This window comes from Podarcis raffonei, chromosome 14 (assembly GCF_027172205.1).
Source record: "Podarcis raffonei isolate rPodRaf1 chromosome 14, rPodRaf1.pri, whole genome shotgun sequence".
NCBI lineage: Eukaryota > Metazoa > Chordata > Lepidosauria > Squamata > Lacertidae > Podarcis > Podarcis raffonei.
Window position 1 is genome coordinate 44,907,338 of NC_070615.1, and position 116,803 is coordinate 45,024,140.

Here is a 116,803-nt window from a genome sequence, read left to right on the forward strand (position 1 = left end):
CGCTGTTTTTGTGTTGAATATATGCTATATGGTAATTTATGAACCTAATAGGTATCTAAAGCCATTTGCACATGTGGCCATGCAATCAGTCCATGCAGAATGTAGGCACCCTATATATAGAAAGGAGCAAACCAGTGATATTTGAGGGGGCAGGCTAGCAAGCGGGGCCCATGACTTACATCATAGGAGCCTACACAACACAAAACACTGTTGCTGTATGTAGGGTTTATTTTATTTGTTTTTTATATTTTGGAAATTTACTTCCAGGTTTTTCTCCCTTTAATTTTTTGGGGGGCCCTCAAGAGAGTGTGGCCTTAAGCCAAAGCTTGTTTAGCTTATATGTAAATCCGGCACTGGGTGTGACGCATGCTTATTTTTCTTCACATGATCAATATTTCCTAGAATCCCGAGGTTGGGTACATTATCCGCCCCTCGTACCTTTTATCTTCACAACAGTCCTGTGAAGTAGGTCAAACCCTGTTGTTATCCCTGGTTAGTCATGGGCAATGATTTTGAAAGATCCACTCTGAGCATGACTAACGTGTGATACAACCCTTTGTCTGAAATCCAAGAGTCACACCCACCCAGTTTGGATTTCGATGGGCCAGTGGGTGTGACTCAAAAGCAATCAGGCATTATGTGAACTTTGTCCTAAGAAAGCCCTGGGTATTTTATTTTTTTCTTTTAAAAAAAGTCCTCACACAGTAATCACTTTATGAGGAACTGATCAAAGAAGAATAGATAAAGAAAGCAATGGATTGTGCGGGACAGGCAAAGTGAGCCAAAATAAGAGAACCTAAAGACAAAGGATTTGAGGAAGAATGGAAGCCTTTTTCGGACTATTTAAGGAAATATTCTTATATGATGAATACGTGAGCAAGATTTGAACTATGAGGATCTATATAGTGGTGATGTTAAGATATAGAAGAGAGAGTGCTGTAGAGAGGAATTAAAACACCATGGAAAAGGGGGCAGGAAGTTGACAAAAATAACTAAGAAAAAATGTTTTACTATGTACTGAAATGTATGTGTCGATTTTTTGGAAAACTTAATACAAAAATATGATTAAAAAAAGAAGGAATGTGGGAAGCAGGCCTTGAGTCAGACCATTGGGCGATCTAGCTCAGCATTGTCCAAGCCAGCGCTTTCCAAACTGTGTGTCGCAACACATTTATGTGTCAGCTGCCATGTATAGGTGTGTCGCATGAACGCTCTTCCCAGGGCTGGAAAGGGGCTTAACCTCCAATTTGCTGGTAAAATGATGCAGAGACATCACCTTGCCGACAAAGGTCCATATAGTTAAAGCTATGGTTTTCCCAGTCGCGATGTATGGAAGTGAGAGCTGGACCATAAAGAAGGCTGATCACCAAAGAATTGACGATTTTGAACTATGGTGCTGGAGGAGACTCTTGAGAGTCCCATGGACTGCAAGAAGATCAAACCGATCCATTCTGAAGGAAATCAGCCCTGAGTGCTCACTGGAAGGACAGATCCTGAAGCTGAGGCTCCAATACTTTGGCCACCTCACGAGAAGAGAAGACTCCCTGGAAAAGACCCTGATGTTGGGAAAGATTGAGGGCACAAGGAGAAGGGGACGACAGAGGACGTGATGGTTGGACAGTGTTCTCGAAGCTACCAGCATGAGTTTGACCAAACTGCGGGAGGCAGTGGAAGACAGGAGCGCCTGGCGTGCTCTGATCCATGGGGTCACGAAGAGTCAGACACGACTAAATGACTAAACAACAACAACAAAATGATGCATTTCTAAAAAGTGTGTCACCAACACCAAGCTCTGGTCCAAACTGCCGGGCCACAATGGATCTCCATGATTTCACATACCTGGAAATGCCTAGGGATTCAACCTTTCTGAATTGCAAAGGAGATGCTCTAACAGTGAGCTATGGCCCTTCCCCAAGATGCCTTTTCCTCCTGCCTGATCTTGCGACAGAAAGAGTGTGGAATTACCTCGTGGCCTGGGGTTAGGGTGGGGAGTGAGCACGCTTTGAGAGTGAGCTGTCTCAGATTTCCACACCAACGGAGGGGAAAAGGGAGTCATGGTCTAAAACAACAACAACAACAGAGTGCTGGTTGGCAGTGGTTACGGGCACGAGCTATAAGTCAGGATTATGAGTCAGAATGTTTTGACAATGTCCTGCACTTACTAAGTTTTGGGATAAAAGGAGCAAATGATATAATTATGACTGTGCGGAAAACTTTAAAAATTTCAGAGGAAGGTATTCTTCTGAACCACATGTGATTTGACAACTGGACAACATACAATGGTACCTCGGGTTACAGACGCTTCAGGTTACAGATGCTTCAGGTTACAGACTCCTCAAACCCAGAAATAGTACCTCGGGTTAAGAACTTTGCTTCAGGATAAGAACAGAAATTGAGCGGCGGCAGCGGGAGGCCCCATTAGCTAAAGTGGTACCTCAGGTTAAGAAGTTTCAGGTTAAGAATGGACCTCCAGAACAAATGAAGTTCTTAACCCGAGGTACCACTGTAAATGGTTTCTTTGTGCCCCTTACTATGGACAAAAAGACTGGTACTGATGAATGTATGAACACCAGTAAACACAACCAAGAGTGAAAGAGAGGAGGGAAGGATTGGAAAGCTTAAGGAATTGCAGCAAACCAAAGAGACTGGGTTAAGGATGTCAGGGAAAGGTAGTTTGGGAAGTCTAGCCAAGAAGGGTTAGGAGATGATGTATGTAACTGGAATAACTATAACTGACTGTAAATGAATAATGCATTAAAAAGGAGGGGATGACTGGTACTGATGTACTGGAAACTGTATGGCTCTGTTTAATCAATGGATTGAAGATATGACTACACTTGCATCTTATCAACAGATTGCTTAGAGACGTAGACTTTGCATGGACAAGTATAATGATATTTGGAATGCATTTATACAAAATATAGTAGATGCACACACACACGTATGTATTTGGATAATAACAATACCTATACATTAGATAGGTACACAAGGAATTGTAATTGTTAACTTTCATAATGATGTAATAAAGGTAAAGGTACCCCTGCCCGTACGGGCCAGTCTTGACAGACTCTGGGGTTGTGCGCCCATCTCACTCAAGAGGCCGGGGGCCAGCGCTGTCCGCAGACACTTCCGGGTCACGTGGCCAGTGTGACAAGCTGCATCTGGCGAGCCAGCGCAGCACACGGAATGCCGTTTACCTTCCCGCTGGTAAGCGGTCCCTATTTATCTACTTGCACCCGGGGGTGCTTTCGAACTGCTAGGTTGGCAGGCGCTGGGACCAAGCAGCGGGAGCGCACCCCGCCACAGGGATTCGAACCGCCAACCTTTCGATCGGCAAGCCCTAGGCGCTGAGGCTTTTACCCACAGCGCCACCCGCGTGATGTAATAGCTTTTATAATAGCTTATTGTTTTATTTTGTTCAAGTAAACTGTACGTGTGTATGAATTTCTGACTTGAGTTGTGTGAGTGGCCTTAGACCAAGGGACCTCCAAATCTTCTGAACTCCCAATACCCATCAGCGCCAGCCAGCACAGCTGGTGGGCAGAGATGATGGGATTTATAGTCCGGAACATTTGCAGAACCACTGGTCAGTCACCCCTTGCCTCAGACAAAGCACTATCTTTCAACATCAAGTATTAGCAACCCACCTTACGGGGCAAGGTGTGTGTCGCTACTGAGATGATGTTTTCAGAATTAAGATACCGATATTAAGACTTCCTTGCTGGGATATACTTTCCCCCAAAAACTTCAGGCTTTTTTGCTGGGTTTGATGGGAGAAGAAATTGCAAAGATAGACCAAAGACTATTTATGTACGCCACAACAATGGCAAGAACTTTATTAGCCCAAAGATGGAAATTGCAGGAATTACCAACGATTGAGGAGTGGCAAGAAGTTCTGCAAGGAGGATTATATGAAATATTGCAAGGAAGATTATGAAGAGAATTAATAGTTATTATAATTAAAAGTAATAGAGAAATCAAGAAATCAAGAAATACAGAATAAGTGATAGAAAACGGAAAATTTCAGAGGTTGTTGATGGAAGTCTAAAATATTGCATAAGATAAGAAGTTATGTTAAATGACTGTTGGAAGTGATATGTTAAAAAATTAATAAAAATGTGTGTGTGTGTGTATACGGTTGAAGCGATGGAGGGAAGTCACAAGCTCAGCAGAGCAAAGAATTTGTTTTGTTATTGGTATGCTGAAATATTGTGTTAAAAAGAAATTAATAAAAATAATAATAAAAAAAATTCCTTGCTGGAAAATGGCCCCCAGCCAAGAGGAAACCAAACCAGTAGCCCATCTTGTCCACCACCCTGTTCTCACAGCGGCCAACCAGACTCTGCCGGTGAGGATCCCAGAAGCAGGACCTGAGCACAAGAACGTTCTCCCTTCCTGTGGTTTCTGGCATTCAGCGGCGTTTCTGCCTCCACCTGCGGTGGCAAAGCAAACTCTCTTCCATGAATTTGCCTAATCGTCTCTGGAAGCCGTCTAGGTTGGCGTCGGTCCCGGCCTCCCAGGGGAGCGAGTTCCACCGTTTGACTGCACTGCATGCGAAGCAGTCATTTCCTTCCTCCGTTCTGAGCTCAGAGCGCTCAGGGTGGCATCAATTGTGGGTTTCCGAGGAAAGCTCCAGCCGAGAGACTCTGCCCACAATTCAGGCTTCCTGGCTGTGGACGGATTTGAACTCCTGTCTCCTGCGCTGAAAAGCTGCACTTTGAACAAGAGAGAGAGAGAGAGAGAGAGAGAGAGAGAGAGAGAGAGAGAGAGATAGAAGGCCTCAAAATCGGAGGATCTGAGATAAGAGGCTGGCAGAGCTGCAGCAGCCCATTCAAAGAAATGCAGCTGTACAAGTTCCATTCATAGAATTGCAGAGCTGGAAGGGACACTAAGGATCATCTAGTCCAACCCGCTGCGATGCAGGAATCTCAACTAAAGCATCCATTCCAGATGGCCGTCCAAGCCCTGCTTAAAATCCTCCAAGGAAGGAGAGTCCACCAACTTCTGAGGGAGACCATTCCACTGTTGAATAATAATAATGATGATGATGATGATGATGATAATTTATTTATATCCTGCTCTCCCCAGCCGAAGCCAGGCTCCGAGCGGCTAACAACAGCAAAAGTAACACAGTTTACATAAAATCACAATCAATTGATTGAAATGGATTCTAAAATCAATTCATTCTAAAATCAATTCAAAATCAAATTAATGGCAACCATTGGGCTAGAGTTCTGTGAGGATTACCGAAGGAGGGGGTCAGGCTGCGCCTTGGCCAAAGGCCTGGTGGAACAGCTCTGTCTTGCAGGCCCTGTGGAAAGATGTCAAGTCCCGCAGGGCCCTAGTCTCTTGTTCCACCAGATCGGAGCCACAGCCGAAAAAGCCCTGGCTCTGGTTGAGGCCAGCCTAACCTCCCTGTCCCCTGGGACCTCCAAGATGTTTTTGTTTGAAGACTGTAACATCCTCCGTGGGACATACCAGGAGAGGCGGTCCCGTAGGTACGAGGGTCCTAGGCCATATAGGGCTTTAAAGGTTAAAACCAGCACCTTGAACCTGATCCTGTACTCCACCGGGAGCCAGTGCAGCTGGTATAGCACCGGGTGAATGTGATCCTGCGGTGAGGACCCCGTAAGGAGTCTTGCCGCGGCATTCTGCACCTGCTGGAGTTTCTGGGTCAGTGTCAAGGGCAGCCCCACGTAGAGTGAATTACAATAATCAAGTTTGGAGGTGACCGTCACGTGGATCACAGTGGCTAGGTCAGGGCGAGAGAGGTAACAGCTCTTACCGCCAGAAAGTTCTTCCTGTTTAGTCGGAATCTCCTTTTTTGTAACTCGAAGCTAATAGTTCAGGTCCTGCCCTCCAAACCAGGAGAAAACAACCTTGCTCCGTCTTCCATGTGGCAGCCCTTGAGATAAATGTAGAGGGCTATTCCATGTCCTCCTTTTTTCCAGACTAAACATACCCTCAACCATTCCTCATAAGCAGGCTTCCTCAAACTCAGCCCCTCCAGATGTTTTGAGACTACAATTGCCATCATCCCTGACCACTGGTCTGGCTAGCTAGGGATCATGGGAGTTGTAGGCCAAAAAACATCTGGAGGGCAGTGTTTGAGGAAGCTTGCTCTTAAGGCTTGGTTTTCACTTGGCTGCATTGATTCTGGGGCATTTTAAAACCAGGAAGTCTCAGTATCTTAATTCTGAGAACATTATCTCAGTAGAGGCACACACACCCTGCCCATAAGGTGGGTGGCTAATACCGCATTTCACAGACTGATGCTGTGGCTGAAAGAAAATGGAGAAAACTAGATTGCTCCATCTTCCATGTGGTAGCCCTCAATGGAGAAGCTTCAGAAAGGGCTATGTTCTTCCAACTCTTTGAAGGCCAGTGGCCAGGAATCATAAATGGGGACAGTGCCCAGAGGTATCTAGTTGGCCGTTGTATGAACAGTATGTTGGACTAGACGGGGCTTTAGTCTGATCCAGGAGAGCTCTTCTTATGTTGAGTACGGTATTTTTCACTCTATAAGACACACTTTTCCCCTCCTAAAAAGTAAGGGGAAATGTGTGTGCGTCTTATGGCACGAATGCAGGCGGGAAGCTCTGCTCGGCGCTCCCTTTAAAGAGCCACGGGGAGCATGTGTGCGGCTCTTGGGGGCTTTTCCCGGAGGAGGGAGAAGGGCTCAAGAGCCGCAAACACACTCCTTGCGCTCTTTAAAGGAAGCGTGGCTCTTGGGGGAGCCTTAGCCGTGCGCAGCCTCTCCCAGGCAGGGGATGAGGGAGAGGCTGGGCGTAGCTATCCCATAAGCCAGAACAGCAAGCGGGATCGCTGCGCAGCGATCCCGCTTTAGTCCTGGCTTATGGGATTCAGACCCCCCCTTGTTTTCCTCTTCCAAAAACTAGGTGCGTCTTATGGTCTGGTGCGTGTTACAGAGTGAAAAATATGGTAAGTTCTGGGCTCACATCAGTGTTCAAAACTCCCATTGTTCTAGGCGCATTTTGCGACAGGGAATTTCATTAGTGCGAGCAGTTTCTGAGCTCTGGACGCAGTACCGCGCCTAAGATTTCAGATCATAACTGCAGAGTGGAAGGAAAAGAGGACCTTTTTCTGCCTCCCCACTTCCAACTACTCTCTGGAGACTGGAGAAGAGACCCTCTTAAGAATATTAGGGGGTGGGCAGGAGAAGGACTAGACCATATGAAAAAGGAATGTAATATTTTAGCGGCATTTCATTCATTTTCAGCTGTGTATTCTTGTTACATTAAAAAAAGGGCCTAGACATTCTGTTGACAGGGACGCAGGTGGTGCTGTGGGTTAAACCACAGAGCCTAGGACTTGCCGATCAGAAGGTCGGCGGTTTGAATCCCTGCGACGGGGTGAGCTCCCGTTGCTCGGTCCCTGCTCCTGCCCACCCAGCAGTTCAAAAGCATGTCAAAGTGCAAGTAGATAAATAGGTACTGCTCTGACGGGAAGGTAAACGGCGTTTCTGTGCGCTGCTCTGGTTCGCCAGAAGCGGCTTAGTCAGGCTGGCCACATGACCCAGAAGCTGTACGCCGGCTCCCTCGGCCAATAAAGCGAGATGAGCACTGCAACCCCAGAGTCGGTCACGACTGGACCTAATGGTCAGGGGTCCCTTTACCTAGACATTCCATTGCTGCGCCCATAACCTAGATTCAAGGTGCCATTTGGCTCTTAACTTTCACATCTGTTTCTAACACTGGCTCACAAGAGAACCAACTTTGCGCCATTTCTGCAAGCAAGACGAAAAGGGCAATAATCTCCACGGCTTCCCTTTGGTTTTGTGAATCAAATCTACTTTACTATCTGTGGCAAGGCACTCAATTACTGGCTAATTATTGTACTTCTGAAGTGTTGGTCGTTTACTCGAGAGCCAACTGGCTCGGGAGCCCGGGAGCGATCAATCACATTCCACAGCTTAATTACCACATCATAACTTTACAAGCTGGGTTGTATTGATTTGAACAGCAGCGTAGCTATTTTTGGCCCTAAAATCTTTTCTGTCTGCCCATATATAAGATAGTAGCTCCAGGTCTAGGTCTGCAAGGCATCTTCTAAAGTCAATGATGTGTTGGATACTTAACTTTGCTAAATGAACGTCGTGCATCATAAGTCCCCTTTAGATCTCACTTGGACTCTTTCCAAAAATTCCAAGAACCGTTCTTGAATTCATATTCAGTTCAGCATACCCACAGAATGAAAGCAGCTGCTGTAAAACACATTTTTAAATAAACCAAACCTCTAGTGCTATAGTCCAGTTGTGATCAGAAGAATTCTGAGCACCCTAGATGCCACTTTGTAGAGATTTAAGCGAACGGGGCAGATTTTAAGTATACGTGGTGGAATTGCCAGCGTTAACAAAGTATTTTCAGAAGCTATTATAAATCAGGAGAAGGATGCCTGATTGTGAAAGGCCACTGCAACGTTTGCAAAACCCTAGAGGGCAAAAATTGGTTGGATGTTTGTTGACTGCGGCACAAATCTTAGGTGCAAAATTTTGGGAGCAGCTGTAACGGTCTCGAACAGAAGAGTGCAAGAAAACATGAATAGGTTAAGAATAAGCCCGTATGATACAAAAGGAAGGTGAAATGAAAACGAAATGCAACCAAAATCCACCCATCAGAATGTCAGCATGACTTCACTGGATTTACAAGGTCTTGGCTTGGAGGCAGGAAAATGAACAATGAAGCCCTTGAGTTCTCCATCTGCTGTGATGCAGCCATCTATCTCTCCCAGACATTAGATTATTGGGAGGGTGGCACCGTTCCAAAAGCAGTTCACGGTCGCAGGTGGTCTCTCCCCTCGGGACATGATCCTGCGCCTGCTCGATTTCCAAGAACATTTGCGTCATTGAAATACTGAAAAGCAGCAGTTGGAAAAACTTTCCTTCAGCGCCAGCAGATTCAAGTTGACCAATCAGTCTGTTTTGCTTTATATAAGTGATTTATATAATGCCAGCCATTGCCTGGCTTTAAACTTCTGATGAGCAAAGCTATGGCTGGTGTGCATGTGTGTGGCAAATATGGCCGTCAAGAGCTCTCCGTCCGGCCCTCAGAACTGTCCCCAGCCACACCCCTCACTGCGCCATCTTTGCATCCTCCTTGAGTGGTCCTTGCCTGGGTAGAATGTGTCCTTGAACTCTGGAAATCTGAATGCAGCAGCTCCTTCCCAGAGTGATGATTTAAGCCAGTGTGGTGTAGTGGTTAAGAGCGGTAGTCTCGTAATCTGGGGAACCGGGTTCGCTTCCTCGCTCCTCCACATGCAGCTGCTGGGTGACCTTGGGCTAGTCACACTTCTTTGAAGTCTCTCAGCCCCACTCACCTCACAGAGTGTTTGTTGTGGGGGAGGAAGGGAAAGGAGAATGTTAGCCGCTTTGAGACTCCTTAAAGGGAGTGAAAGGCAGGATATCAAATCCAAACTCTTTTTCTTCTTCTTTGGTACCGTATTTTTCACTCTATAAGACGCATCAGACCACAAGACGCACCTAGTTTCTGGAGGAGGCAAACAAAAAAAATATTTGGAATCTCAGAAGCCAGAACAGCAAGAGGGATCGCTGCACAGTGAAAGCAGCAATCCCTCTTGCTGTTCTGGCTTCTGGGATAGCTGCGCAGCCTGCATTCGCTCCGTAAGACGCACACACAGTTCCCCTTACTTTTTAGGAGGGAAAAAGTGAGTCTTATAGAGCAAAAATACGGTATAGCCTAGGAATGAACAGAAAACAGCCAGGGAGGGAAACCAAGGTCACTTTCTAGCTTGCCTCCAACCCCAGCCCTTGACTTGCAGATTATTTCCCCTTAACCGGCACATCCTAAGAGGCACCAACAAGAGCTCTCAGCAAAAGCTGCCAAGAGTCTGTACTGGGGAAGAAGCCTTTGAACCAGAAGCGACCAAAAGATGGGGTCAGGAAAATGCTATTGGTACAAAGCAAAGGCTTTTCGACAGGAGCATAACCTTGTGGAGTCCCAAACTAGCAAGAAACAACACTTGAGTTTCTGTGAAAATAGAAAGAAAATATCTTGTGTATTTTGATTACAGGTAGGGTTGTGTAAGAGCCGGCCAATGCTGCTGGATCTGGCCAACGGCCCATCTAGTCCAGCATCGTGTTCTTGCAGTGGCCAACCATTATTACAATACAGTGGTACCTCAGTTTACAAACTTACCGTATTTTTCGCTCGATAACACGCACCTGACCATAACACGCACATAGTTTTTAGAGGAGGAAAACAAGAAAAAAAAATTCTGAATGAAACAGTGGATGTATCATTTTTGTGCTTCATGCTGCGGCCACAGACATGTGATTTGACGGTGAGTTTGGGGTAGCCCAATGCAAAGATCCTGAGGATCCATGTGGATCCATGCTTTGTAACCACGTTTTTGCACCATTGCAGCCCCAGGCAACAGTGGGTGCATGATTTTTTTGGTGCAGGCTGTAGCCATGGACATGCTGTGTGATCTGATGGTGAATTTGGGGTGACCCAATGCAAAGATCCTGAGGATCCATGTGGATCCGTGCTTTGTAACCACGTTTTTGCACCATTGCAGCCCCAGGCAACAGTGGGTGCGTGATTTTTTTGGTGCAGGCTGTAGCCATGGACATGCTATGTGATCTGATGGTGAATTTGGGGTGACCCAATGCAAAGATCCTGAGGATCCATGTGGATCCATGCTTTGTAACCACGTTTTTGTACCATTGCAGCCCCAGGCAACAGTGGGTGCGTGATTTTTTTGGTGCAGGCTGTAGCCATGGACATGCTATGTGATCTGATGGTGAATTTGGGGTGACTCAATGCAAAGATCCTGAGGATCCATGTGGATCCGTGATTGGAACCACGTTTTAAGTAGGGAGGGAAGGAAAAACATAGAAGCGACAAGGAGAGGGGTGTGCAGAGAAGCAGCTGGCTAAGAATGCAGGAGAGGGGTTTTACCGGAGGGAGGAAAGGAAGGCAAAAGTCCCCCCCCCACAAGCCAGCCAGCTCTCTCTCTCCCCCCCCCCCAACCTGCATGTTGCCTTCGAGTCCCAGACGCACGGAGAGGAGCTTTCCACTCTGCTTGCCTGGAGGGGAGGGGTTTTCTCTGCTCTTTGTTCCGTTTGAGCAAACACAGTAAGGAAACAGAAGCGGGTGGGCAGTAAGACCCTGAGGCAGAATGCAGGAAAGCAGCAGCTTCCTCCTTTCCTCCCTTCTCTGGACGATTTGATATTTGCCTGATTTTTGCCTTCACTCGCGCTTGTCAGCTCCAGGGACCACACATTCGCTCAATAACACGCACAGACATTTCCCCTTACTTTTTAGGAGAAAAAATCTGCGTGTAATAGAGGGAAAAATACGGTAATCCATTCCAGACGTCCGTTCTTAAACCGAAACTGTTCTTAAACCGAGGTGTGCTTTCCCTAATGAGGCCTCCTGCTGCCGGTGCCCTTCCACCATTCAGATTCCGTTCTTAGACCGAGGTAAAGTTCGCAAACCGGGACACTACTTCCGGTTTTGCGGAGTTCATAAACCGAATCGTTCGTAAACAGGACTGTTCTTAAACCAAGGTACCACTGCATTACAAACTGCCCTGTGATCCTCAAATGACCTGAGCACAAGAACACTCTCTTCCCCCCGTGGTCTTCAGGAACTGCTTTTCTGTTGGTGGAGGGAGGAGTATAGTCATCTTGGCTAGTTCTCCTGGGCCGTCACTGGAGGACCAGGCGGCAAAGAGGCTGCCTGTTTCCAGCCCTGGGAGCTTTTGGACAGAGATGACTTGGCCCCCGTATTTGACGCTCAGCTACCTTCCAGACTGGATTACTGTAATTGTGCATCTACTGAAGATGACTCAGAAACTTCAACTAGTCCAAAATGCAGGGGCCAGACTACCTGCTGGGGTTCCTTTTGAGGCATCTGATCATAGCCTGCATTTTTAATCAAGGCTTATATTTTGATCAGATTCCTGTATTCTAAAAATGACCTTAAAGAAATATATTTGTAAATGTTTGTATCTCTCATGCCAGGCAGAAACCATACTCTGGCAGCTGTTTATCTTCTTGATCAAGGGCCCCCCTGATCTATAGCAGTGTCTCAGGGTTGTAAAAGGAAATTACAGGCTGGGAACAAAAGGTCACACTGACCATACAAATTATAGAATACAATCAAGGTTGCAAAAACACAATAATTATTGTGCCTCCCATTAAACTTGAGCCACATCTTCCCAAGGTTAAAAGGGCAAGAGCTAATACAAACAGCAGCTGGCTAGGGAAGAGGCTTCTCTCTGAAACTGCTTTGAATCTTTAGAATTTAGAATTTAGCTTAGCTTTTACTAAGTTCCCTTTCTTCTAAAAAAACTATATATGTTATGAAATATATTGGCTTAAATGTAATTATGCAAAGGATTTAGAAAGTAAGAAATCATAGAATCATAGAAGAGTTGGAAGAGACCACAAGGGCCATCGAGTCCAGACCCCTGCCAAGCAAGAAAAGCATCATCGGAGCACTCCTGACATATGGTTGTCAGTCTCTGCTTAATGACCTCCAAAGAAGGAGATATTTCATTGATAATGTGTGGGAAGATGAAATGTTAGTTAAGGCGCCTAGTCTAGGGCAAAAGATGAAATGTTAGTTAAGGCGCCTAGTCTAGGGCAAAAGGTTATCTGGTAATTAAGGTGCCTGGTCGAGGTAAATGTAAGATATATGACTACTTATTTGCCATTTATAAATAGAAGGAAATATAGCTCTTTGTCTCCCATAAAAGGTAATAGGAAATGGGTGTATCTTTTATGATTGGTTCTAGCAAACAGCCAATAGGAATTTTAACCAGGCTGATTGGACAGAGGCAGCCAAAGGAGGAGCAAGGGGGCTGAGCTGAGGGAATATAAGTGCTGGCCATAATGGCAGGAGGCCAGGCCAGAGCTTGGTAACCATATACCACTGTGCCTCTTATTTATTTGTCCGACAAATAAATTATTATTTTAATTTCTCTATTGCTGCGTTGAATATTTCATTCCAGCTAAGCGTTAACCACAAGCAGGGTGCTACATTTTATGGTGCCTCTGTGACTCGGATAAGTGGTCTGCTGGAACACAGCCCCTTCGCCTTACTGGGCAGGGTACAAGAGGGAGGACCACTGACTGCTTACCCAGCGCGCACTGGAACATTTTTCCAGGGGAACGCAGAAGTCTCGTCTGTCTGATACCCTGCCCACCGACGGCGACGGACCGGGGGTAACCAGAGAAATAAACTGGGGACCAGCTAAGGGTAAGTGCACTAAAGGGTTTTGGCCCTCCAATTAATTAGGAGGAAGAGAAGTCCTGATCAAACTTCTGCGTCTCAGTAAGGGGAAACTGAGTACGCTACATGGCTGGGTACATCAGATGGTGATCTGATGTAGGGAAAAGGGAAAAGGTTGGGAGGTAGAGTGTGGTGAAGTATCCAGCGCATTGTATGTGTGAGAAAGTACAATCTGTAAGTGTGGAGTGGGTACTACTTCGTTTCTCAGTAAGGCGAGTGTGTGAGTGACTGAGTGGATACTTCACAGGCCCATATAATGGGAGTTGGAGGTTCAAAGGGGGGAAATACACCTCTTGAATGTATGTTAAATAATTTTAAGAAAGCCTTCTCAGGAGCATATGGAGTCAAAATGACGCCAGAGCGCTTGAGAACGTTATGTGAATTAGAGTAGCCGAAACAAAATACTGAATGGCCATCTCAGGGAACCTTTGATATAAATTTAGTAAGCAAACTTTGGTCTAATATCGCCAAAGAAACTGGAGGGTGCCCAGAACAATTTTCATATATAGATTCTTGGCTGAGCACATTAAATAAAAATCCTCCATGGATAAGGGAATGCAAAGTCCAACGATGCAAATTATTGGCTGTAAAAGCCGAAGCTAGGAAAGGAATCTTGCCAAATAAACTCAAACCCATTTTTGAGGGACCAGAGGAAGAGGTGCTTCCACCTCCACCCTATGCTCCACATCGAAGGGAGCCTAATCCAAATACTCCACCAGTTGTAACCCCAAGGCAAGAAAGTGGAATGAATAATGGGGGTGGAGTCACAGAACTTGATTCCTTGATAGATTATGATAAATATCTTCAGGAGGCCTTGGAGTCCTATAATAAAGCCCAAGCAGAAGTGGTTATTCCACCTGTGAGTCCCAGTAGAACTCCATCTACAGTCTCCTTTAGTGGAACAACCAATTGCCCACCCCAAACCCCTGTACACCCAAGTCCTAGAGAATTATTACAGGAGTTACAGGGAGACCTTGATCGGTCAGCAAGCAATATAGCAAGGCGTATAAAGCTGCTAAAAGAGCGCCTTGGGACAGATACCATCCCCTATGATTTGAGGCCCCTAGAGCAAAGCGAAGAGAAAGGTCACGTAGTAGCCCCTCTTAGAAGAGTATTTGATGCACTTGAGGAGCCTGTGCTGGTTAACGGGCAACCCAGACCACGGCCACCTCGAACTTCGCACCTGGCCAGGCTTACCACCTACCGCCAGACGCTTGTGCAAGGTTTCCGCAGGGCATGCCAGAAGCCCACTAATATGTCTAAAGTCTCAGAAGTAGAACAGAAACCAAATGAGAGTCCGGGAGACTTTTTAGAGAGGCTGCAGGAAGCCTATCGTATATGGACTCCTTTTGACCCTGAAGCCCCTGAAAACAGCAGAATGATTACTGCTACATTTGTGGCCCAGTGCGCTTCTGACATTTGTAAGAAAATTCAGAAATCAGAAGGATGGGAAGGGATGCTGATGAGCCAAATTATGGCTATTGCACGTCGAGTTTATCGGAATAGGGATGAGGCTGAGAAACAAGAGAAGAAGAAGTGGCAGAAAGAAAAGATGGTAATGCTGGCCACAGCAGTGATGTGTTACCCATAACACTGTTTTGTGTTCAGTGTGCACCCACAAAAGACTTAAGTTGTCACCTTTTGCGCTCCTGTATGGGAGGCCACCCTCCTTTGTTCAGGATATTCCAGCTGACCTCAAACAAATAGGAGACCATGTGAAACAGGGACAAGTGCAATCTCTCTCCCGTGTTTTTGTCTCTCTTCCGTGTTTTTGTTGTTGTTGTTTATCTTAACAGGTGGGCCCTCGAGCGCACGCCGTGCAGCATTGCCGAGCCGATTCATCAGTTCCAGGCTGGCGATAGCGTATGGGTGAAAGAGTGGAAACGCGATCCACTTGCACCTAAGTGGCGTGGAGCTTACACCGTCTTGCTCTCTACTCCAACAGCGGTGGAGGTAGCTGAGGTGACCCCCTGGATTCATCACTCCCGTTTGAAGAAGTCCGAAGGCAGTTGGACGTGCAAAGGTGACCCCTCTAATCCTTTAAAACTGACTCTCTCCAAAAAACCCCTGTATCTAGCCCTATGGGGAACGGGCTAGGTCACGGGCAACATTAGACGACTGGCCTGCTGCAGCCACAACCTGGGAGCTGGCTGACCTGCGCACGCCTGAAGCTTGAGGAGCGTCTGAACCAGCGATTGTGAACGGGAAGATTCTCTTATACAATTGATTGACTGCCCCCCCCTGTGGAACAATTATCAGAGATATTACTCATTGGGGATCCTCGGGATATATGTTTTGGTCTTGGTGGTTCCCCATTTCTGTCACTGGAGGAATTATATTGGGGCTAATATTTTTTTGTTATCACAATAAGGTAATCTTTTGTGGAAGGAATGCATATACTAGACATCAACATGATTTTATTATTAATCCTGATCCCTTGGGAAGGGGAAGGGTCCTTGAATTTGAGCAAATTTGCTAAATATGGATTCCGCCATGACCACAATATGTGGGTAGGCTTAGCTGAGATGGTAGCCAATGTTACAAATAGGACCAATTGCCTTGTTTGCTCTCTTGGGCCAGATGATTCAGAGGGAGGTATGCCCTTATTACCAATTCCATTAAATGCCATTGGTATGGTAAGCGAAATGCCACACCAAACAGAAGTACAGAATTTCCCCGGATGGAACTCAACTAAACCAATACGAGTTATACCTGTACAAGGGGAATTCTGTGTACATAAATTATCAGAGGCAGCTGATTCTACCATGATAGGCTCTTCTCATTGCCACTATACTTGGGATTATATTAAGAATAGTCAAACCTGGGCAAACGGTACTACCTATCGAACTCGGAATACCTTGCCCTGTGCACCTCCTTTTATTCATGCATGGAAAATGGTGTGGAACATAACTGTGACAGAAAAAGGCAATCTAACTTACTGCACTGTGAACTCTGTACCCCTTTTGATATTTCGCCTTATGCACTCCACATACCAAAAACCTCAGACCCGATGGTTGTGGTGGATATGTGGAGAATGGGCATACAAGAAACTCCCTTCCAAATGGAGTGGGACTTGTTTCCTGGGATGGGTATTACCACCAATGTGGATTATGCCCACTAGTTCAGCCAAGCGTACACGAAGAAACGCTGATATTTCTCATATAGCAGGAGGAAGTACCCAAAGTTGGAGCGATACTGATGATTGGCCACCAGAGCGCATTATAGCCTATTATGAACCTGCCTCCTGGAATCCTGATGAGCTCATACAAGGGGCTCGGGATCCTATTTATAATCTAAACAGAATAATTCGATTGCAAGCAGTAGTGGAACTTGTAACCAATGCAACGGCCCAGAGTTTGAGACTTATTGCACAACAGTTGGATGAAAGTAGAGCCGCCATTTTGCAGCTGAAAATGGGAATGGATTATGTACTTGCCAGGCAGGGAGGCCTATGTGGAGTCTTGAACTTGACAGGGAATGCCTGTTGCTTTAACATTTCTGATAATGGTGAGGCAATCCGTGTGTTGGCCACAAAGATGGAGAATATAGCACATGTCCCAGTACAAACAAGGGAAGGATGGGATATGGGATGACTCAAAGGGATACTATTGTCTTGCTTGTTTTTCTTGACGGTAGTAGTAATGGTGCCATGTATCATTTCATGTTTTAGAAGTACAATTAGCAAGATGATTTCAAATGAAACTCTACCTCATATCATGGCCCTATACAGAGCTTTACCTCAGGAATATGATGAAGGTCAAGCTATCAAGGACACTTGGGAAGGTCCTTGAGCTTGAAAGGGGGGAATGAGGCATCTGATCATAGCCTGCATTTTTAATCAAGGCTTATATTTTGATCAGATTCCTGTATTCTAAAAATGACCTTAAAGAAATATATTTGTAAATGTTTGTATCTCTCATGCCAGGCAGAAACCATACTCTGGCAGCTGTTTATCTTCTTGATCAAGGGCCCCCCTGATCTATAGCAGTGTCTCAGGGTTGTAAAAGGAAATTACAGGCTGGGAACAAAAGGTCACACTGACCATACAAATTATAGAATACAATCAAGGTTGCAAAAACACAATAATTATTGTGCCTCCCATTAAACTTGAGCCACATCTTCCCAAGGTTAAAAGGGCAAGAGCTAATACAAACAGCAGCTGGCTAGGGAAGAGGCTTCTCTCTGAAACTGCTTTGAATCTTTAGAATTTAGAATTTAGCTTAGCTTTTACTAAGTTCCCTTTCTTCTAAAAAAACTATATATGTTATGAAATATATTGGCTTAAATGTAATTATGCAAAGGATTTAGAAAGTAAGAAATCATAGAATCATAGAAGAGTTGGAAGAGACCACAAGGGCCATCGAGTCCAGACCCCTGCCAAGCAAGAAAAGCATCATCGGAGCACTCCTGACATATGGTTGTCAGTCTCTGCTTAATGACCTCCAAAGAAGGAGATATTTCATTGATAATGTGTGGGAAGATGAAATGTTAGTTAAGGCGCCTAGTCTAGGGCAAAAGATGAAATGTTAGTTAAGGCGCCTAGTCTAGGGCAAAAGGTTATCTGGTAATTAAGGTGCCTGGTCGAGGTAAATGTAAGATATATGACTACTTATTTGCCATTTATAAATAGAAGGAAATATAGCTCTTTGTCTCCCATAAAAGGTAATAGGAAATGGGTGTATCTTTTATGATTGGTTCTAGCAAACAGCCAATAGGAATTTTAACCAGGCTGATTGGACAGAGGCAGCCAAAGGAGGAGCAAGGGGGCTGAGCTGAGGGAATATAAGTGCTGGCCATAATGGCAGGAGGCCAGGCCAGAGCTTGGTAACCATATACCACTGTGCCTCTTATTTATTTGTCCGACAAATAAATTATTATTTTAATTTCTCTATTGCTGCGTTGAATATTTCATTCCAGCTAAGCGTTAACCACAAGCAGGGTGCTACATTTTAAGGACTCATACAACGCCAGTTTTAAAACAGACAGTTACCAGTTTGTTTCTGGGCTCGATTCAAGGTTTTCACATTAGCGTTTAAAGCCCTAAATGACTTTGGTCCCAAACATCCTTCCCTACAGACCCTCTTCAGTGTTGAGATCAGAAGAGGGGGGTCTCTTGGTAGAAGTTCGAAGGGTGACGGTGCTGGGAGAGTCTTTCTCTACGGCAGTCCTCAACTTGTGGCGCTCCCTCCTCACAAAGGGGCAATGTGGAACCTTCATTACATTGTTTGCTGACAATGTACCTCTTATCCTTGATGCTTGAGATTTTAGGTCCAGTCCTATTCTCTTGACCATGGGTAGGAAAACCAAGGCCCCGGGGGCTGGATCCGGCCCAATCCAGCCTGCGGGCGGTCTGGGACTCAGTGTGTTTTTACATGAGTAGAATGTGTGCTTTTACCGTATTTTTCGCTCTATAAGAAGCACTTTTCTCCCTCCAAAAATTAAGGGGATATGTGTGTGCGTCTTGTGGAGCGAATGCAGGCTCCATGGCTTCAGCGAAAGCAATGCGAAGCCTCTGGAGCGCAGCGGGAGAATTTCTTTTTCTTGTTCTCCCGCTCTAAAACTAGTGCGTCTTATGGTCAGGTGCGTCCTATAGAGCGAAAAATATGGTATTCAAAATGCATCTCTGGGTTATTTGTGGGGCATAGGAATTCGTTCTCTCCCCACCCCAATATAGTCTGGCCCACCACAAGGTCTGCAGGACAGTGGACCGGCCCCTTGCTGAAAAAGTTCTCTGACCCCTGCGCTTGACTATTAATTTAACTGATTTAATGCTGGGAGGAATTCTACATTGCACTATGTCTATCATTCTGCCAGGACAAGCATTGCAGCTTGCCAGATAAAACAATTCCCCCTCCCCTTCCTTTCCCAATTTTGGGGGCCACATGGGGGGACAGCCCTGCTGTGTAAATCGGAGTCCTTGCACAGGGCTTCTGCTTATGGGACTCAATTGCTGAATCCCAAACATTGTTAGGACCTTATAGGTGTGAAACATAATAGAACAATTTGCTAGCAAAGGAATAGAGCAGCCTTTCTCAACCCGTGGGACCCCAGATGTTGTTGAACTACAACTCCCATCACCCCTAGCTAGCAAGGCCAGAGCTCAGGGATGATGGGAGTTGTAGTCCAACAACATCTGGGGACCCACAGGTTGAGAACCACTGGACTAGAGGCTGCCTTCTCATTCTACCTAAAGCGTCCAACTGAACTGGCACTTGAAGCTTATTTTAACCCTGGTGATGACAGCTTCCTTCACTGGGGTAACTGGCTGCCTTAAGAGATCTTGGGGGACAAGTGAGGGGCTGCTGCTTATTCTCCCTGAGCATCTGCCCCCCGAGGCAGCTGCCTCACTCTGTTTAATGGTAGGGCAGGTCTCTTTACCTGCTTGAGAAGTGAGTAGAATGCATGATGGCACCCAGAAACTAATGCCAGTAGGATGTGAACTGGATTTATGAGGATATAAACAAAGTTCCTTCTGAAGGCTGCCACGGCAGGAGAGCCCCAAGGACGACGACAAAGAAGCCACAAAATAAACGAGGACATCAGTATGCTAAAATATTTTACATTCCTCTGAAATCTCTTACACAAAACTTTGCCCGCAATTCCCCCATGTGTTCCTCCAAATAAAGCCCTTTAGAGTTATGCCAAAGACCCGAATTTCTCGTGTTTGCTTGCAAAACCACCCCACCCCCGCCAACAGATGTGCGTACAACTTCAAGTTAAAATTATTTCAGACACAGAATACACGCAAGTTGGATATTAAAGTTTTACAGTGCTATAAATACAAGTGGCCAGCTTGGCTGGGATTCCCAACAGAATGCTCATGCCTCCGAACAAAACGAAAACTAGAACTCAGCAGGCTAGAAGGAAGTTTTGCCCAAATGGGACACACACACACACACACACACACACACCCTAGTAAAGTTCCTTGGTCTACGGCCCTTTCCTCCAAATGAAGTGGAAAAGCACCCCATGGACAGAAAACTGGTTCGGATCACGACAGTTTAGTTTGCTCGGTTGCAGTCATGGCTTTTGAAGGTGAGATGTGACAGTGGCTTTAAAAGCGAGCAACAGAAAAGAGGAAGAAGCAGCCAGGTACTTCCAAAATACCGTCCGCCACCAATTCCCTTAAATTCCTTCCTCCCGCCTCCCTGCAACACCAGCGTGCAAGGCCAGTCCTGCACTGAACTTTGAGGTTCCTCCCATCTTTATTTTTAAAAGCCCGCCTCGCACGCTGAATTTTCATCAAGAGACGCAGATGGACACGGGTTGAGGGACGTTGCTAAGCAGCCAGTGACGCCTCCGCTGGCTCAACTGCTCGCGGGAACAAGGAGAGTGCTTGCTCGCTCGCGTCCCCGACGCTCTGAGCCACGGTTTGACGCACGGCTAAGTTTGTTGTCCGTCGGTCTCTGTGGAAACACCTGGTTCCGCGGCTGGCGGCTGATTCCCGCCGACGGCAAGAATACTGTCCGTGTCGATGGGCGGGACCAGCGTCAGGGACTCCACGCTCAAGGTGTCCGTGCTGTCGTTTGAGATGAGGGAGATGGTGGGCTGCGGGGCAGGAATGAGGCTGGGAGATAAATTGGCCGTTTCCGCTTCTGTGCTCCTCTTGCCAGGCTTTGAGTTGTGCGCAGAAGAGTCGTCCGCTGCCGGCAAGTGACCAGAGGATGCCTGAGGCTGCTCAGTGGCTGCTGAGTCATCTGTTCAGGCGAATGAGAGAGAGAAGGAAAACAATCATATTATGCCTGGGTGTAACGAGCGTTATCATTAACCGAAAAGGGCCACCTCTTCAGATGGAAATCAATGCGGCAAAGAGAGCTGGACTAGGACCTGGGAGGCCAGGGTTCGAATCCCCACTCGGCCACGAAGCTCCCTGGGTGACGTTAAGCCAGTCTCTGCCTCTCAGCCTAACCTACCTCACAGGATAGTTGTGGGGATTAAATGGGGACAGGGAGAAACCGCCTTGAGCACCACTTTGAGTTCCTTGGAGAAAAAAAGTGGGGCGTAGCTGCAGTAAAAGGATAATATTGTGCATGGCAAACAAAATGTCTCAGGGTGGTGAAAAGGCGGCTTGGGCTCAAATCTCAGTTCAGACACAGTCTGGTCTCAAGTCACCTGTGGGTTCCATGATTTAGATGCAGGGGGAGATTTGGCATCCCAGATGCTGCTGAACTGCAACTCCCATCATCCCTGATCTTTGGATGCACTTGCTGGGGCTGATGGGACTTGTAGTCCAGTGAGATCTGGAGGGCCAAAGGTTGCACAAGGTTCCCCACGCCTCCCTAGCAACACAGACAGCTGCCTGACACTGACCCTAGACCTTTGGTGCAGCTTTAGTCCTAGTTAACCTGTGGAAAGTGCTACTTGACTACATTGCACCCGTGGCAAGAACCAGGAGCTGTTGTAGCTTAAAACAACAACAAACAAAAAACAGCATGGAAGGAGGGTTAGTTCTGCAGAACCTTCATACAAATACCAAAACTCAACATTGTGGTTTTAATTTTGCCAACGCAGTGCTTATTTCCAGTGTTTACTCGCAAACTCTGCTTGCCTTGCCTTTCTCTGGCTTCCCTCACTCGCTCTCTTATCTCTTCCTACGAAATTCTTCTTACCCTGCTGTTTTGACAGCATTATTCAATCCCTTCTTCTAAAAACATATTCCACTCTCAAAGGGTTTTTTAAAAATTAAAATTGAAAAAAAGACTATGAAAATTTGACCTTGCCCCTCCAGCGACAAAGAGGACCTCTGATTTGCAGCTGTTATCTCTTTCCGTTTGCTGAGATCAGGAAAGGGGCACATCTAGGGGAGGCACCAGGTCCACCTACAGCAGACTTCCTCATCCTGGCGCTCTCCAAATGGTTCACGCTACAACTCCTGTCAAGCCATTAGCGCAGGCTGCTGGGAGTGGTAGCACAAAAGATCTGCAGGGTGCCAGGGCTGGGGGAAGGCTGACCTATGGTGTGTTCCAGTGTTTCTCAAACTTAGGTCCCCAGCTGTTGTTGGACTACAAATCCCATCATTCCTGATTGCTGGTCCTGCTAGCTAGGGATGATGGGGGTTGTAGTCAAACAATAGCTGGGGACCTAAGTTTGAGAAACACTGTTAACTAACTAGACCTTTCTCGATGGAAGACAATCTTACTTGGCTACGAGTGATCGCCAAAGAGGAAGAAGAGCTCTCTCATCTGAGAGTCCTCCTAGTCAAGAATACAGCGTGATTTTTAGGCAAGATCTTATTATCTTTTGCTGACTTGTTTGCGGCATAATATTTTAATGCCTCCTGCTGCTTTGTGGTTATTTCTGTGATACTGTTATTACCATCCTTACTGCCAGGCTTTCCTGCTTTCCTCTCTGAGAAGTTTAAAACTGTAATGCAGGTTTAGAAGAAAATAAAACAATGATGGGCTGTGAAGCTTTACAGATTGTCCCTGCACAATCTCACTTTTGGTCCTCTTATGTTGGTTGGTACTGAAGATACTGTTCAGGAAGCAACTGACAGAAGCAGCCCCCAATTCCAGGCACTTCTGGGTACAAGGACCCTTGGGCAGAAAGAGACAGATTTCTGGGAAACAAGAACAGCAACAGAGGCATGGATGGTTTTGTCCAGAATAAAGAAAGAAACTGGGTGAAAGAAGCCCTGGACAGGTGAGCTTTGACTAGAGAGGGAAAGCTGCACCAAGCAATGCAATTTCAGTAGCTGTGTTTCCCTTCATGCTTCTCTTTGTGTGACTGCTGCAGAACATCCCCAGCTTTTGTGACACCCAAGAGACAACTGCTCCAGGCATTTTGGTTCAGATGGGCACATAATCTCCTCTAAGTGCATCATGCGACACTGCTGGCCTCTAAAAGAGCCGGGGACCCCACTGACCTCAGAAAGCACTCTCTTATCACTTCCCACAAAAATGTTTTTACCCTGCTGTTCTGACAGCATCATTCACTTTCTTATTCTAAAAACTTATCCACTCTCAGTGTGCAATTTTTTAAAAAATCCTCATGGATATTCTGCAGCATTTTTAGTGCAATTTCCTCCTTGCACATTTTGGTGTGCAAGTCTGCCTCATACGCTCATTTCTACCAAGCGCGTCCCCCTGACAATAATGCATTTTGTACATGGTTTTCACTATCGTGTGCAATTCAATGGACATCTCGCCCCAGCATATGCATTTTTGAATGCATTAGCTGGCTGGAGAACCGCACTGCAAAATTCAGAGAAGCGCAAATTTCAAACGGTTGGCAGCGCTTCAGTTTGCATATTGTTTCAGGAGGTCAGACTGGGCGAGTTGGCCGAATGCAAACCGACTCCAGTGTCTCCCTTTCAGCACAAGGTATCTGCAGAACGACCCTCGAAGCAATGCAGTGAGTGGTGGACACAATGGATTTGGCATTCTCAAACAGGACTCTTGCTTGTGCAGAATTAACAGAAATCCTACAGAGAGGCAGGGGTGCTGCATAACTTAAAAAAACAACAACACTACAAAGCCAAAACCAGCAATGGAAGAAAGGGGAAGAGGGAAGTTGAGAATTAAACGAGTACAGTGGGGAAAAATGAGAGGGCTGGGTGGAGTTGAAATGACAGACAGCAGTTCCTTTCATGGGTAAAGGGTTGGTTATGCTTATTTTCACAGAAGAGGACTTCAAGCCAATGCATATTTTTAATGTCCGGGAAATATAACTTAATTTTTGGTTTGCTTGGCAGCCCCAAACCACGGCTCTGTAAAGAAAGGAAAAAAGAGACCAAAAGCTGCGAAGGAAATGGTGACACCCATTGCTGTTTCTCTCCCTCCCAAATCCTTCCCACATTTTTGGAGAGTAGATATGTAGCCGGGGGGGGGGTGCCACCCCTTTAAGAAGGTTTTTTTGCTGCTTAAAGGTGCAGGGCTTGTGCCAAAAAAGGAGGGAGAGGAGAAAAGGCAGAGTTGCTTCAGCTCAGAGTGGGCAAGGGGGAGAAACCAACAACAACACCAGCGTTTCCTTGAATTCAAAAATGCAAATACAACGCAGACCAGTTCAGTCTGTGCTGGCAAAGTGGTGGGGACGCCTGATCGCAAAGGCTCAGAGGGAAGGATGCAACGGAAGATTGCAGATCGCAGGTCCTCTGAATGTCTACTCTCGGGCTTGGGATTCTGTACAGTCTGTTGGAGGTGAGGGGGGGGGTCCGCAAGAACAGGAGGGAGGGAGGGAGGAGTTATATACACACAGAAGCAAGGGAGCTGGCCTAATGCAAACATGTGAAGGAAGCCAGCTGGGAGGGAATAAAACTACAGCCAGTTTTCAGTAATGGGGAGGTCGTTGGCAGAACATGGGTTTTTTAATGTTTAAAATAACAATTACGTCAGGTTCCATCCCTGGAAAGGCCTCTCTCTCTGCCCAGGAGAGCCAGCTGGAGTAGATCTTTCTAGGCTAGATGGGACAATGGTCTGGCCCATTGGAGCCAGTTCAATTCTCCTGGTAAGGGGAGTGGGAGAAGGAAATAGCAATGAACGGAGAAGGGCTGCAGCCCAGCAGTACAACATCTTGCATGCAGAATGTCTCAGGTTCAATCCTCGGCACTAGAAGAACCTTTTGAGAGCCACTGCCGGTCGGTGGACCATTGGCTTGACCTGGGAATAAGGCAGGTTCTGTGGCTTCTAAAGCCCAAGGGGAAAAAACACTAGGAAGAATGGGAACTAGAATGACGTGTTGTGAAACTGAGCCCACGCGAATTGTCAGTTCAGGCCCTGTTTCTGGAAGTGGATATACACGAATTGGGAGACCAGTATATGGCCAGTCTCTTCCTGGCTGCACAAATCTAGCTCCGAGGGTGTTCTGGCGGTTCCCTCACTGCGATACATGAAGCTTTGGGAACCAGGCAGAGGGTCTTCGTGGTAGTGGCACCCACCCTTTGGAACGCCCTCCTGTGAGATGTCAAGGAAACAAGTACAGTGGTACCTCGGTTTTCGAACATCTCGGAAGCCGAACGTTTTGGTTTTCGAACGTCGAAAACCCGGAAGTAATTGCTTCTGTTTTCGAATGGGCCTCAGAAGTCGAATGGCTTCTGCTGTGTCCCCCCCCCCCATTTTATCCACTGACTGTCCTTTGTGCCTCGGTTTTCGAACGTTTTGGAAGTTGAACAGTCTTCCGGAATGGATTATGTTCGAAAACCAAGGTACCACTGTAACTATGCAACCTTTAGAAGACATCTGAAGGCAGCGCTGTATAGGGAAGTTTTTAATGTCTTACTGTGTTTTTATATTTGTTGGAAGCTGCCCAGAGTGGTTGGGGCAACCTAGTCAGATGGGCGGGGTATATTATTATTATTATTATTATTATTATTATTATTATTATTAACTGTTTCCTTCAAGCCTGGACTGTCCACACTGTACAAGCAAGTTCATCTGTAGCATAGGGATTAGAAAGTCAGACTAGGACCCAGGAGACCAGGATTCAAATCCCCACTCAGCCATGAAGCTGACTGGGTGACCTTGGGCCAGTCACAGTCTCACAGCCTCAAAGCAGTGTTGTGGGGATAAAATGGGGAGAATCGTGTATGCCACCTTGAGCTCCTTGGAGTAAATGGGGGGCAGAAATGTAACAATGAGTAAATGAATAATGATGAAACATTTAGGGCCTGCAATGAAGCAGCACAGGAAGAAAGGGCCCCAGGATCCTGTGCCCAAAGATCACCTAGAATATTACAAGAGATCCTGGGCAGAACTCCCAGCTGCACTGTGGGCCTTAGGATGGGCAAGGACATCACAGGATGTGTATGAGAAACAAAAAGGTCTTTTCTAGCTTCCTGCCCAAGGGCTTGTGTGAGAACGTGTACCTTAGCCAACAGTCTCTTAAAAATCACCCTGCACAGTTCAGTGTTGGGTGTGGATCAGCCTTCTCGAAACTGGTGCCATCCGGATTTTGTTGGATGACAATTCCCATTAGCTACAGAATGGCCAATGGTCAGGTGTGATGTGGGGAGTGATCCAATAAAAACTAGAGGGCACCAGGTTGTTTGGGGGGGCGGCTGGAGAAGATGGGTTACTGCTGAGACAGCTTTGACAGGTTTCTTTCTTTTGCACTACTGGAATCTGTACCCGCTGGGACCATGCGAGTCTCTGCTGTCCGATATGCCGGCAAGCCGAGAGACATTGAGTAATTAATGAGCACAATCTCTATAGCACTTCTCAGTTGGGCTATGAGGATTAATTGACTGATCAATGCTATCGACTGAAGCTTTCCCTGTAAAGTAAGATTCACCCTTCAAATCGCTGCAATTCAAAGAGAGCCAAAGATGCAGGCCAGGGAATCTTTGGCTGTCATTCCTCAATGCAGCAGGCTATATAGTCACACCAGACCTCTCCTTCTGGAGAGCCAGTGTGGTGTAGTGGTTAAGAGCGGTAGATTTGTAATCTGGGGAACCGGGTTTGCGTCTCCGCTCCTCCACATGCAGCTGCTGGGTGACCTTGGGCTAGTCACACTTCTTTGAAGTCTCTCAGCCCCACTCACCTCACAGAGTGTTTGTTGTGGGGGAGGAAGGGAAAGGAGAATGTTAGCCGCTTTGAGACTCCTTCGGGTAGTGATAAAGCGGGATATCAAATCCAAACTCTTCTTCTTCTTCTCTAGAATTATGGGATAGAATTGGACGAGCTCTGTTGCAAAGTAGGACTGATGGTGGTGGGTGGCAGAATCCAAGGGACATCTCGCTTTTCACGGCCATGCAAGGTCTGCAAGTGGCCTGATGGGAGATTTGCAAGATGTGTGTGGCTCACTGTCAGTCTTCACATGTCAAAAATGCACGCAGAAGGAGGTTTCCTATCTGCCTTCATCCACCCGAAACTCAAAGAAGAGGGATGGGGTGGAGAAAATCAATTCAGAATGGAAAGGGAGCACCTTTGGGTTAATTTCTACACCTGAATGTTTGTGCGGAAAGTACTTTTCTGTCCCGAAATGTTTGTCCTTACTTGCTTTGACTTTGGTGTAAAGAGAAATGCCCCTGAAAGGTAAATAAATGAAGTCCCTGCCACTGCCACCAGTGTTTGGACCAAACAGCACCTGAATGGCAAGATGAACTAGACAAATGAAAGAGTTTGGAGAGGGATAGGAAAGCTGTAGCCCTTCAGATGTTGCTGGACTCAGTTCCAGTCAATGTGGCCAATGGTCAGGGGTGATGGGAGTTGTAGTCTAGCAACTTCGGGAGGGCCACGGTTTCTCCATACCCTGAGTTAGGCATTAAATGATCTGGAGAAATGGAGGGGGGTGCCTCAAATTCTCATGAGAACCTAAGGAAGCTCCCCGCTTTGCAAGGAAAAGGCAGATCTCAAAATATACAGAAGCAAACTGATCATGGCCTCGAAGGACAATGGCTGCAAATAAAAGCAGGTGGCAAACAATACTGTAAGAAAGGGAGCCAAAAAGCGTCCAACACACAGAGAAAGCAGCAACACAGACTTTACACGTAAAAAAACTGAAAGGAAACACAAAACTCCAATTCCGTCATGCTGTGAACATAGCTTGCCTGAACCAATTCCTGCTAAAAGGTTTTGAGAACTGGGCTTCATTCTCACCTATCTGAACTGATGCTTGAAGCTACGGCAGGGGGGCAGAAATGCTCCCACCTGCATCCCTTGATCACCCGCTGTCAGGCGAGTTCCCAGTTGCCGAACGCTAAGCCACCAACAGCTCAGGTGCCAGGTAAGAGCCTTACGCTACCCAAGAGCCAAAAGATACAGGAGTCTGGCATCTTGAACCTTCGGACCACCTTTTCCGGTGGAGGCCTGGATAACCTTCCTGCAACCCAGTGGGAGGAGCTGCTCTTTGTTTCAAGGAAGAAAGCAAGGGAGTGGCTGTGGGGTGAAACAACCAAGGTGCTCCCTTTCAGGGGAATTAGCCAGGAAGGGTGGGAAAGGCCTCTACACACCCTGGATGTGAATACTGCACTGTCAACAGCAGCTGGCTGTTTCTGCATGCGTGGAAGAGGACCGCAGCAACACTCCCTTGGCCCCGTAATCTCTTTTTCGGGGAGGACGAGGGGAGTGAGAAGGGGAGCCATACACCACACACACATCCAAGGAGAAACCTGCCTGAAGGGATTTTGCAAGGATTGATGCTGCTGCAGCTGCTGCCGGAAGGCCTAAACCCAGTGTCCACCGTGACTGTCAGCCTCCGAGAGACTGAAGACCCGCCGCCGTCCTTTCCTGCCAGGCCTAACTAGAGGAAAACACAGCAATAGATCACATGAAGGCATTAACAATTGGGTGGGTGGGGAGAGGGCTAGGGGTGGGGGATCACAGAGACGGGAAGGAAGAAGACATGTTATAGCAGCCTTCCCCAACCAGGTGTCCTCCAGAGGTTTCGGGCCACAAGGCCTGCCGGCCAGGATTTGTGGTCCAAAAGATCAGGAGGTACCCCAGGGGGTTGCAGGGAGGCTGTATTAAGAGTAAACATCAAAACGACCGTCACCAACACCACAAACATGCTCACAAACAGCTGGCATCCTGCGGTCTCGCTCTCTTCAGAAGCCCCGAGAGGCCGAGAAGAGGTCCGCCCATTACAGAGTACACAAACCGTCCTCAAGAATGCCACGTGTTCAGGCTGGCTCGACTTAGGATTGCCAGGCGATGACAGCGGCTAAGCGCCAGGGAAGGAAACAGGAATGCTTTCGGGTTCAAAACGATGGGGAAGGGTGGGGGGGAACCTCGACGACCCACTTAAAAAAGAGGCAAGAGCAATTTTTTACAGATTTCTCGTGGGTTAGCAATATTCCATCCCACTTAATGGTAATAAATTGCCGGAGGATGCTCCGTCTCCCCCAGAGCGAGCGATAAATTAGGATGTCAGATAAATCTACCCTTTCGAGAAAGGAAGCCTGTAAAATACAGCACTTGGATTACAGTCAAAGCTAAGTGCAGCATATTTTTTTTCTTTAAAAAAAAGAAAAAAAGAAGATCCAATGGGAAGCAATTTTTTTAAAAAAAAGAACGGGGAGGGAAAACAGACAGAACACCACGGAATTTTGCAAACACAGAAGATTTCTGGAAAAACATCGTTTCAGTGGAACAAAGAGCAAGACAGAACAGCAGGTGCAACAAACATCGTCATGTGTGGGATTCAGCCATGATGGAAAATCCAGGGTCGTATAGAGGGTTGGAGCTCAGACTCGAAGAACAACACAGGACATGGGAGAGGAGTCAAATTTGTGTGTTCTAAGCAGCAGCCTTTCTCAACCACACTAGAAACTCTTCCGTAAGCCGAGGGAAACCGGCAATGGCAGACTGCAATATGGCAGCCCCACACGCCTAAAGTGCCTGTCTAGCACTTGGGAGACTCAGTAGCGTATTATGTATACAGAGATAAAGTGCCAATAGCGCTGACAGTCATCATAAGAACGTTAAGAAGAGCTCGCCCGGATCAGGTCAATGGCTCATCTAATCCTGCTCTCAGTGTGGCCAGCCAGATGCCTACACGAAACTCGCAACAAGGACCCGAGCACATTCTGATAGCCACTGACTACACTCTACTTTCTTCGATGGGGATGACCCACCTACAGTTGTCTGTGCTCTGATAAGCCCCGCCTGGCTTGACTACTGCAATGAACTCTACAGAGGGCTTTTCCCTTGAAGGCGGCCTGGAAGCTGCAGCCGGTGCAGAGCACTGCTGCCTGTTTGTGGTTTAGGGGAAGTAAGATGGGATCACATTACAGCAATCCTGGAAGCACTGTGCTGGCTGTCAGTGACTGGGTCCTATTCAAGGCGCTGGCGGAATCCAAATTGCTGAATGACTGCCTCTCTCACAGCATGCCTGGGCTGCAAGTTTTGCCAGTGAGGCCCTTGTTTGTGGTGCCCTTGGTGAATGGGACTCTGGTAGGGGAGTGGGTGAAGCAGGGCCTTCTTTGTGGTGGCACCCTGGCTAGGGAACTCCCTCGTTGTTGTGATCAGATTGCCCGGCACGTTATTCTCATTCAGGGGCCAGCTTAATACTTACTTTCCCCAGCTTTTGCAGCATATCAGAACATTGCTTTATACCAAAGTCAGACCCATTGGTCCATCTAGATCAGTACTGTCTACACTGACTGGCAGCAACCCTCCAGGGTTTCAGACGGGGTTTTTCCTAGTGCTGCCAGGAGATGCCACAGATGGAACCTGAGACCTCTGGCATAAAAGGCATGTGCTCTATCAGTGGGCTACAAGGCAGTCTTCTGCTGAATTGCATATCTTATTATATAACAGATTCAAGGAATTGTCATCTATCCGAGGGTCATCTATCCACACTGTGGTTTTAACTTGGTTTTAACGTTGCATTTTATTGTTAACTATCCTGGGGTGGACTAGAAAAAGAAATGAAATTACAACAATATTAATAATAGGCAATAATGATCAAGATGATGGTTTGTCTTGACCAGAAACGACGTGGGAGGGGATCTAAGTAGATGCGATTGTTTAAAATTATCTTCCCCCCCAAATTTATTACCTGTCTCTCCTCTCCAAAGGCAGCCTAAGTCTGCTCACAATAATATCACATTAAAACAACACTATGCGTATTGTGGAGAGCAGTTAAAACCAGCAGTATACAAACTTTATAAAACCCACCCTGGGACCATATGGTAAATTGTAGATTAAAAAAACAACTAATAAATTAATAACAGCCTAAAGCCTAGACAATCTTTTTTTAAAGTCTTCATTCTCAGGACACTTCAGAATTTTGGTGGGTGCTGGGATTTGCAGCAATGTGGCAGAGGGTGGCGTGTTTCTTTCTTTTTCCCTTCCTGGGAAACATTTTTCCAACACTGCCACCTCCCCAGGCTGCCTGAAAAAAGTATTGTGGAAGGAGTTTCCTTCTGGCAATATTCTCCAGGAGCACAAACCACTCAGTGAGACGGAGGAAAGGAAAGGCACTCTCAAGCACCCTTCAGCCACCTCAAAAGGCAGGCGAGCGTGATATAAACCAGGCACACACACCCTTCAGAATTTCACCAATTTCTTTTTCTCCCCTTTGACATGTTTTGCAATGCAATTTCTTTTTCCATGGCTGAGAAATTTTCAGCAGAGCTCTAATATGATCCTCTCCCTCTGTGCCTTTCCAGTCCAGAATTCTCATCTCATGTCCCCCAGGGCAGAGGTTCTCAAAGAGTGTGGCAGGAAGATTCAAGGGCGAGCAAAGAAACATTTAACCATTTCAGTGCAGTATGGTATGGTATCCAAATAATTTGGATATACAACCAGAAACAGTATTCAAGAGTGCTGGCTATTCTTCCTGCAGTTCTCCAAGACATGCTGTTGTGAACAGGGTTTTTCAATATGAAAGGTCAGAGAAGAGACAGGCTTCTCTGTGTTGATGAGGAGATGAGAGCTTGTTTGTCGCAAATTAAATAAACGAGATTACCCAGCAAAAGCAAGCTCATACATCTTACTGAGTTTATATGCATACTTAAGGTGCATATGTAAGAGGCCCATTTATAATTATATTTTGGGAATGATCCATGTTCTTCTGTAGCTGCATTGTTTTATACTTGCTGGATGTCCCACGATCATACTATAAAGTAGTTGTGTTCTGTGTTATATATAAATCAAGCACTGCTAGGAGTTGGAAGTTTCAGACAACATCCCAAACATGACATTGTACAACTCTCTCAGGCTTCCTCTGTGCTGTCCCTTTTAAACAGGCAAGAAGCTTAGAAGAAAACCACATGCATTTTAAAGGGTGTGTTGGGCAAGCTCCCGACTGCCGTCAGAAGTAACGCGAAAGCTTTATCTCATCTGTGCCTTTTGCATGAGGCACAGTCAATGACAGTGCTGCGGACAAGGGGGAGGAAGGATTGCTTAACCCACAGACAAAGCCATTTCACTAATTTAGCAACCAAGGGACTGCACAGCGGCTCCCAGATTGTGAAATGCGTTGATGGCAAAAGTCGTTTGGGGAACGTGCTTTGATCTGAATGAAATTGCTCGTAAAACACACACACACACACACACACACACACACACACACACACACACCTGTTTAAGGTTTGCAGCTGGCATCCTTGCACTGAGAAGGGACTTTCCTCACTTCCCAAGACAAAAGCTTCTAAAGTCAGCTAACATCACTGGCTGCTTCCAGAGTTGGCAAGGGTCATTTAATGACAACAAGAAATGGAGTCCTTAATGTGCCTTCTGTTTCAGCTTTTAAACACCTGCTGCAAACCTTCTCCAAGACATGCTGTTGTGAACAGGGTTTTTCAATATGAAAGGTCAGAGAAGAGACAGGCTTCTCTGTGTTGATGAGGAGATGAGAGCTTGTTTGTCGCAAATTAAATAAACGAGATTACCCAGCAAAAGCAAGCTCATACATCTTACTGAGTTTATATGCATACTTAAGGTGCATATGTAAGAGGCCCATTTATAATTATATTTTGGGAATGATCCATGTTCTTCTGTAGCTGCATTGTTTTATACTTGCTGGATGTCCCACGATCATACTATAAAGTAGTTGTGTTCTGTGTTATATATAAATCAAGCACTGCTAGGAGTTGGAAGTTTCAGACAACATCCCAAACATGACATTGTACAACTCTCTCAGGCTTCCTCTGTGCTGTCCCTTTTAAACAGGCAAGAAGCTTAGAAGAAAACCACATGCATTTTAAAGGGTGTGTGTGTGTGTAAAATGCCTTGTGAAGTTCCTAAAACACCAACTTTTCACCCTAAAAGAAGGAGGAAAAACAGCGCCCTGGCCCTTTCCTAAGCTCCTTATCTGAATCATGGATGCAAGCTATGGATAACACTTACAGCATGTTACCCCAAAAGGTCAAAGGAAGGAAGGCATGAAGGCAGAAAGGCAGGAAGATATTGCTGTACTGATGAAACAAAGAATGCAACTAATTTGAACATTTTAGCAACAGTTCTTTGGCGTCTATTGAGCAGGATGAGCTGGGAGGATTCTGGAGGACAATGCTTCTGGTGAAAGGTGGAAAGGTGAGGGGTCAAAGTTAGTGTAGAAGAGTTATTAGTAAGCTTTGGGATGACGTAAGAACCCGTCAGAATTACTGCAGGCTGCTTATTTAATGAGTTGGGCAAGCTCCCGACTGCCGTCAGAAGTAACGCGAAAGCTTTATCTCATCTGTGCCTTTTGCATGAGGCACAGTCAATGACAGTGCTGCGGACAAGGGGGAGGAAGGATTGCTTAACCCACAGACAAAGCCATTTCACTAATTTAGCAACCAAGGGACTGCACAGCGGCTCCCAGATTGTGAAATGCGTTGATGGCAAAAGTCGTTTGGGGAACGTGCTTTGATCTGAATGAAATTGCTCGTAAAACACACACACACACACACACACACACACACACCTGTTTAAGGTTTGCAGCTGGCATCCTTGCACTGAGAAGGGACTTTCCTCACTTCCCAAGACAAAAGCTTCTAAAGTCAGCTAACATCACTGGCTGCTTCCAGAGTTGGCAAGGGTCATTTAATGACAACAAGAAATGGAGTCCTTAATGTGCCTTCTGTTTCAGCTTTTAAACACCTGCTGCAAACCTTACAGGCTTATTATGCAGCCAATGAAGAATGCATCTTTCCACAATGCTTAGCTGATTTCTGACTGTAACTTTTAAATATTCTCTATCATAATGTTTTATGTGTTATTTAAAAGTTTCAATTGTTATGAATAGCGGTAGATAAATATTTGTATAAAGAAATAAATAAGAAACAATTACTTCGGGAGTAGAAAAACCTTTGTTCCTAAAATAAATCAAAGCATTGATAAAAGTAGAACTGTAACAGCCTTAATTTCATGGCACAAAGCGTGCTTCTCAGCTCCATGGGTTTTATTCCCCCTCTCTAATACAGCAGTCTGCTTTCAACCAGGTTTTGTAATATTAAAGGGTGCATTGCTGCCTTCAGCATTAGTTTAGGTTCCAGGTGATTAGAGCAGAACCAGATTTCACATTTTTAAGTGAAACTGTGGAGGTGTGGCCACACTCTACAAATAAGGCCCCTTGCTTCTCAGTGGAACAGATAACATAAGTTAATAAAAAATCCTGACATAATGAAATAAAATATAGTCGGGATGAAAGTTGCCACGATGCAGCCAAGGGGCGGAGGGACACTAGATAGATACTGCGGATCAGTATTTGTGACCTCGAACCAAGAAGAAGAAGAAACAGGTTGATTGTCTGAGCAGCTCATATCCATCACGGCAAGGGCCCAGCTTGGAAAGTTAACTCCTCGTCGCGAAGTTTGTGGTTTTCCAAGGCATCCAAGTTCTTTAATAAATCCGTCCCTCAGAAGGCAGAGCTTTCATTTCCCAATGATACTACACCTGCTTCACTTTTTAGGATTTAAACTGTTAGCCGCGTGTTTAAAGACTGCTAATGTCACACAGAGCTGCCAGTAATTGCTGGAAATAGATTTTAACAAGGAACAGCTGACTCCACTCCCATTTTTTGCCCATTTTGGGGCTTTAATTTAATTAAGACCCACACAACTAGGCTAAACATGTGGTGGAGCAAACACCCCACCGGCAGTCCAAATCAGTGCCGTCTATCAAGTGTGGGTGGGGAGAATAAAGCTGGGGTGGGAGGAGGAACTTCTGCACAAAGGCAAAAGTATCTAGGGCTGGGGGAAAAACACACAATCACCTCGCTCTTCTTCCTTGGAAACCTCTACAGAAGATCAATAGCCTGTCAGCAAATGCATTTGTATGAAGACAGGCCAGCATTTGCTTTTAACAAGCCTGTACATTTCCAGAGTTTATGATAGCCATGAAATACAGGTGTGCTGAGTTTAAGGTCACTATGGCACAGACAAGCTGCCTGTGGAGGTTTTCTGCAAAAAAAAAAAAAAAGTATCCCTGCAAAAGAAGTTACTCGTGGGAGGGGAAGAGAAGGAAAAAGGAGGAGGGTACAATTCAAAATTTCTACAGCAGGACTTGCATCTAAGATCAGGCTGTTAAAACTACACACACAAAATGCAAAGGTTACCAGATATGAGGAATGAAGCAATATTTTGCAGTTGTTCCTGGTAGCCAACAACGCCCAATTCCTTAAAAAGCAAGGATGGGGAACCTGTGTCCCCACCACAAGGTATTTTTGGACATCATTAGCCCCAGCCAACATGAACAATGGTCAGGTATGATGGGAGCTGCAGTTCAACATCATTTGGAGGGTTGTAGGTTCTCCATCCCTGAACTATATCTAGGGGGGGCACCTTGTTTGGTACCATGAACATTCCTTAAAAGATGACCTTGAAATTTTAGTTTTCACTCCCATACGCACACATTTAGATTAAGCAGTCAGATCATTTCAATGGAAATAAAGAACCAGGATATAAAGACAAGTGCCAAAGGACAGAGAGATCACTTTGATTTTTTTTTTTGGGGGGGGCAGCTTATTATTGCAGCAGGACTTAAATTTGAACCAGGAGTCCAACTTGTTCTCGGTGTCAAGGAATGTGTGAAATGACACACAGTGCCTTTACACATGTGCAGAGTGCCTTTGTCTTACTACTGAGAAGCCATGCCAGATCTTAAGTTATCTGGGATCATAGGAATAGGATTTTCAGTCAGGGGAGTGTGGATTCTGGAATGGTCTGAGCTCCAGCAGGCGAAGAAGTTAAGCATTAGCACAAAGCATTTTAACGCAGGATCCTGCAGCAAGCAATATTGTTGTCTCATACAATTTGAACCAAGAGACTGATGTGGAATGGTCTGCCAAGCTCATCCACCTGCCTGACTTGCAGGACTGAAGCCACAACAGGGAAAAACAAAATCCTGGATAATCTGTCCCACAGTTTTGCATGGACTCACCTGAACCCCCCGCCCTCGGGTACCCTTTCCAAAACAAGCTTAATGAACAGGAGATAAAATATTAAGATTAGGAAGTCTCTTTAAAAACCCCGCAGGTGGGTTCAAGCAGAGTCTATAAAACAGCCTACAGCTAAGAGCAAGAGGCTTCAATACCTGACGGGCTCTGGACCATGGAAGGAATCGACGTGGAGCTGGTGGCAGAGTCACAGCGCCCGGTGCTCCCGCTGGACGAAGGGGATGGAGATGAAAGCGGAGAGGGGTTGTGCTGGTTGATGCACTGGGCGACGGCAAAACCTGCAAGGGAGGGAAAGCAAGAGTTTACACAGAGGGAAGCTGGCCAGAAATGCAAAAGCACTTCCTCACAGAAGGACAGGGACAATGGACGTGTTGTGGACAGATGCCATCAGCTGGAATGAGAAAAACTAAGCTACACTGGCCAACAGGAACAAGAGAAAGCCATGAAATGTTGCATGAGGTTCAGGGCTTTGTTAGGTAAATTAAGGGATACATCTGAAGAGCCCAGTGGTCCATCTAGTGTCATCATCCTGCTCCCTGCAGTGGATAACCAAAGGCCTCTAGGAAGCCTGAAAGCAGGACAGGGAAGGAAAGAGAATACCCCCTGTTGTACGCATCCACTGGGAGATACACTGCCCCTGGACATGAAGGTTTCATTCAGGAGCCCTGCAGCTTGAGCAGACCAAAAAGTTCCAGCACCCTGTTGCCTGTACTAGCCAACCAGGTGCCTCTAGGAAGGGCTTGAAGCTAACACACCTCTCCTGCAAGGAGTCAGACTGTCTCTGAACCTGGAGGTTCTACGCAGAAGTCACAATTAACAAATATGGAGAGACCTCTCTTCTTCCTCCATGAAATGAATCTAATCTACTACAGAAATGGGAAAAGAATGATTTTTGCTGAGAAGAGAATGAAAGCTCACAACACTGATTTAGTACATCGGGGTTTTTTCTCCCTCCAGGAAAAACCTTTCCATATCACCATCGTACATGGAACCCTCTACATTTTGCAGAAGACAGAGACATACCCCATTCACTTGCGCTTCCCGTCTCTTATCTCCAAAGTGCTCTCACTAGCCCTGCAGGATAGACTAGTTCATGAAAGACAATGCTGCTACCCCTCATGAACAGAGAGGAAAACAGGGAGCTACCTGACCCTGAGCTGGACCATTTCTCCAGAGCTTCAGGCAGGGAATCTTCACCAGCCCTACCTGGAGATGCTGGGGGTTGAACGGACACCTGCATGCAAAGCAGATGCTCTCTCCTATCCACTGTGCTACAGTTCCCTTCCTCCACAGAAGCAAAGCCACAGATATTGTAAATCCCATTCCCTGTGGCACTTCAAGCTATTGTTCTGCCTTCTTAACCTCCTCCACAAAAGCAAAGAGGGATGTCTGGATCAGCAGAAAACTCCCTCCCCTTGCTGAGAAAGGGGAAAGGTGCCACAGATTGATTGGATTTCAAAGTAATTTTATTTATTTCTTGTTTATTCAACTGATATCCTGCCCTTCCTCCCAGAGGAGCCCAGGGAGGCGAGGGGCAAACGCTTTAATCACAAAACACTTTTAAAAAGGATTCTAAAAGCAGTTAGAATCATTCTCTGAGCCAGTGATCTCAGGGTTGCCAGGAACAGTGTCCTTCAGTCATCAAATGCCTGAATAAACAGTACTTGTAGCTTATTTAAGTTTGTGACTCCCCATTTTATTTTCCTCGAATAAACTTGTTGATCCCGTTAAACAGGAAAATGAAGAGTGATAAATGGAAACAGCGCCGAAAGAAGCCATTATGCAGATTGACATGAGAAAATTTCCAAGAATTCCAGGATTCCCTTGAGCAGAGCTTGAAAAGACTCTGGGAGCTGCCTGGTTCTTTCCCAAACTACAGCCTTCAATTGAAGCAAGTGGAAGCTCCCATTCTTGGGTACGAAAGCTGCTCATTCATCCCTGAGCCTACCGACCAGGAAGAGGTACAAGCAAACAGGAGGAATGCCCAAAGGTTGGAGTTGGGCAGCCTAGCTGTGAAACCTCAGTGGCTGCCACATTTAAATCCATTCCACACATTACACAGCAGTAAAGCCTGGCTCACCCACCAGCATATCCTTGACAGGGGACGCCAGTCAATCGTGTGTGAAAACAGGTGTAAGCTGCATTCACACTTTTATGTTTCTTTAGGTGTACACTTGAGGCGCATCCTTTTAGCAACATGACCTTCTTCCTTTTCCTTTTTTAAAAAGATGAGAGGTGGTCCTTTAAGAAACAGTGCCACCCCTGCCACTTAAAACTGAACGGGGGCTGAGGGCGGGAAATGAAGGAAATTTATTTTTACAAAGCGCATTTCACTTTATGAAATGGGAGAACTATATATTCCAACTCAGCTCCTTGGGTGGGGCTACGGGATATGAAAGCAACCAGGGTGGTGTAGTTGCTAAGAGCAGTGGACTCGTAATCTGGTGAACTGGGCTAGCTTCCCGGCTCCTCCACATGCAGCTGCTGGGTGACCTTGGGCTAGTCACACTTCTCTGAAGTCTCTCAGCCCCACTCACCTCACCGGGTGTTTGTTGTGGGGGAGGAAGGGAAAAGGAGATTCTTAGCCACTTTGAGACTCCTTAGGGTAGTGAAAGGCAGGATATCAAGTCCAAACTCTTCTTCTTCATCATCATCATCATCCAGTGCTCTGCTGGAGTCCCAAATTGACACCTGTTCAGTTGGGGAAGTTTCCAACCCTGCATTGTGCCTCCCAACTGTGGCTAGTTGTGGGAGCTCCCAAAATGCACTCTGAATATCTTGGCAGCTCAGAGCTCTGCATGAAGGCCCCAGATTCCATTCAGGGAACTCAGGTTGAAAAGGATGAGGAGCAGCTGGTGATGGAAAACGTGGCCTCCCTCTGCCTGCGACCCTGTAGAAACTGGGCTGAATAGACCGAGAGTCTAGACTTGGTGTAAGATAATGTTTTGCTTCATTGGCACCCCTAGTGACTTCCAGCATTCACTAGGACCACTGTTTCACCGAAATAGCCTATCCAGGTGCTGGCTGTTCCATTCAGGCAAATGGGGCACTGCCCCACCATCCTTAGCAAGTCCCCGCCTGCCAGGTTCCTCCTCTTTCACACCCATGTATATAGAACTCAGCAGGGAGGAGGAGGATGGGGCCAGAACTAGAATGAGCTGGCTTTGTCTGCCATCGGCTCTGGTGCCACCTACTGTTGGGCTCCCACCTCCCAGTCCCAATAGGCACCAGCACCCACTGGGGACCTACAGCAGAGGAGGGGAACATTGTTAAGACCAAGGGTCACGTTCCCTTATGGGCAGACTTCTGGGAGCTGCATGCCAGTGGTGAGTGGGGCTGAAGACAAAAGAGGGTGCAACTAGATGCAAAGGTGAGTGCAGCAACAGAAGCGGTTCTTGCACTGTGGATTGCATTCCAGCCATGGAAAACGCACACAGGCCCTCTCTGTCCTCCATCCAGGTAAGGAAGAGGCATTATCACAATTAAAGGATGCATTCCCACAGGCAAACACAGTCCAGGGGAGCATGCAGCAGGGCCAGGAAGGGGCATGGCCTGGGGAGAGAGGAACACGATCCTTGCAGGGCCACATCCAGCCCCTAGCCTGCCCCTTGCTTATGGCTAAATACAATAAAAAGCGATTTGCCTCCCTACAAGGCAGTGTTGTGCATTCAGGTAAGTTAGAGGCGAATCCTGCTGAATGCAGCTTGCTGAACCCCCTGAAGAGTCCCAAAGGAATGACACAGGAGTAGCTTAACAATGATTAGCTGCCCAGAGCCAAAATGACCAGGAAATATGATGAGATGACCGAGCTTGTGCAACTCCTGTGATTCCAGAGAACGGCAGGGTACAGGACTCAGGTTCCTGGGAATGTCAGCTGCTGCTGCTTTTTAAACTTGCTTGTAGGTCATAGGACTATGAACACATGCCTGAAAAGCACATGGGCAAGACTGCACTGGCTGGGGCTTATGGGAGTTATAGTTCCGAACATCTGGAGGGCAGCAGGTCAGAGAGGGCTTCTACAAAGCATGCCAAGTTGCTATTTTCATAAGAGGGGGTGGGTGGGGAGAAGAGGAGCACATCATGCCTCATCTAGACTTGTGACTCAGTCTCCACTTCCTCCATAGCTTACAGCTGCTCTACGAGGAATCTGCGCCAAGGGATATCCCCCGTCCTTTGTAGACTGAGATGCAGATGCCCTGCCAGCAACATGGGCATGAACTGTAGGGCAGTCCTTGCTCCGCTAGCTTTTGAATACTTCAAGGAATTGAGAACACCAGCTCTTTCAGGGACCACCGGGAGGTAGTGAGGAGCAGCAGGAGTCTGTTGCTTTACTGCCATCACACTCCCCCCCCCCGCACCCTTCCTGGAGCCATTAACATAAGTGACAGAGTTGAGCAGCGTTTAGATTGCCAGCTCCTTGCAGCAGGGACCTGCCCCCTTGCAGTTTGCAAAGCACTACGTTCATTAATAGCAATAATGATAGCAACTGGGTTGGCAGAATGGAAGAGGTGGAGAGGTGGGACCAACGGACACAATCTACTTCCTGCAAAGCATTCTACAAACGCCACACGGAAATGAACAAGCGGGTGGAAAGGATTAGATTTGTCGTCACAGCCAGCAAGATATTTTCAGCCAGTCAATTCAACCACTTGTGTTAGTGTGATGCCACTTTGGGTTTTAAAACACACACACATAAGCACATAGGAAGCTACCTTATACAATAGATTATTTTGACCCTTCACTTCCCACTTAGCCCCAGCGCTATCTTGCAGAATACATATGTTCAAGCTTTGCTAAGTCTTCATTAGACAGAAAAAATCTGGCAGCTGCAGGGCAGCCAGCCAATGTGGCCATCCTTTGACATGCCCTCGTCATGCCAGTGGCCTAGGCAATAGAGCCAGGAACAAGTTTTAGGTCCTTCTTAAGAGCACTTTGATTCAAATTAGGAGAAGGTGTTTTCTTACTATGCATGGTATGGAGAAAAGTGCAGTGAGAAAGGCTCTTCTCCCTCTCATAGAACTCTAGATCTCATGGATACCTGCTGAATGCTGGAAGAATCGGGACAGACAAAAGAAAGTACCTCTTCACGGAGGATAAAATTATCAATGGGGGGATTGGGGAGAGTGCTATTAAGCTCAGATTCTGCTCCTGGGCTTCCCAGAGGCAATGGCTGGCCCCTGTGAGAGCAGGATGCTAGGTGGGTCTTTGACCTGATCCAAGAGGCTCTCACGTTCTTAAGTATGCATAGCTAAAAGTAAAGCAGGGCTTTACAAGTTAGTAAATGCCAAACCTGCAAGCACAAACTGAGCATGGGAGATGCTAAAGCATGATCAAGAAGGTCACTCCCTTCTGCTCCAGTGACTTCACATGAGAGGTTTCACGGCAGATGTTTTTAGATAAAAACCATGAGAAAACCAACCATTTCAGAGATCCAGACCTACACCGCGTGTTTGGTGTTGCACAGAATATGATTGTTCAGAGATCACAAGAACTGCTTCCCTGATTCTCCGAATCCTGCCCAATCCATCCAGGAATGCTTCACAATGAAGTGTCATGGCTCCAGGGTTGTGGACTAGGCAGACACTGGCGAATCTGCTCCCTATTAAGGCATTGTTTATTCATATATCAACAACTTGCAAAAAAAAATGCTTTCTTTCTTTCTTTTTTATATATATAAAAAGCCAAAACCATTGTAGAGGTATTAACTCAGAGGATATGCTCAATGGCGCCTGGTGGTTTACGAAAGCCAACCCAGACTCTAAACTATCCCAGATTGGAATAAACTTTGCGGTGCAGTTATAGACAGTGGCGCTTGTTCTTTTTCTTAAGAAAATATGTATTTGTTTTTGGGTATGGTCTGAATCCCAGAACTCACAACAAATGGGCTGAAAAAAGGGGCTGAGAAAAGGAGCTTTAAAAGACCACATAATTGGGTAGGGTGGGGGAGAGGAAGAGGAATCAGTTGCAATTAAATACTTCCTTACTACTTCACTTTACATATTCTGAAATGGATTAAATTTCCAAGAGATTTTCAAAGGAACCACTCTTTGCCTGGTTTCACAGTTCTGCAAAAGTGCAAAACGCTCATCTACAGCAGGTGTGGCTGACCCAGAAAGCGACAAAAAGAGATGCAGGAGGGAAATTTTGTCCTTGTGCACGACAGTGCTTGGTTCTGAATTGCACAAAAGCCTTCCTCATTTAGGATGAAGTCACAGCTAATTCTTATCTAAGAGGAAGCGACAAGCTCAGTATATATTTTATAGCGCCTCATTTAACCTTGCATGTGATGTAATAACCAGCCAGGGGCTTTCCAAACATCTCTTGTTTCAAGAAAACCTACATACAAGCTGCATCTCAGTCAATACCGAACATCTGAATGAATGCCAATTTTAGATGTTGGGAAAGGCAATAAAACAGAGTACAATGTCAGAGAACAAGTGAGGATAACGTGAAGCTCACGAGCTTGCAGGTTCGGTCTGTAGGAAGTCAGAGCTGGGAGGCAAGTGCCACCACCGCCAGCAGGAAGCAAAGGAGACGAAGGCCACACAGGAGGTGAGGGAAAAGGCTCAGTGAGCTTGCTAGGAAGTTGTTCGGGTTCAGCGTTTGCCTGCAAGGTGATGTTTTCAGGACCAACAATTCTCTCTTAGGGCAGCGGTGACCAACTTTTATAGGAAGTATGTCAAATGCAAAAGTGCCACCTTGGAGGGTATCACAATGCAATTCTCTACACTCAAGTTGCATTCCATACAAATTTAACTGGTGCTTGGCTGCAGCTCTGTTCCAGATCAATTCCAGCCTTTTTCTTCTGCCTGCAACTCTCTCTGCTTGCCTCCATCCCTCTTCTCTCCTCCTGTTGGTGGAGGAGTGAGGAAAGCAGCAGAGACATAGGGAGGGCCTCCCCCCACCCCATGCCAGCTAGTAGCCAGGTGTTGTTGTTTTTTAAAAAAGTCATTTGGGGCTATATGCAACCTTTGAAAATATGAGCTGCCTCTGGAATGTTACCCCTGAATGTGATGCAACTGGACCGCAGTCTAATGAGCTGGGCAGGCAGGCATACGTATGGGAACTGACTCTACGCCAGGCATGTGACCATGGTGGTGCCACACATGTCTTCCAGCCTCTGCCACCTATGATTTACAACAGCCTTCCCCAACCTAGTGCCCTCCATATGTTTTGGTCTACAACTCCCATCTTCCCAGATGACAGGTTGCGTTGGGGCTGATGGGAGTTGTAGCATCTGGGAGGACACCAGCTTGGGGAAGGCTTATCTATGAGTCTTAATAAAAAGAGTTTGAAGAGGGCGGGGGGCAGTTTAAAGCAATGCAGTGTTTGAGCACCCAGTTTATCCTTAAATACTCCTAACCATATATTATTTTAAGATACTGACATCCTCCCCATGAAAATTTGGCACAAGAAACAGGCTTACCTCCCCCCCCCCAACAAGTAATCAATCCTTACTTTTTGTAGCCACGAGCTCCTCCTACATCTGCCTGTGCATCCCCAGTGATGAGCCATAAAAGCAATAAAGAGACGGAGAAGAGCAAGACACATGAAATGCATGAAACTGAAAACGTCACCAGAAGCATCATGGGGGAGAGTTGTCTACTCTGACTGACAGTGGCTCTTTGGGGCAAGGCGGGTGGGTTGTTCTAGGGGCAGGGGAGGGTCTCCTCCCATGAACTGCTACCTGAGGCCCTTTTTTAAGCTATGAAGCCCAAGACTGAGTCTGCAACCTTCTGCAAGGGTGCTTTACCAGTCAGCCAGAGGCATTTATCCCACCGCTGCAGCTGCCCAGTACTTAGGGCACACAAGAATGGTCTGGGTTGCTTAATGATCTCACTAACTGGCAGTAGCTCCAGCAAAAGTTTCCCCACTCCATCCACCTGCTACTGGATCCTTTAAAAAAGAAAGGATGTAAGAACAACTGGAGATGCCAGGGCTTAACCTGGGACCCTTCTGCATGCAAAGGATTTTGCTCTGCCACTGAGCTCTGACCCCTGTACAAATGTGCAAGGTGGCATCAAGTTCGAGGAAGAATGAGAAAGTAAATGGAGGCCTTTCCGTATCGCAAACAACCACTGACCCTGACCTAAGATTGGGAATCTTGGGAAATTCCGTCGCAAATGGAAATTCCCGCAATTTGTATGTTTGTGCAAGGTCGTGAACGGCAATCATGCAAGAAAATACAAGTGGCATTTGCTATTGTTGGGGCAGGGAGTTTAGTCTGCAAACTAAAATAAGTATTGTAAAATAATTATGGTAAATATTTATGTTACAGTAAGCCTGCAACTTACACGCATTTAACTGAGGTGCATTCAGGTTTATGTGCTGTTGTGGGGGGAGGGGGAGAAAAAAAATACTTCGGCAATCCCACCTGACATTAAATTCAATGTATTTTGACTATTCTTGATTTTCGCTTTATGTTACCCTGCGTAATTGCATGCTTATTTTCTGCGTGAGTTTTTGACATGTCCGTTCCACTGAAATGCATCAAAATTAAATATGTAAATCCTTGCATAGCGAGACAAACGACGTAGGTTTTGGTGGAAGCTGAACAGAAACAGCAATGAACCGAGGACAAGACAGGACAGAAATTGCTGCTGCCTTACAACCCTGCACAAGACAACAGGCATCTCTGGAGAAATTAGAAGACAAACTTGAACCCCTGCAAGAACAACTGGGGAAAGCACAGGGTCCATCTTGCCCAGAATTGTCTGCACTGACTGGCAGAGGCCCTCCCCCAGCCCCACCTGAAAGACGACCCTCCCTAGATTTAAGATCCTCAATCCTTATTCCCAGTGAGTTGTGACTGAAGAAGGGGGTATTTCAGAAATGATGGGTCAATGGAAACTTTGCCATCATTACTTGAAGAGAGATGCAAAATCTATTATTATTTTATAAAAAATATTGGCAACAGGAAACAGCACCTGGGCCTGCCAGAAAAGACCATCCTTTTAAAAACCACAGTTTCTCTGAAGCAGTCAAACAAACATGTAGTTTAGGAAGACCTTGGGAGCACAAAAAGCATCAGTGTACATTAGTTCACGGTGGCTGACAGAAAGATAGATATGGGTCGATATGGGGGAAATCACCATGTTGCTTCAAGAGGCCACGAGATCAGGCGGAGCAGGCTGGCGAGAAGGGTAGATTAAATCATCATCATCATCATCGGACAACTGAAGAACGCCAAATATGCTCAGAGGTAAGCCTAAAAATGCTACACTGCCAGAGTCACAGGAAGAGGCTGTCCTGCTTCTCCCTCACTTGAGGCTATTGAGAATCTATTTTGGACACAGAAGCAGAGCTTGACTAAGGGAGAACAAAGCAGGTTTGCTAAATGATAAGTCTACTCAAGTTACTCGCCCACAAACTGCCCCAAGCTCTCCTGCCCACACTTAACTGGTTGCCAGTTTGTTTCTGGACCCAGTTCAAGGTGCTCACAGTGACGCACCTCTTCGCCCTGGCTCCTGATACTTGGAATCGTAGAATTGTAGAGTTGGAAGGGACCCTGAGGATCATCTAGTCCAACTCCCTGTGATGCAGGAATATGCAGCTGTCTCGTACAGGGATCAAAACTGCAGCCTTGGCGTTATCCGCACCACGCTCTAACCAACTGAGCTACCTAGGGAGGTGTGTATTTTTATACCCACCTTATTTCTGTTCTGTGGAACCGTTCTGCTTATTCTTTATCATTGTTATCTGTTCTACTTTCTAAAATATCTATGATTATACTGCAACCCATCCCGGGACCTTATGGCTAAAGCCAGGTAAGAAATCTAATGAATAAAATAAGTAACTCAGCCAGTCACTTGTGCCATGTCAAGAATCTAAAAGAAACAACCACACTCCCTTCCTAAATCTGCATCTGCTTCCATGTCTAGTCATTTTCTGGAGAAAATTCTTACTCGCCCTAGGGGAGCGGCTGTGCAGTCAGCTGCTCTTACGAAGCCTAGTGGAAAGTTTGCGGTGGTTAATAAAACAATAGGTTTCAGCCTCAACTCTTCATGCTTTGCAACTCCAGGGGGCTGTGCACAGGCCACAATCCAAGGGTGTGCAGAAGGCAAGAAATTCAGCTTCCTGAAAATTTTGTGAAAAAATTGAATACAAGCAAGCTTCCCACCCTCATGGCTGAGAAGACGTGTAAAACACTTTCTGGTGGGCAGCACTTGTTGAAATCTTAGGAGCCAAACAGGGAGGCAAGAGCACAGATTCCAGTGGTCAGGGGTAGAACTACTGCCCATTGCACACCTACATGCTCTCTCCCTTGGCTATTAAAATGGAAATAAAATCATGCAAAACAGTAACCAAGTGGGTGGGTGAGTGGAGAGAGAGCTGTGTCATTTTAAATTTGCACTGGGTTAATATAGTTACAGAATTTAGCTTTTCTTAGCACAGAATTCCCATACAGATATCGCCTTCCTTGCAAAACACACACATGCCACCTACTAAGTTGAAGGCCTCGTGCTTTTGAGCACCCAAGAGGGAAGCTGGGCTGCTGGTGGTCAGCCAGCCCAGGAATGTTAACACATTTTCCAGAACAGCACAGAATTTGCAAGAGCAATGCTGGCTTGAGCTTGGAAAAGAAGGGAAGGGAGCCAAAATGGCTTCTTGCCTTTCTGCTTTCCTTTTTCTTAAAAATCATAGGGGGGGAGGGGAGAGCCCTTGGGGGCCTCCGCATTCCTGCTGATTGCCAAGTTGTCTTTTCGACATTACTAGAGAGGATGCTAGCTCAGGACACTCCACACCCAGAGCAGGCAGATAAATCGGAGAGTATCCAAAACCAAACCCCTCAGTCCCCAGAGCTAGACTGTTACGGTAATTTGGGCAGAGAGTTCCAGGAAGCCTGGTACGCCTGAACTTTGAAAAGGTTCAACAAACATCTACGCTCAAGTCGCAACTCTTATATATCTATCTCCACTAATGCAACCTTCTCTGCAAATGGGAAGACGCTGGGCTCTTGGGGAAGTGCAGTCAGATAATTAAGGCTGCCCTCCCCACAGTGATTGGGCTCTTTAAACTTGGGAATAATCATCATCATCATCATCAGTGCATTTTTCTGGGGGTACGCAGGGGGATGCATACCCCTAAACATTTTGTGAATCTAAGTTTGGCCTCATTGAGGGGCAGTATTTCAATATGAGTAGGAAAATGAGAGTACCCCTAAACATTTTTTTTAAAAAAAGCACTGATAATAATAATATAGTCAGGGCTGCCAACTTTGGAAGCCATGAATACCCTGTGCCACCTCAATTCAGTTTGGGCAAAATGGTGATGCCAACTGTGCCAAGAGATCTTCTGTGGGTCTAGCTCTAAGATTTAGTGACCTGAAAACAGGCATTTCTGCTGTTGCCCCGCTCTGCTGAATTGTTGTTGATTAATAATAATAATAATAAGAAGAAGAAGAAGAAGAAGAAGAAGAAGAAGATGATGATGATGATGATGCCCTTCCTTGGCCATACTTGAAACAACAGCCACCTGTTGCTTCAGACTTCTTCCAAATACTCTGCTTTTTCCCAGACCCGCAAGACTGGACTCTGATTTATGCAAATGAATCTTCTGCATCTGCCTTATTGGTTTCCTCTCTCCCCATGCTTGTAAATTGTTTGCACTGATTTTAATACTGCATTTTAATATTGCTGCAATCCATCTGGGGTTCTTCTGGTGAAAGGTGGGTACGAAATTTGAAAACAATCACACAACTCACTAGGTTGCCTAGTGAGTTTTCAGCATCATAACCACATCATTAACTTTGGAATGCTATTAGTGACCTACCTTTCAGGGCTGTTATCTGATGCATGGGATGTGCTTTGAAAATGTATGGAAAAGGGCAACGTAATTGTTGATTGGATCATCCAAGATGAGCCAGTTTCTCATCAGAATAAGCCACATAAAATTGGGAATGAGCAAGGAAAGCGCAACTCACACTTCCATCCCCAACCAGCCGTCTCCAAAGCATACCAGTCAGTGACCCATAAAAAGAAAAAAAGCATTTGTTTTCTACCTTAAAAACCCATGCCTTGAAGAGCAACTGCTTTCTTTGAAAATGTGCAATTCACTTGCCTGGTCTTATTTTGGAATAGCCACAGGCTCACAAGTACATTAAGCTCTCAGGATAGGGAGGAATATCAGTCCAAATAATAATGAATCAGATCAATGTGGGTGTCTTTGTGACTCAATAGGGTGGAAACACTCCGTTCCCCTCAAGCACCCGAGGTCTATCCTCAAACACCTTCCATTCTGAGCATTAAAACACAGGCAGCATTTTTTCCATGAATAGATGCGCAATGATTGTGAACATTTGTATGATCTTCTCTCTCTCATGAGGCGCAGTTCTGAGGTCACGCCACAATCCAAGCAGTGATTCCTGGCAAAGGCACAAGCTGCAAATTTATCTAACAACTTACAGGAAGGCAAATGGGAATCTTTAGACAACAGGGTACCAGTAACAGGAGGCTTAGTTTCAACCAAGAACTGGAAGCGAACTAAGCCTCGAGAGCAGGAAGTTCAAACCTCAGAACAAAGCACTTGTGCATTTTCAACGTTTTCAAACAATATACGGCAAGGAGGAAACAGCTTTGGTTCTATTAGCACCAGACACTGATGAGCAGAATGACAACACCTGGATTAACAAAACATGAACGCACATGCTGCAAAACTTTTGAAGCTCCTTTCTCACCATTAACCATGCAAAGACGAAGGGCCCTGCCTTGTGCTGCACGTGATTTAAAGCAGGGGTAGCCACGGCGGTACCCTCCCGATGTTTTCGGCCTCCCACTCCCACCAGCCCCTTCGAGCACGGCCAGTAGTCAGGGATGGCAAGATCTACAGCAACCCTGCTGGCTACCCCTGGTTTAGAGGGCAAAAGCCGTCCAAAGGCAAAAGCAATTCGTCTTCCAAACTACCCCTTCTTGGAATGGTAAGCAACGTTTTGCAAGAAGGGAAATCTCTCAGTGGCAGGAGGAGGGATTGGTTTGAGCAAGTGAGCATGGGGTTTCAAAAATAGCTTGGAATTGGGTGTTTGCTGAGCAATGGAGGGAGGGACACCCCCCCCCCCAAATAGCATCAAAGAGCTCTTGGAGGAAATAAAGAAGGAACGAGAAAAATAAGGAAAGTAGAGGTATAAGATGCATCCAGAACCAATAGGTAATACACACACACACACACACACACACACACACACAGGAAAATAGGAAGCTTTCACTCCATCTTAGGGACATAGGAAGCTGTCTCATACTGAACCATTGGTTCACCTAGCTCAGTACTGTCTGCACTGACTGGCAGCAGCTCTCCAGGGTTTCAGGCAGCAAGTCTCTGCCTGTCCTACCTGGAGACGCCAGAGGGTGTACCTGGGACCTTTCCCCTGGAAGGCATGTGCTCCACCACTGAGCTAGGCGCCTTCCCGAAAATGCATTAGTTTTGTACTTGATTAGTCAACACTGCTAGTTTGACGGGAGGAATTAATCACTGACCGGATTGGTTTGCATTAGTTCTTTCAAGCAGGGCTGTAAATAGTTGGCAGTTTCCCCCCAGGAAGCATTTAGGATCCGAAGAGCCCCATGTGTATTTTACAAGGCGAGGTTGGTAACGAGTGGAACTGGAACCACCAAAATTCGGCAGGGAGAGAGAGGGCTGCTGTCCTCTTTGAAGCTGCCACTTGCTGCTATCTCATTCATAAACTGTTTTTTTCCAACCCTGGTTGCCCAAGCCCAGAGGAAGGCAGTCATCAATGACATCCAGATTTATTCATTTTTTTAAAAAGATTCTCGTTCACAGGGCTCTTTTAAAAGGCACTGCAAGGCTTTTAAGCTGAAAGAAGCTTCCCAACAATCCTGTGACTTGGCTCTATTAAGGTATCAACAATCATTTCTGAACAAGGGATGGAAGGCTGCCAAAGAGGTTTTCATTCATACATCTACCAGTGCCTATATTTCTGAAGTGACGCGTTCCTTTTGGGAACACCCACTGCGCCTATCAGGGAGGCAGTGGGTGGGGATAATAACAAACCCCAACAGAAAAATATTGAGCAGCCAGAACAAACCTCAGCCTCCCCAGCCTGCAAAGCCCTCCTGCCTCCCATCTATGGCTACTAGGGAGCATTGCAGGCAGCAGGCAGGCACAAGTCGTCAGTGGTTGTCTGGGGCTAGGACAGGGGACAAAGGCTCTGCCATGTCTTTCTCTTGGGCTCTGCCAGCCACCACCATTCTGTGTTCTCCGTCTCTCTGCCCGATGCCTTCCAGACCCTCCTGGGCGTTCAGATTGGCAGAGAGGGCCTTCTTGGTAGTTCTGCACAACCCCCAGAAGTTCAAGAGGTGCTGCCAGCCCTGGAGATGGCATTCTCTGCGGGGGGCCCTAAGCTGAGAGATTCCCTTCCCAAATGGGTACATTTGGGACTTTCATTTTATGGCTTCCATGGTATGCTGAATAGGGCCTTCGATGCTCGAGACATACAGGCAACTCCCGTTTTAGGCGCAACCGGTATGTGCGCAGAAACGTCATAAAGGCGTCACTGAAACATCACTAACGGGCCAGAATGGGGGCAGGAAGGGGTGGAGCAAGGCATTTGCAGACTTCCTCATAGGGTTTCCAATTCCATGCAATTCCACACACGTGCACAAGGACCCAGAATGCAACTCCTGTGCAAGCAGGGAGTTGCCTGTATATTTTTAGGCCCCACTCTATTCCCTTTGATTGGCATTTGTTTTATTAATTGGTTTTATTGCTGTGGTTTTTTTTTAATCGTGGTCGAGGGCATGTATGAAATTTAAAATAAAATAATAGTAATAATAGTCATTGGGACGCGGGTGGCACTGTGGGTTAAACCACAGAGCCTAGGACTTCCCGATCAGAAGGTTGGCGGTTTGAATCCCCGCGACGGGGTGAGCTCCCGTTGCTCGGTCCCTGCTCCTGCCAACCTAGCAGTTCAAAAGCACGTCAAAGTGCAAGTAGATAAATAGGTATCGCTCTGGCGGGAAGGTAAACGGCATTTCCGTGCGCTGCTCTGGTTCACCAGAAGCGGCTTAGTCATGCTGGTCACATGACCCGGAAGCTGTATGCCGGCTCCCTGGCCAATAAAGCGAGATGAGCGCCGCAACCCCAGAGTCGGCCACGACTGGACCTAATGGTTAGGGGTCCCTTTAGCTTTTAATAATAGGCATGGTACTGATAATAATAATTTCCAACTCCTGTTCTCCCATCACTACCATCTTTTAGTTACCTCCACCGCTGCAGAAAGTATGCATCTGAATAACACTTCTTGGGAATCACAAGTGGGGGAAAGCTGTTTTTCTCAGGTTTTCCACAAGCATCCATTTGGCCACTGTGAGAACAGGATGCTCAGCTCCATGGCCTTTTGGCTTGACCCAGCAGGCTTCTTATTACATTCTTACGAAATCAATTAAGGCCAAAGACTGTTTGAAATTTGGAAGAGGGGTTTCAGGCTGTCCCCCTCTCTCCCTGGGCTGGGAGTTTTCCAGTGGCAGATGGGATGGAGGAAAGAAGGGAAGGTTTGTGCGTTCTCTTAAGTCTGCAAGGATACCTTCAGCAAAGGTGGCGTCTGTGCGTGTGCCCTTCCCCTGCTGCATTGTAGGCAATAACTTCTGCAAGAATAGTTCTGGAAGTCACATCCCGGGGACACAAGATGCTGTTGGAATAGGCCCTAGAATTCCTGCTTAAGTGATGCCCCCCTCCCACCCCCTCGGCTCTCAAAACAAGAAATTTAACGGCAGGCAATTAGACCTTATCACTTTACTCTAATTGCCTATTAAATCTCACATAAAAATGCACTGCGGTGCTGACTCTCAGAAGAGTTCATTCACTGACAAGAATGGGAGGGGAGCCCAAGGGGGGCATCTCCTGGTCTCTTGCGCTAAATGCCAGCTTGGTCCTCTGCATTCAATCATCTTGACAGCACCAACTTTTAACATCCAAGAATGCAGCAATGTGGAAGGTTCTAAGTTGGGTTGTGTATGTGGTGGTTTTGGGTGTTTTTACAGATTTTCTCTCCTGCTGCAGATTATTTTTACTGCTTCCAGGAACAGACTTGTCTTGTAGATGTAGATGTCTTGTAGAACATCTTCTAGTAGTTTTTGGATAGCTGATCTTTGCCACCTTCATTGTGGCTCACCAGGAAGACGCAGAAGGCTCGGAATAGGGTTCTCCCAACGCCGCTGCAACTTCCAGACTGGTGCAGCAGAATCTCCCAAATAAGAGCTGGCTCCTGGGGAACAGTCTGATAAAGGACCCCTGGACAGTTAAGTCCAGTCCTATGGGGTGTGGTACTCATCTTGCTTCAGGCAGAGGTAGCCAGCATTGGTCCACAGACAGCTTTCCGGGCCATGTGGCCAGCATGACTAAACTGCTTCTGGAGCAATGGAACACAGTGATGGAAACCAGAGCACACGGAAACACTGTTTACCTTCCTGCCACAGCGGTACCTGTTTATCTACTTGCAGTGGTGTGCTTTCAAACTGCTAGGTTGGCAGGAACTGGGACAGAGCCACAGGAGCTCACTCCATCACACAGATTTGAACCACTGACCTTTTGATCGGCAAGCCCAAGAGGCTCAGTGGTTTAGACCACAGCGCCACAATCTGATGCTGTGTGGATGAAATATGCACAACATCACCCAGCAGCCTAGCTGGTGGTGGATCCATGAGGTGTAGGGCAAAGGTCCCAAGAGGAGGTCTCTGTAGCACCAGAGCAATGGGGGGGGGGGTGTGCAGGACCAGAGACAGCTTGTAGGTAAGCACAGTTGTTGCTTCCTATCTGAAGAGGGGCCCATCAGCAGAGATCAATTTTTAAAAAGGGAGTGTGCCAGTTTGCAACCTTGAACTGAAACCGCTGCTCGGTGGCTTTTGACTAATATAAAACATGGTTCAGAATCCTTCTCTGGAGGGAGATCTGCACCATGGTCCTCCTATAGGGTATTAAGGCATCTTTTGTTTCCTTCAGCACAATTCTTCTTATCAGCTGCAAGCCTACAGAGGCAGGCTCTCCAAGGACAGATCCTGAACCATCTACACAGAGCCCCTTGTCTTTGGCAGTGCACTGCCCTAAGATCTGCCCCAGAAACTGGGAGCCTGTCCACTCAGCGCTTCCGTTCATGCACATCACCAGACAAGTCGCTTCCCAACAACCTCAGTATTAAGCATTGATCCTGATTTGTTTGCACAACGATTCTGAGAAGGATATATGACGGCAACTGTTGACCGAGGGTTCATTCTGGATTTCAGGGGTGGTTTATGACATCACATCAAGCAATTCCTACCTCCCACTTTTCAGTGCATTTTTCTCTGTGTTTTCGCAGGCTTTACTGTTTATTTTTTGGAAGCAGGTTTGTTGCACAAGCCTGCCAGATCTACTTTAACTGTGCAGCTGGAATTTGCTGGTAGATGACTGAATCCCACCCGTAAAACAGCAACAGTCTGAAAGCAGCAGAACATACTGTATTTTCCATGTATAGGACGCCCCCTATTTTTTTAAATCCAAAATTAAGAAATTAAGTTGTTTAGCTTTTTTGGCGTGGGGGAGGTCACTTCCACCAATTGCTCACCCGCCTGCCCGCCACTGCTAATCGCTTGCCACAGCCACTGCCGATTGCACACCTTGCCTCAGCCACCAATTGACTGCCTGCTCGCTGCCACCAACAGCCCACCTGCCCACTTGCCGCAGCCGCCAGTCGCCTGCCCACCTTGCCATAGCAGCCAATCGCCTGCCCAATTGCCGCAACCACAGCCAATCGCCAGCAGGCCTTGCCGCAGCCACCAATCACCCGCCCAATCGCTGCTGCCAATTTCCTGCTTGCTGCTGCATTCACTACGTGTGTATAAGACAACACCCAATTTTGCCTAATTTTTTTTTTTTTTTAGCAAAAAGCATCGTCTTATACACAGAAAAATACGGTATTTCCCTTAAACGCTCCTTTCCCTGCACCACAGAGGACTGGCATTTCCATTTGTCTGAATGATGACGGTAATCCAACTTCACACTTACCCCCGTTGCTCTGCTTTGGCCTAAATGTACCTTTCTCTGACACTGAAAAAACTCCCGTTGACAATTTTTGCCAAGCAGCCAACGAAAGCGTTCCCTGTACGATTCAGTGGAATTTTGACTTGGTGGAATTCTTACAAAAACAGTGGAATTCTTACAAAAACAGCAACAAAGACAGGCGGGAGAGCAGTAAGGAAAGGCCGCAGTCAAGTGAGATGATGGTGTCAGGGTAAGGTATGTTCCAAAGCAAGCAACTCAAGACAGCCTCAGCCCATCTTCTGCTCTTTAATGGTGGCCTTGCACAAGAAAGGCAGAAAGAAAACTGGAGCCAGGTGACCTGTCTGTCTATTAACCTCTGCGTTTTACCCAGGCAGATCAATAAGTGCTTTGCTAAATACCACGTTAATGCGCTGTTCGTTTATGATTGAGCCCAGACGGGTTCCAGGGTACTAGGAAAAATAAACCTCTGCTAACGCACGGACCACTTAGGCAGCTATTTCAGTTAACTTCAAAGGTGATTAGCACGCCGCAACCTAACACCATAAAGCCAAGCGTTATGAAACCTAATGAAATGCAATGCTAATTGAGAAACAGGAATTGTTATTATCTTACACAAAAGACACAGAGAACATTCTGTCCGTGTCCGGCTTTTCTTCGGAAGAGCTTATTTGGATATCATGTAGAGATTGGGCAGTGCAAAGGTACTTTGACAAGCACCTGCCAGATGAATTATGGTGGCTTTTATAACTTCTGTGGAAGTCTTGTGCAACACTGCTGCGAACACAACAGGGTTCCTGTTTGCAATTTAAAAAAACAGGGCCAGCCACAGCCCTGTTCAAATTGTTTTCCTTTAAAAGCAACACCATCACAATGAATGAGAATGAGGATATTTTAAGTATCCCAGCCGGGCAGGCAGCTCGGTAAATTCTTGTGAAGTAGCAGATTTAGTTACATAATTTCCCCCCACCCCGCCAGTCTTCAAGTCGCTATGAGTGTACTCCTCAGAGCAGGACAGAACAATTTAAAATCATCGCATGGTTAACAGCAGGGTTAAAGAGGGGCTCAGAGGGGCAACAATGTGTGGGCCAGATGGCCCCATGCCATGTTTAGGACCCACGGCTCAGCGGCAGAACACATGCTAGGGCAGGCAGAATGTGCCATCGTTTTGTAGACACTTGCAGACATCCCAACTCTGTCCTATGTTTTCTGCAACTGGTCCCTGTCCCCAGCCTCCAGTTTATAACCCAATATCTGTATTTTCTAATCTCTGCCTTTACCCAACCTCTCCCCCCCCCACCCCCACCAATTTTATCCACTGCCCAATTCCTTTAATAAAAGCAATCTGTGCTTTTCACTGTTCCAAGTCTCTGGTACATATCACATTTTCCACTCAGGCTTTTTTTTTTTTTTAAGAACGGTTATTTATTCTTCCCACTCTGCAGAATTCCTCCAACAATATCAACAGCGGGTTGTCTCGACTATCTCTTCCTCCAGAAAGGAAGCCGGATGTGTTGTTGTTGTTGGTGGTGGTGGTGGTGATGGTGGGCGTGGTCACTTTTGGGAAGTTTCTTCCTTTGTGCCCCTGCTTGCAAAAGAGATTGACTCTCATGTAATCAATCTGCTCGGACCATGGCACAACTTCCTAAACCACACCTTCCCATATGGGGCGAAAGCATGCGCCATGTGGCATGGAGAGTCTTATGCGCAGGATTTTCCTTAAGCCAACGCTTAGCTCTCACGCTTTTGAAAGGCTAATAGAGGAAACCTTTGAGCAATTGCAGAGCAAAACACTTCGGCAATCGAACCAAGCCCCGGCTTGTTGCTTCTTACACGTTGGCAGGTGGCAAGTGGTTTGCGGAAAATGTCCTCGTGGGCCAAATTAGGACCTCTTCCACTTAGAACCACTTAGAGATTGTTGAAGTATTAAGACGTTTATCAATGCTTATAAATAAACCAATGGGCAGGACTACAGATCGGAGGTTACCCACCACTGGCTTAAACCATGGTTTATCACTTTGGACATAACGCAGAAAACTTTGGTTTAACAAATGAGAAAAGTGCTCGGCTGCAGGAGGAGGAGGAGGATAGAGGTGCAAGTGTACTGTACCTTGCCTGTTTCCAGCCCTAAATCATGTTTTGTTGGGCCAGGCAGGTTAGGGTCTGGACCGGGCTGTTGACTGCTATCAGGGCTGTGCACAAGTGATGTGCAAATTAAAGTTGAAGTTCTGGGCCAGGACAAAAAACTGAGATCTGCCGCCTGTATCAGCTCTGCAAAGTTGCACAGCTTTCAGTTTGCATACATTTCGTCTGGTTTTGCTAGTCTCAAGGCAAAGGCAAAGAGACTGAAGACACCCACCCCACCTGCTACGACTTAGTTCACCAAAATCATGATTCAGCTGCTTCTCTGGCTTCTTTCAGCAAACACTGCCCACACATTTTCAAGCATATTTGTGAAGCCTTAAGAGCTGCTACCCCCCGCCCCAGGCTTCTTAAGAAGTCATTTTTTTTGCATCCAGCTATCATGCTCTGCGCTTTTTCCCATGGTTCCACTGTGTCACATCACTCATGGCTTCAGTTGACAGCTTAACCAGCTAGGTACGCTAATTTATCTCTCAAAGAGCACTTGCCAGCAGCGTAGACATTACATTTGAAGCTGTCAGTCCCTTTCACCCACGACTGAGAAGTACATGCCTTGGTTCAGAAAGCAGCAGTACAACTAAGCCTATATCAGAACTGCCCCTCCTGCAGTGCCAAGTGGACACCATGCCACAACTCTCCTCTTCAAAAAAAAAACTCTATAGAGAAAGGATCAGGAAAGATGGGTTTCGAAATCACAGAGGAAATAAAAGTCATGGGGAAAGCTGAGCTTCAAAAATGCAGGTGCCAAGTCACCAGTTGCAGCACTGGTGAGATGAACGCTGCAGGAAGGGGGGGTCATCTCTGACCTTGGTGAAGGGTTAGCAGACCTGCTGCAGGTGGGGAACTGACAGACCACACTGTGGCTGGACAATGACACTTCCTGTTCCAGTTACACCGCAAATCTGAAGCAGAAGGTGGATCCGGGAGACCAGGTCTCCGATCTCTACAATTTGTGAAGACCACCGAATAACCACCAAATCTCAGCTCACATGGTTGTTGGGAGGATAAATATGGAGGAGGAAGAGCCATGTATATCACCTTGAGCTTACTGGAGACAGGGTGGAATACAAATGCAGGAATAAAAGTTAACAGCAATCTTGACTTTTATTTTTGGCTAATGCAACATTCCTCCTCCTAAAAAGAGCTGGAGTCACTTCTGCTGAAAGAAAGCAGTAGAAACTAACAGCGCACACAGCTCGCTACACATAGGATCTGGTGGGACAGAGGGCATCCTGACACCAGCACGTCTCTCGGCTCAAGGCAGGCCCTGAAACAGCAGCTGCACCTGAACGTAGCTCAAGTCTGTGATTCAGATGTTTGCTGCAGGATCAACTTGTGGGATGTAGGACACAGTAGGCCAGCAACTTAGGCGGGGGTTACATTCCCGGGATTGCACCTAAAACCAAAATCATGTATAGTCAAAACCCATTGGGTTCAATGGCAGGTGGGATTGCCAGAGTCATTTTTCCTGCCCCTTTTTTAGTTTTTATTTTATGGCACACACATAAAGCTGAACGTGCACAAGTTAAATAAGTGCAAGTTGCCGGCTTACTCTCCTGCAGGTTTTGCCTGAGGAGTAAAGCCAATCACTGTGGAAAGGGGCGTGGGCTCCCTCTTCTCAGTCCCATATCCTTGAATAAATGTTTCTAGACCAGAACAGAAAGGGACCAGGCCTTCTCCTGAGGCGACCATGTATAAATCACTCCTCCAGGTGCCACCATAACTCAAGGTAGGGCTTCACTGGAAGCAATGCTGACATTGAGACCACTTCTGCAAAACAAGTCGGAACTTAAAGAGGAAGAGCCCTGCTGGGTCAGACCAAATTTAGTCCAGAGCTGCTCCCATAGTGGCCAACCAGTGGCCTCCGGAAATCCCACAAGTAGGACATCAGAAAATGCCCCTCTTCTGCTTGCAGTCCCCAGCGACAGAGGCATACAGCTTCCAATGCCAGCAGTCAGGACTGGTAGCCATCAATAGCCGCATGTTCCATTATTTTACCTAATTCCCTGCATCTTGTGGCAGTGAATTCCACAGTTCAGGTGTGCACTCCATCCTTTAGTCTGTCCTGAATCTCCCAGCTGCTTCATTTGATGGTCTTGGGCTCTTAACATCAAGAGAGAAGGATAAAACTTCTCTCCGTCCGCTTTCTCAATGCCATGCCTACCTAACAGCCTTTACAAAACTTTTACTCTGCCCAGGATGCAATACAGATTGGAAACACAGGAACTGTCACAGAATGATGCAAATCCAGGATCTATGCCAAGCAACCCCACATACTCGTACACAATATAAAAAGAACGCTTATTATTATTATTTAAAGTATTTATGCACCCCTTTTCATCAGAAAAGATAATTAAGCAGCTTACAAAGTAAAAAAGTCTATGTAATATATTAAAGATTGAATACAGTGTGGGAAATGATCAACCTCCATAAATAATAAAATATATCAAACTCCAAAACAAAGAATTTCGTTCACTCAGTATAGTTGCTCAATATCCACATCTACTAACACGTGTCTGCACCTCAATTAACCTAAACACATTCACACACACACACACACACACACACACACACACTCAACAATGACACATCCCAGCCAGGAGGTTCAATGACCCTCTAGGTTCCTCCCAACACCAAAATTCTATTTGATTTATGATAAAAAATATTTATATCAGGGGAAAGAATATTTATATCCTGCATTTTAATATACAAATCCTTTCAAGGCAGTTTACAAATAATGTTAAGCTACTTTAAAAAAGTAATATAAACAAAATCAATGTTATAAAATGTCACCAGGATCCTTTCAACAGGGCAGTTGGTGATAAAAGCAGCCCTGCGTGGGAAAGGGATAGTGTCCTGGGTAAATACACAAATAATATATAAAGGCTGTACTGCAGCACTGGCAACCTAGCGCTATGAGGCTAAAATCAAATTTAATCTAGGACTATGCAATGTTTATGAAGCAATGCAGAAATGACAGTCCTTGCCCGGAATAGGAATTAAAAAACAAGACAGGAGGGAGGGGGAGTCACACAGTTATAAGGTGTCAATGGGACGGATGTCTAACAGTGCTATCCTAAGCATACTCCCCACCCCCCAAGCGCAAGTAAATGGGGCTAACTCCCGAGTAAATGTGGTTTGAGAGGTTACTGGATTGAGATACCAGAAGACGAACGCATGGGATTAGAACATAAATAAAATTCGCTGCACAACACTAGGTACAAATTCTGCACGTAAAGGGAACAAAACCAAAAGGTGGATTGACACAGGAGGAAAGAAAGAGGTTATTACTTCAAGGAAACCCAGCAAGTCCTAACACGTCCAGGATCTCGTCCTCATCTGTGCCAGTTCCCAGACACTATTATAGATTTAGGGCAAAGTTTTATCCTAAACCAGGGGTGGGAGAACCAGAGGCTTGCAGGCAAATGTGGGTCTCTGGGCTTCTTTATCTGGCCCCTCAGATTCTCCCCACACCACGTGCCCCTCTCCCTAGATTGCAACCCCTTGCCAAACCTGTTTGTTACTCTCTTTGAATGCTTTTCCCTGGCTGGGAAACGTTCTGGTAATTCCCCTTATATGCCTGGATGCAGGATGGGGAGAGGGCGTGTGTGTGGCCGACTTGCACGCCTGGAATGTAGGCTACTGTGCAGACGGTTAAGCGTCACACTCCTTGGTCCACCCGCTTTTGCACCTGCCCCCACTCACTGCTGGTGGGCAGCCTCCAGAAGGTTTTGAAGAATTATGTATTATTATTATTTTTAATCAAATTTGTAAACCGCACCATACCTGCAGATCTCAGGGTGGTTACAACATAAAATCACAAATAGATGGTAGAAGTTGCTCCACCCCGTCGTAACTTAATCAGCAGAAAGCCGAGAGCGGCACAGTTTTCACGCAATTGCTGCCGTGACCTCTATAAGCAAATGTACTGTTCTCAATCTTTTTTGTGATTTTATGTGCCCGGTACGCACACATGAACGCAGCCAACTTGTAGCTGATCTGGGGAAACAACTTCAACTGTTCTGAATTTGAATTAGGCTAACTTCAGTACTTAATCTTTTTTCTGCGAGGGCTGCAAGCTTAAATTGGTTTAACCGGTCAAGGGCTCAGCTAAAGGCTGAGTTGGTTTAATTGTTGGGACTGAGATTTAAAGATAAACACTTTTCCATCTCTTGCAATCCTACCACAGAGGTGCTAAATAAAGATGAGCTCTCCTTTTGGCAACGAGAGCTAGCTTTTATTTACTGCCTTCAAAGTATCAAGAAAAGCATTCAAACTGTGCTGGCTGGAGTTCATGGGCGACACCAGATTGGCGAAGCTGGCTTAAGCTATGAAGGAAAATGCCCAGAATTTGAATCTCGCTTTTGGAGGGTCTCAGGCAAGGTTCTCCCTTTCTGCCTCTGCTTCTCCCACCTGAAACATATTACTCGCCTATCCTGCCATATGTGGAACGCATTGTATTTCTATAATGTTTTAGAGTTTAAAATTATATTAACCCTTATTATTTATTTGCAGCAGCAGCAGCAGCAAGAGAAATCAATCCACTAATCTGCGTTGGCACAAGCTTCTCTCTCCCACGGTGCTGATTATCTCATGACAGAGGACCTTATTTAAAGTGTGCCAGCCAGGAAGGGCTTACCTGGGACTTTGTCGACAGACGCAAACACGGAGCGTTGTACGGTAGGGTCGCAGCTGCCACGTCGGGCTTGGTCGTAAAACCGGAACGGCAGGTGCTGAGATGCAGAAGCTGAGCTATGTCCAAAGCCCATCACTTCGTTTGAAGGTTGGACCGGAAGGTCTAGGAGAGCTGGGTTTAAACGAGACACATTTCAAAATCAACATCAGCTGAAGAACCTGGAACCTCAGCTTGTCAAAACCGTGCCTAGGGATGATGGGAGTTGTAGTCCAACAACATCCAGAGGACTACAGACTCCCTATCCCTGGGTTACCAAAATGTAACAAGCTTTCTAAATGGAGATCTTTATTCCCCAGTTGGTATCTCTGCACTAGATCTGCAACGTGTTTTACGTACGCACTGCTGTTGTTTTAAACGGTTTTTAAAGCTTCTATCTGTAAAACAAGCTTAACTGCTTTTGTGTTTGCAAGTATTTTAACTGTTTTTCTATATGTAACTGTTTCACACATGTTTTATTCCTTGGGATGTGATAGATAGATGATAGATAGATAGATAGATAGATAGATGATAAATAAATAAATAAATAAATAAATAAATAAATAAATAAATGGTCCTTGCAGCTGTGACAATTCTCCGAATTCAGATTGTTGCAATTTTTCCACGGAATGTGAGTTTTGATATTATCACACTGGATGGGAAGAATTCACCCTGGTCAGGGATGGGGAATGTTGTGTCCTGCAGGTGCAGATGGGCTACAGCACTGCTCATCCCTGACCACCGGCCACGCTGGCCTGAGCTGACGGGAATTGGAGCCAGCCAAAAAATACATCTGGAGGGACACAGGCTTCCCGCATCACCCTTGCGTTTGCTACAAGACAATTGCCAAGAACAATTTGGGAGGGAACAAATTTTTGGAAAAAGCCAACTTTTGATATGAGAAAGATGACAATTTCGCAGTGTCTTTTGGTACCGGAGAATCAATGCTGAGCGTTTTGGAAGTTTACAAAACTAATGATGTTAACGGTGCATCCAATGCTAGCATGTATCCCATGCTAGTCCTACTCAGAGTAGGCCCATTGAAATTAATGGACATGTAGAATGATGGTACATGTTTTGTTTTAAGTTTATTGCTGTTTTTACTTTTATTTTTTGAATGCCGGGCAGCAGATTTGGGGGCTGTTAAGGGCAGCACAGCAAGCGGGAAGCAGGTTCAAAGTTCACTGGGCAGTCCTCTTGTGCAAATCCCACTAAAGTGAACGTAGTTGTGCAACAGCATGTGAGTAAATAACTTAAGCTTGCGGGTATGAACAGAGCACTACTATGGCTCTTACAGGTATAGACTTTTACCATGTATGCAACATTGTTCTCCTTTTCTATACAATGCTTGTTTCGCTTTCAGTTGTTGTTGTTTAGTCGTTTAGTTGTGTCCGACTCTTCGTGACCCCATGGACCAGAGCACGCCAGGCACTTCTGTCTTCCACTGCCTCCTGCAGCTTTGCTTTCAGTTACTAAGCCGGAAATCAGGGATAAGGGGCCTTTTTCATCCCCAAAAAGCATTCTCTTTTGTGCAACCTTTCGGAGTCCACATGCCAGTGTTGGGCAAGGCCAGAAGCAAAAGCAGGCGGAACAATGAATGTAAATTTTACCTTCCTACAAGGAGACGGGTCTCTACTCACCCAACCCTTTCTATCCCCCTCCGTCCAGGGAGCAAAGCAACATAACCAGAGTTTAATGACGTATTCCAGCCAGGCACACACACACCCAGTGAGGGTGCAAAGAAGGGCTGGCGAGAGGTGTAACCTAGGGAGAGTCCCAAGGGCCAGGAAGAGAGGCCTGATGGGCCGCATTTGGCCCCGGTCCTGAGGTTCCCTTTCCCCAGTGTAAAGCAATGAAACTTTACGAGCGGTAAGGAAACACGGTACGTTTATCTGGAGAGCGAGAGTTACCTGCTATTCTTTGCATTTTCATACGCCGAGCCTGGATGCGGCCCTTTGCCAAGCGCTGCTTCGCAATGATGCAACGGATGTGATCCGAAAAGATGAAGGTGGCCTGAAGGATGGGGAAGGGCTTGGAATGGGGGCTGGAGGCTGGCTTGTGAATGATGATATTCAGGGCACGGCTGTCGTCTTCCACTCCGGTCACCTGCATATCCTGGGGTGAGGGTGGGAAAGTAGAGAAGAATGTTTATGGCAGAGATAGGATTAAGACCCAGTTTCTTGTCACAGCACCATGCTCCCCCAAGGATAAAGTTGGAGCCTAGCAAGGTATGAGAGAACAGAACTGGATGGGCTCTACTATACAGCTCAATGGCAGAGCTCAAAATGTTCAATGTAGGAGGGGGTCAGAGTCCCATTTCACAGCATCTCCCATAGCAGGGCTGGGTAAGACCCCACCTCCTGCAAGGCCTTTGTCTAGCAGCATCTTTCAATGTAGACGGGCTAGACAGACTGAGTGGTGTGGCTCAGGCTGCTTCACATTTCAGGTTCTCAAAAGGAAGGGACATTGAGGACAAGGAGATTCCTTGCCAAAACACAGGCACAGATGCAACCAGCACAGAAACTGAGGTTCCAGCCAAGCCTCATATGAACTAAGTCCTGACTCGACCTGTTTTATCTGTGTCAGTCTAACTCCCAGCTGAGTATGCCTAGGATTAAAAGGAATTTTCTGAGTGGGAACCACTCCTCAAAGTCCAGCTGACTGAGCCGTGAGAGATGGATCTGCCAGCTTCTTTGGGATCCGCTAAACGAGGGATGGGGAACGTTTGACCCTGTTGTTATACTACAAATCCCATCGTCCATGAGCACTGGCCATGCTGACCTAGGCTGATGGGAGTTGGAGTCCAGCAACGTCTGCACCAGATGATGTTACCAGGAAGCCTCCTAGCATTGCTGTACATTCTTATAGGCAACTCTCCGCAGCATCTGTGCTGTCTCCAGATCATTACTCACAGGTGACCCCACGGGGGGGCGGGGGAGAGGCAGCTTTTGCATGGGTCAGAACTGGTGTCAAGCAGTGCATGCAGTGCAGTGGGTTTCCTGGGAAAAAATCCCTATGCAAATCGGGCCAATTTGCACCTGAAAATGTCCAGTTTGCACTGGAAAATTTGTTCTAATGCCGTGGAGAGTGATCGAATTTGGCACATTCATTTTACATGTGTTTAGTAAACAAAGCTTTGAAATGGTCAAGTATGCCGGATATCGCATTTGTGGCAATCATTGTTACTAATGAACTTATGTGGAACGAAGAGTTTTCCGTTAAGGTAGCCAAGGCAGGAAAGGCAATGAATATTACTCTGACAGGGAGGGAAGTGTGGCAGAAAGGAACTTCCGTACATTGCAGCAATGCTTTCACACAGAACCCTGTTCTGAAAATGTATCCCTAGTAGTAGTATTTAAATCACGTGTTCTGCGACACACAAGGTAAGACATAAATTCCACTGTATTTAATGTTTAACAGACTACTGTGTTTTAATACTTTGTTGGAAGCTGCCCAGAGTGGCTGGGGAAACCCAGCCAGATGGGCGGGGTATAATAAATTATTATTAATATTATAAATACATTTTGCTGGGACAAGCCTCAATTAAGTAATCTGCCTGTTACCCCAGGAAGCTGAGCCAGACCATTGGGTCCATCCAGAACAGTATTGTATACACTGGCCTGGCAAAGGCTTTTATGAGATATAGGCAGGGGTTTTTCACAGCCCTTCCTGGGGCATTCGGCATGCAAAGTAGATGCTCTACCACTCAGTGAATGCCACGCAAACAATTCAGAAGGTCCTGTGTCTGCCCCAAACCCCTCCACTTGCAGGAGAAATGCAGAAAGGCAGAGTGGTTTTGCTCAACTTTGGAATAAGGCTCGTGCCTCATTGCCTTAAGGCAATCTTTGTTCACCACTGGTGACCAAGGATGCACCTTGTTTTGATGCCTCATCCCCTTAGAGCACAAGGTTTGATTCATTATACTTGCTGGTTTAAACCTTACCATCTTTTTTTTTCTCTTTCAATTTTTTTTATTGATTTTCACAAAATTATAAACAAACAAAGAAATAAACAAATAAACAAACATAAACCATAACCTTATTAAAATTACACTTATTAAGATTGTTAAGTGACTTCCTCGCTTCCCCTTGGTTGAATTTCAATGCATATCCTTTTAACGGTTTTCCAAATCAAAGTTCTTATAAATCAAACCTTGCCATCTTTTACACTCACCTGGAGAAGACCTGCAAACTTCACCACTCCCCAGCCTAAGCGGGCAACGTCCGGCTCCACCAAACTCATTTGGTAAATATCCACTGCCAGAAACCTCTGGACTTGACCGCCATCTTTTGTGATCACAGTGCAGGCAATTAAATCACTGTTATCTGAAATGGAAAAAGGAGGAGGGGGGGGAGGAGAGGAAGCATCATCAGAGGCAATTGGTTACTTTCCTAGAAAACAATATTCTCAAGAGGTACCTTTGATTGTAGTGCTTTCATATTCTCAACTAGTTTTGTTGACATCTACACCAATCTACTGCATGCATTCTTTTCTTTTCTCCACCCCCATCGTACTGCCCAGACACTGAGGTCCAGCGCCAAGGGCCTTCTGGCGGTTCCCCCACTGCAAGAAGCGATGTTACAGGGAACCAGGCGGAGGGCCTTCTCAGTAGTGGCACCCGCCCTATGGAACACGCTCCCATCAGATGTCAAGGAAATCAACAACTATAGTATCTGACTTTTAGAAGACATCTGAAGGCAGCCCTGTATAGAGACTTTTAAAATGTTTGATACTTTATCACATTTTTAATATTTTGTTGGGAGCCGTCCAGAGTGGTTGGGGAAACCCAGCCAGATGGGCAGGATATAAATATATTATTATTATGACTCCCATAATCCCTTGACAGTTTGTCATGCTAGGGATGATAGGCGTTGGAATCCAACAATATTTGGTGGCCAATAGGTTGTGGATGGCTGCAATGATGCTGTTCTGGGAATAAATCCCTTGTGTGTTAAGGCCCCATGCAGAGACCCACACACAGCAACCCTAGCTGTCCTGGAAGCAAGCACAGCCTGAGCACAACAGCACTCTCCCCTGCTGTGATTTCCAGCAGCTGGTATTCAGAGTCTAGCTGCCTCTGATGGTCGAGGTAGAGTCTAGCCATCGTGGCTAGTAGCCACTGAGATCCTTGCCCTCCATTACTTTGTCTAGTTCTCTTTTAAAAAACATCCACCTTGGGGGCCAGCACTACCACTTGTGGAAACAAAGTCCACAGTTTAACTCGTGTTTTGCAAAGAAGCAGTTTCTTTTGTCTGCCCCGAATCTTCCAACGTTCCGCTTCCCTGGATGTCCACAAATTCTAGTACCAGGAGGGAGAAAGGCTTTTCTCTGTCCAGTTTCTGTACAGCATGCATATTTTTATATATCTCGATCCCGTCTCCTCTTACTTGCCTTTTGTTCTTAACTGAAAAGTCCAAAATGTCCTGATGCGTCCCCTTCCTATTAAGGAGAGGTGCATTACATACTGTCTGAAATAATGTGTTTGACCTTCTGCAATACAACCAAGCTAAGTGTACACCCATTTCCTTGGAAAGGAGGGGTAAGCCAGCTAAACTACATGGTTTTGGTTCCTCGTTAAGGGACATCTGGTGCTCCAAGCAACCGTAAACATGCTCTGCATGTATAGGAGCAGCCTTTTGGGTGGGGATGCAAGCTCCCAAGTAGGAGGTGCCACAGAAAAACCTCCATCTCCAACTGGTCACCAAGTGATGTAAAGTGTTGTTAAGTCCGGGCTAGACCAATGAAAGCATCTCTCTCCCCCCACCCCATTATCTAAACCTACAGCAAAATCTCCGTGGGGGAAAATGGCTAGTCTCCACAGACTATAAATAATGTGAATTTCCAGGAAAAGTGACCAATCTGATATTTAATCTTTGCAATGGCAAAAATATCAGGGGGCTGGGGAACTGTGTGCGTTGAGACAAGAGACATTGGAAAACTGAACTGCGAGATGCACTTTAATGCCTCATAGCTCAATTGTGATTGTTCTATAAAAACAGAGGAAGGTTACAGGAATATACATTAAACTGCATCAATGAAGCAGGGGGAGGCAGGTACCAATCAAACAATCAATATGCAGGAAACGACGACACCATTACATTTGAAAGCCAAAAAAGAATATTGCAATTTGATTTGCTTTAAGAACACCCATATAAAATACCCGACAGATAGATTATAATCACATTTCCCGTTAGCTTACAAGCTGCTTACTTAAATTCTGCACAGGGAGTTCATTTCCTGACAGAACCAAGGCTAAAAACTCAAATGCACACAATTCCTAGGACAATAAGAAATGGTGTCAATTCAGCCTTGACATTTCCCTAAATAACATCTAATTGGCAATGTGTTGCCTATTCTCCAAACGGCAATTTCACAGTCATGCTCCACGTCTTGTGCTAACAGATGTGCACAGATGTTGTCAGCACATCGCAAAACAAAGTGTTGACTCCAAGACATTACAGCGCTCCCTTTGTAGCAGAAACTCATGCCCATTTCCACATCTTCTGGCAGCAAATTCCACGAATCCGTCCTGTGTTGGGTGAAGAAGTGCTTTCCTCTCTCTTAAATCTACTGCCAGTCCATTTAAATGGAGGAACCTACGTTCTAAAATTATGAGAGACGGAGGGGAGAAAATTCTTTCTTTATCCTTCATTTCCACCATGCAAAATTCTATAAATATCCTGCAAGCAGGAGTGGAGCACAAGAGCTCTCTCCCCTGGCATTCAGAAGCTTTACTACCTCCCACTGTAGAGGTGGGACGTGGGTGGCGCTGTGGGTTAAACCACAGAGCCTAGGACTTGCTGATCAGAAGGTCAGCGGTTCGAATCCCCGCCACAGAGTGAGCTCCCGTTGCTCGGTCCCTGCTCCTGCCCACCTAGCAGTTCGAAAGCACGTCAAAGTGCAAGTAGATAAATAGGTACCACTCCGGTGGGAAGGTAAACGGCGTTTCCGTGCTCGTTCGCCAGAAGTGGCTTAGTCATGCTGGCCACATGACCTGGAAGCTGTACGCTGGCGCCCTCGGCCAATAAAGCGAAATGAGCACCGCAACCCCAGTCACAACTGGACCTAATCGTCAGGGGTCCCTTTACCTTTTTACTGTTGAGGCAGAGCAGAGCCATCGTGGGTAGAAGCCATTGATACCCCTCTCTTCCATGAATTTGTCTAATCCTCTTTTAAAAACCATCCAAGTTGGTGGCCATCACTGTCTCCTGTGAGAGTGAGTGCCACAGTTTAACTATGTGCTGCGTGAAGGTCTTTCTTCATCTGTCCTAAATCTTCCATCATTCAGCTTCACTGCATGTTCTAGTGTTCTGAGAGAGGATAAAAACTTTTCTCTACCCACTTTTTCTAAACATGTTCCCTTTTCCTCACTGGGAAAGTACGCCAACCACTTGAGATAATTTCAAATATCTTTTTTAAAAAAATTCTAGGGTGCCGTTTTTGAGACAGTGACAAGAATCGTACACAGTATTTCAAAAGGTAGCTGCAACATAGTGTTATATATGGGCACTAAAACACTGGCTGTTTCATTTACTTTCTATTCCTTTCCTAGCGATTCCTAGCATGGGGTGATAAAAGTCATACTCAAGAGCAGGCCCTCTGAAATCAGTGGACTGACATTTATTTATTTTACAAATTTATGAACTGCTTGACAAGTCAAAGGACACCAAAGCGATGTACAGCAAAAATAAAATACAAAGAATACAAATTCTTAAAACAAGGAAACCATCTCTGTGGATTTACACTTAGTACAGTGGTACCTCTGGTTGCGAACGGGATCCGTTCCAGAGCCGCGTTCGCAACCTGAGCAGAACGCAACCCGCATCCCCGTGGGTCGTGATTCACCGCTTCTGCGCATGCGCGTGACATCATTTTGAGCGTCTGCGCATGCGGCAAAACCCAGAAGTAACCCGTTCCATTACGTATCCTGAAAGAACGTAACCTGAATCGAATGTAATAAGAGGTATGACTGTATTTCATATATGACTAGGTCACATCTCAGGAAAAACGTGAAACAAACAGTCTTCAGTAGGCATCCAAACATCATGATGCTGGGTACCTGTTTAATTCCAGTTGGTAACCAATTCCAGAGGACTGGAGCCGCAGCACTAAGATACCAATTTCTAGTACAGACTAAGCACACCTCTGGGACATTCAGTACTCTCAGCAGTGTCCCATCTGAGCCGTGCAGTTGCCAAGCAGGGATATAAGGGGCAAGCTGACCCCTTAGGTAATCTGGTCTCAAGTTATCTACCCTACAATGTTATCTAGATCCATTAATTTCAATGAGTCGGCTTCCGAGTGCGAGTAACATAACCCATGGAATTTAGCTTTCAGCAGACTTTGAACTCAGAATAGCACATGCTCACTGTGGCTACAGATCCTGCTATTTTGATTGGGAGTACCAACGCCTCTTCCAGAAGCCTGTGCAATGGGGCGGGTGGAACTGAGATCTCTCACAACTACATCACTGTCTTATTCAAGTGAGCTGCAGCAGCTGGACTTGTTCAATGTCGCCGGCCGAGGGAGGGCCAGATGAATTGACTTAAGGCTCAACTGCCTAGAACAGCCATTACAGTAAGATTAATTCTTTGAAATACCAAATATGACTGACATTTTCTATTAATATGTATTGCATGTGCCAAGATGGAAACAAGGACTCTAGATTTCCCAGCAAACGCAATTTATTTTCATAACAAAAGAGCGGGGCATTACCAGAATGTCGTATGGCTATTTTGGGTATTCATGACTTCCAGTTAGTGTTACTTTGGCAACAGGTTTTTTTAACCCTCCCGTCAAAACCAAAGATAAATACCCTCACAAATAAAAAATGCCCCTACTTGCCCATTTGTGAGGGGAAACCAGCCCTCTTCTCCTAGCTCAGATACCCCTCACTTTAAGAACTGCTTCGCCATTTGCATCACCGCTGAACCCAACTTAGGCAGCCAGGATGATAATATGGTAGACTTCAACAACCTGGCCACCTCCAGAATCTCTTGGAGGTGGATGGAGACTAGGAGTGGAAGAGTCAAGAGGTGTGGAGATCTCCCAACATTCTTTACTTGTTCCCACCTAAAAAAACCAAATTGCAAGTCTCTTCTAAGCTTGACCGCTTCAACTAGGAGGCTCCAAACATTCTTCGGGACAAAGGAAAACCATAGGGATCTTATTATGCATTGTGGGCAGCTCTGCAAAGGCCCAGTCTTTGGAAGAGCAGGGAACTCAAGTTATTCCTGCAAAAACTCCTCTCTCCCTTTTTGAGTGGAAAAAAAGGGGGTTTAGCAAACCCCAACAGGACCAAGAAGCCTAGGCATTCCACTTCAGCACTGTCTTGTTAATCCTCGTTTTTCTCCCCCTGAGGCTTTGAATGGCTTTCTTTGGAGAATGCACTTGTGTCCTCATTCCAAGTGCCACTGTTTACTCACTCAAGTCTAGGACGTCATCGGTTTTAATTAAGTCCTCCTCCCTCGTCAACGGCAGCTGAGTCTCTGGCTCATCCTGGAGGTGCAGCGACAGGGACCGCATCATGAAGAAGACTCTGATGGCCTGAAAACACAAGTGAAAAAAGCTGATTCTTTCTTTTTAAAGGTAATAATAATAATAATAATAATAATAATAATAATAATAAACCAAAACCTGGCTTACATTAGGGTAGGGACCTCTGGCCTGTGGGCAATTTGGCCACTGAGGACATTTCCCCCATACCAAGTCCCCCTGCCCCACACCTGACATCATACAACATCATACATGTGAGAGGCAAAGAGAAACAATCGGATGAGCTTCCAGTTGTTCCCTAGGCAAGTGGGGCTTGCTGATAGCACACACATCTTAATGCCACTGTACAACCTATGGGGAGCAACGGGATTCCTGACCACCATCCGTCCCAGGTTTTCTCCTCCTCCAGCATTTACAAGAATCATGGGGCACTTCTGCTATCCCATCTTGCAAGAAAGAAGATTCCACCTAAACATTAGGAAGAACTTCCTGACAGTAAGAGCTGTTCGACAGTGGAATTTGCTGCCAAGGAGTGTGGTGGAGTCTCCTTCTTTGGAGATCTTTAAGCAGAGGCTTGACAACCATATGTCAGGAGTGCTCTGATGGTGTTTCCTGCTTGGCAGGGGGTTGGACTCGATGGCCCTTGTGGTCTCTTCCAACTCTATGATTCTATGATTCTATGATCTTAGACAAGGCCCTGCCAGGTGAAAGCTAATGGAGAATCACTCCTTACTCTGGCTTTGTTTTACTGGAAATAAATATTTCTTTTTAGCAGCCCTAGCAGTGGAAGAGGAGGAGACAAATAATCACCCAATGGTGATTTAATCTGGCCAAAAAGGAGGCTTACTTGGTCTGCTGAAGGGACCCTATACAGGGACTCCGGGGAATATTTTTAACTAAGAGTAGGTTCCCTATTTTTTTGCAGGAGAGTGTAGTTTTTTATGCTTTCTATATCCAAATAATATATAGGGCTCTGAAAATCAACAGCAGTATCTAGAACTGGCCTGGAAATTCATTGGCAGCCAGTGAACCTGTTTGTTTGTTTTCTTTAATTGAACCTTGTTTTTTCTGCAGCTAAGAGGCCTGGCGGTTGCCTCTGAAACCAATTCTAGTTTCCGAGAACCTTCTGGTGAAAGCCTCGCATCATAAATTCAGCCTGAATAACCTCGGCCAGGCTCATTTTTACTTAGGAAAGGGGGCAACTGGAGCATTCACCTGTGTTAGTCAAAGCAATAAGCCCTAAAGGGCTCTACAAAAAGGAAGTGGTTTGTGGCTTTCTATAGACAAAATGCAATAATAATAATATTTTTTTAAAAAAGAGAAATGAATCCTTGGAATGCAACCTTTGTTTTTAAGAACAAATTTTGGGCATGAAGAGGAAGGCAACCACCGCCACTTGTTTCTGCAGAGAGATGACAGATTAAAGGAGAAAGCTTCAAACAGCTGGTCTAGCTTCCCCTGCTTTAAAAGATAAGCACATTAGCTTTGGAAATCAGGATGGAATGGCCCCAGGCTCACACAGAAGAAAAAAAGTGTTTCTGAACTTCAGAAAACAACTCTGCTAGCTAATCAGAAGTGCCTCAAAAGGAATCAAAGTTCGGTTCTAGGAAAAAGGGTCCCTGGCTTTCCAAGAAGTTCAAGCAAACGAGATAAGAGATACATCCTGTGTCTCGAAGTGACAAGGCAGAATAAACAGAAGAGCTTAGAAAGGCCGTCTTGATTGCTGGTATTTCCAAGAAAGTTCTCAAGACCAAAAAGAAAAAAAAGATGTTGTCGCTAATTCATTTCTTCCTCCCCGAAGATACAGCAATTCTATGTACGCTGAAAGGATGAAAGCAGCCTAAACTGGAGTGTACCATCAATACAACGGAAGCAAGCACATCTATGTGGTATTGTGTTTTCTGCAGAAAATGAAACAAATCAATTTCCTAGCTAGAGCTCCAAACGGAAGGTTATTTGAGTACAGGTTGTTCAGCTCACCAGGAGCCTCACTGTCAGAAGAACATGGTTTGCTGATCCAGCAAACACCTTAAGAAACAAACAAACCCTACTAGGACAAACAGAAGCGGTTTCTTTTTCAGAGCATCTCCAGATCCTCCCTTCGCTTCTGGCAATGTTATCAAGAGGTGTCAAGAAGCAACTGGAAAATGTAAATGGTGTGCTTAACCTGTCTGTTGTGCAAAGAGCAACATGGGACCTCTCTAAAGATCTCTAGGTGGTGGTGAGGACACCTCTGTAACTCTCTGGCTTATTGTTTATCTAGGGCATGATTACACCAAGAAGTCAAATGCCAGCAATCATCAACCCGAACACACACCCATGTCAGAACAGCTGGATGTGTTGCTCCCAAATTTTGTAGCAAATGTGGGGCTTTCTAGGAGAGTAAGAAGTGTGGCTTTCTTTTCTCCCTTCTAGTTAATCAACAGGACTCCATGGCATGGCAGCGACTAATGCTACCAACACTCTCTTAGCTCTTTCCCAGCCAAGCCTTGCAAAAAACACAACGAAACTACTGGGGGAAAAAGAACACAGGCTTGCTGCCTTGATCCTGTCCCCATGGCAGCTTCTACAGGAAGAAAGGATGCCAAGGGCAGTGTAGCCACAGTCCTTTCTGCCCTATGCCAGCTCTTAAGAGGATAGGCTGGAAAGCAGAGGTGACAAACAAACCCCTGTGTTGCAAAGAGAACGTCAGCAATGTCTAGGCAACACGATAACCATGTACATATTCAATAGACAATCTTTTATAGAATTCCTTCAAACCATAACAAGTCCAAAATGAAATCTTTAGTCTAAAAGTCTCTGAAAATCTTTAAATGAAGCGAGGTACCAGACTTTGTACGATGAAAGACAAGCTGTGAAGCTTTGTGTATTCAGCCAATATGATGTCCAACACTGAACAGTGATTCCGGATATTGACCACTCTTTCGTAGAATTCTTCATTATTACATGAGCATTGTTCCACAGCATTTGATATTTTCATTTACATATATTCATTCGAAATAAGATGGGTTTATGAAGCAATTATATATCCTCCCACCACACTGAAGAAGAATTCTACGAAACAGTAGTCACCTGGGCTGATGGGAACTGCAGCCCCAGACACCTGAAGGGCACCAGATTGGGGAAGGCTTCTGCACACACCCACACCTCTGAGCACATTTGAGGGAGGGAAAAGGGGATAAAAATGTACTGAATTAAAAAAAACTCACCCTCCGCGTTCTTTCCACATCTCCGCAGGGCAGCCTCTTCACAAAGTCAATCCCAGTGAGAGGGGTTCCTGTTGGCGGCAGCAGAATGGAGGCATCCATCATCAAGTACTCGACATTCATGGGCTTAAGCTGGGAAAGGAATTTCACACTTAACATGTGACATAAACCCAAGCGCAATCTTAAAATCAACTGTACCTTTAATACTATTTCCCCACCCTCTTCCTGCAGAAAGGTTGTTAAAATAATAATAGTTAAAAAGTAGCTAACTATTAAAATAATAATAGTTAAAAACTAGCTAACTATACTACGTCAGACAACAAAAAATTGTGTACATGGAACTTTTCCATCTTGTAGAGCCTGTTAGGTCAGACCAAATGATAATTTGCCATATTTACCACTGTGCTGATATTCCATGCCTTGTCTAAGATGTTGTTATGCGTGATAAGCAAATGCTGTGGAATCTTGATAACCTCACACATTATAAATCTATGAGTTCTGAGTATTTTAACATTTCTGCATGTGTCCATACACAATTATGGTTTAGCCTCCAGATTATTATTATTTTAAAGTGTGGTACTCTAAGAAGAGATACGTTAATGTTCCATTTTGCCCCTCTCCATCCACACGGCCATTTCATGAATTACTTACAGTCATGCTTCTGTATTCATCTTCAAACATATCCAGAAAAATTTCTTCGCCCTGTAAAAGGAAACAAGAGGAATGCATTTGCCCCTCCGCTTCTCATTATATGATGGTCTTAAAACTTCCCACCTTACCCACATTCTTCAAGGACCACTTTTGACCAAACTAGGAATGAAAAGAGCTACAGCTTCCCTTTATCTGGATAAGCTGCCAGCTGTTTATCTCCCCGTCAAGGCTGCGATTCCTAAACGCCTGGCGGGTGCCTTGCTTGATTTGCCTCTGGTGGAAAAACATGGCACCTGGCCTTAATTAAACAAAACAGCTTTGGAAATGGGTCATCGCCACGAAACGGCTTGAGTGCCTGGCAAAGAGGCCGTTTCTGCTGATCTTCCTGTTTATAAACTTCCAGACCTTTAAATAGGAAGTCAGATAAGGGTCGACTCACATGGAAGGCAGCAGCAGCGGCAAAATGACCCCAGTCACTGGCCGCCACCACCAAAATAGGTAGGGTCTCGGGGGCCAGAAAAACTTAGCTGAAGGCAACGGCAGCACTTCCGTTTTGTGCTCATAAACCAGTATAGTTTATGGTAGTAACCTGCTACCAACTCTACTAGCATGAGGTGACTTCAAAGGCTACAGAGATGGTGTTGTTGACTATATGCGGCTCATTGGCCCTCAGAATTGCCCACCCTTGGTCTAGATTGGGATAATTAGCACGGTGCCCTGCAGGCCCTGATGAACTACAGCTCCCATTAGCACCAGGCAACATGGCCGATAGCCAGTAATGATGGGAGTTGTAGTCCAACATCTTCTAGAGGAGTCCACCATGTTGGCTTTACCGGAGTCTGGTGAAAGCACCACGTAATTCCTGTCTAGTAAGTGGTGTCTTAGGTTCTATTCTTATTAAGCTACGAAAAGTCAACCACGTACTTTAAAAAGTTCCCTGCTGACTCCCTCTATCTTCCCCTGTATTCAGAGGTTAGGGAAACATGGAAAGCATGAGAACACTGTACCTTATAAAAACGCCGCACCAAGTGAACACTTTCTTCTCTCGCGCCCTAGAAAGAAAAGAAAACGGCTCAGTTCTACTTCGTGGTGGGCAGCTTTCAATAAGGCTTTAAAAGCAGCAAATGTCTTTCCCCAATACCACTGCTTCCCCCCTGGAAAGCCATTTAAAAGAAAGAGGAGGACATCTCATGGCACTCTCCAGTGCAGGGGTGGCCAACTTGGTGGGGGCGGGATTCCCATCAGCCCCAGGTGGTGCAGCCAATGATCAGGGATGAGAGTTGGAGTCCCTGATCGTTGGCTGCACCACCTGGGGCTGATGGGAATCCCGCCCCCACCAACCCCCCACCTTTACGCGGGGGTTATGTTCTGAGGCACCACATGCATCAGTGAAATCACATGTAGGTAAAGGTAAAGGGGACCCCGGACCATTAGGTCCAGCCGTGACTGGCTCTGGGGTTGCGGCGCTCATTTATTGGCCGAGGGAGCCGGCGTACAGCTTCCGGGTCATGTGGCCAGCATGACTAAGCAGCTTCTGGCGAACCAGAGCAGTGCACGGAAACACCGTTTACCTTCCCGCCAGAGTGGTACCTATTTATCTACTTGCACTTTGATGTGCTTCCGAACTGCTAGGTGGGCAGGAGCTGGAACTGAGCAACGGGAGCTCACCCTGTCGCGGGGATTCGAACCGCCGACCTTCTGATCGGCAAGTCCTAGGCTCTGTGGTTTAACCCACAGCGCCAGCCACGTCCCTGAAATTACATGTAATTGAAACATATAGAAAAAGCCTGCAAACAACCTGTTCTGCCCTTTTAGCGACATATTCAGAGACGTTGACATTTCTGGGTTCGTTGTGATCTGAGTACACACAGTTGCACATGTGTAAACAGGGGGGTTGCCCGTATTAAGAGGAAGGTGCTAACATGTAACCCAATGACAGTCTACATATTGGTGTTCATACGTTGTGTCGTTTTCATTTTAACTCTTTATTTGTGCTTTTGCCCTGTATTTTTATCTTGTGAACAGCCCTGAGATCTTGTGATGAAGGGTGGTATATAAATCTAATAAATACAATAAAATAAGTAAGTCCCGGGCTCAATCCCTAGCATCACTGATTAAATTTTCCCAGGACTGGGAAATTACCCCTTCCCTTCCCAAGACCATGATGAGACCAGAAAGACCAATGGAATGATGTGGAACAAAGCAGTCAGATTTGGCACACCCTGGTGACAGAGCTGTAGCAGTTTCTTTGACTCCTAACTCTTTGCTCTCAGTTCTACTTGTACGTAGGCAAAAAAAAAGCCTTAGATTTTTTTAAAATGAACATATTCTGGAAATTTCATTTCATCTTTTTACTGTGTGTGCTGCCTTGACAGAGTTCTACTCGCAAAGATGGACTGTTAGCAATCAGAGGACTTTTGACACTTTCTTACCAGCAGTCAAGAGGAAAAAGGAGTCCAAACCCTGCAAACACTCACCTCCAAACAGGCGAGGTGAACATCCTTTATAATTCTACCATGTTTGGACATCACCAGCTGCTTCAGTAGCAAGCAGCCAAGTTCCAATGTAGCCAAGCGAATTTTCCCATCTGTATGTTGGGGGGTGGGGGGAGCAGGAAAAAGTTAGGAAAAACTTCATTGCATTGTTGAAATCAAGTTGCTGACGTCACAGCTTTACGGGCCAGCACTTTAGCACCACTAGTCAAATTCAAGTATCTCAGCACTGTGGCATGTTTTGAGTACAAAATGCAAAACACTTCTTGCACTCAAACAAACACTGGAGCATGGAAAAGAACTGGGAAAGAACTGTTGTTTCTCTTCTGCAGTAGAGTGGAAGCCTATCCAGCTTAGTCCAAACAAAACCCAAACCCACAATTTGGCCAAAGCAGCCGCGCTCTCTAGAGATTAACAGAACGATTCACTGAGACCATCACAACTAAGAACTTTTAACTCCGCCTCCGCATTCTCCCCCCTCATCTCTTTTCCACCCCCCGTTGTACAGTGGAACCTTGGTTTTCGAACATAATCTGTTCCAGAAGACTGTTCGACTTCCAAGACATTAGAAAACCAAGGATCAAAGGGCTGGCTGCAAAGTCAACGGGGGGGGGGGGGGGAATGAAAAACATGCCTCAGAAGCTGTTTGACTTCCAAGAGACTTTTGAAAACGAAAGCAATTACTTCTGGGTTTTCAGCATTCGGGTTCTGAATTGTTCGGCTTCTGAGATGCTTGAAAACCGAGGTTCCACTGTACAGTCAAACCTTGGTTCTCGAACGGCTCCGTTTTGGAACGTTTCAGCTCCTGCAATACCAAAAACCTGGAAGTAAATGCTCCGGTTTTTGAATGTTTTTCAGAAGCCAAACGTCCGACGGGGCTTCTGTTTGAGTGCAGGAAGCTCCTGCAACCAATTGGAAGCCGTGCCTCGGTTGTTGAACTTTTTGGAAGCTGAACGGGCTTCCGGAACGGATTAACCGAGGTTTGACTGTATCTCCTAAGACCATGAACCTGATGGTTGGGATTGGGACTGTCACAGATATTTATGAGCAGCTCCGAGAGCCTCTTTTAGCCAAATAATGTTGTTGTCATTATTATTAACAACAGGTGTTTACTTCAATTATTTAAATATTTTATATTGCCCCTTGCCGTTCTCAACCATTTTTAACGCAAGTAAAAGAGCAGCAGTTGAGACAGTAAGGCAGAAGTTTACAAACACAAGTGAAAAGCACTGAGATACCTGGGCATATTAAAAGGGCTACGGTTCAGTTCCCACATAATGCTAGGCCAAACCACGCAAACACATGAACAAGCAGGCTCCCAGAGAGGAGATCACGGAGGCTTTGCTCCTCCTCCAGTCCTTCTGCCGGTGCATTGCAGCGATCTAAGCTGTGGGCTGGCTTGACAGGCTCGTGGTTTGTCTCTCTTCCAAGCAAACCACGGAGCTGTAAGCCAGAAAGGCAAAAACCTCTGGTTACAGCTCAGAGTTTGTCTGGGGCAAGATGAACCGCCCACCGCATGTTCCCACTAAGCCATGGTTTGGTTTAGTGTTACATGTGAACCAGGTCAGCCTTTCATGACCTAATTGGAAGGGCATGAGATCAGAGCTCCCCCATGCGATGAAAGTTAGAAGCTTCCCTGGCAGAGGGGAGAGAGAATCTCATGTCCATGCTGAATATCAAGGCTCGGGGTTAGATTCATCACCTGCCTAGGCAGTCCCATAACCTGTGCTTTGTGTATTGCAGGGGCAGCTACCCCCTGGCCCTCCAGCTGCTGATCATTGGCCACACTGGCTGGGGATAAAGGCAGCTGGAGTCTGGCAATAGTTGGAGTGTGGCAGCTTACCCCACCCCAACCTCTGGTGTGGTCCATGCTGTTAACAACAGTCTCAAAGCTGTGTAAATCCCATGCCTGTATAAATTATGCAAATTTGCTGAACTTGCAAGATCTTTTCTTTTGCATAATTGTTTTCTGCTTTGGCAGCAGATAGCAAACGCCTCATTGAAAAGACGCAAGGAAGAAAGGATCTGGGATGTCAGCATTGCTGCCTATTCCAAATTCTTTCTTGCTCAATACAGGACTTGGAGAAGCAATGAGACGTTTGCTGTAAGTGGCTGCACTGTATCTGGAATTGCTCCCCTTGAGCTCTGGTAGGATTCTGCCCGCAACATCCTCTGTTAAACAACTGATCTTTTTACTTTCCCACAAGAAGACTTTGCCTCAAGAGGCTGAGAGTCAATGACTTCTTGTTCTCCGCTACTGCTGATGTGAGTTATGGTCATTGTTTGAAGATGTCTTTGGCGTTGGCTTGCTGCTTCATGCTTCCAGCGTCAAACACAGCTTCCGAGTTCCTGTCCTGAAAGCAAAGCAGGCTCTAGGCTTGTAAATTTGTCCTACAGGAGTCTTTGCCAACCTGCTGAGAGCTGTAGTTCAAAAATGCCTGGAGGGCAATAGGCCGACAATGGCTACCCTATAGCAAAAGCCCTTCTGGTCCACAAAGGATGGTGCTTTGCATACTCTTGGTTGCATACTCTACCTGGCTGAGCGGCATAGTTCATTATCCTGATGAGCCTCTCAGCGAGCACGTGATTGTACGAGGTCTTCTCCTCAGCATCCAGTGCCGAGAGCTGAATTCTCTCCAGCGTGACTGGCTCGATTCCTTTGAAGACAGAAAAAGTGTTTATTGCAGCTATGTGACAGTTTGCCAAAGCACACTTCCAAGGAACCAAGAAGCCAGTAATTAAGAAAGGCAGCCAGGCCTTGGGAAAGCACCAGTTTCCCAAGTTACCCACACATAGATTTTGAAAGACAAGGAGGCAGTGAGAAACAAAAAGATAAAAGCAACTGAAATCCTCCCAGCACTCCCCATAAGTCTTTAGAGGCACAAAATGTCCATATCAACATCACCAATTCAATCACCCAACTGCACCGGAGATCTCCCTGGGACGTTTAGTTTACACGCTTTCTTGACGCTTCCAATCCCTGATTTTGCAGGGTTGATAAGACCAAAGCAAAATCTTGAAAGCAACCTTGGTAACCACTGCCGGGGTTACAAAACTGCCTTGATGGGCACTGCCTGGTCAGCAACTATTTTTAAAAGGAGCAGAATGAGTGGATCAGGCCTCACCTGTCCCCCGCCCAGGTGGTCTTTTAGCAAGCCAGATAACAGCAATGATAACACATCCCCCAAACTAAGCCTTGATCCCAGCAACCAACCCTAAAGAATATCTCACCCAGTTGGAAGGAAAGTTGAAATCCCACAACAGGCGGAAGGTGCCTTGTGCTAGGCCAGCAAAGACTGATCAGAACTCTCAATAGAACCACGGGAACATAGAAGTGTAGAGTTAAAAACAACCCTGAGGATCATCTAGTCCAACCCCAGCAAGGCAGAAATATTCAGCTGTCCCATACAGGGATCGAACCTGCAACCTTGGCATTAACAGCACCATGCTCTAACCAACTGAGCTATCCAGGCTCTAGTAAAGACTTCAAGGCTGAGTAAAGCATATTCCGCTAGGGCTCCATCTGCACTATACATTTAAAACAGTAGCATACCACTAAAACAGCCATGGCGTCCCCCAAATCCTGGGAACTGTAGTTTGTTAAAAGAGCTAAGAGATGTTAGGAGACCCCTATTCCCCTCAGAAGGCTACAAATTCCGGAGTGCTTTAACAATTAATCCCTCTTCCCGGGGGACTCTGGAAACTGCACCTGTACGGGGGGAACAGGGGGCCTCCTAACAACTCTCAGCACCCTTGACAAACTACAGTTCCCAGGATTCTTTGGGAGGAGCCACAACTCCTTGAAGAGGTATGAGACTGCCTTAAATGCATGGTGCAGATGGGGGCCAAAGACTGGTCTCAAAGGCATCAAGACGCTTGTTTGCCGCTCACTAAAATAGCATGTTAATCCAACTGCTAAGCGGAAAGCGTCTCTTTCCCTGCATTTAGGAATGATTTTGGCATTATATCTGATATAAGGCTAGGCTCTCACTCATCTATCCGAAGATCTATGTATAAAATTTGAGTAACATGCCAAGACTTGTGAATGGAGATAATCGTCTGGGATTTATAGGTCTTCAATCCAGTCTAGCTGCAGGGTTGGAACCTAGACAGACAACTTTGCTTGTTTATATCATATAATATATAGTGTAGTTCCATGACAGAGTATGGGTTGCAGCCAACTGCTAGTCCTACTCAAAGCTGAAGTTAACGGACACGACTAACTTAGGCCCATTAACTGCAATGGGTCAACCCTGAGTAGGGCTTAGCTGGATACGAGCCTATGGGCTTGTGGTTTGAGAATCCACTAGCACAGGCATCCCCAAACTCGGCCCTCCAGATGTTTTGGGACTACAACTCCCATCATCCCTAGCTAACAGGACCAGTGGTCAGGGATGGTGGGAACTGTAGTCCCAAAACATCTGGAGGGTCAAGTTTGGGGATGCCGGCACTAGCATAACAAGCTTGATCAGGTCTAACCCTTGCTGATTCATCACAGTTGTATCTCAGCCTTTGCTGCAAAGAGCTCAGGGTGGCGGTGCACGCGGGGAATCATCCTGTTTTATCCTGACCCAGCAATGCAGCAAAAGGAGTGAGGATGAGGGATACACAAGACTTGGGAGGTGGGTGAGCAAGGCCACCCAGTGAGATTCACAACTAAGTAGCCAGTTAGATCTGGGCCTCCCTGATCCAATTTCAAGATCCACTAGTCTTTTCAACACACCAAGAGGTTAGAGCACCTTGAATCCACCCCGACCCCCACCATTAGCAGTATATGTTGATCTTAAGAACGGCAGGCTGGTATTCGAGAGAACAAGGCAAGCGCAACATAAAAGCCTTGGTGAGATGCTGCTGTTATTTCAAAGACAGGCAAACCACACACACAAAAAGGAACCTACAGAAGTGAAGAGCATCTAACCTAAGAAGGGTTCCCCTGCCCTAGATCACTTCTTTCTCTCATAGGAATACTGTGGTGTCCTAAGCTCTGGTACAGCTACTTCAAACTCCTGTTTTTCCTCTAGTGTCTCAAATTTCATCAGATTATGTTTCCCCAGGTGGTTGCACCTTCATTCAGGGGAAACCTGACTAGGCATTAAGGACACTGCTTTGGAGTGAAGCTGAAGAGAGGTTTGGGATGTTACCTAGCAGGCATGGGAGCTTCCTGGAACCCCCATCAACCTCCTTTTTCAGGGGTGCTCCTACCTCTTTGGCTGTCCTCTTGCACAGCCCACCTTGCTGCCTCCTCTAGCCTCCTCCCTCCCTCCCTTCCCTTGCTAGGTGAGGCTGTAGATATCGCCCTGCCCCTCACCAACAACCCCACCCAATCTTCCCTTCCCAGCGAAGCTGCGTTAGGTTGATCACAGCCAGTGAGCCTTCTTACTCCAGAAGGTTCTCCACTCCTTGCAGAAACACAACAAGGAAAGAAAGAATCAACCATGGCTATTCCTTGCAGTTCCTTATGTTCATTTCCCAACCGGAAGTTGATGGGCTACAACTCCCAGCATCCCTGGTTATTGACTGTGCTAGCTGGTCTGATGGGAGCTGGAGTCTGATGTCTGCAGGACACAAGGTTAAGCAAGGCTGCAATGATGGGTTGTAGGCCAACTTCAGGTGAGTCGCACTGAGGGCCAATGTTTGATATTCGTCATGCACATTTTGCACCTGCCTATCAGCCACTTGTGACCAAGTAACAATGCGCGGGCACCAGGATGGTGCCTGATGTCTCCACCATCTGGAGGTGCCTACCAGGGGATCCTTGGATCTTGACTGTAGAATCCTACCTGTTATATTTTATCTGCCCAAACAGAATGAATTTCAGAAGCCAAAAAGTCACCTTGAAAAATATGACTTTCGAGCAGTCTGGCCCCAAAATGGCAACGAGACATTCGGTTTTGCCAACTGTAACCCTGGTTTAGGGAGCCATTTGGCACCTAGCTTATATATCCGAGTTTCTAACACTGCTGGGGGCATAAGCACTGTTTCTTGTATTGATTTATTTTTAAAGTGACAAGATAAGGGAGGGCAAATAGAAAAATGGGGATGGAGGCTGGAACCAGATCAGGAAAGCTGAGTGAGTGAGAAAGAAGCAGACAGACAGACAGCAGACAGAAGTAACAGGGAAAGGGGTGTTGTGCAGAAGGCTGGGGTGAAAATTGAGTCCTGAGACCTGAAGAGGTTGACAACCATTGCAGCACAGCACGTAGGCATGCACAAATTTTGGGGAATGGAGCTGACAGAAGGAACTACTGGCTTGTTTGTGCCTCCAAGTAATTTAAAGCCAGATAATATAGCAAGCTGTTCCTGTAACGCAGCAAGCCAATTTCTCAGAAGAGGCTGTCTCAAAATGCCATCCTTGCTTGACAATGCATGGTACAGTAAGAACCTTTTGTAATATTTAAGCCCTGTGCACAAAAAGCTGATTGTCGTAGTTATACATAGCCAAAGAAATATTTCCATCATGAAAGCAGGACAATTTGCTCCTCTCCATTTAATGCCTACCAATCCTGAACTCAACTGGCCAAGCGTTGCCAGTAAAATCATTTTCAACCTACACTGCACAAATGAGGGACTGGCTGCTCCAATCTTAAGAACACCTATGAAGTGAAACTGATGTTTTATACATATGTTTATTTAAATAAAAACCCACAAGAAAAGAGTATTACACTGTGAGAAAATTCTACTGTTTTTTCTGCAGCTCAGCTACCATGATACTCTGTAAATAATATCCATGGGAAAAATGTAAGCAAGAACAGATTAAGTCATAGATTCCTAGAGATTTTTTTAATCCAATATACACACAAAACCACTCTTCACCACACAAAAGCTGGGGACTTACCATGAATTCTAAAGCTAAAGTCTGGATTAGATCAAGCCAGCCCCTCCCCATCAATGGAGGACAATACACAGCTCAGAGGACATGTGTTTTGCTGGCTGATTTTGGATCCCAGCTTCCATTAGCCCCACCACGGCCAAAGCCTGGTGACAGAAGCTATAGTCCAACAAGGGTCCCCGAGGGAAGCCAACCCTGTGGTTCCACAGCAGACGTCTCCAACAAAAAAGGATCTCAGGTCCTGATTGAGGAGTAAAAAACCTCTTAGAGAGAAGCCGCCAGACCCAGAATGGAGAACCTGTGATCCTCTTAGTGTTGTGGGGACTACAACTCCCTTCATCCTTGGCCACAGACCACACTGGCTGTGCCTGATGAGCATTTGGAAGTCCAAAGGCATTTAGAGGGCTGCAGACTCTCTATTACTGGCCTAGAGAGTACTGAGCTAGATGGATCAGTGGGTTTGACTCAACAGTATGTGGTTTCAGGTGTTTGTGACTCTCTACATTGTCTGCAAAATGCTGACGACACACAGCTCTACTTCTCCTTTATGCCTGCAGGTGTGGCAGTGGAGGTACTGAACCCTTGTCTTGCCTTGGTAATGGACTGGATGAGAGCCAACAAACTGAAACTCGATTCAGATAAGGCTGAGGCACTGTTCGTGGTGAGGTTACACTCCCTCTAAAGAAGTGGCAAGGATGCTTCTGGATCCTTTGCTGTCCCTCAAGGCCCAAGTGGCCTCGGCGGCGCCTTCCATCAACTTGGGCTGGTGGCCCAGCTGCACTCCTATCTGGACAGGGATAGCCTAACTTCTGCCGCCTATGCTCTAGTAACATTGAGGTTAGATAACTGCAACGTTGGGCTTCCTCTGAAGACGGTCCAGAAACTTCAGCTGGTGCAGAATTCAGCAGCCAGCTTGCTCACCGAGGCAATTCGGGTTCAGCCTATTACATCGATCCTGGCCCAACCGCACTGGCTGCCAATCAGTTTCCAAATCCAATTCAAAGTGCTGGCTTTGACCAATTCATCATGACCAAACTCAGATCATGAGCTTTTTACAACACCCCTGAAAAGGCTGGCCTACAGTTCCAATCATACTCCAAGGGTTGGCCATGCTGGCAAGAGCTGATGGAAGTTGAAACTCCACTCTTGGGCTCAGTCTTACCTTTGTTATGAGACATGGCGTACAGGAGGCACAGCACAAAGAGAGCGTAGTAATCAAATTCAGCACATTCCAGGGCATTATACACCATCTCAAGGAAAGGCCTGGAAGAAAGGGGGTGATGAGTGTTTGGGGGGGGGGGAGAGACACTACAGCAGCCATGTATCAGGACCCTAAAGGTAAAGGGACCCCTGACCGTTAGGTCCAGTTGCGGACGACTCTGGGGTTGCGGCGCTCATCTTGCTTTACTGGCCGAGGGAGCCGGCGTACAGCTTCCAGGTAATTATAACTAAAGCACACCCTCAATGTACACAATGCTTTTACAAAGGGCAAGAGGAAAGGTTTCCCACTCCATAGATTTCCCAGGAAGGGGACTGAACTGCTCCATTCAGAGACTCAGGAGCGTCGCTTAACACCACCAGGCTGCTTAAATGCAAGAAGCAGCACTTCAAACTAGAAGGTGTGCTGGACATTACGTGGGCCTCAAGTTGGCCTTCAGCTGCGGCACTAGCTAAAATAGTGGCTTGGCAGAGGGAGGAAAAGCAGGAAAGATAATTATAAATGGTACTCCGACTCCCATCAGCCCCAGCCAGAATGGCCCAGAGTGAGAGATGGTGGAAGCTGGGCGTCCCAGCATCATTCGGAGAACCTAGTGTTCAGGTAGGAGCTTGGCCGACAGTGCCAAATCTCCTCCCGTACCTGTTCCAGTTTGACATTTCGGAAGCGGCTGCGCTCTTTTCCTCATCCGTGATGTTTTGCTCAGTGACAGACAACTGGCATCGGTCCATGATGACCATCTCAATTTCTGCGGAGAAACAGCAGCTCATTTAGAAACATTTCTAGGGAGATTGTACTTGTTAGAGGGTGCAGGGGTAGTCAGAAGTTAATGGCTCATCTATTGCCCATTGGAATTCTTGCAAAGGCTGCTGGTCTGGACTGATAATGCTTTTCTTAAGAAAGAGCACTCAGGATCACTTAGAACAGAGTTGTTACATCTTAACAGTGAAGAGGTCTTATTAACTACTGATTTATAAACTTAACACATGATGATGGCTCACAGGGATTCTAGATTTTTTAAAAAAGACAGAAAGAGGAGGGGTAGACAGAAGGAAAGTAGACCATGTACAACTGGTCACTTCACCTTACATAGAGGTATAGCAAACAAAAGGTGAATTGTATGTTACCTTTTTATAGCTCTGCAAGAGACTGTTCCAACTTAGATGATTCACAAAAGTGTTACAAGCAATAAACATAGGGTGCTTGAGGCAGAATTCCATATCGAGCATTGGTCACAAGGCAATCCGTCATAGAATTGGAAGGGACCACAAGGGGCATCTAGTCCAACCCCCTGCAATGCAGGAATCTTTTGCCCAACATGGGGCTTGAACCCACAACCTTGAGATTAAAAGTCATATGCTCTACCAACTGAGCTACCAAGACACATTCCCTTTATTAGGGTCAACTGACAGTATTCAGGTCATGAGATAAAGTAGTAGGGAGTTAACAAACCCAGAATTAACCAAGTGTGGGAAACAGGTTCTGTTCTCCAAAGGAGAATCATCCATTGCAAATCAAGCCACACAATGTATCTCCAATGTGCACAAGATAAACCCCCAGTAGAAATTGGTGAATTACTGGTTGTGATTTTCATTTACTGGCATGCTTACCTTCGCTCTCCCCAGTGGGCTTGATGCCTTTGGACAGGCCCTCTGTGCCTTCTTGGGCGTCTTCTGGCCCCCTCTCTTCCTCTTCATCCTCTCCAACATTCTTATAATTAGGCCTCTTCTGCAGCCTCTTCTTGCCCTTATGCTTATTAATTTCCAGGGATCTCTCTAAGGTCTCCGTAGGTTTAATGAAGCATCTGATGCCAGTCTTGAGCTAAAATGTTTGACAAAGGTAAGCGTTACTCTTTAGCAGGAGGCAAAGCAACTCCAGGTGTTTCCTTACAGAGCCACACAGCAACATGTAAGCAGCCCAACTTCGGCTTGGGGAAAACCATTACCATGCCAGAATTAGCACTGTGGACACATCCAGGCTGCCATTATTTCTGGGTGTTCAATCACATACCAGCAAATTCAGGTGGAATGCTTAAGAGCTGATTGGAGGTTTTGAGCAACAAACCTGCTTCCCCTAAATATCAGACTTGCGTGATAGGGAAAGTTAGAGAAAAATGCACTGGGAAATGTGCCATAACTCTAACACGACGTCATCTAGCCACCCTGCAAGCACATCAGAATGAATGCTCAAAGAACGGGTCATCTGGAAACATCCTGTGTCTAGAACTTCAACTGGAGCCAAAAAAAGGTTTCCTAGTCCAAAACAGCAAGGTTTAGGCGACTCGCTCCTTACCTGAAGCATGGAGTCAGGTAAGGGTTGGAAGAGGGAATTTTGAGATCCAGCAGCTGCCTATTGCTTCTTTTCATGCAACGTCTAAAGGAGTAACTGGTATTCAGAGATACACAGCCTCCAACACTGGGGGTAAAACATAGCCATTGTGGCTAGTAGCTACTGATAGCCTTACCCCTGGGCTCACGTGCTCCCCATCCCTGATGAGCACTTAGCTTTGCTTTCTGTGAGTCTCAGCTTGTTAGGTGGTCCAGACTGGGGATTGTGGTTAAGTTAGGCCAGTTTAACAAACCAGTTTCACAGCCCATGGTTTGAAATTGGCTTGTTTTGAAACCAGCCAGAAAGCAAAGCTAAATGCAGCTGACTACCTCCTCCTATCTGCAGTTTAGCATGATGTTCAAATGCAGCTGGCGTTTCCCCTTAACCACGGCTGTGTGTTGTTTCAAGCAAAGTCTGAATTCCGCCTACAAAATGAATAGTGTACTTTAGTGGTACCTCAGGTTAAGAACTTAATTCATTCCGGAGATCCGTTCTTAACCTGAAACTGTTCTTAACCTGAAGCACTTTAGCTAATGGGGCCCCCCACTGCTGCTTCCACGCCACCACCACACAATTTCTGTTCTCATCCTGAAGCAAAGTTCTTAACCTGAGGTACTATTTCTGGGTAAGCGGAGTCTGTAACCTGAAGCGTTTGTAACCCAAAGTACCACTGTATAACCAAAACATGCAATTTTTAACATTTGGGCTGGGACGCCTGCTAGGAAAATAAGAAATCAAACCATGCTAGCTAAGTACCACCTCTAGGTTACAGGAAGGAGAGAAAGTAGGCTAAGCAGAAAGCAGCAGGAACCAGCCACATCCGATTCGGGCAGGAAGCAAGTGGAAACCATTCTGACAGGAAGGAAGGTAAGTGCCGAATGTGACTTCTGCCTCACGTCATGCGGCGTATATTGTGAAGGCACGTGACTCACTGACCCAAGACAACCGCAAGGCAGCGAGACCACCCCATCATGCCACCTCTCCTTGCTGGGAACACAATCACACTTCTCAGGTTTCTGAAACATCTCATAGCAAGGCAAGCACGCTCCTCTGTAACACCTGAACACTTCAAGCAAAACCAGAAAACAGTTATTGCTGCTCTGAAGAAGAAAAATAAAGAGCTAGTTGTGGGTGCAATTCACCAAGCTTCCACCTGACTGAAATACATATGCAATTTTTAAAAAATGTTGTTGCATGCATGAGTTCTGTTTTTTCTACAGACATCTGCTGCTCCATCTCACTGGCAGCGGTTTTCCAGCATCACAAATAAAATTGCTACTCCAAATATCCTTAACTGGAGTTGAACATGGGGCTTTCTACACACCAGTGTGCTCTACCACTGAGCTATGCGAATTACTACGAAATAAAATGTGTGCATCTATTCATAGGGATAAATAGTGGCTCTCAAACTGCTCCTGTGAAGTGTAAAAAAACAGGGGGAAAGAAGGGTGCATGCAAAAGTTGCCAGGTTCAATCCTATCACATCTCCAAGTAAAAGACTTTAGTCTCGAACCCTGGAGAGCCACACCCTGTGCATGTAAATAATACTGAGCCAGAAGGACCAATGCTCTGACTCAGTGTAAGGCAGCTTCTAGATGACAATAATAATAATAGTAAAAGTAAAAGTATAACAACAACAACAACAACAACAACAAAACAACAACAACAACAACAACAATATTTTTTTATTTATACCCCGCCCACTCTGGGCGGCTTCCAACAAAATATTAAAATACAGTAATGCATCAAACATTAAAAGCTTCCCTAAACAGGGCTGCCTTCAGATGTCTTCTAAAAGTCTGGTAGTTGTTCTCTTTGACATCTGGTGGGAGGGGGTTCCACGGGGCAGGTGCCACTACTGAGAAGGCCCTATGCCTGGTTCCCTGTATCTTGGTTTCTCGCAGTGAGGGAACCGCCCGAAGGCCCTTGGCGCTGGACCTCAGTGTCTGGGCAGTACGATGGGGGTGGAGACGCTCCTTCAGATATACTGGACTGAAATGATTCTCCCACTGGACTCAAAACTGTTATCACTACAAAGGATTCAAGAAGAAACCTCCAAGGAGACACAGATGCAGTACTTGTTTTCCGCATTCCCCCTCTCATGTGCAGGCCCACCGCTCATGCTGCTCAGACACCTTGTTTGTAAATGCTACTCGTACCCCCTTCGCACTAACAGAAGACTCTCGTTAAGACAGGGCTAGCTCCTTGCTTCTCTGCTCTCCTTTCCACCCCCTGTAGCTGCAGCAAGCTTTCTTACAGTGAGGAAGGCTCCATTTCATCCCACTGAATCAATGCCAAAAACTGCACAGCAGTCATCCTCCAGATGTTGCTTCATTCCAGCTCAGTTCAGCCCCAGCCAGCAGTCAAAAGTTATTGAGATGAAGAGAGCTGCAATCCAACAACATCTGGAGAGTCAGAGGTTCCCCACACCTGCTGCAGAGGTTTCACAACACACACATACACAAAATTAGCCAGGCTGTACTCTTTCTTCTGGAGAAAGAGTAGTTTGGAGGCAAACAGCTTTTGGGGGGGGGCATCTGCTGTTGTTATTGTAAATTACCCAAACTTCAACCCTTGCAATCACAAAAAGAAGAGGGTGGGTCCTACAAATATACAGCTCAAGTGACAAGAGGTCTAGGTAAAGAGATGCATTTTCAGCATTCAATGAATATAGTGAAAGTGCCTCTGTGTGGAGGAAGTTGCACATCTTAGGGGCTGCCAAAAATAATACCCTCTGCTTGGTCATACACACATACCAAACATTTGAGGACAGTGCAGCTGCTGAGAGGTCCCCGTCTGTTGTTCTTAACAGCCAACGGGGCCTGTAGGAAAGGAGGTGGTCTTTTAGATATTTGGGGCCTATGTCGTTTCATGCTTTAAATATTATGTGAGCACCTTGAAATAGTTCCAGGGACTAACTCGAAAGCATTACGGCTGTTTTAAAATGGGGATTGTGTGGGTTCTAAATGGAACCGTAGCCAGTAATCTGGCTGAGCGTTTTTGACCACCGAGTCACCTTCAAGGGCAGCCCCATGTAGAGTGCATGAGTACATTGCAACAATCCGCTCTGGATGCTACATGAGCATTGAAAACAGAGGCCAAGCCATCTCTGTGCAAAAGGGTTCAGATCTGGAAAGAGGAACTCTCAGCCACCTGAGCCTCCAGGGAACAATCTGGGGGTGGCCCCAAAGACCAGCTGAAGTTTCTGTGTCATCTTCAAGGGCGCCCACACAGAGTGCAACTGCAGTAATATGCAGTAAATGGGATACATTAGGGACGGCCAACTTCCAAGAGACTGCAATCTACTCACACAATTAAAAACTGGCAGTAGATCTACAACTAAGGTCTAAGTTGTTGAGCTTCTTTTTTATGGAGGAACATCTGGTTTGGGGGGGGGGTTCAGGTCAGAGTTGACAAACTTTTTTTAGAGAGGGAAATTCCGGTTTTGTGGGGGATCAGGGCGAAGGAATAAATAAATAAATAAATAAATAAATAAATAAATAAATAAATAAGGTGTTCACCAACAGATCATTAATGAAACAGTCAGCCTCGCAGCAAGAACTACGTTTTCCGCTTTAGCGATCTAGAGGGCAGGGAGAGGCCAGATGGAGGAGCCAGCGATCGACCACGATCTACCAAAACCTCCCAGGGATCGACTGGCAGATCGCGATCGACCTGTTGGACATCCCTGGGCTACATCATTTATCTCTGCAGGGCCATAGCTTCACCCCTTTCAATTATGCACCAGGATATACAGAAAATATGTATCAGAGAAATGAGTGAAGGACTTTATTGAAGCCCTGTGCTTAATAGTCCAACTTCACACCATTCCCACTCGCTGTCCTACAGCAGCAAACCCACTTTCTGTTTTGCTAAATAAAGCCTGTACTGCAGTCCTGGCCAACTCAGCACCTTCCAGACTGTGCTGGCTGAGGCCGATGGGCTCTGCTGCCCTACTTAACAAACGCTGCTCAGTGCAAAATATAGTTCCCAGATTGTGAAGTAGGTACAGAGCGCATCTTTTTTCATTTTCTTCTCTCGTCTCCTGATAGGAAACGGACATCCAGAATTAGCAATAGAACATTTCGGTTTTCTGAACGGTTACATTTACATAGAAAAACTATTTTTTTTTAAAAAAAGAAGAAGACAATGTTTAGTCCTGCGTAACCTCCACCTTCCCCAACCACACACAGACGCAGTTCAAAATAAATCAATTAAAACAAAAAACCTCAAGCCCGAGAAAATTCTGCAAAACAGCTTTGGTGGAAGTAAAACTGCTGCAGCAGAAAAAGGCCACAAGCTTCTGACCACAGATTTCCTAGTAACAGAAGCCACTTGAAGAAAAATGGGCGAGACGTAGCATGAGGTAATGTGCTGCGAAGACAAGATTTTTTTCATGTGTAACAGATATCTCCTTTTAATATTTCAGTTCACATACAAGATCAGGTCAACATTCTCACAACGTTTCCCACCTTCTCTCTCTTTTTTAAACAGAACAAAGTCTGCCAAATGGCCTGGCCACCTGTTACATATCACAAGCTGCAAAAGTTAAGCAGCCCCCTCGCATGCTCAGATTCTTGCTAAACAAAAACAGGTGCACAAACCCTGACCCAGGGCCCCCTGGGGTTGTGGATGCAAAGGCGTACGTGCTCCTTTCACTTACTGAACTCTTCTGGATGTCTTGCTCAGCTTTTGAAAAAAACACCGACAGGTCTCCGTTGAGAATAACTTCGGCCAGGGAATTGACCAGAGGCGCATGATGTATGATCAGGAAAACCTGGGAAGAGGCAGCAGAAAAACAGAATAGAACCTACAAAGAAACTGCTGCCCACAGGACCCCAAGCAGCTTTCTGACAACATGTCTGGGTGGCCGCTATCACTCCCCTCAAGATCCATTTTTTGGGGTGCCAATTCCCATATGCAAAAAGAGCACAATGAAGTCCTGGGACAGGGCTGTGCAGGGTTGCAGATTTACTCTCCCCCCCACCTTTTTTTTTTTTTGAGAGGGCAGGGAGAAGTGTCACATATTTGAAGGCTTCTCCAAATCAATACTCCCCTGCAGTGGAAAGCTAGCACACCAGGAGAAGTCTTACTGGCAAGGTGGTAGCTTTCCATTAAAGTGGGTTGGGTGTTTCATGAATCACATATATATATATTCATTCATATATATACACATAAACAAGAACCTATACTTAAATAACACACAACAGCAGAAAGACGCCCACAAAAAAACTGAATGAAAACTAAAATTAAGCAACACACATGAAGTACACATTTCGGTTGCTTCATTCACATTCCCTGGGGGAAAAGTTGCTTTTGTTTTTGTTGCTTCCTACATTGCAGGGGGTTGGACTAGAAGATGCTCGGGTACCTCCCAACTCTAAAATTTTATGATTCTATGATACTGGGGTGGGGGTGAAATTATTTAAAATATCTGTTTTATTTATAAGTTTCAGGGTAATGCCCTTGAGGTCATGTGATATTCTTACTTAAAAGCTAAATGCGTAGGAGTCATTTGAACATTGCTATTATCATTAAGATATGAAATCAGCTTTCAGCATGTAATTGAAAGAAATATTTCTTGTTTGTCCACTAGAGAAGCCTCCCCCACAGTCTGTAGTGGAGCAGTCCTTTTCAGGCTGTTCCACAATGTTCTGTTTGCATGTTGGCTCCTTGGCAAAGCCTTTCCCAAGTAAACCTGGTCTTGCCATAACTGCTCTTCCCCTGCCTGCAAACTGTCCCCAAGTCTAGATCTCCCTGTCTATCTATCTGCGCACCCTTTTTCATCCATGGGATAACAATGGTAAATGTCCAAGGGATGACCAACTACATAGTTGTCATACGTATTATTGGTGCTACACTAAGTCACATGCAAAATTACTGCAATTCTCAGCAATACCCCAAAGACCAACTATGGATACTTAAAGACGTACTTGCGATAACAGATACAGAGAAACCTGGAGGCTGATTTTCGGACGTTCTCCACCCTAAGGAGGCAAAGGGTCAAGAGAAAAGTGATGAGTGTGTTCAATTAACAGCTAGTATCAGTTTACAATGCAGAAATAAAACACTTAAAATATATATATCTGCAAAATCTCTAAGCTGCCTTGGGGAAGCTTTGGACTACAACTCCCAGGTGTTTTGGACTATAAGTCCCAGCCCTTCAGCCATCACAACTCTCTCTCTGCCTCTAGGATGCAAATACTGTGTACAGATACTGCACTCAACAGATTTGTCTCGGTTCATCTGAAAGATTGTGGCCGAGTGTTTCTCTAGTTAGGCTGAGTTCAGCACATAGCTGGCTGCTTCAGACAATTTAGTGGGAAGCACAGCACAAGTGTCCAAGCCCGCATTTGGTCCTTTGGGAGCACAGCCTGCCAGATCGCATGCAGAATGAAGAACTACCTTATTGCTACCAGTGGCCAACCAGAGCTCACCAGGAAGCCCAGAGCTCACCCCCTCCCACAATGCTGTCTGCTCCCAGCATCTTTTATCCATAGCTAGACTGCACCTGAACATGGAAGTTCCATCTTGCTCTTACAAAAATTCAGGCATGCCCTGATGGATCAAAACCACCATTTACTGAGTCCAGCATTCTGCTTCTAGTATTGAAGGCTAGAGCCTCAGATTAAGATTGGGCAGACTTGGGCTCAAATAGTGAAATCCCCTGGGTGACAATGAAGCAGACCTCTCAGCCCAGTGGGGTAATTAAAAAAAAGTGGGGAGAGAATCTTGATCCCCTTAGATAAGGGCTGTGGAACCCCCACTAGAGAAAGACAGGAAAAGTTGCCTTACAGTAAATCAAACCAATCTAGTTCAGTATTGTCTGCACTGACTGGCAGCAGCTCTCCAAGGTTTCTCAGGCAAGGGTCCCAGCTCAGTCCTTCCTTGAGATGCCGGGGAATGAACTTGGGACCTTCTGCATACGAAGCAGATCCTCTGCTGCTGAGCTACGGCCCTTCGCCTCTTGATGGCGTTGGATTGCAGCTCTCATCAACCCGGACCATAGCCCAAACAGTGATACCTCGGGTTAAGTACTTAATTCGTTCTGGAGGTCCATTCTTAACCTGAAATTGTTCTTAACCTGAAGCACCACTTTAGCTAATGGGGCCTCCTGCTGCCACTGCACCGCCGGAGCATGATTTCTGTACTCATCTTGAAGCAAAGTTTTTAACCCGAGGTGCTATTTCTGGGTTAGCGGAGCTGTAACCTGAAGTGTCTGCAACCCGAGGTACCACTGTACTGGCTGCTGGAAGTCCAAAAGCACCTGGGGGCAACAGGTCGCCTGCCCCAACATCAAAGACGGGATATTCATTTATTAAATGGAATTTCCAGCAGAAGCCAAAGAGATGCCTTCAGGAGGTACAGGTCAAGGTGATTGTCATTGACCCCCAGCATCCATAAATGCTGGGTGCATGCTATGAAGTCTATGGCAGACATACAGTTGCCCCTCTGGGGAATTAAAAGCCAGAGGCTCAGAAGAAGCAGGAAAATAACAACAACAAAGACACAGCGGTTTTATAAGAAACAGTCGGCATCACCTTCCTAGCAGAGGCTTCCCAGGTATTTGCCCACAAAACAACAACATCCTCATCAGTGTGTGCTGCTGAAAAAACACCAGTGTTTCTTGGTAAAAGAGCAATCATGTCCTATCACTAATTCTGTCGCAACTGCTGCTCAGGGAAAATTGCAGATGGCTCCTAATCATTATTCCAAGAATCCATTTCTCCTTTATTTTCCTCTAAAAGCAAAAGGGTTCAAACAGGTTTCTTGTAAACAATGAGGTGATGTAACAGATATGAACCAGCAGCTCTTTCTCTGGAACAGTTACACAAGCTAACTGTGCGAGGTTTAGCAAAGAAGAAGTAGAAGGTTTCAGTTATACCTTTAGAGCTAAGAGAAATGCTCTTTCAACAGAATTATTTCAGGCAGCCTTAAAGGTGCAACTGACAATTAAGTCCCTATAACACTACTTTCAACAATTAAAAGGACACCTCTCAGTTGTTAAAAGATGGTTAATGCCTTACCTTATCTTGATTTACTAATGAATACACATAGAGAGGCAGGAAAAGGCTATTCAGCAGGTGGTCTGTGAGCACCTCATTTAAGAATTCGCAGTTAATGATAAGGATATCGTTTAGGTAATGAAGATGGTCAAGGTGCTCGGCTACCAGGTCACTAAGCTTCCCCCTATTTCTGTGCCTGCAAAAGAAAGAGTTGCTTGTAATAAAAACCTCTAAGCGGTTTGCAAAATAAAAATAGAACATTAGAATTATCAATCAAAGGCTGCTAAAAGCCGGTATTTAAAAACAGTCAAAAGCTAATTAGGATCATGAGACCAGGGCCCTGTGGGACCTGATTTCTTTCCACAGGGCCTGTAAGACAGAGTTGTTCCGCCTGGCCTTTGGCTTAGAATCAGTTTGATTCCCTCCCCCTCTTTCTTTTTCTTTTCTCCTCCTGTGAAGAGGCTGCATCCTAATGTTTTAATGCTGTATTTTAATCTTTTAAAATTGTATTTTAATCAACTTGTTTTTATTATTGGTTGTTAGCTGCCCAGAGCCCAGTCTTGGCTGGGGAGGGCGGGGTATAAATAAAAAATTATTATTATTATTATCAATTATCAGCTAAAAAGATAGGTGTTGAAATTCCGGCTTCTACATGTCCATATAGGCTTGCCTAAACAAAAATGTTTTTAGCAGGCATCAAAAAGAACACAGTGAAAGGGCCTGTCTGATGTCAAGGAAGAATTCTGCTGCTGCTTCTCACCTTTACAACCCCCAACTCTACTGCAAAGTTTTCCATATGAAGATTTTTTAGCGCTGGGGAGAAACTGTTCCTCCACAATCAGCAGAATTAAAAGTGCTCCCTTGGAGACACCGCCATTCTTTCCTCATAAAAACCTATCAGTGCTCATCCCTACAGCTTATTCAGAAGTATATTTTTGCTCAGCAAAAGTTGAGCTCTTCCCATAAACTGTCCATTAAGTGGAAAGTTGATTCTTGCTCACTTGCTATGCCTGTGACATGCCTGAACTGCCCCTTACTTAGAATCATAGAATCACCGGGCTGGAAAGAACCCAGAGGCTCATCCAGTCCAACAAAATAAAAATAAGATGACAGGGTCCCACATGACTTATTTCACAATTAGTAAGTATGCTGCTGGCTGTGCTTTTTATAACGCATTCCATAAGAATTTTAATGGGAGAACAAGAGATGGCTGGCTTGGACAAGTCCAAAAAAGTTCTCTGTCAGCTTGACTGAAAGCTTTCAAAAATATTTGAGATGCAACAGGATCAAAGTGACTGTCGTGACCCCACCTATAATTGCAGCTGGTGGGAGCACAGGAACATCGGGAGCTCTCTTAATGCAAATCTTGAGTCTTGGCCCATCCAGCTCAGTCCTGTTTACACTGATTGCCAGTGGCTTTCCAGTGATTCAGCCCAAAGTCTTACTCAGCTGTGCTTGGAAGTGCCAGGAACTGAACATGGGACCTTCTGCATGCAAATAATACGCTTCTACCATTGAGTGACATCCCTTCCCTCGTAAGCAGAGCTTCTCTGCAGCAGTTACTTGCCCCATGGCCAAAGGGCAAGGGCACAGAGCCTCTAGCAACCATGCAGAGGGCCAACAGCTGCTGGGAAGAGGTTGCACTCCCTAATTTCCAGCAGGAATATATATAATTCTGAGTCGGTGTCAGAGGGTGCTAGCTAGTGTATTGCCAGAACATTAAGGGAAATTCTGTCTGTTTGGACAGAAGGGGGGGGGAGGAGGGAAAAAAGGACCCCGCTAAATTTGAAACAATAAAACAGAAGCCGTTCAAAGCCATTAAGCTGAAATATAAATATAGAAAGGAACTAATAAGTGTGATAAATAATAGTGATAACGATTTATATAAATATCCCTATCCTCCTTGTTCTACAAGAACAAAACTGAGACAAAGAAGGAGGAAGGCAGTTCCCACCACCCGGGCTGGTTATAATCAAGAAGGTAGGCTTTTAATTATTGCTCCTTATTGAAAGACTGAAAAGTACATGATTACAAGTGCACAGAGTAAAATAAGACACAAAAAGGCAGAATGAAAAGAAAAAGTACCTACGTGGGGGGGGGGGGACACAGAGCAAAAAGATTGTACACATTACCCCCACCTCCCCCCAAAAATACATACTTGCAGTTAACTGGAAAGGTGGGCTTGGAGGAACAGAGATGGGGGCTGGTGGGGCAGTGCCCCATTTGTCAAAATGGAATGGCCGCTAACACCAAGCTCCCTTCTCCCCTTTCCTCCTGGGATTTTGGTTTTTTTTTTTTACAGTGGTGCCCCGGAAGACGAATGCCTCGCAAGACGGAAAACTCGCTAGACGAAAGGGTTTTCCGTTTTTTGAGCTGCTTCGCAAGACGAATTTCCCTATGGGCTTGCTTCGCAAGAAGAAAACGTCTTGCAAGTTTGTTTCCTTTTTCTTAAAACCGCTAATACAGTTGCGACTTGACTTCGAGGAGCAAGTCATAGAACGCAGTGTACACAGTAGCCTTTTTTGAGGTTTTTAAAGACTTTGGTGATTTTTGAAGCTTTTCCAAAACTTCTTTTGCAGCCATTTGGTAAGTTAAGCATTTAAAACTTTTTTGGGGGGTTTTGGATTTTGGGTTGGGGTGTTTGGAATTCAAGGACTTGGTGTTGGGGAGGGGTTTGCAAGAATCTGGAAGCTTGTGTGTGTTTTTTCTGCATTTTTATGATTTTTTGTGACCATTGGGGCACTCTGCTGTTTTTTTAAAAAAAATTCTGGATTTGAATTTCTGTGTGCTGGGTGGCTGGGGGAACACTTGGGGAGGGGTTTGCAAGAATCTGGAAGCTTGGGGTTTTTTTCTGCATTTTTATGATTTTCTGTGACCATTGGGGCACTCTGCTGTTTTTTTTAAAAAAATTCTGGATTTGAATTTCTGTGTGCTGGGTGGCTGGGGGAACAGTTGGGGAGGAGTTTGCAAGAATCTGGAAGCTTGTGTTTTTTTTCTGCATTTTTATGATTTTCTGTGACCATTGGGCCACTCTGCTGTTTTTTAAAAAAATTTCTGGGTTTGAATTTTGAAATGCTCTTTACAGTATGTGTGACTTTAAAGAGCACTTAATAAACTCTTGTTGTACCAAATTTGGCTTTGTTTGGACTTTTTTTGACCATAGGAACGCATTAATTGATTTTCAATGCATTCCTATGGGATTTCGTGCTTCGCAAGACGAAAAAATTCGCGGAACGAATTAATTTCGTCTTGCGAGGCACCACTGTAATACAATGGACGAAGCTTCCTCAGATCGGGCGACATCACTCCTCACGACGAGAGTTAGAAAACAGGGCTTACTCTTCATCCGTTTGCACGCAGTTATCCAGTTCAATCACATGGCTCCCAATAAACCAGACGAGATTGGAGAAGTAAGGGACAGCAGTTTTGTCTCGGATGTAGTGCAGCATAGGCTGGTTGTCCACTTAAGAGGGAGGGGAGAAATCTTTTAAAAGATCCATTTCAAAAAAGAAGTAAAATGCAAAGCAAATAAATTCTACTCAGAGCAGATACATTGAAATTAATGGACCTAAGTCAGTCATGTCCACTAATTTAATGGGTCTACTCTGAGTATGACTAGTATTGGATACAACCCACGAATCCATTTCAATAAATAGGCTGTCTTTCAGTAGCTGAAGCCCAAACCAGATTTATTTCATGCCTAAGTTATCTATCACAGTTCATCATATTTTCCATCCCTCGTGAGGTTAAACAAGTCCATTAAGGTGACATTTAAGTTATTCCTGCATCGTTCTGAAAACAGGCAGGTGAAACCAGTCATTTTTCACTTTCTAGAGAACTGGACAAAAGTGCAAGAATAAAAGCAATAAGGCTGAAAGTCAAAGTGATTAGCAGACTTACATGACACTGCATTAAGGAACACAGGATCATCAGTGAAGAAAGGGAGGGAAAAAACAGACAATGGTTAACAGGGTTAGGAATTGGGATGGCGAGACATCCTCCAAAGGGCTCAGTAGCTAAAGCACAAAGCATCTAGGCTAGAAGAGAGAGGTTAGGAGGAGATAGCAGTAGAAAACCATGCTGTGTGCATGCTACCACCTTGAGCCCACTCCCCGCCTCCCAAGTGACATGGCATGGCAGCCTCCAAACTCAACTCGGAGGCAACGGTTGTCAGAAACTTCCTCCCTTCAGAGAACTCTTTTCCACATGGATGTATCTGCTGTGGGGTCTCTGACACTGTTTACCCTTTGTGCTGCTGGGAGGGGGGGTGGACTGGCTGGCTGGCTGAGGGCACTGGCCAAGTCAAAGGGATTGCGGCCGCTGCTTTGCAGCACACCCCGGAACAGACACAGGGTTCAGCTACAGAAGAGCACTGGAAGGGAAAATCATAGAATCATAAAACTGTAGAGTTGGACGGGACCCTGAGAATCATCTATTCCAACCCCCTGCAAATCATGAATCTGTAAAGGTCTATTTCCTCCATCTGCCTCCACGTTCAGGGGTCCTGTGCAAGTAACCCAAGTAGGACCAATTCAGCCAGCTAGCCCTGCGGATTATCTAACTGATTTTTGAATTTTATTGTTATTCGTGTTTTTATACTGTATTTTATGCTCTTTTTATAATTAAGTGTTTTAAAGTGTTTTAAATTTGTTGTTAGTCGCCCTAAACCCGGTTTTTGAACTGGGAAGGGCGGGGTATAAATAAAAAATCATTATTATTATTATTACCTGCCAATGCAGGGTCTAGTTCACCAAAGTGTCTGCCACAGTGGAAGGCATGAGCCTTTAAAGAAGGGGTGGGGGAACTTTTACTGCAGCCCAGGGGCCGCATTCCCTTCTAGGCAACCTTCCAGGGGCCACACGCCAAAGGCTGAAATGTGCAGAGCAACAGATGTAAATTTTAACTTTGTACAGGAAGCTAGTTTCTACGCCAACACCCTCTCTATCCTCCATCCAGGTAAGCAAAAGGCATTAATGGAGTTCAAGGACACAATCCAGCTGAACAAAAGCACTCAAGGAGGTTGCAAAGTGAGGCTGGTGAGGAGAGAGGAGGCTATGGCTGGAGGGAGTCCAAAGGGCCAGACTGAGACGCTTGGGAGGGCCAAGTTTAAGGCTCTTAAACGTGCCACCGAATCATTTGCAGTTTCAGCTGCAAGGGGATTAGCAGCAGCTCCCGTCTGGAACTGTTCCACAGACGGCAAGCCCAAGAGGCTCAGTGGTTTAGACCAGTGTTCCCCAACCTTGGGCCTCCAGCTGTTTTTGGACTACAACTCCCATCATCCCTCGCTAGCAAGACCAGTGGTCAAGGATGATGGGAATTGTAGTCCAAAAACAGCTGGAGGCCCAAGGTTGGAGAACACTGGTTTAGACCACAGCACCACCCGCGTCCCTGATCCTCTGCTCTACAGTATTTAGGACATGTAATGCAAAGCCTGCCCATGTCTTTATAGCTCTAACTTGATCCCACTATGCTGTTTCACTCAAACCGGTGGATAAAACATTTCCCCCAATTACAAAACCTGCCTTTTACTACACATCAGCTGTTCTTTTTTCCTTCCTCAAATATCTTCTGGTGAACTTGGGAACATGTGCAATTTACATATATAGCGCATATGGGGCAACTGCAGCACTTCTAAGAAGGAATTTCTAGTGATGTTAACTGCTAGAACTCAAACTAAAAATAGCCAGCTTAATTCTTGAAGAGTTTCCCGAAAGGTGGGGAAAGGGAAGACCTAGAGAAATGCAGGTGCAAGACCAGAAGAGATGCAGGACTGAAATCTCCAGAGAGGCTTGGAAGTTATTTCACATTCTTCAAATGTTTATGCAGAAGCTGCAGAGATGCATCAATTTGCAGACTTAAATGTCAGTAAAATCGCTCTGTATTGCTGGTGCAATAGAGTCAAAGGAAAAAACAAATCTACTGAAGTATTTTGGACACTAGGGTCTTCAATGTATCCTTCAGCACATTAGCATTTTATTTTATTATTGGTATCCAAAGATGGGAGGAAGAAGCTTGGGAGGCAGCCCTAAGTACTCCCCCTGCCTTTTTGCTTGATTCTTTGGAACTTGGTCGTGGGACCTCAATAGGCAAGTTAGCACATTCAAAATGAATTCCTAATTCATGGGTCCCTCTCAGATTCTAGCATCTTTTATGACTTTGCAAGGATAAACATGGCTCATATTTCCCGAGACAGGAAATATTTTGCTCAATTCTATTCTACGGCACACTGACATTTTCTTCACTGATGAACAAAGGAAGAGAGACACGCAACATTCAAAGAAAGAGATTTTGATCATGCAACTTAACGTTCCCCATTTGCACAACGATTTGCACATTCTTCGGCATGTATCATGCATGCATGATCTTGCAAAGAATGACCTCTGGTGGCGCTTACAGTGTATTTCTCTTACAGGCACAACTTAAATACTTTTCACTGCTGAGACACTATTCTGGAGAACTCTTCTTTTAGAGATGATAGTTTTAAAAGTGGCAACACTCATAGTTTTGCTCTCTCTCTCTCTCGTTTAGTAAACCTGTCAAACTGCTAAGTCTTATTTTCAACTTTGCATTCAAGCCTCACTATTTACAAAAAAACTGTCACCCAAGTACTAGCTGTTCTAAGGCTACAGGTTTAGGAAAACCTACCTTTGTAGACGTTTAAAGTTATCGTTCTAACAGCAATCCTGACCATGCTTTCTGGGTGGTTGAAGAATTTAATGGCTTCAGTGTACAGGGCAAAATCATTTGTGTGCTGAAAGAGAAGACAGTTAAGTCCAAGGAATTAATTTGTTTTACGCATTTGTATCCTGTCCCTCAATACAAATGTAAATTGTTTTAAACTCTTTTCAACATTGTGCTTCGATGTTGCAACCTGCCCTGGGATCTTAGGGCAAAGGGCGGGTCATAAATAATGATAATTTCCAGATTACCGTATTTTTCCGAGGATGACGAGCTTTTTTGACTCAAAAATGAGGTTCAAAATTTAGGCTCGTCTTAGACACGGGTAGTGCTGAGGGGGGCATCTCTCCCCCCAACAATCAAGTGGCCATTTGCCGCTTAAAAACTCAGGCTCATGCTTCGTTCTGGCGGGTGAGCAGTTTTCGGCACTGGCCACTTGATTTTTTTTGGGGGGGGGGGAATCCCGAAAATCACTCACCTGCCAGAACGTAGCACACAGCCGCTTGCACTGCAGCTGCCTGATCGCCTCCATTTATCATGCTGGCAGCGATCGGGGAGCTGATAGGTGGTTTCAGTGAAGCAAGCGGAACCAAAAGGTTGTGGTGGGGAGAGATTGATTGACTGGTTCCCCGCGTCCCACGACAGAGACCCCCGGCGATTTGCAAGCGCTCCCTGCGGAGACGCGAAAGTTTGGGAGGAAGGCACAAGCCTGAATGGTACAGTGGCTGTAAGCAGGGTCCTTTGCCCTGACCAGGACAGGCAGGGAGCTGTCCCTTTAAGGAGGAGGGTGCCTGGCTGTTTTGTGCTCTCTCTCCAGGCCTGATCAGCCGCTTCCCTTCGCCAGGATCCATCGGCTGGTTGGGCTGCCAGCCATGGGAAGCCAGTGCAGCCCCTCTGTGGCCATGCTCTGGCTAGAGCGGCCACGCGCTCTGCCCCAGCGGGCTGCTGCAGGTCCTCCCGAAAAGCTCAACCCCCCTATTTTCTAAATTTTGAGGTCCCCAAAATAGGGGGCGTCTTATACAATGGGGCGTCTTAAAGACGGCAAAATACAGTAGCTAACATAATAAAATAAGGTGCAAATGATGAACAATAAATGATAACAGCAACATGATGAACAATAAATGGTAACAGCAACACTCAGGAGCGCAAGACATCGAGCAGCTTTTTTTAAAAAGAAAGTGAAAAATCAATTCTTTTTATCATACAAAAAATACAGCCCTTCCTCTCTAGCCCCTCAGCAAAACTCATGTACGGTCCCAACCATTTGGGCTTCAAAGCACAGCACCACCTGATGTGTAAGAAGATCGGGTGACTTGACAGGTGGGAAGATCTGCTCACCTGTGCAAGTTTGGTCCAACAAGGGACAGGGCAATAATTATCTAGCCCACTGACCAGAGAAGATTCCCCATGCCTGCAATAAAGACAGGCTTGCAAAGTTATATTTGCTGAGTGAAAGCAGCTGTAGCTAATGATCAACATGTTGCCTCTTCCACAGAAAAACAAACAAATAACTATGTTAAGATGGAGACATTTAATCTAATGCCAAGTCAGACTGCTTAAGCTCTGGTGCCCTCTCCTGGTAAGAAGCAGATAAAGGACAAAGAAAAGCAGGGGGAAAAATCATTCCATGGCAACACTGCCAAAGAAGTGTCTCGTGGGACAGATCTTTGCTCAAGTCCAAGGAGATAGCTCCTAATGTCCACAGTATGTTGGGCAGTAGTACTGGGTTTAAAGACCATCAACAGTACAGGGCTAGATCAGGACTGGGGAAACCTGCGGCCGTCTAAAGTTATTGGATTTCAAATTCCATCAGGCCCAACCAGCAACGCCAACGGCCAGAGATAATACGAGTTGGAACCCAGCAACATCTGGGGGACTAAGATTCCCAGCCCTAGGTTAGACTGACCCTTGACTAGCTAAGCTGCAGTTAATTTAAATCTGCATATGTTTTTCCGAGTGAAGTATAGCTAAGTCGCATACTCATGTTCTATTTTGTGTTGCCATATAAATATTTTCATATATTGCTCCCTATTTCTCCCTTCCCCAAGAATCATTCAGGTATAATATGCTGGTGATTTCTCTTTGTTGCTACTACACTTACATCTTTCACAAAGTGAAAAGCATTCATGAGTATTTTGCAGGGGTATTTAAAATAAACCCTTCTAAACAGATCTTAGCTTCTTGACTCCTGCCTGGTCACCACCCTCTTGGCTGCAGGGCCAATTTAAGAACCTCATTTTCACCACCCACATTTCATAGATCCACTGCAGCTGCAACTTTTTATTTTCAAGTTGAAAGGGGTTCCTCTGCCTACCTCATTGTAAAAGAAATGAACCGTGTGGTTGTTGAGCTTCAGAGAAAGCGTTTTCAGGAACGAAATGTAGTATGCCATAATCTCTTCATCCGAGAAGTCAAATTTGTGCACAATGATAGAATTTACGTAGTTGTTGGAAAGCAAATAGTCTGGGAAGGGGGAAGAGAACAAATTCATAATCAGTACAAATGTTAGAAATTACACAAAAATGAAGAGATTCACACAAATTGTTCTATTAAGCAATGTTTCCAAAAATTATTCCAGCATCCAATTAGAACAGCCTCTGCCAACCTGGTGCCCTCAAGATGTTCAGCCCCAGTCAATATAACCATGTGGTCTGTGGTGGATGGAAGTTACAATTCAGAAACATCTGGAGGGCACCAAGTTCAGAAAGGCTGGATTAAAGAGAAGCCAGACAGCAACAATGGGAACAATAAAAAAAATCAGTCTGCTAGAAGCACATTTAAAAGTCAGCACATGAGTTTTTGATGCCATCTTGCTTCTTCATCCCCCTCTAATTTTAGATTCTTATCTAGACTTCAACCTAGTAGCAGATCCCTTTTAAAGGGAAGACATAGCAAATAATATGCCTCAACTCCCTAATAGCATACTTTTCTCCAATGTAAGGAGCAGCCTTTGTTGCATACACCAACTTTTAAATGCTTCTATCACATGACTCCTTCCCTCCTCAGAATGAAGGCTTCCTATTTACGGCTCTAAACAGACAGGTGGCTCTTTATTTATTTATTTGGACCACAGGAACCTAGAAGGTCTATGAAAACCAAGTTATCTTTTTCAGATTTAGAATGGGTAGGAAGGAGGTGAAGGAGGTGAAATGTGTGGCCCAATAAACTGTCAGGGAGAGCAATTTAATAATATTAAGTCAGCCAGAGCCATTTCCATAGGATTACGGCTATGGATTGCTCCATGCCTTGGTTGCCATCCCTATCTCAACCAATAGGGCCCTAATTTGTAGCCCAGCTGACAGACAACAACCATCCAGTACGAGTTGCAAACTCATAATCTTCAGAACAGCAAAGTAGCACCTCCCAGTTCCTGACCTGGGAAAATGGACCCTTAGCCCTCTCCTCCCATCCCATTTGAGAAAGGCAGGCAGCAAAGGTTTAGTACTACAAAATCAAAACTACGCTGATTTCGTTAAAGGCAACATGGAGGCATGCATACTTACAAAGAGACGTTTCATGACTAATGTTCTCGAAAAGGATGTTCAAGGTCTGCAGGAGCTGCACACACACGTAACGGCCAGACTTCTGACGCAGAATGTTCAGAAAGAACACAAACACGTTCTTCTCCAAGAAAAAACTAGAACAACATTGAAATTTGTTACTGATTTGTTTGCTTGTTACATGAAGGAAATCAATCAATCCTTAAAAGGATTATTGCAAAACATTTCGGCTGCAGTTACTAGGGAGCAAGTCCTGTTTAAGACTGTGGGACCATTGCTGGTGTTAAACCATGGCCATTGGGTTAAGGCACTTTTTTGCCATGTATTCTTTTTTTAATGGGAAAAATAAGTAAAGATTTAAAAATAGGTTCTATGTTATATTATGGGCTGGAAACTGGAGGCCAGCGAGTCATCACAGGCACAGGGAATTGGTCTTTGGCTCCAGGAGATGCCATTTGGTACAATTGACTGGTAAATGTCAAGCCACTTAGCTGTCTGTAAAACAGGCAATGGTACACCATCTGAATGGAGCAAAAGTTTTACTACTTTGAGTTAAGGATGAGTTTGGGGCAATGCTGAAGAGTTGTATAGCACACAAAAACAGATGCAAAACATAGAGCAGAACCACCAGAAAGCAGCAGAGCCTACTAAGGCCTGGTTTGCATGCCACACTAAACTATCATTTAAAGTAAATTGTGGTTTAACACAAATGAGCAGCATGCTAGTGAACGCTGCTCAGTAGTGCAATTTGCTCCTGCCTTTGCCACAATGGGGTAAAACAAAAGGCTTAGCGTTTCATGTGAACCAGCAATTGTGTTTTTTCTCCAAATGCACTACTGTTGGAAGCCAAGGTTTGTTCAACACAATCAGCCCGTTCTCTGGTTTGTTCCTCCCAGTGTGGCAAACACATGAATGGAAGAGGAGCAAATAGGGCAATATTAAGCAGTGTCCACCGCAGCTTAGAAAATGTATGAGGTACCAATGAGAAACTACTTTTTTGTGAGCAATCTGAGGCTGCAGCTCACTAAACCACAGTGGGACTTCTTAAACCAGACACTGAGAACCTGCAGCCATGCTGGCTGGAGCTACTGAGAGCTGGAGGTCATCAACATCTGAAGGGCCATAGGTTCCCCCACCCGTGTAGAAGTAAACACAGCACTGGGCTGCACATCACTGATTTAAATCAAGCTATGATGGTTGCAGTCCAACATGGGCTTACTTGGGATTTAGCACCACTGACTTTCTGAGTTCGCATAGGTAGGATTTACACCCTCATTTTACTTCTTCCCTTGCATCAGTGGCGTATCAGCTTATATTTCATACTGTTATATTCTGTATTCAAAAGCAAACACTTAAAAGCTCTTACTCAAACACTGAACTGTCATTTTGGTCTCCCCATATTAGGATCTCAGTTATAGATCGAATAGTCTCCACCAACAGGTTGCGGTTGTGTTCAGTCACAGTGGTATTTTTGGTCAGAACATGATACATATACCTGAAAGACAAGCAAACAAGAAAAAAGATATGACAACACTGATTGCAACAAGCGTGTTGAAGTGCGGCCATTTGAAATGGCTCTGCTACTTTACTTGCAAATGAACAAAGGCACTCCCTGTGCTGTTGGGACTTCAATTTGCATCTGGCCATGCTGGCTGGGCTTGATGAGAGATGTAGTTCAGCAACATCCAGAGGGCTGAAGGTTCTCCACCCCTGTTTATGAAACACTATTTTGCAAAAACAATTGCACATCCTGTTTTAAGGTGGCTTCCAGGTGGAAAGAGCAGCCCATTTCCAGCAAATAAAAATTAACAATAACTAATACAACATCAGCTATTAAACTACACTAAATATGGTACAAACATTCTACTTTTAGGGAGCATGTCCCATATATACTTGTCTGCCAAAGAATTCTTTGCACTTTCAAAGCCTGCTGCTCACAGCAACAGGTCCCATATAATGGACCACAGCAACCACAGTATGGTTTTCCAATCACAATTCAGATGTTGATTGTGCTCTAAAGACTCAAGAAATCTGTACTCCATGCTTTGGCAAATCTATTCCAGGCAAAAAAGTGTTATTTAGGAGGATGACTACACAGCATGCTGATCTTTTTAATTTAGAAAATCAGTTCCAGTATTTCATATGACAAATTAAGAGAACTGCACCAGATGATTCTACTTAACCAGATTTAACCACACCTCCTGCAGCACTAACCATGACACTATTTTTAGCCCTTTTCATTTCTGTGGAACTTCTAATCCACTATTACAAAGATGCAGACTACATTTCTTACACAAGCTCCAAGCTTCCATTGCTAAGACACTGAACAAAATCATAAATTAGATTTATCCAAAGCCTTAGTAAAACTTATAGGTATGTAGATTTTGACAGTTAAGGAGTTAACAGAATAATTGTTATGATAGATCAGGCCAAGGATGTACCTGGCTCAGTATTTTGTTTCTATAGTGGCTAGGCAGATGCTTCTGGGAAGCTTGCAAGCAAGACATGGCTTTTCCCCTTTGTTTGTCCTCAGCATCTGAGATGCAAAGTATACCGCCTCTGAACATGGAAAGTTCCACTCAGCTATCATGACAAATCTGTCCAGTCCTTTTCAAAGCTTTCAAAGTTGGTACCCATCCCTACATCTCAAAGACAGTGGAGCTCATTCTCTCCTGTGTGAAGTGCTTCCAATTGTCCATTGTCTACGAACAGTTCAAATTTTTTTTTAGGCTGCTTCAATACACTGGTGCAGCCAGCCATGGCTATCTGGGAACCAGTCAGTCGACTCTGATGAATCAAGGAGCACCTTAAACAAACAACTGCACTAGGTGTTATTTAAAATGCTTGTGGAATGCTCTGAAGAACTTCTCCTGCATCAAGATAATATGAGGCTGCAATCCCCAGACATATTTTCTTAGTGGTAAACCCCACTGAATCAATGCCCACGTAAAGGAGACTAACAAGATTGCGAGGCAAGTCATTCACCCTCACTAATGCCTTAGAAAAGGGATATGGGTTGGGGCTCTTTTTTCACAGAGAAGGAAAACTGAGGCCAAGAGTCAGCAATGTGCCCAGCACAATTTTGTGTCAGAATTGTTTTCTGAATCTTGCCTAGAAATAGTTCATAGCCTCACATGCCCAAATTCTGCACCCACATCATCAATCTGCATGTGTTCACCCTCCTTATTTTCACCCTACAGGACTCTCAGTGGCTTTTTAGCCTTCTACAGCATTCACAATCAAGTATGAGTCTCACCATGCCAGGTGGCTAAACTCTACAGTCCTAAACAAAGACATACACAAATATTCTATGCTGAACACTACATATAACCCATGCAAAACAGAACCCTCATGATTACAGATGGTCAAATCCTGAATATATCTTTTCCTCCTGAGCGCACACCAGACCCACCACATACACAGGGCACCAATCTCCTTATCCCAACTGGACCGAACCCGGAAAGCCACACACATATTTCATGTAGATGACAATTCAGCAAAGCCACTTTTAGATAGGTTCTAAGGCCTATCAAGATGGAATTGGTTTCAAAAATCGGCATATCAAAAGAGAGAGGAGCTCAAAAGTAAACACTTCATCATCTGTCTCTGCTTTGGAATCCAGTAGTGTGACTGACACCACCTTGATTCCCAGAACCTGGTGGGGAATCCATTTGTGTTTCTGATTGGTCGCACTACAGGCTAAGGCAGGCACCAAAACAACTAAATAATTTCAAGTTGCTTCTGTTTTGTCAGCTGCTTTTTTTAAAAAAACAGGCTATTATATGTAATATACTCTGTGTGTGTGTGTGTACACACAAACAGAAGTACGCCTACCACCTTCATGATTCGGCTTTTGGGGAATGCTGAAGAAGCACCTCTTTAACTTGGCTTCTGACATTCAGGATGCATATTTTTAGGGCCCACTTTATTTCTGTGGTTGCAAGTTGTTTTAAACTGCTTTTAATATTGTGTTTTAATAGTTGCAACCTGCCCTGGGACCTTAAGGTGAAGGGAAGGTAATAAATTAATAATAATAATATGAAGTATTTATGTAGAGTAAAAGAGAGAGTTTGTGTGTGCACGCACACACTTGCCTATCGATATAAAAACAGTCCAGGAGAATGCACACATCTATGTATGTGTGCCCATAACCATTCCTTGGTTTGCGGTTGTTATTCCTGGTAGGGTTTTACCAGATTGACATATTGCTATTTTTGTCTTAATCTAATTTTGTAAGCTGCCTATTATGGGGTGTTTTTTTAATTCTAAAGGGGGGGGGGAATCTTTTAAATACAAATGAACATACAAAGTGTCAACATATTGCCTACATATCACAGAGTGTGTAAATAAACAACCAGCAAGGCGAGAGACTTAACATTGTTTAGTTAGATGTATGTATTACACCAACACCCACCACAAATAAAAGGAAACAAACATCAGAACAAGCCTGTCACATGCACAAGGTCATCATGAAGCGTGCACATACACACTCCTCTGTCTCACATGCAACATTATAATTACATTTAATGAAACATGCATCCTTGTCTCTATTTCCCGTCTCCTCCCTCTTCCTTGTGTCAAATTTTAAACTGGAAGGTTCTCATGACACTGGCTTGTTGTTTGGTACTGAAGTAGAACTCTTAATATTTCTCAATTTACCCTTGCCTCCACCTCCATCCCTGAACACTCATCTCCCCTGTAGCTGTTTTTGGGTCAGTGAGATGCCCTCTCCTACTTTGTAAAGTGCTGTGAAAATGGATGGTAGAGTCAACCCATTGAAGTTAACAGGCCTAATCAACTTAGGTCCATTAATTTCAGTGGGTCTGCTCTGGTCTGGTCTTAGCTGGATTTAGCTGGATGCAATACAATTATGTTCATTACATTACATTCCTATCCCAGCTTTCCTCCCAGGATCTGAAGACTGGATATATAGCTGGATCTCTCCCTTTTTTTCCCCTTGCGACAACCCTGCGAGGTAGGGTAAGCTGAGCAAGTGTGACTGGATGAAAGTCGCCAAGTGAGGTTTGTGACTGAATGGGGATTTGAACCACAGTCTCCCCAACACTTTAACCACTACACATGTGTGTATGTGTGTATATATGCATATATACAAACATGCAAACATATGTGTACATGCACACACGCACACACACAGTATGTGTTGTGTTCTCAACACAAAACAGTAAACTGTATCCTACTTTCCTTATTCAAAAAAAGTTACCGTATTTTTCGCTCTATAACACGCACCAGACCATAACACGCACATAGTTTTTAGAGGAGGAAAACAAGAAAAAAAATACTCTAAACAAAATAGTGGATATATGATTTTTGTGGTTCATGCTGTGGCCACAGACATGTGATCTGACAGTGAGTTTGGAGTAGCCCAGTGCAAAAATCCTGAGGATCCATGTGGATCCATGCTTTGTAACCATGGAGGAGGGAAGGAAGGGTAACCATGGATCGTCTGCTCACGACTGCAGCAGATCCCCCCCTCCGCCGGCATTCGCTCCATAACACGCACAGACATTTCCCCTTACTTTCTAGGAGGAAAAAAGTGAGTGTTATGGTGCAAAAAATACGGTACATACTAGAATCCAATGGGGGACATTCAGTGAAGCTAAACATTGGAAGATTTAGGGCAGACAAAAGTCAGTTCTTCTTCACATGGTACATAAGCTATGGAATTCTCTCCCACTAGATACGGTGATGGATACCAACTTAGATGGCTTAAAAGAGGATTAGAGAAGGCTATCAGTCATGATAGCCATATAATCCCTCCAGTATCAGAGGTGGTGCACCTCTCCATGTTAGACACATTATGCAGGTCCAATTATGACCCTGTGGAGATCTCTGGGTGCCAGGTTGGTGACTGACCTCTCCATCTGGCTGGGCTTCCAGCTTCCTAAAGCAGGTAATCAGAAGAGCTTATTTATTACATTTAGATCCCACCTTTTCCTTTCATCCCCCTCCTCAGTTAATCCCTACAACGACCCTGTGAGGTAGGTTAAGAGGCTGTGACTGACTCCAAGGTCACCCAGGTCATGGCTGGGTAAGGATTTGAGCCTTGATCTCCCAAGTCCTACTCTAACACCACATTGCTGGCTTCCTAGAGTACTTCTGCTATGTGGCAGCTCTATAAATTAAATAGGCAAATAAATATGAGGAAAGCAAAATGTTACTTAGAGAAGGATCTGAAATATTTTTCAGGTTCTACTTGTGGGTTTCCCACAGGCCACTGTGAGAACTGGACACTGGACGAGATGGGTCATTGATCTGATGGGCACCTTTCCTTTAACATCATTCATATTATTTTTGCCTCTGCAGAATACAGTACTGGCAACTGGACTGGCAACCTGTGCTGTGTTTAGCTGAATTGGCTGCTGGCGTTTTAATTTGCAACTGGCTATGATGCACTTTATGGCTGGATCTTGCCTATTGCTGGGTTGGTTTTATTGATTTATGGTTTTATTGAGCTGTTGCATGGTTTCCTTTTAATTTGGCGTCCTTTACTGTGTACATCATCAAGAGAATTTGATTTTTAATCAGGCACCTCATAAACTTAATACAAATCACGTTACTCCAGTCAGTTCATCCACCCATAAGAACATAAGAGCCAAGAGTGCATCTAGTTCAGAACTCTGCTCTCACAGTGGCCAACAAGATGCCCCTGGGAAGATAGCAGGAAGAACCTGAACACAACAACACTCTCTCTATCTTCCCAGCAAGTGGGAATAAGGACTCGTCCATACCTTGGTTTAATGTAGATTGTGCCTCCTTAATTCCCACCCACCCAGTCCATGAGGCTTTCTCCTCAAACAATGGCTGTTCCATACTTTCTCCTCCCAAAATCTGGAGATTCTCTATGCAGTTGATGCAGCTCTTCTATTTGGATTAACAAAACATAGGGCAATCTCCAGATTTAGGGAGCAGAAATCACGGGACAGCCATTGTTAGAGGAGAAAGCCTCATGGACAAGGGGGAATTAAAGGAGGCACTTAGGGGTCTACAATATGCATTAAGCTGAGGTATGGATAGGCCCTGAGGGCAGGCAGATTGATCACCTTGTCCTCCATGAATTTGGTTAATCCCCTTTCAAAGCCTTCCAAGTTGGTGACAGCCACTGCCTCCTGTGGAAATGGGTTCCATAGTTAAACTATGTGCTATGTGAAGAAGTCCTTTGTTTATCTGCCTTGAATCTTCCACCATTCAGCTCCACTGGATTTCCACAAGTTATAATGTGACTGGAGATCGAGAAAAACTGTTCTCTATCCACTATCTCTGCCAACCTAGCAGTTCGAAAGCAGCCCCGGGTACAAGTAGATAAATAGGGACCGCTTACCAGAGGGAAGGTAAACGGCGTTCCGTGTGCTGCGCTGCCTCGCCAGATGCAGCTTTGTCACGCTGGCCACGTGACCCGGAAGTGTCTTCGGACAGCGCTGGCCCCCGGCCTCTTGAGTGAGATGGGCGCACAACCCTAGAGTCTGTCAAGACTGGCCCGAACGGGCAGGGGTACCTTTACCTTTACCTATCCACTATCTCCATGCCATGCATGATTTATACACCATCATCATATAGCCCTTCCTTACTCACTTTCCCCCAAGCTATAAAAAGGATCCCCCAATACAACTTTCCCCTTCAGCAGGCCTCTTCTACACCCATGGATAGTAGTAGCTAGAGCTCACCCACTCGGTCATGAAGCTCAAGGGTGAGACCTCAGCCTAACCTACCTCACAAGCTTGTTGTTGTGATGATAAAATGAAGAGGGGAGAAAAGACCCTATGTACTCCACCTTCAGCTCCTTGGAGAAAAAGGTGGGAATAAAGCAATACATATTTACCTATATTAAACATAACACATACAGGATATACTAGCACTGACACATATTTATGTACGTGCTATCTGAATGGATTCATTATCTGCTATTTTTAAAATCTTTTATATCTAATTTTGTATCCGTAGAAGCCAAATGAATGCTTTAAATCCTATTTGTATTCTAAAGGTTTATCTTTGCCTTATTGGACCACCGGTGCTTTTACATGTAAAAATTTGTGTTGATATTGTTAATGGTCACTGGCTACAAATACTAACAAAAGGTAACTACATACGCATTGCACATTACTCTCCCTCATTACTTCCTCAAGTGTCCTCTCTCTCTCTCTCTTAAAGCCTCTCTCTCACACACAAAAATATTTATACGGAAAGATATGTTATATATAGATACAAGACCACTGGGTGCGACTTGGGGGGCCGTTCCCCACATACACCACCTTGAGGTAGTTGGGAGAAACGGGATATTAAATGCAATAAGCAAACAAATATATAAACACGGACACAGGTCCTGCCGTCTGAAAACAATGTGCTGTCAGAGAATTGCTCCTTAGGTGAGCGTTTGCACAACTGATTCCTATGTGGAAATTTCCAACAAGTTCCCAACCAACACAACCTTGACTTCAAAAGGATCAGGGTGTGTGGAACCCAGGGAAACCTCAGAAGAAGAAGAAGAAGAGAGAAAAAAGCAGGCAAGTGGAAAAAAACACTCCCCCACTTGTCTGATCTACCTCCCTGGCCAACCAGCTGCTAGAAACGCAAACACAAAACAGCGAGGTTCACTTATAAGGCTGCTCATGGAATCGCAGAATCCTGGAGTGGAAAGGGGACCCTCCCGGGTCATCTCACTGTATAATCTGTGAAATCTCACTGTATACAAGTGACAATAAAGTATTTCAATTTCAATCTAGCCCACTTCACCCCCCGCATTGCAGAAACCTTGCTTGTGCACACCATCACAAGACTGGTGACTGGGGGCGGCCGCCGAGACCATATAACACCGGTCTTGAAAGACCTACATTGGCTCCCAGTACGTTTCCGAGCACAATTCAAAGTGCTGGTGTTGACCTTTAAAGCCCTAAACGGCCTCGGCCCAGTATACCTGAAGGAGCGTCTCCACCCCCATCGTTCTGCCCGGATGCTGAGGTCCAGCGCCGAGGGCCTTCTGGCGGTTCCCTCATTGCGAGAAGCAAAGCTACAGGGAACCAGGCAGAGGGCCTTCTCGGTAGTGGCGCCTGCCCTGTGGAACGCCCTCCCATCAGATGTCAAAGCGATAAATAACTACCTGACATTCAGAAGACATCTTAAGGCAGCCCTGTTCAGGGAAGTTTTTAATCTGTGATATTTTAGTGTATTTTTGGTTTCTATGGAAGCCGCCCAGAGTGGCTGGGGAAGCCCAGCCGGATGGGCGGGGTACAAATAATAAATTATTATTATTATTATTATTATCAGTGTTGGATTTACATACAGTATAAGCTAAACAAGCTATAGCTTAGGGCCCCACTTGGGGCCCCCAAAAAAATTTTAAGGGGGACAAACAGGATGTACATTTCCAAACTATAAGTTAAAAAACAAATAAAATAAAATCTACATACAGCAACAGTGTTGTGTAGGCTCCTATTTGTTATGTGCAAATGGCTTTAGATACCTATTAGGTCCGTAAACTACCATATAGCATATATTCAACACAAAAAACAGCAGCCATTTGTTGTTGACAAAGGACAGCTGGACATATAAAGGGCCCCATTACCTTCAGCAGCTTAGGGCCTCATCAAACCTCAATCCGGCCCTGCACAAAGTCCGGATACCTGAATTCTGGGACGTTCGTATAAGTGAGGACCTTTTGGGGAGGGGGCGTATAGCGGATCCCGCATGAGAGGAGCCCCCGAGGCAGTTGGGGAGGGGCGCCCACCTGAGCCCACCTGCCTCGAGGCCCCTCCCCCCTCCGGCGTGTGATTCCCTCACAGCCTTCTCCCAGCCCGAACACTCACTTGAGGTGGTCGAGCGAGTGGATGTTCCGCGAGGCCTTGCCGTGCCCGCCGCCTCCCCAGCTGCGCGACCGCCCGAACATCCTGAGGGGAGAAAAACGGGCGGAGGGAGGTCCGCGCTCGGACACTCTCTCTCGCTCTCTACCGCCTCACGGCCTCGGCTGCCGACGCCGCCGCCTCATCCTCCTTCTCGGCCGCCGCCATCCTCTTCCTCCTCCTTCTCCTCTTCCTCTCAGGCGGAAGGAGTCCCAGCGCCTTCCCCGCCCCCACGCCCGCGCGCGCACCCTCGGACATTCCGCCCCGGCGGAGGCGACGGCACAGACCCGGCAGCGGAGCCGCGGCGCGGGGCACGCCGGGAAAAGTAGTTTTCCTCGGCCCGCAGCTACTCTCGCCAAGGCATACGTAGAAGGCGAGCCAGGGGACTGCGAGTCCCAGCGTGCCCCGCGCGGAGGTAGGGAGAACCCGGAAGTGGGAGGGGCAAGGAAGGGTTGCGTCCCCGGCGCAGGCCAGGGGGCGGGTCTTTGTGACCTGCGCGAGGGGCGGGGCCTTCAAGGCAGGTGAGGGAGGGGCGGAGGAGAGTTCTTCCCCCATAAGAAATGAATTGTTAGCGGTGCGGTTTTTTAGAAATAATTCGGAATTAATTCGGAATTGGTTTTATTTGGAATGATTCGCAATTGGTAATGCAAGAATAACCTCCTTTGCTTTGATTTGGAGGGAGACGCTTAATCGTTGGGCAAAAGATTCCTGCATCGAAAGGGGGTTGGACTAGCTCAGGCATAGGCAAACTCGGCCCTCCAGATGTTTTGAGACTACAATCCCCATCATCCCTGACCACTGGTCCTATTAGCTATGGATGATGGGAATTGTAGTCCCTAAACATCTGGAGGGCCGAGTTTGCCTATGCCTGGACTAGATGACCCTGGGGTCCCTTTCAGCTCTACGACATAAATAGCGGTTAGGTTGAATTTGGGAAATAAAATAATATATGGGGCAGCAAAGGATATAATAGATTCTTATAGAATAGTAATATATTGTAACCAGTTCAAAAGGGGAAGTAAATGTATTTTTAGTATTTTCATTATTGTAATAATAATTATTATTTCTTATCGGTAGAAGGCAAGGTTAATTTAGGCTTCTTTGTTTTGCTGTCTGTATAATTTTCTTAAGTCAATAATAATAATAATAATAAAACCGGTTCATAATCAATTGTTAGCGGGGTGGTTTTTGTTATTATTTTATTTGCAATTATTCTGTATTTGGGCACCACCTTGAGGGGTTGGCGTCTGTCTCGTGAGCCCCTGGGGGTGAAGTCAAACCGCTGCATTAGTAGTGGCCTCCCTGGGGTACATGCCCTGGGCAGAGTGTGCATGGAGGTCCTGGACTGCCCACATGACAAGCCACACCCACCCACCATCGCTGATGTGGTCCGAAGGAAAGCAGAGCAAGGCACTTGGCACCAGCTTGGCTGCAGGAGTTGCTGGAAGGAGGCGCATAAGGCGCCATGCAACTGTCTTAGGGACCCCACCGGATTTGTGTAGGGTTTACTCCTGAGCCTTTTCTTCTCCTGAAGATGTCCCGCAAGACAGCAGAGGTATAGGATTAGAGTTGTCCTTCCCCTAGATGGGTTGCCTTCCCAGGTCGTAAACCCCATCTGCCCCTCACTTCCTTCTACAGCAGAAGGTGTGTGCGCAAAATGACACATATTAGCCATTACAGTTTCTTTTTAAAGAAAGGGGATGAATAGACA

General features: G+C 45.6%; 1 protein-coding gene and 2 non-coding genes across 7 annotated transcripts; all 3 read right to left on the reverse strand.

Moving 5' to 3' along the window:
- Nucleotides 1–19,823: 19,823 nt before the first annotated feature.
- On the reverse strand, nt 19,824–115,399 carry CLEC16A (C-type lectin domain containing 16A). Of its 5 annotated transcripts, none has more exons than XM_053364559.1 (25): nt 115,060–115,399; nt 106,608–106,736; nt 105,245–105,378; nt 104,056–104,204; nt 101,709–101,814; nt 98,403–98,526; nt 95,085–95,259; nt 92,991–93,044; nt 91,721–91,834; nt 86,340–86,550; nt 85,372–85,477; nt 84,676–84,776; nt 79,219–79,341; nt 76,670–76,779; nt 75,200–75,244; nt 74,193–74,243; nt 73,545–73,673; nt 70,266–70,386; nt 66,232–66,279; nt 65,014–65,165; nt 62,751–62,955; nt 60,808–60,975; nt 36,179–36,319; nt 28,331–28,453; nt 19,824–20,977 (listed from the first exon to the last, which is right to left on the reverse strand). In XM_053364559.1, exons 1-25 carry the CDS (start codon nt 115,137–115,139, stop codon nt 20,664–20,666), a joined length of 3,213 nt encoding a protein of 1,070 aa, XP_053220534.1. In that variant the 5' UTR covers nt 115,140–115,399; the 3' UTR covers nt 19,824–20,663. The 5 variants fall into 5 exon arrangements, 4 of the variants coding, with proteins under 4 accessions (XP_053220534.1, XP_053220535.1, XP_053220537.1 ...); XR_008327476.1 differs by having other exon boundaries at nt 20,873–20,977; nt 28,331–28,457; nt 115,060–115,396; XM_053364560.1 differs by lacking the exon at nt 66,232–66,279 and having other exon boundaries at nt 115,060–115,396.
- On the reverse strand, nt 80,084–80,157 carry TRNAN-GUU (transfer RNA asparagine (anticodon GUU)). Its single transcript has one exon. It is a non-coding gene; the product is annotated as a tRNA-Asn (tRNA).
- Nucleotides 86,040–86,112, reverse strand: TRNAK-UUU (transfer RNA lysine (anticodon UUU)). The gene has a single exon. It is a non-coding gene; the product is annotated as a tRNA-Lys (tRNA).
- Nucleotides 115,400–116,803: the final 1,404 nt, after the last annotated feature.

Coding starts and splice junctions, on each gene's coding strand:
- CLEC16A (XM_053364559.1), bottom strand. CDS start 115,139: ATGTTCGGGCGGTCGCGCAGCTGGGGAGGCGGCGGGCACGGCAAGGCC. Junction 106,737..115,059: donor CACTCGCTCGACCACCTCAA/GTGAGTGTTCGG, acceptor CTTGTCTTTCAG/GTATATGTATCATGTTCTGA. Junction 84,777..85,371: donor GAAATGTCAAACTGGAACAG/GTACGGGAGGAG, acceptor CCTTTCTTCCAG/GCCTTTCCTTGAGATGGTGT.